At 35.3% G+C, this 132,045-nt stretch overlaps 1 protein-coding gene across 2 annotated transcripts; it reads left to right on the top strand.

Annotated features, from left to right (window-relative positions):
- The first annotated feature begins 32,922 nt into the window (after positions 1-32,922).
- LOC149075782 (N-acetylneuraminate lyase-like) lies at positions 32,923-102,438 on the top strand. Of its 2 annotated transcripts, XM_089243289.1 has the most exons (12): positions 32,923-33,079; positions 38,218-38,273; positions 39,307-39,377; positions 39,524-39,611; positions 66,500-66,557; positions 88,253-88,328; positions 91,670-91,762; positions 92,913-93,058; positions 93,910-93,927; positions 101,193-101,324; positions 101,439-101,478; positions 102,254-102,438. In XM_089243289.1, the coding sequence occupies exons 1-12, from the start codon at positions 33,056-33,058 to the stop codon at positions 102,409-102,411; spliced, it is 960 nt and encodes a 319-aa protein (XP_089099415.1). In that variant the 5' UTR covers positions 32,923-33,055; the 3' UTR covers positions 102,412-102,438. The 2 variants fall into 2 exon arrangements, with proteins under 2 accessions (XP_089099415.1, XP_089099414.1); XM_089243288.1 differs by lacking the exon at positions 93,910-93,927.
- The last annotated feature ends 29,607 nt before the right edge of the window (positions 102,439-132,045 follow it).

The following is a 132,045-nucleotide window of genomic DNA, read 5'->3' as shown; positions in this document are numbered from 1 at the left end:
ACGCAATGGTTTATCACTCATTTCGGCCAGTCACGATTCGCTATATTTCTACAATGCAGCTAGAAATGTAGGGATTGTTTTCAAGCGTACCGGTCATGTAGCTGATTCAGCTGTAAGCATTCCTTTTAACACACACGTGTAGCTAATCCATTTGTTGTTATCCATATGAGAAAGAAAACATGCAGCTGTAGGCATTGCCATGAATATAAACGTTTAACTGGTCCAGCTGACATCATTCATATGAGAAGAAAAACATGCAGATCGTTCAGCTATAGGCATTCCCACGATTATAAATGCACAGCCATAACCCAGCCGTTATCATTTCCATGAACACATAAATATGTTGCTAGTGGTCAATCCAGAAAAAGCATATAGCTAATGCATCTGTATTCATTCATGTGAGTGTAAACGTGTAGCTCTAGGCTCTACTGCTAACCAAATGAAAGCGTGGTTAATAAAACTGTACGCATTTACGTATAGCTAATCCAGCTGCAGGTATTCCAGTGAGAATAAATAATGCATGTTGCTCTGGGTGATGTCTATAGTCTGGGGTGTCAAAAGGAACAGTCAATAAGGATTTGACCTATTTAGTAAGGAGATGATTAAAAAGAGAAGTGGGAGCTCTTGGTTTCTAGCCGGTTCCTCCACACGTGTGGCAGGTATCTTAAGGGGATAACAGAACTGAGTCGATTGAATCTAAGATAACCAAGGACTGTAGTAAATTTTCGCAGAAATTGTCAGTTAAAAAAAGTCAATTTAGTGTCGGAGGTGGTTGAATTGTACTTATTTATAATTTTTTTTGCTTGTTCCACTGTGGAGTATTTTCAAAGGGGAGACCGGCTCACACATTGATAGTCGAGGACGCGTCACCTTCTGTGTGCTGAGAATATGTGGATGAAAAGCGTGACAATAGATATCCTTGAAAATTTCGCTGAAGTAATTAATGCCACCACTACTAGTACTCAACTGTACATGCAACTCGTAAATATTCCTTTGGGGGAATTTCTAACGAATCAGTACATGCAGGAACTTCTTGTGTGTGTATATGAGTGGCCCTAACGTATTTACGAAGGTCGTCCAGAAAGTAACGATGGATTGTTTATTCCAGCCGAGCAGGTGACGCGATCTTCGTCATTCAAGGGGTCGTTCATTATCCCCAACTATTCATTTCAGTTTTTACTCGTTTTGGTCGCTAAGGTTTATTTTTGCGAATTTTGTGCTAATTTAAAATGAACGATCTGATTGAAAATTCCGCTGACTGTGAAATGCGGGGAATGATGGGCGTTCGGTGCGAGGATCGTCGTGCGCATTAGTTCGTCCTTCATCAAACATTACACGCCACCTTCTTGCATTTCTTTCATTCATTATTGTATCACCGTGCACTTCTTTTAATCGACGATAGTCGAAGTGCCTTTAATCGAATTTCGGCTGGATTCACTTTTTGAGCTTTCAGGAAAATCGAATAACTCCCAACAGTTCAGTTTTGATTTCACAGGTGAGATTTTAAATCAAAGTTCATTTTAAATTAGCACAAAATCCGCGACCAATACTCTCAAGCACCGTTTACATGTGCAATATTGCGGTAGCATTGGGAGTTCTAGCCACTACTTGACTTTTTTTCCTTCGTAAGGAAAGAAATGGAAAGCAGCCATTGGTGAAAATTCTTGAAGCGGGTTTTAAACCTGCTTTTTCTATTTCCAATGTAAATGGGACTACAGTTCTATGACCATTTAATAAATGATCAATGTGTATACAGCCATGTCGATTGCTTTAAAACTCAATGAGTCCCATGATGGAGAAGATGCGGCGAAAGCCGGCGCTTCGTATCACTGTTCACGGTAACGGGACTACAGAAAACTAAATGGAATAGTGGGGGGATACTGGATGGCCTTGAAAGGACGAAGATTGCATGACCTGCACGGCGGGAATACTCAATCGATCGGTCATTACTTTCTGGATGACCTACACATGTTGTCAGAGTTGTGTTGGTTTCGTGTTCTGCTGGTGCTTGCCATAAGTGTCTTCCATTTTTTTTGAAGTGAGGATAGTAAATGCTTGAATTTTCACGTTATGTAAGTATCATGTTGAAGGTCAGTCCGCTCTCTGCGGAGACGCTTTTCCAAATGGGAGACCGGCTCGTATTAAGCCGGGTTTTCCTAGGAGTAGAACTTTTGCGGCGTGTGCAGCGTGAAATCGCTCATTGGTTAAAAACCTGAAATTCAGATTTTTTCCACCAATCAGCGTTTTCACACTGCGCGCGGTGTAGAAACCTGCTCCTAGGAATACCTGGTTTTAGCGCCTCGAAGTTGGAAAACCGCAAAAACCCAACGTCAGATGATAACCATTGTGCCGTCAACGGAGTTCGATCTGGATCATCGCAGTAGTCCAGCACGATGCCTCTACGATGGCACAGCAGCGAAAAATACTTTGTATCAATGATTCGACGGAGCTCTAATCAAGTAGATAAAGCTCTCTAGACATGGTAGACAATTGTGAACTTAAGATTAGGTGATAACCTAACAGTGGAAATATTAGATTCTGGATCTTCTAAAGAAAAAGATATGCCCTGATCGTATTTTTTGTGGATTGAAGCATGCGCAGGCGTATCTCATTTTTTTTTGTTATTATTGATCCTGTTGTTCGGCCCTTTGTATCCGAAAAGTTCATCTGCCGCCCTAATCTCTTTCTATGGGACTTTTTATATTGTGAGGTATGACCCGTCATTGTCTTCTCTTCCGAGAAAAAGGCAATTGAAAACCTTGCGGCCGTCGTTAACTGAAGTTACCGCGACTTTTATGGCTTCAGACTTCCCGTTGCTAACTCGCTTTATTTGGTGCGAACAAAAAAATGAACAGCCTCGACATGGCGCAAATTGATGCCATCGCCTAGCAAAATTACATGCGATGTGTCGTGGCTTTATTAAAAAAAGTTCTTACGCGAATGCTCAATATATTTCTTCCACAATTTACGCACCGAAAAATTTTAGAAATACTTTGTGATTAAGCACAAACACTACAAGTGTATTAAAAAATTTCCTCGGTTCATACCAAATCTTCAGTAATGCTTCAATTAATCACATGAACTGGGGATGCACAATTTCTTGCTCGCGAAAGTTGTTCCGGTAAAAAATTATCTATACACACATTCTATAGTTGACATCCATATTTTTTATGGACATCTTTTTTCAGCCTAACTCATTGGGTAATTTTCCAGTTGTGGCCTTTGTGTTTGTATTTTTATATAACACGATAAATACCCGGGCTGACCATATTTCTTTGATAAAAAACGGGATAATCGCCAAAAAAAGAAAAGAAGAAGGAGTTGTAAAGGGAAATAAAGTTGCCAATTGAAGCCGAAGAAATTGTCAAAGGGAACTAAAGTTGTCGATTGCTGACAAAAAAAATTATCAAAGGAAAGCAAAGTTATCAATTTTGCCAAACATTATCAAAGGCAAGTAAAGTTGCAAATTACAGCAAAAAAACTGTCAAAGGCAATTGCCAGCTACAGCCGAAAAAATTGTAGAAAAACAAGTAAAGTTGTCATTTACAGCCAAAAAATTGTCAAAGGCACGTGAAGTCACCAACTGCCTCAAAAAAAAAAAAAAAAAAAAAAAAAATCAGTCATGTGAAATGATGGGTACTGCTAGTTAAAATGTAATTCGCCAAAAAAAAAAAAACATACTTATGTTCGACTAATAACTAATATGTGAGAGGTGAATATATTTATATCTGACTTTATATATTTATATTCCTGATTTTGAAAAATCAAACTAAGCCTCTTTCAAAATAGGGAAAAACACGGATATTTTACAGAAAGTCATTGAATGCCAAAATTGCATCATAAAATACAGGTCATATGGTTACTTTATATAGAAGTTCCAGACCTGCGAGCTGCAAAAATATCGCATGTCTGTCTCACGGACTAAAAAGGTTCTGCACCAGACATAAACGATTGAAGTGCGTTTAATTTCGGTTAAACGCGTCAAATCTATATAGTCAAATTTCCGAAACTTTAGAGGGCTAGCGAGAATTAATTGACGTGTTTGTCTATAAATCGTTCCGAGCCGGCTTCAGACAGTAACGGTGGTTCTGAGAAAACTACAGTGACCTCCAATCTTCAAACGTGCGTTAAGAGGAAATAATACTTTTACACGTGACGTCTGGGCGAGACGGTCCATCAAAGGCCGTGTTAGAGCCTCTCTCTCTCTAAAGTTGATTCGGTTTCTCGACTGGACGCCTCTTCACCCTCGACGCTCAATTCGAGTAATTAGGAGTAAAATGAGTTAGACTGCGTCTACAGAACCATATAACACGCTATATAGACCGAGGTATGTCGCTCTAATTTGCTGCTTTATAGCGTCCGTTATACACCCACGCCGTCAAAATACAATAACATTCTAGATTAAAGATAATAACTTCAGGCGACTCCGAGGTATATTAGAAGCGCATTGTGTTTTCTTCGCAAATAAAACGTGAAGTCAACTTTGACATCCTATCGATCATTTAAAAACCTTCCAAGATAAACAAAAAAGACTTCCATTGTATTTTGGTAAAAATGGTATAAGTTAACGTTGGTATATTTAATCAAGATCGGGCCTCTGCACAAAATCAAATATACATTTATCCAAGGCTGCGGGCTATATCAATAATGCCTTGTTGATTGAGTAGGGAAAGCTTCGGGACAAACGCGTCAAACGGATTGGCCGTTATAACATTTCTAAAGTATACAGGGTGATTCAAAACTCAACGTACAAACTATTAGGGGAGGTACAAAACACAAAAACAAAACAGAATCACAAAGAAATGTATGACCGAAAACCCCAAACTGATCATCTGGAAGATAAACGAAGATGCAGAAGTGACAAGCTAATAATGGGTGGAAAAACTCTTTATTTAGCGATACTTTACACTAGGACAGTATGTGTACACGTTAAGTTTCACAGCAAGTCCATAAGTTATACACAAAAAGGAAAAAAAATTGTGATTCTGTTTTGTTTTCGTGTTTTCTATCTACTCTAAAAGTTTGTACGTTGAGTTTTGAATCACCCTGTTGAGTTGTAAAGTATAGGATCTATTATCTATAGTAATTGTATGAATTGAAAAGAAAGTAGCCAACAGAAAAAAAGTGTCGATAAATAATGAATTGCTAATTTCGAAAAGGGACAGTTCAAAACCTCCTAGAGATAGAAGACCTCCGAACACTGCTCATGATGTCAGCAAGTAGTCGATTTTCCCTCAGAATATTCACGGGAAAAAATTCCGCTGCTCGTGCCTGACCTGACCTGACCTGTATCATCATTGTGCAAAAAAAAAACGATCGGGCTCAGAATTGGCGATTTCTATGCCCCACATCCAATCACTATGCGGCATTTGTGAACAAACCAGGGATATTCTACGCCAAAATAAGAAGAAACGAAATAGGATGCTGTGGTTCAAAATGTGGCAAATTTGTTAGGTAGTCTTAACGATGTTACAGATGAACTTGGCAACCCGTGCGGTGGCCTTCTATGTATAGGAGGTGCTGGCCAGTCTCAAGTTTTCTTTTCGGAACGGATTTGCTCGTTCTTTTTTTTATGCACGCATATAGACCGATATCTTATGCGCTGGAAATTTTCATATCTCGTTTTCATGGTGATTAAAATCACGTGACTTTCCGAAATAAATTTCAAATATCTTGGCAATTTTTAGACGTGACATTTATTTTACCAGGAGCCGTATATGTATCGCGATATATAGAAAACTTATTTTTTATACACCCTCCCATAACAATTTCCAACTAAAAAATTGCTGCCTTGAATAAGAAAAAAAATGTTTTCAAAAGCACACCGAGATATTGCACATTTTTTGCTTCTCAAAAATATTGAAACATAAAAAACAAAAATTTTATTTAACTGCAAATGTAGAAGAATGTTTCGAATTTTTGTCGCTCAATACATGCTGTTTTCTCTCATTTTAAGTGAATTTAAACTCAAGTATCTCGACTAATATGACACTTAAAAAAATTGATTTTTTTTGCTCGGCTCGGAACAAGAAACAACTTTTTATTTGAAAGTTAGAGAACAAGGGCACTGTGCAAAAAATTATATTTTTTCTTTTCTTCTGTTTTAAAGTATGTCTCTATAACCAACAGTTGAGAAGGAAAGAGCCTGGGTAAGGACATGGTCACATTGCTATATACAGGGTGAGCATTCCATTTCAGCTTATATAACTCGATAAGTGGTTGTGGAAACATAATTTCAACGAGAAAAGGTATGGAAAATAACGTGTTAATTTTAGATTCATCATATACTTTAATAGGGACCGTATATGTACTGAGATACAAAATTAAGTTTTTAATACATTACTCCTGTCGACTAACTCTGTATTAGAAAGTTGTTGCCCCGTCTGTTTTGGGAACGAAAAGAGAAAATTATGTTTTTAAAGCCGGCATTACACTATAAAAGTTTTATAAAATTATTCTTTTATGAAACTCGAAAAAATGCAACCGTATTGGTTACGTTCAAGCGAATGTAACCAATAGGCTTATTGGTTGTTTTTCAAGTTTTGCAAAGCATATTTTATCAGACTTTAATAAAACTCAACAAATGCAACCAATAAGCTCATCGGTTGCGTACCCCAAATGTAGTTCGCTTTCATTAGCATTTACAGCAGTAGTCTTTTGTATAATTTTTTTTAAGTGTTTTCAAAATACGCAAGTTGAAATGAGTGACACAAAGCTCTGGAATTATCTTCAGAAATCTAAGACCACGGAAAATATTTAGCTAGGTTATCTATCGCTCAAACGTGAACACTTTTCGTGTTAAAGGGGTACAAAGATTTAACAAGAAATATTTTCTAACTAAAATTTCGGGAAGCTAAGCATCTCTGAATGAGGACAACTGCTGGAGTCAGTGAAACGCCGGATTGCACCTCTGATTCTAAGAAAAACAATATCGCATCAAAATGCGGCAAAAATAAAAGATTCCATGAAAAAAATTTTGTTGAAATCCTTTCAATTCAAAAAGCCATTGTTTATTAATTGGATAAACGTATCAACAAATGAATTCGAAAATAAATGTTTATTTTTCCAGAAACAGAATTTTGTTATCGGAAATTGAATATTCAAAGAAACAAGCATACAAATTACATTCCTGGATTTGGGCAGAAAATCTGGAAAAAAAGGAATAAATAATTCCTATTTCGATTCCTTTCTTCTCTCTCCGCAGGGGAGAGATTTCATTGAAAAAACTGGTTTAATTATGTTATATCTCTGAAGAAATTTTATGACTTTATTAAATCAGAAAATTACTTATAAAGATCAAAGTTGAAAAATTTCATGATTCAATGGATCTATATTACATCAAATACATCGGGAAAAAAGTTAAGTAATTTCCGATCGCTTGGGAAAACGTTTCTTTGAAGTGCAATGTATAGAATTCTTCATGGTGTAAAAACATCCAAAAGCAATTTATTTATTTGGTGTCTTTCATTTCGTGGTGTTTCTCTTAAATTCCTTCGAGACAATGCGATTCGAGAACCTGGATGTAATTTGAATACGTCAAAAACGAAGAAATTGGTACCAGGTTGGGTTTTAAGCACCCGAAGTAATCACGGAATTAAACCAGACGCAATGGTGTTAGTCTGTCATGTTCGAAAGTCTGAAACAAACTTCACCGAAACTAATCACATATTCAGATTATGTTTGTTTCTGTGGGAAGGTATCGTAAAACGCTGGATTTGCTAATCAAACCTGACATTTCACGGAGTCTCTTTTAAAAGGATCTCTTTATCACGGTTGTGTGTGTGGGCTTATGCCATGTGTAATTAACATTCCCAAATGTATAGAATGACTTACACTAATGTGTTTTACGTTCCTAAATTTTGTGCAAGTATTATCAAGTGAAAGCTGCAGTGAATTAAAATCAAAATCATGTACCAGCAGAATTAACGTGGATTAAATAAAGGACACTTCGGAAATACGAGCCTGACGGTTGAAGCAGCAGTAGGAACGAGGGTTAAATATTTATCATGGGAAATGAACGAATGACATCAAAGACAGACACCATATAAATGGAAAAATTCAAATAAATAGATAAACAAATTGTGGCAAGTATAGTAAAACCTCTCGTTTGCGGTCACCGGCGGGACAAAAAAATTCGTTCATATAAGAGAGGCGACCATTAATCAGGGGTTTGAAATGCATACTTTTATTACACAAGATGAAATTATCATTTGGCAGTAAAAGAGGGGCTGACCGCATCTGAGGTGTGTACGTTAAGAGGCGTTTTATGTTACTGTATACTGCTGAGAGAGAGAAAAAAATACATTATTCACGAGTACAATAGAGATTATTGTTTCAATATGTAGCAAAGAAACGAAAGTAACATTTATTAGAACATTTTCTGTTGGATTCAGGAAATAAGAATCGAGATTTTCAGTTTGAAACCCCCCCCCCCCCGTTCCAATTATAAATTTTTATCTCGTGCATCCGATCTGCAACGTGTTTGATGAACGGTAGCGCTCTTCTACTCCGTTATTATTACATTTCATTAACGACCAACCCATTATTTGCGGGAGGATGATGAATCCTACCGAGTTTCGATATAAATCTAATGATTGATTCATCTACTCAATCCAACTAATTTATATCATCCATACCAGAAACCGAGGATCGAGCTGCAGTTCTCTTTGGAAAAGAGGAATTAAAAAAGAGCAAAGTTAATTGGCCAGAGCTGCAATCGATTCCTCCTCTTTCAATTAATTTCACCTTAATTGAAAATCTTCGTCCACCTTCGAGAAGCAAAAGTTACCTAAATGTTATGATGACAGGTTGCGTTACGTTACCATAAAACCATCGAAAATTCGTATATATATATCCGCGATCCATTCTTACGAAATGTATTTATCATCTTCAATTAATAAACGTATAGTACTAGGTACTTATTATCACACACACGAAAAAGATTTTTTTCAGCGTGGTGGTGGTCGAATTGAATTTATTGATCAATGTACTAATTGGTTAGAAGTTAGGTAAGTTACTTCTACGCTGGCTCTCTAGCTAGCGAACAAGTTGGAGAAACAGCATCAAAAGTCAGTAACATACAGGGCAGAATTTGATTTGTTTGCAAAGGGAGCAAACCCACCGAACCGGCAAATATTAGGGAATATATAATACGGGATTAAAATACTGACCGCTTATTTCTCTCATTTTGACTTAAGAAACCATAGCTTAAAATTCTATTAATTTGTATACGCGTCATATTAAAAATATGAACCTTATGCCTTATTATAACAAACACATACAGATACAGATACGCTAATCTTAGGTAGGCCAGGGGTTTAGGTAAACCCCTTCTCACATCTTCAGAATTTTCAGCTAGTCTCTAGTAAAGAAAATCTTCTTTGCCTAGTGTAAGGAAAAAAAATAAGTTAAATCAGATCTCTAGCTAAAAGTCTTATTATATTCTCCCTCGCATGGCCATGCAAACAGGTATTGTATAGCACCGTAAAATGCTTTGGATCGTAAAATCTCAAAGACTAACCCGCTGATATTTTTTCGCATCGCATTTCAGACCATAAAAAACAATGTATGAAAGAAAATAGCCCACAAGAAAAGTTATCGAATATAAAGTTATACATCATAATATAAAATATGCGGTAAGTTATCAGCAGTGAAATGATGCACAAAATAGTGCTCATAAATAACACAATACAAATTATGAATTGACCATAATATGAATTTTCCTACTTTAATATTATTTTCATCGTTCTTGTAAAATAACTTTACGTGTAAAACATGCTATGAGACAAGGTCACAACTGTATTACTACACTTCGGAATAATATATCTCAACATTTTCTGATGGCTTATTATGCCACTTTCGACCTATACGAGAATTTCACGGGGGGAATTTTTATACGGGGGATACGCAGAACCATATTCCTCCCTTATGTCATTTTCTGAATCATTTGTTTTTTAAAAAGAAATATTTGTTTTTCGTGGCTCAAGTATAGTGCTGTTCTGTCAATTTTCTCCGTCACGAAAGTTGCTCCAAACAGGGATAATTTAAGTAGACTATTCGATGTATAAGTAATTAGATACGATATCATCTTGCTGTTCGATAAGTGTTATCGAACATCAGAGACGATCTCAGAGAAATCTTATTAGTTCCTTTATATATAGTCCACACGAGAAATACGTCTCCATAAGATTATGGATTCCGGAGACAAAAATTAGCATCTCTCTCTCTCTCTTCTTGCTCGTATTCTCCATTCAGATATAACGTCAGCGAGCCTTCTTCCTAAATTATCATATCCGTGAAGTTTTATGAAAGCATACATAAAGTACGAAACGAATGTCTCGAGTTCCATCCAATCGTCAAGCTCACGATATGCAAATCGAAAATCAAGAGCTCACTGAATATCGAGCAGCACAAATAAAAAAAATATAAGGTTAGGTAGGTAGGAATAGAACCCGAGTCTCTGTTTCAGTAAATGATGATTTGAACATTTCAATGAATGCGCGTATGCGGCTCACGTTTCAGCTCTTGTGTTGTTCTCCATCAGATATCGCAACGGGAAACACATCATGCCTTGAAGTTTGAACAGGGATTACGGAGATTAGACGAGAGCTTTTTCCGCGAATGCAAACGGGAAAAATCGGGAGTTCCAGAGAGATAAAAGGTAAAAAGAAAAAACACAATCTAATTAGAAAGGAGGAAACAAACAAAAACAAAATGCCAAAGAGAATGCTATATAGTATGTGCTCGAGGGATACTTATCAGAATTCACGATCAACTCCAGAGCTGATTCTAGTAGGCAACAACCTGAATCGAGATATTTCGGTAATATCGAACTATCTTGCTGTTTGAGATTTGGAAATTTCTACTTGTACTGAAGACATGCTGACATTGAAATTGTAGACCAGACTGCATACCTCTTAAGGACAATTAAAATTTTATAAATGGAATAAAATGGTAATGGAATTATGGTAAATGTAATTTTTTAAAATTTCAATAACTATATAGTCCCTTGCAATATAAATGACGTATCTGAGGCCTACAGATAGACAACCATTACCACTTCACACTCGTGCCTCGAAGTTGGAAAACCTTTGATTGAGAAACCGCCAGTTATTTGTACGGTTCAGAGATCGGTCAGACAACAAAGAAACGATTAATCCAGATCCGATGTACAGAACCATCATCTTTGACGTTTTCTATAACGTCTCAAAACGTTTCAACTCTACGCGCTTCGAATGTCTTTTCTTTGTTAGTGAATGGTGTTGAATCCCCGTCAGGATTTGTGAATGACGGAGAGGAACGTGAGAGGCTTCTATTTTTTTTTTCCTCCTCTCTTTCTTCTGTTATTCGGGGTAACAATACGGAGGTAGTGTTTTGAGCAGCGACGTCCATTGTTATATCGTTACGTGATGGTACCCATTTAGAGAGAGAAGCTCTTTTAATCTCACCTCTTCGCGCGAGGTACGGCAGCATCTATCAGATTTCGTTTTCGCTGTCTGGAAGTAGAAAAGATTCTGCTCGTACACTAGATGAAGCGTGTCCTTTACGAGTAGCTCAAGTGTTCTTTGTTGATGATTAATTATCACTCTCTTGTTCTCTGTTTCTACCCATTATATTATAAGGAAAAAAAAAATTATTCTAGATAAAGTAGAGTGTTGGGGTATATATTGTTCGTCAGAACACGGCGCAGCTGCTGGAGTTCACGGGAATCGGAAGAAGGAGGTGCTGCTGGAGGCCATCGTTCTTTTTAATATGAAGAAGAATGTTGTTTGTTGTTTTTGGTGTCTTCGTTTTCCGAGAAACTCTCTTTATTTCTCACTTTTCCATTTATTTTATTTATTTTGCTTGTTCCGTAGTAGGTTGTATTTTATCATCTTAACAGAGCTTACTGTACAATTACTCCCGAAAAAATTTTTTGGACCTGACACGTGATATAATGAACGTATTACAAATCTATTGGAAGAGATATGTTTGACTTGATAACATCTACAAACAATACCATTACGTACTAACGGGATTGAGGTGAGTTATGGCCCTTTAAGGCTTCAAACAACCTCTTTTAAGAAATGACTTGAAAAATTACTCCACTTCATTGAAAATCATATGCAAAAGAAAATTCCTCTCCAATCTGTCAATTGTTTTTCTTAACATTAATTAAAATTAAAAAAAAGAAGTAAAATTTTGAAATGTCTATATAAGGGAAGACATTTTTAACATTATCGGAGCTTGTACGTGAGTGCTTTACCGAAAATTCTGTAATTTTGTAGAAATTTTAAAACGTGTGATGTATTCAAAAATTAACCTCATTATTTGTCGAAACGTTATGCATTTCATTCGATTTTTTTTTCCAAATGTTTTGGATAATTCGAAGTTGGAGGAAAAAATCCTGATTTTGGTATGAGTAAATTTAGTTCGGAAAAATTCCGCAACTCAAACTTTGCTTTTCTCGATCGACGAAGTTGCTGAACAAATCTTTAAAGACAAATAAAAGTTTGGAAATTCAGTTTTTCTCACTCTTTCTTTGATAATTTAATGTCCATTTTAACATTGTTCAGCTGGAGTGCATCGAAAATGTGTACCACTTTAATACTACCGATTATGTTGTTCAACCTGTGGATCATTCAAAATCAGACTTTTTTTTAATCGAGTATTCAAGTTAAGAGTACGGAATGTATCGGAAAGTTTAAATTTTGTAATACGTTAATGAAAGTAATATTTCTTTGATAATATAAGAATGATTAGCAAAATTTGGGAAACAGTTTTGAAATAGATGATCATGATCTGTTTCTGTAAATCAGGCTTGAGCACTGTCAAAAAATTCTGCGGTGATGATAATACCAGAACAGTCAAATTAGTTACCAATTATCATAATTCTAAATTATTTAAATTTGGGAAACAGTTTCGTAACAGGTGATAGAATTTTTATAACTGCTAATTGTTATCTTATGTGAATGTTGATGATCCAGTTGAAATTTTTTGTCATTCTACTGATCTAGTATACATTAATTGGATAATTCGAATTTTTTCCCAGTGACTCTTTCGACTTCGAATTAACCAAGTTCGACTGAATTCACATATTTTTATCTCTACATATTTTTTACGGACATCTTTTTTTCAGCCACCTCGTTGGGTGCTTTGCCTGTTGTGGTATTTGTATTTCTATTTTAGGAAAGACCAGTAATTTGAAAAAATTATCTGAATTTATTTCATACCATAAAATAAGTTTTATGTGCTTTATTTCTCTAACAAACAAAATAATATGGCAGAAAGCCCCAATTCAAAATTTGACAGATATATTTGATTTTTTAAATTCCTTTCAAAAACTTTGTGCTAAAAAAATTAAAACTTCTAGTATTCACTGATATCCATATTATTGTCAACAGCATGTAAAATATTTGACGAAGGTTTTAACAACTGGCTGTTGCGAAGATATATTTTGGAAAGAGAGAAAATTCAACTGCCCTTCTCTCTTTCCAAAATATATCTTCGCAACAGCCAGTTGTTAAAACCTTCATGTGGTAGCGGAGAGTGACGTCATCCTTGTATAAGTCGCCATCTGGTGGCAACGTCAGCAGTTGTGAGCTTGGCCTGAGTCTGGTCTGGCCGTCCATGTTCGTTCCCTTTCAGTGTACACGAGCTCCAAGGAAAGATTGATTCTGTGCCTCTGTAGTGTAGTGGTCTAGGGCGTTCACCCGGAAAGTGAAAGGACGTGGGTTCGATTCCCCGCAGGGGCAGTCGAATTTTCTCTCTTTCCAAAATGTATCTTCGCAACAGCCAGTTGTTAAAACCTTCGCATAGTAGCGGAGAGTGACGTCATCCTTGTATAAAATATTTGAGTTGATTGAAACAGATTTATTACGTTAAAAAAAATATTTCATAAAAGTATATATTTGAATCGTTATTTTTAACTATAGCAATCACGAGACCCCTGAGCAAGACTTCGTTTGACATAGTAATCAAAAACTGAGCTGAAATAACAGCATGAAACAATATTCAGTGAAGGAAGTTATTTAATATTATTCTAAATTTTTCATTCATCTACATTATTCCAGAATAATAACCTCATTATAGGGAAGTTTATAGATCCAGTTTCAATGTAGTATTTTTACCGCGGTTTGTGAGAGCCATCGACGATGAAGTGTTCATATTCCAGATGAATGTGCTTTAACTAAATGAAAATAGTAACCATGTAAAACTTCGGACTATATTCTAACAAAAGCTCAAGGAAACATTTCAGATAGATATCAAAGACAAAATTCTTCTTCATTGGAACGTAAATGCTATGGGAACTCGATAAGACACAGAAGATCCATTTAATGATCATCAGATAACCAGAGAGATCTCTCTTCATCATTTCTAAGTAGAACCAATTGAAAGTAGTAACCCTTGCCTATTACTCTGCCTTCTTCATAAAATCTTTGAATCGTTTCTCTTGGGAAGTGCACAATCAAATCCAGTTGTCAAATAATTTCATTTTAACACAGATTTCTGTGGGGATAAGCGTATGGAACATCAGACGGCGCCAAGCGCTTTAAATTCTAACCCGAGTGATAGTCATAGGATCCCCAGGATCCCCCCTTTTTCGACTTGAGATGAATACAAGATGACCGAAAGATAGACACCTTTGATGGCCTTGACTTTGGACGCACCTCATAAAACCTTTTTACGGCACAAACAGGAAATCGTTAAAAGAAAAACCATTTCGATAGCACATTCAGAATGAGCACATTCCAGAAAAGTATCTTTCCATGCACAAAGATAAACGCAATTCGAATTTTATGAGTCACATGCTCGTCACGTACAATGAGCCATATGCAGATCACGGCGCTTAATCCTTCTCTACTCTGCAAATGTTTTTTCTTATGCGAGGAAAACACTGGAAAAAAACGCCTGTATTCTGACTTTAGAAATGCATCCAGTGAAGATCACTGCGAGATTTAGTTCAATGTCTCCGTCTACGAAAGTTTTTCCTCGTAAGCAAAGCATCAACTGGGATGGACAGACCTACAAGACCAGATTCCATCTACTCAGATCGTTATGATAAAAGATTTACGGCCTATCTACCGCAAGTACAAAAAGGCAGGTGGTCTGTGCCGGACTCAAGGAGACGCCGAATTCACGCTTTGTTAGTTCAACGTTAAGGAGATGGAACACCAAAGCAGATGCCTGCATCAGAAGATTGGGTAAAATTTTGTTTCTAATGGCAATCCTGCACCAAGGATTCTTTAAGTTATACCAAGGGGTTCCGTGAGAAATGTTTATGACTAGCTGTAGAAATAAAAAAAAGTAATATTGTGATAAACACGGATACTATTTCAAGAGATTTCATAAAAAACATAAAAAATTCAAGACATGTTGCGTAACAGTTCGAAATAAAATGACATGGGATTTAATGAAATTCAAACAATATGTTGCGAGCATATTCTCGGAATGCTTACACCATTGATATACGAATGATAATAATTTTAACATAATTTTAAGTAGTAATAATAAAATTGTTATTTTTATACTTATCTACACTGGTGAAATAAATTAAGAGAATTTGCATATTTTATCGAATTTCATGAAAAGAACTGAACTGAATGTAAAACCACTGCTTCTAGACAAAAATGAAAATCTTGTACGTCAAATACGTAAGCGTACACATGTGTATAGGCGGAGCCAGTAGAGAAACAGGCTTTATAAGCGCGCGTAAGTTAAGACGCATTTCGTTCGCTAGCACACCTCGGTGAATTTCCTGGTGTTATTTTGCAGCAATCGGTTAATTTCAAATTGTAACAGTAAAAATGAGTAACCACCAACGTTTAGATGATGGAATGAGGTGGCGAATTATGGGGAGGCTAGAAGCAGGCCAATCTCAAGTCCAGATTTGTAGAGAGTTCAATTTAACGCCCAGCGTCGTGTGTAACTTATGGAAACAGTTCCAGGATACCGGATCCATCGAGAGAAAGCTTGGGCAAGGTCGTCCAAGAGCCACGACGGCCAGAGAAGATCGCCATTTGTCGATTATAGCGAGGCGTAACAAGAGTGCTACAGCTTCTCAGCTCTCTCGTGACTTGTATGCAGCCACAGGAACCAGTGTATCAAGGGTGACTGTTTCCAAAAGACTTTACAAGAGAGGGTTGTTTGCAAGAAGACCTGCTTTTGCGTCCCGCTCACTTCTACGGGCAGGAGAATCCGTTTATCATGGTGCAGAGAGCATAGAAATTGGAGTATGGATCAATGGGCGACCGTTCTCTTCACTGATGAGTCCCAGTTCAGCCTGAGCACCGATTCTCGCCGTACATTCATATGGAGAGAACCAGGAACCCGCTACCTACCCTCCAATGTCCGCGAAATCGACCATTATGGCGGGGGAGGTTTAATGGTCTGGGCAGGCATCATGTTGGATGGCCGCACACCTCTCCATGTCTTTGAAAGAGGCAATGTGACTGGTATGAGGTATAGGGATGAGGTCTTGGAGCCCTATGTTCGCCTTTTCAGGGGTGCAGTTGGCCCTGAGTTCATTTAATGGACGATAACGCTAGGCCACATAGAGCTCTTCTGCTCAACGATTTTCTAGAGAGTGAGGATATTCGCCGGATGGATTGGTCAACCAGATCTCCAGACCTTAACCCTATAGAGCATGTCTGGGCCGCTCTGGGGAGAGCAATTGCAACTCGCAACCCCCCCCCCCCCCCTCTGGGAACCATCCAGGGAATGAAAACAGCGTTGCTGAATGAACGAGAGGGACCAATTGCCACAGGAAATGATAAACTGCCTTATTTCAAATATGAAATCACGCTGCGAGACTTGTACATCTGTAAGAGGGGACCATACCAGCCCCTATTAACCCATTTTTTTGTTTATTCTGCAACCGCTGTTTCATACCTTCCGACTCCAACGAGTGTTACGCACGGTCATGCGTGTGTATTAATATTATTGAATGGTTATTTGTTTTGTATTGTATCAGTGTATGTACATATCAAATTTCATTAAAATCGCTACAGTAGTTCTAGAGATAATCGACCAAGTCTGCAAATTCTCTTAATTTCTTACACCATTGAACAATTTCAGAACGTGTCTTCGTAATTCTGAATGCTTTTAGTATATTTGCAAATTTCATATTTGTGGTTAGTAAATATTAGTAGTTGGTATTTTTGACTGAAACGAATTCATTAATTTAGGAGCAGTAAGTGAGAAACACTTTTAAAAGAGATGTTTTCCCAGTTTTGGAGCTTCAAAATCATGTTTGAATCTCGTTGCAGTTCTATTTGTTTTTCTCTGAAGCAAATCGTTATTTTTCGTCACAATGTTTATCGTTTTGTAAATATATAATTGTGTGATGTCTAGCGTGTGACAGTTAATTTTTCTGTTGTTTTCAATATCGGTTTGTGGTTATATGTAATACTTAGTTTCATTATATTGCAATAGTATGCTCCACTCCATGCACATCAACGTTATTATTGAGAAAACACAAGCGTAAAAAGACATCTTTAAAAAAATCTCCCCCCTGTTAAATACTTGAGCTTGTATAAAAGAGTGGTGTGAAATCGATTTCTTTCTGTTATTTTATTGCAATGAGTATTCCATTTCAAGTCACTCTGTATGTTACGCCTAAGTATTCGTATTCATGTAGTTTGGATTGTTTGGCAGTTGCAGTTTTGTTACGATTGAGGGTGACAAATATGCACTTTAATGGAGATTACTGTGTCGGAATTTGAGCATCTCGTTTTAGTAATCTGATATGTGGTCTTTATTCGTAATGGGCCATTATAACAATGAAGTATCGTTTCATTTGATTTCGAATTATCGTTGATTCGTTTGTCGAGTCCACCCAGCACCTCCTAGAGATAGAAGGCCTCTGCACTACTTGCCATAAACGTAATTCAGACTACCTAGCAAGTTTGCCACATTTTGAAACGCAGCCTCCTATTTCGTTTCTTCTTATTTTGGCGTAGAATCTTCCTGATTGGCTCACAAATACCGCATAGTGATTGGATGTGGGGCATAGAAATCGCCAATTCTGAGCCCGATCATTTCTTTTCCTCACATTGATGATATTGGCACGAGCAGTGAATTTTTTTCCCTGAATATTCTGAGGGAAAATCGACTACTTACTGACGTCACAAGCAGGAGGCCTTCTATCTCTAGGAGATGCTGGTCTACCTCGCTATAGGACAGCAAAAGGTTAAGGTTAGTATGATGCTAGGAATCAGATGTGGTTTATTTTGTACAGGGATTGCGTGTGTTGTGATGTATATTGATTGAAACAACGTTCACTATCAATAAGTTTAATTTTTCTCGGAAATTATACATGAGTATTTCAAATTCTTAACGGCACCAAAAATATTTTTAATGTTAAATTTGAAACAAATCATGAGCACATCTTTCAATAAGATCTACGAATACCTTTGAATGCATAATTTTCCTCCGTCGCGAATATTGAAATTAATTGCCACTCAATGAAATCACAAAAAAAATGCCAATACTAAATTCATCTAAGAAGTCAATGTCTATTGTATTTGACAAAATATTGATTCGTGATTATGATTTCAATTGTTATACATCGCTGAGTTCTCGATACACGCTTGAAGACTTCACAGAAGATATGAGAATATAAATAATGTAAAAATTAAAAATATATCGCTATTTCACATCGCATCGCATACATGCAAGATCTACTAATAGTAAGTGACAAGTATCCGCATCGATTCTGCGAATTTCTAAGGCATAAAAATGCTGAATTCCAATATATTTCTCGGAATTTGAATTCCAAGAATTGATTTTTCTCTGGAAGCAAGTAAGTGCATTTTAGAGTTATTTCGAAATCTGGTGGAGCGATATGCGTTGTAAGTGTTCGGTAATTGGCATGGAAGAGTTGTTATCTTCGCTCTCGGAGGGTTCTGCCGTGAAGTGCAAAATTCTTTACTAAACCGATTTAAATCAAGAAATTCCGGAACTGCAATTAGAATCCACTTAATGCCGTAAATTTGTGATCGATGGCGACTTTTCGGCTCTGGCCAGAAGTTATTTTTTTTTACTTCACTTTTCATGTATTATACATTTTATTTTTTCCCAAAAAAAATGCGGAACTTTTGATTCGAATTTAAGAAGTTCACCATCTTCTTTTGAATTTCTAAATTGTCTTGAGAATTTTCTCATTACCGTTTTCGGCACTTCTTATCTGAATACTCGTTAGTGCCTTATCTAGTTTTCTGATTAAGTTGTCGTCGAACGTACGTTAAGCCGATGATGGGGCTGTGTGTGGTTGTACTCGTACTGGATGGAGTCAAGGAAAAGTAATTGGACATCCATGCTTACAAAGATATCGTCGTTTGAAATATTTCGGAAATAAATTAAACTGTTCTCTCGTCTAGAGATAGTGTGCGAGGAATATACCGCTTTTTCTTCATACTACAGAAGCGACGTGACGATGTAATTTAAAAGAAATTTGAGAGAAAAGTTTTTAGAAAACGACTAGCTACCGAATTTATTTCTTCATAGAAAATTATTACTTTTGTACTGCTTTCTTTTGTATCACTAAGAGTACAGGGTGAGTGGAAAGCAATTTTCTGGATTCAGGGAAGCTCTGGAATGCGTACATTTCCTTGATTGGTGGGACTGATTGTGTCCCACCTGTTTACATTGTTATCTATGGGATTTGGAAAAATGTCTGCCTTTTATGGGGTATTTGCTCAAACACAACAGAATTCGAATGACATTGATTCTTGATTCCAGATCAAGCACTGCAGCCTAAAAAAAGAAAGAGAAGAAAATTATTTATGTTACAGTGCATGCCAGAAATCCATAGGACGATGAGATTCTGTATCATGGTAATTCACGCATGTGTTGTATCATTATAATATATCCCGATATAATATATCGGGTTACGATCGTAAAATTTGTTGTCATTGTATCGGGGTCTGACTATATTCATAAAATATACTAGACGACTTATTTGGAATTTTTTTCATATTCATAAAATTCATCAATTACACTAGGGCATTATACATAATTACAAGTAAAGGCGATGGATTTTAAATATTTATTAAATTTTCAACACTTGGATATTATGCATAATCGCCTGCAAAGTAATAATGCTTTTAGTATTTATCAAATTTAACAATGACGCTTGGGGTATTATTCATGAGTCAGTAGAAATGATGAATTTATCAAACTTACCAAGACGATTGTTAAGCATGCATAGTATCACATTTACCGTAACAAAACCACTACTACTTGACCGTATATGCACCTCGTAAACATTTCTCTGGGAGACTTGGTAACGAATTGGTACATATCAAAACGTGTGCTGTAAGTGCATGTGTGGCACTAACGTATTTATATTGTTGGAGAGTTATGGTTTAAATTAGTTCCCGGTTTGTGGCAATCGGAAGAGCTCTTTTTCCAGAGGCCGCAATAAAAATTGCCTCTGAAAAGCGTACCGCTATCCAAATAAAGTTGAAAAGCTCTGATCCAGATGAAGAAAAATTCATGCTCAGAGATGTGTGTTGTCTTCGCCCCCCCCCCCGTCGAATAATCAGTTTCCTAAACTTGTTCTTCTATTGCCCCCCTTCTTTAGAAAATTTCTTTTGTCATAGTCCCCTAACTAAAGCTATGCCCATAGGATAGTATGACTATAGCTTCTACCGCGTCTCCATTGGGTGATATTCCTCACGTTAGGAAATACAGATCTAAGTTTACGAACGTCGGTGTAAAAAGTAATTTATTATAGCAACAATATAAAAGCAAAAAATCTGGAGATTTCTAACAGCGATAAGCCGTGCATTCGAGATCCATTCCTTTTAGATCACGATTCACTTGCTATTGGGAGTATTATGTATTTTTTTCATTCTCCCATACATATCTAGCTTTATAATCGGAAAGCATGGTGCCATGTACTTACTGATTTCGGTAGCTCCAGATTGTATATAGTGATAAGGAACGTAGGGGGTGAATACATTAGAGAGTATTTGGTTGTGCAGACTTTTTTAAAATGAAAAATTCTGCATTGATAGTAATCCACATCATATGGAGTTATTAGTCACAAATATTTTGTATCAAACTAGCCTTCGTAGCCATTCACTACTAAACCATGCATATACTTCTGAAACATTCCTCTGAGGAACTTTTTACAGACTGGTACAGACTGAAGGTGTTTTATATGTTATTTCTGTTGAGTGGGTCTACTTGCTTTCTGTCCAGAAAGACTTTCTCAGACAGTTAGTTGTACGGGAGTCTGTTACACCTTGGCATATTATTTTCAAACGTTTTTTTCTCAGTCAATTTTTACCATAGAATTTCAATAAATTCATTTTTAGCAACTGTATACTGCATGAACTATAACATAAATGCCAAATTACCTTTTTTTCTTACCGTAATCATGAGGTACAATAAGGGATCCTGCACTTTGAAGCATGCACTGATACATTTTGAAACAGGATAAAATTACTAAGATGAAAATATATAAATGTTACAGGATAAATAATGTAACAAAAAACTTTTTTAAGACAAAAAAATAATATATTGAATAATATATAGTATAATAGTATTGATAATATATATATCAAAATAATCACGCAAATATGATTATTAATATATATACTGTATATGTTATGGTAAAAGCCCGAAGAGCGAAGAGTGGTAAAACCTAGGTTTTATCTATATCTCTCTCTCTCTCTCTCTCTCTCACACACACACACACACACAAACAACAATAATAGAGGTAGGAACGTATTTATGTAGATGAAATGCATAATTATTCTATATCATATTTGTACAAAGAAAATTTCTTTTAAAACTTCAGTTTTGTTTGTTCCTTTTCTGCTAGGTGATTTCATCATAAATACAACATCCATCACAAATAGAATTCTGGACGGGGCTTGTTTTTATGCTGTTTTCTCTCAACTTTTCTCTTTCTCAACTTTTGTTTCAACAAGGTTTGAATTCAAATATCTCAGCTAATATTGCATTTAGAAACATGTAATTTTTTGTTGGCCTTATAAGAGATAGGGTAACAGCGTTCTAATTGAACATTAAAATTCAGGAGGCGGACGAATGAAAACTTGATTTTTATTTTATGACACTTTATTTTCACTCCCGAAACAGGTAGAGAGCAATTTTTGAATACATCTTGAGCATTTTTTAAATTCAAACCATACCTCTACGGTTGCAGAGGTAAAGACTGCATTAGGACTTACTCTGTATGCAGAGATTCAAGAGTATTGAATCTCTGCTCTATATACAGGGTGATTATAAAAAAACTATCCCGACATATGGGCCCCTAACTATCATACCATTCACAGAAACTGAATGGAATTTTGGCATAAGGTATTTTGATGTACGCGCTCAAGAATGATATGGAAAACAAGTGTCACTCTAACAGTTACGGTTACAGTGAGAAAATTTCGAAAATATCAAATGGCAACACCAAGTTTTTTGTATTGGAATGTGATCTCCATTGTGAAAAACCCTAAACAGCGTTCGAACGGCAACTGTAGCATGAAAATCACCGGCGGTAGATAGGCTAAAAGTGAGGACAACCAATAAGGACAGAGAAGCAGCAGCATAAAATAAAGCATTTTATTGTGTTTCACAAATTTTCCACATGACCTTGTGGAGGACTAATCAGGCTGGGATCTCGGTGTGACGAATGAAACGAACATTAATGCTCTGGTGCACGGCGAAGTCCTTTTTACTTTTTCCTTGCCTAGCTCCGGGGATTTTCGTGCTACAGGTGCCATTCCAACGCTATTTAGTGTTTTTCAGTATGGAGATCGCATTCCAATACAAAAAACTTGGTGTTGCCATTTGATATTTTCGAAATTTTCTCACTGAAAACGTAACTGTTAGAGTGACACTGTTGTTTTCCATATCATTCTTGAGCGCATACCTCAAAATACCTTATGCCAAAATTTCATTCAGTTTCTGTGAATGGTATGATAGTTAGGGGCCCATATGTCGGGATAGTTTTTTTATAATCACCCCGTGTATATATATATATATATATATATATATATATATAATTATGCGTGGAAAATTCCGATTTTTTAAAATTCTTGATCATAAAAGCATTTTACTGTATTTTAATGGAGAAATTCGTTTGTTCCATACAAATTTTTTAAATTTCTCATAAACTTTTGGCCAACCCTGCATTTTATTCCAGCTAATATTACAATGTTCCAGACTCTTCAACGTTGCTATGCTGGAAGAGATCTCGGCAACGGGATAAGTCCAGTGGCAAAGTTCTGGCGTTCATTCATTCAGTTAAAATTATAAAAACCTTTCGTGAAACGCCATATTTATAGTAATGTGTTACTCCGGCAGTGGATTCCCATCTCATTTCTCAAACTAAACAACAACCATGTGAATGATAATGACACATCTACAGCGCATATATGACATGAAAAATTGACGATTGAGTGCACATATACAACATCCACCAATCGACAGAATTGAAGAGACAGCAACGCTATATCAAAGTCTACCGTAAACATGAATCTTTTGCAACCGGAACTCGGTGTTTGCCGTGTTTATCCAAATAAATTTCCGTCACGACGAAAATAGCAGATTTATGAAGAGAAACACGAGAATTAATGAGTAACTAATGTGTAAACACACGGAAACATTTTACTGGTGGGAGAAAACGAGTTTATTCATTGCTTCGCGTCTCTCTCGATTGGACGGAAAGCGATAAATTTATCAGTGATTTACAGTAGATCCAACATCTGGTCCGTATGTGAAGAGCGAAATCAAACACAACGAATCGAGTTTGTTTGGATGAATCTGCATTTCATCCAAATTGTTCACGTACAATTTGGTGCTCGGAGTTGTCGTTGTTTGGTGATTTCCGGCATCGTTCAACCACTTGTCTCGTGATTAATTGCAAAAACGTAATCGTGTATCCCGAGTAAAATCGACGTGTTTGGTAAATTGTCACGAAATCAATCTAATAAAATGTTCTCTCTGGAAGTGTGCTGACAGTGGATTTTGAGGTTCGATTTTTAGTCTATCCGGTTAGACATTTTCATCATCACAGAAAATTCTTCAATTTCAACATTTGAAATAAGTAAATTATTTTATATTCATGTGTGTGTATTTCAGTCGTCTCTCTATTAATGTAAACTGAGGAAAGTAGAAATCGGGTTAAATTGAACCATACATGATTTATGCAATTCTGTGTTTCTGAGAACGGTCTCTTGCTTTTTTCTTTCACGCTTACTCTTACTACCTGTGTAGCCTTTTACATTTCGATAATTTCTAAAACTTAGATTTGGCGAAATATAGACAACTGGTGTGAATTTTTTCCTTTAGGTGAAGTATGAGTTATTTGAGTTATTCCCACGTTTTTACTATGTTGAAGCAAGTGGAACCCAATGCGTTTGCACTAACCCCATAACCATACATTTCCATAAATTTCGCATTTCCCTACTCATATGACTCATATAATATCGGATAATATTTACGGGGGGATTTTTACATTGTGCATTATCTGCATACTGAAGTTGTAGATTACCTTTAAAAAAACAAAAAAGTTTGGCCTTTTTATGGTTTAGATGAGTTTTTCCCTTTGTTTAAACTTTTTTCTTTTATTATAATCATTTTACGAATAATTTTAAAGCACAGTCAGCATCAGGTTTCGTTTGCCTCCTTGGGGGAGGGGGCGGGGACAAGTGGAACCAACACTCCACTAAAAAATAAAATTAATCTTGAAAAGGGAACACACTGAAGGAAAAACGTGGTTAAAGCACTAGTCCTAAAAAAAAGGATGATTCAGTGAACCTGCTGCCATATTTTCAAGAAGTTTCTTGACTTCTCCAACATAGGTTCCAGGTTGAACTTGAACTATGTAATGAGAAAAGTGGTTTCAGTGTTTATTTTATATGTTTTGAAACTTCATTTGCTGTTTTTTTCTCTATCAGTCCGAATTGTTATTTTTTAAACAATTTCTTTATTTCTCAGTACTTTAACTGCCCATATTTGTTTACTTTTCCTTTTCATGGATGCTATGCTCAATTGAAGCTTTAGACCTATAGAAAGGGGATGGTATATTAGGCTTCCTCCAAGTAGCAAATTTTCTGAATGATAAAAAGATAGATAGATAGAACTGCTCACAACCCCGGACTGATGCAAAGCACCTTACTTCCGTTACCTCAAAAGAGGCAGAGTTATGTCGGAAAAGTTAGCAAAGATTTAAAGTGGTGGCTCCCCTTACTCACAAGTTTCGAATTACTCGCGTCGTTCTCCCCATGAAGACAGCCATCAACTGAATGAACATACAAGCCATTTGACAAAAATGGGTGACTGAATCCAATGACTAGGGAGAAAAATTGCATGTGCCCCCAGTGGCACATAAGGGCCGGAGCATCTTTATACCCATATTGTATAGGGCTCTAGATTAAAACACCAATGAATGTCTCTAGGCTGCCTATGAGCACTCTCTGATTCAGGGGTGAAGGAGAAAAATAATTACAAAAATTGCAAAAAAAAAACAAAAAAAACCAACAAAAAATTAGAAGAAAAGTTTTTACGCAAAATTTCAAACTAAGAGCGTACTAGACGGAGTGACTCGCAGAAAAAACCATGAATAAAACTTTAAAAAATTAAATACTTTTATTAAACAACGCGCTATCCAAGTATAGCGTTCACTGGTTGAAAACAAAATCAGTCTAAAGATGCGGGCGAAACGCCCGCAAATATGTAAGACTAGGTAGCCGAGAGAAAATATATCTCAGCCAGCCATTTTAGGATCACTATGAACAAAACGATTTCAAAAACAAAATTGGTGATACGGGGCTCTATAGTGGGTAGTGATAACCCATCAAACCCCCTTCATTCTAGTTATTAGTTTCCAGAAGAAATAGTTGATGTCCTTTAACAAATTTTACGTATTAATTTACCGAAAGAAACTAACAACTGTTAAAATTTAAAGGTAAATTTGATAATGTCATTAATATTATTTTGGTTATAAATTACTAACCAATACCATATCGCATTGTGTTTTTTATGTGGCGCATTAATTGAAATCCAGTTGCTGATTTTAATCGAATAATTGTAACAATTTTTTTTTTTCATAGGTGACGGTAAGGATTCTACTACATTTTATCGGTTAATGGACAAAAGTGTATAAGAAAGGAAACTTTTTTTCAAGGCATAGGCGGAGATAGACTTGGAAGTCTGGGGGAGGGCACGATGATGATGATGTCAATTCATATATACATATATACATTAGATCAGTCGGCTACACCTTTGACGCTATAATTTGCATGTTTCTTCGAGCACGTGAATCTTTTTATTTTTCAATATATATATATGTATGCACCTCACTACGACTCCATTAAAATTCCATTAAAAACTTATATGCACATCAAATAAATCATAAACCTAACTATGCCTATATGTATAACGTTCTAAATCTGCAAATTATAACTGTGAACGAGATAACGTGATATTAACACGACTCCAAAATCACCAAAATTGTATTTTGATGGGCGTCATTCTCGTTCCTCGCGAGACAAACTCATTCGATATCAATCACATACGAAACTATGGGGTAACAAAAATTAAAACAATAATATCGGAAGTTATTTCTTTTGCCCAACCCTTTTTACTAGCACGAAACCACACGGCAGTGGAACCATTAAAAATTAATTATGTGTATATAATAAATACTTTCAACGAAATGAAATTTGCAATGGTTGGCAAATTAAGAATAAATTTAATTGGATACGGTGAATAAAATCGATGTTCATCATGTGAAATGAATTATTTAAAACAAGATTGTGAAATAGAGCAAAAAAAAAAAAAAAAGATTAAAGTGGCTCAACATCAAGAGAAAAGAAACATTGTATACAAAGACCTTCGTGTCTAAACCTGATTTTAATTTGAAACCAGATCGAAATCCATTTTCGCATTATCCGATAAAAAAAGAGCAGGTTTTTAATTAAAATTCTAATGGATTTTAATAAAACCAATTGATGTTTCACTTAAATCGTCTCTCGTTGATGATAAAGTAATTTTTTTTAGATCATAGATCTCGTTGAATGAAAGAGCAATGTTTTCTTTTAATTTCAAAACAACACATAAAATATATGAATACAAGTAATATACAAAATAATGACAATAGAACAAAAACAAAGATACACTCTGCAGCTCTTAGAATCCTAATCGGTTCGTCCCAAAGCCGTCCCGTCCCATAATATAAAAATTTTCCGTATTCAATATGCAACAGTAATTGTATTATGTGTAACTATGTAAATATCTTCCTGATTTTTTTTTGAATAATGTTTAAAACTTGTCATGAATGAATTCTTCAAAATTTGAGATAGAATTTGCATGTGTAAAAATGTCTTCCTTGAGATGTTTATTAATTTGTATTTTTACGTACAATACTATTCATTTGGATCAGCTATTGGTATTATATTAATTTGTTTTTGATTGTAAATTAAATGAAAAATTGTGAATGGTCAAGGTATACGACTGTGTTAAAAATGTAATTATGGAAGAAAATATTGATTTGTTTTTGTTTTCATTTTTTATAAATACTCTATTTCTTTGTGATTCCAAAATAGGCTTTGTTTGGTTTATATGTATGACGCTTATAACCGAAGTTACGTCCACTTTGGTGTTGCGTTATGGTATATGTTACTGCCAAAGCCCGAACTGGCTCCTAGTCCGCAAGTTATCAAACCCATTTGCTGACCAATAAGGTGTTAAGCGAGATTACTCGCTCCGAGATGGATATATATATATATATTTTCTTATTTCACAATAAGATTCTCATTTCTTTTTCTTTTTGTATCCTGTGTATCTGTGCATATGGCAAGTGTAAGATAACAGATGAGATAGAATGGGGGGGGGGGGCTCAATTGCTTTTAAAACATACCTCCATCCTAATATGTGTACATTGATCTTAACTAAACCCCGAAACTTCTCCAACTCCTAATCCCATCTCGTCTGTAATCACCACAAAATTTGTTAATCGCGACAGTACCCAATTGTCCGGGGAAAATATGTTGTAAAAGTTTGTATGTTTTTTTCTCTTCTTTTTTTTGACACAAAAGAAAGTGTTCCAGACTCTGCCACGAAGCTGGACTGGAAGAGATCTCGGCAACGGGATAAGTCCAGTGGCAAAGTTCTGGCGTTCATTCATTCATTGCCAAAGCCCGAAATCAGCCAGTTCACGAATTGACCAATTTCGTTGCAAATTGATTTGGCAAATGTCCGAATTTCGGGTTTTGGACAGCCAATTCGGGAAGTGGCCGGAGATCCCTGGCGAAAGTCTGATAACAAAAGACATGATTAGGTATTGACATTGTGTTCACTTTTGGTATGGCAGCCCATCAAACCGCAACCACGACGCGTCCTTTTTTCCCCTTAAAAATTCAACAGAAAAACTATGTTATTATAGTAATAGTTTTTCTCTCCCAAATTTCTTTTTTTTTTCTGTCTCGTCACATGGAGTTAATCCAACACTGAAAAATATCAAACAACTATTATCAAATTCGAATGAACAAAAAAAAATTAATGCAATTTTTGAATTGATGTTCTAAAAATTCAAAACAGATCCAAATTTCAATTCAGACTACATTCTACGCTCTGTTAAACTGTAAATATCAAACCATACAGTGCTGTTAGTTTTTGGTCATCCAGTCATTTGTTGGACATAGAACATTGAAGGATCGGACACACCTCTCTTCCCATCTCAAGGAGATATCGAAGAGTAGATATATGTATATATATATATATATATGAATTTGTATAACAAAGTAACAAGTCCGACTACAAGAGTATTGATCAACGAAGTAATTATTATGGTGGCCGTCCGCGTGCATTGGCTGTCACAAGTTGTAGTCGTGTAGGCCGTACAACGACAGATCGATGTTATGTTTGCGTCACATGTAGTCCTGGTCCAAGTCAGCCAATGTTCGGACACCTAGGTGTTTTAGCTCGTTCTAGGCGCGGGTTTCTGTTTCATAAGTATCCTACATCTTAATTCTCCTGGGTGAATAAATTCTCGGCTTGGATACGCTATTTTCTTTAGATGGCCTTCGACTCCATTGCTCTTCTATGGAACCATCTTCCGCTAGTACCACATATGCGCAGCCAGTAGTCGTTTCTGTTTTACAGCCGTCAATGAATATTTTCTTAGAGCCCAAGGAACAATATTATCAATACCAAATGACATTATTTGAGATCAGTGCTTGGTGAAACAGGCATTGCTTATGTCGACAAATGTTGGACAATAATTGTGTTGTTGTAGGCCCGTTGCTCTCGACACTTAAAGCAACAGGCCTACAACAATACAATTATTCAATCACTACACTTCACTCATAGTTAGAAAAATTGTTGGCAGATGGAAGCACTACACACAACAAGCAAGTAACACACACACAGTAATAAAATTCACGTCAGTTTCGCTACACTTGCACACACATTCCATGTACCAATTCGTTAGAAGTTCCGCTGAGGTGCATGGATGAGGTGCATGTGTGGTTCAGTAATAGTAGTCAAATGTTTGAACTGTTATCAATGCTGTGTATAATTCATTTGAGCAGCCAATACAGCATCCTAAGTAAAAACATGAACTGGTACGATCTAAATACTTAATCTTCTACTTTTTTTTCTACAATTTCTATAAGATTTTGAAGACATAACAGCTAAATGCACAGCTTAACTCAAATATTTTCAATGCCCATTCACGCCTATATTTAAAATAAACTGTTCGCAAGTATTTCCATTTTTTTTGACTAGAAATAATATTAGTATCTGCGCGTATATGTCCCCCGTAAACAAATCGGAAATATTTTTCGAATGTCATCCATTTAAATACGAAGAAAACTCTTTTGAAATTCCTGGCCATCTGGTCGATTTCTCTAGAAGATTCAGGAATTCGAAACGATGGCACATCCTAAAATGCCGATTGCTTTAAAAGCGTTTATCGGTCCCGAGAGAACACTTACTTTTGAAAAGAGATAACAAATGTCTGACATCGAATGTCGAATGCTGTGAGGGCATAATATAATTGACTTATACGAAGGTTTCCTCTCTTTTTCCTGGTTATAAAAAAAAATTAAGATGCAAATTCAGTAAAAGGTGATAAAAAGCACTCTTTCTATCTCTTTTCCGAGATCGTCGATTCCCCTGTGGTGGTTTATGTATGTAATATGCATATCTCAATTATACGGTGAAGAACACCCATTTGCTTATCCCATCACGACCATTTTCCATTCGAGATGTGCCGAGTTCTGATGATTTTGTGCCAGCAGGTGAAATTGATCGAGAAATGCCGTGACTGTTTTAGTGAGTAGCTAATGCTGTAGAAAGTGGCTTCGAGACTCCGTAATGGCTTTCTTCTCGTGTGTGTGTGTTCATTCAAATTTTCCTTTTGCTTATTAAAGTAAGAGAAACAACTTAAAAAAAAGAGAATTCATCAGTTATGCTAATGAATTGATTAATCGAATCACCGGGGTTATTTGTTTAACGAAAATTTTTATTTTCTTTATTCGTTAAGAAAATAAATGCTTAATATATTTTTTTGCTAAATATTTCCATATTCAACATTATTTTCTAGAAAATATTCCGATTTGATTTAAATAATTATTTTTCATTCAATTAATTTACATTAGCTCATTTAAATTAATTTGCACTTTTATGGTTTTTTTTTGATTCATGACGTTCGTTGAATACTGTAATAATGAATAAAAAAATATATTAAAATAATAACAGACTTTTTCGAAATGCTTTTTGTGTTTAAATTTGTTTGTGAACATCACATACGTTGTGAATATTATGTTTTTGTTGTTGTGAAAGTCTGTTTCCTTCCATTTGGATTATAATCTCTTTTGTATTAGGATTATAAACTTTTTATATACTCCTACATAATTTAGTACATTTTGATAAAGAGATACATACCAAAAGAGATTAAATTACTCTCTCAATAATAAAATTCTTCGTAATAGAGAGATTATATTCTATCCAGGAAAAAAATTACATAGAAGACCAAGTAAAATAGTTCAAATTTTTCTTTCGTTGTCACCCAATATTCCGGTTTATTGCTGTTCAGTCAAAAGCGGTTGAGAATTCCGGGTTTTTTTCCCTTGTTTATTGCCTTTATTGTTCGTTCCTTCTTTGATTATATCAGGTGAAAGGATTTATTATCCCTTCATTTTTGTATATGCTTTTTTGAGCAGCGGGCAAACAAAGAAAAAAAAAACAAATCTAGATCCGGAATGTATAGCGGGTGTTCAAGTTCTACTTATTGAAATTTGGTGAGAAGATTGATTGTTTTTGTTATGGACACATGACGGAGATCCTTATCTCGCAAAAGTCCACTATTCTCATTCAATATTTCTATGTATGTTTGGGAATGTTGCTCTAAAAAGCAACATGCGTGAGTTTATTACATTTTTTAAGTAAAGGAATTTTATATTTTGAGCTCGTTTCGACATTGATGCTTCCAAACAACTCCAAAACATTCGATTTTCACTTGTGAGGTGTTAATGAAGTTTCCGTAATTACCAGCAGAATGGCTCAGAGGTACACGTCTCCTATTTCTTGTCACGCCAAGCGCGAACGATTTTTGACCTTTGCATTTTTGAGTGAAGTACCATACGTGGGGGAAGAGATATTGTGCTCTAAATTTTCCAATAGTGATAGAAAAGCAAGCTGGCAAGCAATAAATGATATTTTTTACTATTCTGATCTATGAAAAACACAGCGAGTTACTTAATATTTAATACCTCATATTTTCTTAAATATTGACTCAATTTTTTGACATCCAGGGGGTACCTCATTTCCTTAATAACCCCTCAAAGTTTTTCTTCTGTGACTATACTTCAATGCTTGCCGATTAACCCTTTAAGCAGTTTTTAAAAATTTCTTAATCAGTATTATAACTGCCGCAGTGGAAATCACCAAACTCTCTAGACATTGCCCCTATTTTCAAGAAGAATATTTTTTTTCGTATTGCGCGAGCTGATAAATGCTTCCCCCAACACAAATAGTAATAATAAAAAAAAAATCAAGAAAGTGGGGAAAATTATCTTTTCGGTTATTTATGCCAACTACTTCGAATGAAAAAATAATAATTTTGCTATCACTTTCTGTTATCAGACTTGGAACAAAAGCTGACTTCGCTCACTGACAGTTGATTGACAGCACGGAGGGGAGAAACGAAAAAATGTTATTGGGAAAGTAAAACTTTTTACAATGACATCTATGCTTGTCAATGCCAAAATGAAAGGGTTTTAATAACCCGAGATATTTCGGGATGGCCAAACTAAAGCGGATCAAGTTAGACGACATATCTCGGGATTGGTGCTGTAAGGATTTAAGTGTTAAATACAGCCATTCTCTAAGCTCATTTATATAAATTTACAAACCTAGGTATTTTCCTGCAGCGCTGTAATTTTGACGTCACCATTGACTTTCTGAAAGATATTATTTTCGTCACATTTTACATTAGATTAGTGTTCTTAATAATCTTTCATCTTTGCTTGCATTCTTCTAGAAAAAAAAAAATATAAAACAACTATTCTCGAATATTCTCTGGTCTCGTTGGCCAAGTAGTGTCTCAAAGAAGATCGAATAACATCGAGATTGAATAAATCACATAATATACGATCGATCAATTATATAAATTACGTTGAAATCACCAGTTAATCACATGCTGGAGATGTTATGGAGGAGAACGAGAGAGAAAATCATTCACGTGAGAGACAGACAAAGCGTGAAATCGAATATCCAAAGAAGGTTGGATGTCGATGTTCTAGAAAGAGATGTTCTTGATTTCTGATACACCGTTCGGTTATCGCGATCGATGACGTGAAAATTCCAGTTTGAAGGTCGAAAAGCATTTTATCTTCTTATCTTTTTTTTTTGGTTAAAAAAAAAGAGGGGGAAAAAACGGTATCTTTCTCGCCCAAATCACATATCATAGCATTTTCTTTGGTGCGTCCAAAGCCGCCTCTTTGCTGTCACTGGAGAAGCTCTCGAACTATTCCTAAAACTAGACTTCTTTTTTTTCCACCGCACCCTCAAAAAATCCATCCGATACCGAACGACCGAAGCCATCATGACATCGCAGAAAATTGCTAAGGTGAGTTCGAAATTCGATTTACCTCTATGAAATGGTATTGAATTTCGGTTAGGCTTCTCGGCCGAATGTGACACGCACACACACGTATCAGTGCATCCATGAAAAAGAGGATTTATATAGGTGTATTTTCCACCTTTCTCCCCTCCCATATATCTAGCATATTACATATTTTCTATTGTAACGTGTGTATTCATGTTGAAAATTTGAACGTGCTCAGACTTGCATAAATTGAAATATTGGTATTATAATAATGGCTCGGTGACCTACCTTACCTCAACTCACAACTTTTTGGTGGTTAAGTGATTTCTCTGCATTTATGCTGGAAATCTGTTAAAAAAATATTGTGAGGTGGTATAGAATGACATAGGGCAAGTGAATATTTGCATCAAAAATTCGTTTCGGATTGTGTGAGCCCGGGTTACCAAATAAAAACTTCCAAAACAGTTGTTTTTCTTTTCCAGTCGTTTTTTTTTGTTCTTTTGAAGTTTAAGAGAAAAACTAGAAATTTTATTTTCATACAGAATTCAACAATTGACTAAAAAAAGTAAATACGTACTATGATAATACAACAATAGTCTATTATTGCTTTATAGTCTATATAGTCTATATTTTATGGGCATCTTTTTCTCAGCTACCTCGTTGAGCATTTTGCCTGTTGTGGCGCTGTATTTGTATTTGTATTTGACTATTGTTGTTTTTGTACACTTTCAAGGTTGCCGAGGAGATTGTCCCATTCGTGTTATTGTTTATGACCCATGGAAGGATTATATCCCTTTGGGTCAACTAGTGTTTGTTTTGTAGTTTTCTTTTTGCCTTTCTGTCTAGTATGTTTTGATTTTGTCTTGTCTAAATAAATAAATAACAAATCAATTTCTAAACTACTTTTTTTTTTTTTGAAATACATGTGATTGGAAAATTCTTCACTTATATAAAACGCTTTATTGGAAAACACCAAAATAGGTGAATAATGTACAAATGTTAATTAATTAAGATCAAATTAAACCTATTTCTTAATGTCGACTAGAAATAAACCACCTTTTATTTTTCTCGGTACAGGAATTGCTTTTATCAAATTCGCAGCTGGCTACCAAAATTTGTCTTGTTCGTTTGGACACGTCAAATATTTTCCAGCCATCTGCAAACAGTTAGGTTAATTAATACAATCAAGTTAACTAACTTGGGATTCAATGGTCTGAACAAACAAAAAGAAATCATTCGAAAATTACTAAAATTTGGACATTTATGTCCTAATGTTAGCTCCGTTAAATACAAATACAAATACAACACCACAACAGGCAAAATGTCCAACGAGGTGGTTGAGGAAAAAGATGCCCATAAAAATATGGATGTCATATATTTCCATAAAAAATATAGCAACCCAATTAAAAATGCAATTAACACAAATTATAAACAATATATACACGTGATAACATACTATACAATGCCCATAAAGAATACTTGTGGTTGTCTTATTCTAAGAATGGATAGCTTCTCGATTTACCCCAACATGTTTATCGTATTTCTTTTTAAACGTGTCAATTGTGTTACAATTTACTACCTCCGGGGGTAAGCTATTCCATTTATTAACAACCCTATTAGAGAAAAATTCCCTGCGACACCATAACCTTGCATTGTCCCTCACCAATCGATACTGGTGTCCCCTTGTAAAAGCAGTCGATTGGCGGTGTACTAAAAGTTCATGGTCCATCCTATCCATCCCATTGAAAATTTTGAACACTTCGATCATATCTCCTCGACACCTGCGTTCATCCAATGTAAACATATTCAAAAAATGAAGTCTCTTCATAACTCAAGCCCCGTATGCCAATAAGGACACGCGTAGCTCTTCTCTGCACCCCTTCAACCAAGTCAATGTAATGTTTACATATTATTAAGTGAAAAATGCCTAATTAACCTACAGGAATAATTCAAAAAGCAAATTAATCATTTTAACTATATGAATTGAATAATTACCTACAATTTTGACAAATCAAAGTTTTGATTGGTTTCATAAAATTATGATAATCACAAAATCACCGAAATATCAGGGCTCTAACAATTAGAAGAATCACTCAGAATATATTTAAACATCTTCGCACATAACTACTAATTGTTGTGAAGAATTCTAGATCCGAACATGATGATAGCACGAAAACTCAGCCCTCGCCACATAATTCCAAATATGAAAATACAGTCGAATCCCGTTTTAACGAATGCCGTTATAGCGAAAATCTCGTTTTAACGAACATTTTTCTAAGCCACCAGATAAGTTTACATAGGAACAATGCGAAAACCTGAAATTCCTAACGAAATTTCGTTATAACGAAGTGATGTCTCCGGTCTCTTGGAGCTCGTTATAACGGGATTCAATGGTAATGATTGCTCTAAAGTTACCCCGGATTACGGCATTTACATTTTTCTCATTTATGTTTATTATAATTTTCTTATTTTACTTTTCATGACCATAGATAGTAGATAAAGGATTAAACACGTGCAATATGCACCTCGTCAACTTTCCTCTGAAGACTTTCTAACAATTCGGGGCATGCCGGAATACGTTGTGTGTGTGTGTGTGTGTCCCTAACGTATTTATGTTGTCAGAATTACAAGTGTTGCTGTTATAGTGATGCTGCCATTTGCCTTCAGTATTAGAAGTGAAAGTAGCGGATGTCTGAATTTACGTGTTATGCAAGTATTGGGTGGAAAATCTGCCTGCTTTCTGTGACTTTTTGCACCTGGGATGTCGGTTCGCATTCGTGCTTCGGTGTTGGAAACCCTTACATGAACATACCATGATGTATTTTTTACATGGCACGTCTGTCATGTGAAAAATACACATTATTGTCGTTTTTGATTTCGGAAATAGATGGCAAGACTTGCTTTCACATAGCCCGCACGCATCTCAAAATCCAGATAAATACTGTAGAGACGCAAAAAGACGAAAAAATTCCCGAATTGCACAAATTTGTCTGAATACGTGTATGCACGTGTTTTGTTGATCGTAGTAGTAGTCAGGGCCATAAATATAATTTTTGTAGGAAGGGCAAACATTATTTTTTCTGTACCAAACGGGGTCGGTTTCTTGCATAGGCAAACGGAGCACGTGTCCTTACCCCGTGTATGCCTTTACCTCAAAGGACACTGAATATAAGGGACCCTCCAAAAATTCATATTTGCTCAAGTCTCGAACTTATGGGGGACAGGTCTTGATCCCGACCACTGTGAAATTCGAAAATTTCATAACAGTGTTGTTCTGCCTAAAATTTGCAGCCCCACCCCCACGAAGGGGGAAAATTGCTTTTATTAATTGTTTAATGGATAACACAGATGGCAGCACCAGCAAGAACTCGAAACAAGCACAATTCTAACAACAAATACGCTAGGGCCACGCATATACATACACTCGCACAACACGTTCCCGCATGCACCGATTTATTAGAAAATCCGCAGAGGAATGTGTAGAAGGTGCGTGTAATGGTGGTAGTAGTAGTAACCTTCTAATAGTTATTGCCTAGACGGCAGTCCAGAATTCAACTTCCCCTCCCCCCTTGTCCAAAATTTCCTTCCCACCGGTGTCATGAAATGCTTAGGATATTCTCAAACACGTGCATGCACTTAGAATGAGTGACAGCTTAAGAATATTATTGTTATTAAAATAAATGTTACCAAGGAGGAGGAAGAAAAAAGATAACAAATTTTCGGTCAAGAGTCTATTGTTATCGGAAAATACTATCACATAAGAGGAACAACGATAAGAAGAAGAAACATTAATAACGCTGTCATGATTCCAAAATTATCGCCGCCACGACAAAACATTTATTCTGTGTAATGGACTGTAAGGCATCTTCATCCTTCCATAATGGAACGGCAGAAAGTAATTGACCATGAAACTTAACGATGGAGAGATCAACTTTTTCCCACAATATATTGAAGAAAATTGAGCCACAAATACAAACTTTCTTTTAATTTAATTTGCCTAACGGTATTTAACGATTGATCAGGAGTAAAAAAAACTAATTGGTATTAAAGTTAATTATTCTCAAATTATCAAGTTATACTTTCATAGGTATAGTTAAATGAAAATTTTAATAATTCATGCAAATCTGTCGGAGTCGAGAGAACTAAGATGATAGACGAGAAAATATTCTGTTGGGGTCGCCTTTTCTCATGTAAGGTGGATCGACTTACAAGGAAAGGGTACCAAGGTGACGTCTTCAATACGTTTTCAAAGAATTACACCCCACTGATTCCACTCATTTAAACACGCACAGAAATATAAACAAATCTGGTTGAATTATTATGGGTCACTAAACAAAAAAAACTTGATATTTTATTTGATATTGATATTTTGAACGCCAACTGAGGCCAATTGATTATGAATTTAAAAATATCGCAACCCTAGAGTGTTACAGTGACGTCATTCAAACGAGATATAATCAAGTTTGTACGCTTTAATGTACAGTTATTAAAGAGGTTCTAGACAGAAATTCCTATTGATAGGCCTCCGCACGGGTTGATAAGTTTACCTGTAACGTCATTAAGACTACCTAGCAAGTTTTTTTGTTTTTTTTTTAAACCGAGCACAACTCAGGTCTATCGCCATGGACAATTTACTACCTAGTGAGTACCTAGCAAGTTTGCAACACTTTGAACCACAGCATCCTATTTCGTTTCTTCTTATTTCGGCGAAGAATTGTCTTGGTTGGCTCACAAATACCACATGGCGATTGGATGTGGAGCATAAAAATCGCAAATTCTGAGCCCGATCATTTTTTTTCCTCACAACGAGGATATTGGCACGAGCAGGGAATTTTTTCCCCTGAATATTCTGAGGGAAAATGGACTACTTACTGACGTCACGAGCAGCGTGTGAAAGCCTTCTATCTCTAGATCAAGTGCTGTACAGACTCTTACCCTACCCCCGAACTGCGTACGCATCTGACCGGCCTCGTTAGTGATTCAAATGAAACGAATTTTTCTTTGAATGAGGATTTGAACATTCGCATTTTCACCAATTTACTACAAATTGAAAATTAATTCCCTGAATAAGTTTTTTAATATAGCACGAAGTGAATTTCTAATATGAAGAATCGGATTTTATCTATACGAATATCACTTATTTACATTTGTATTTCCAGGTTGTAGACTTCAAAGGCTTAATTGCTGCTCCATTCACGCCATTCAAACCTAATGGGTAGGATTCTTTTCATTCTGGATATGAATTATAATTTTCAAGTAAAACTCACATTCTTTATCAGTCTTTTCGTAAGCTTCTAAGGAATCATATGACTTTCAAATAATTATTTTCATACACATGGTGGTGTGGCGTGACCCGAAATACAGAAAAAAGACGATGGCGGTAGCTTAAATTTTAAAATTTAGTACTGCATTTCAGTACAAATAAATGTTGTACGTGGAATTTTTCAAAAAATTTATAGATAATATTATAAATATTAAAAATATATAGATTTAAAAATACATAGCATATATCTAGAATATATTTATTCTAAGAAAATTTCGTTTTGAGTAAATTTTTTCAACTCCTATGAAAAGATATTTTTCAAATAAAAATTTCTCTCTAGTTATTAAATTGAATTATTTTTAGTCGGGACATCATCAAGTAAAAGAAATTGATGAGCATAACGTTAAAGTACCAGCAAATCAATATGTGCATTCGTAAAAAAAACTAGTTGAATATGGTTTCAAGCATGCATATTTTTAAGAGAATTCCACATCCTATGAAATTTTAATCTGGCTTATTAGCAATGCATATAAATCAAGAGTGTATCGTGATTTCAAATTTTTCTTAGTTTTTTATTAATTCAAGTAAGAGATAATGAATGAAAAAAAAATTAAATTAAAATTTTTTGCTTTAAGTTTTAGGCTCTCACTATTAGCATTAATATGTAACATATGAAAGGAGAAATAAATTTTATTTCCAGCGTTAATGAAATTTTTCCATGAGAAATTGAATCTTCGATTTATCTCACAAGTACGTAATCGAAACGAGCGTTAGCTGTTCATCTGCAGATTGCAATAAAATATCCAGCATGATGAAATTGTAATTCCATTTGCTCAATAGATCATAGATATGTTCATGCTTAATTTTATGCAATATTTTGTCACTTACGTAATGAAATTTTCTTTTATGAAATAAGAATATATGCGATCGCTCATAATTTTATTTTCAAAATTAAAAGAAATTCAATCAAAATTTTGTATTTTAGGGAGGTAAATTTAGAACTGATTCCGGAATACGTTGATCATCTTGTCAAAAATGGCGTGAAAGGAGTTTTCGGTAAGTTTTACGTTTTTTTTTTATACAAGTCTTATCCGTGCTTTCAACTCATTTCAATAAACACATTTAAATTTTATTGAAAGATAAATGAATGAATGAAATTGAATGCACAATAGCTTGACATAGTGTATTTTTTTCCCGTTTAGTACACGGTACAACTGGAGAAGGGTTATCCCTGACAGTTGCAGAGAGAAAAGCGATCACGGAACAATGGGTGCATGCTGGAAAAAACAAGTATGCATATTTATAAACTATAATAGTACCTTTTCCTACTTGTGGACTGATGAAATTCAGTGAAAAATTTTGCGGACTGGCATAAATAGGAGAACTGATTAGAGAATCAAGGAAAAAATAATATAATAACACACACACACACACAATAATAGGAGGAAAATTTCCTACCTTTCTGAATTACAACATTTCATATTTATTACAAATACATGCGAGAAACATGATTGACCTGGGATTCCTGCTGCCACCTATCAAGTAATAATAAAACTATCTGCATAAATCTTGAAGTAAAATCGGATTATTGTTCCAAACAGGTATGCAGCATTAAAATGAGCAATATGTGGTATGATATCATATATATTGTTCATTTTTATGCTACATACTGGAGAAAATTTTATACGAAAGTGATTATGTTTATTGGTGCTTAGAAAAAGTAATTTTGTGGCAAACTTATATAGAAAAAATATAGTGGGTGGTATTTTGACACATACACGCGTAAGATGTAAACTAAGTACGCAGTATAAAAATAAATAATATATAGGATCTTGTTGCATTTTTTATTCATTTTTATGTTTCGCACCGGTTCAAAACCAACTGTGATTTTACTCGAAGATTTTGTAAAAAATAGTTTTGATTCTATTTGATAGGTAGCAGCAGGAATCCCAGTTGGAAGTCTCTAATTCTTTTAATCTAATTTCAAAACTAACCGAAATTCCAAAGCTTTTGAGAAGGAATTATTTAATATTTCATTAAATTATTTAATTATTCAAGCTTTCATTACTTTGTTTAATTACTTATAAAAATGTTTTGCTGAAAGACAAGTAAAAACTAAAGAGCCAAAGTTACTGCCGAGGCTGGTATTTCTGCATATCCTGTAAAAGTTTCATGAAATCATCTGTTTATGTATTTTTACTCATCATGGAGGAATTTCGTCAAATCTTTCTTCAAGCAGTAACATTTTATTGGCGAAACATTGCTAATGATTTTTTTTGCAAATGATTGCATTTTGAAACATTGTAAATGGTTCTTTATAAAAATTCTGTGGACTGTCTTTCAGCCCAAACTATTCAAAGTAAACGATGGGAATAAAATTTGAATTGAAACCCTCCAACAAAAAAAAAAAATTACAACTAAATGGTATGCTACTGCTTTACACATTTATTGACTCCGAGGTCATTTGACCGACTTTTGACTGACGGAAATTTTAGCGTGCTACAAAATTGAGAAAATTATAAATCGAAATTTTGTCTAACTTTTTTCCCTCTCCAATTTTTTTTTTCAGTCTTTCCATTCAGACATCCATAGTTTCACATCACGGAATGGTCACGGTGTAGACAGTCAGAAATGCAGGTCTAATTATAAACACATTATACAACGTGATTACTTTGGTCCCTTGGCCGTAAATTATTGGCGAAGTGTTGATCCGAGAGACAAAGCTTCAATAAAAGAAAAGTATTCAAATAACGAGTTGAACACAGGCGCCGAGCTGAAACCCCTGAAGCTATAGATATGAAGTTTAGTCGGTATTATATTTCATAATGTGGATACCCCCTAAGATGGGATTTTCGAAAATTCAATCCCCCAAGGGGATCATGATTGGTTCAAATGCTATATGGGTGAATCATAGCCGAGTAACTTGCAAATTACCAAATCCACGAGGAGAGAAGCAGCGGGTAACAGCTAACACAGCTAGGTTCAAAATAATTTTCAAACTGTTGTTCAACAGTCTCTTTTGGGATTTATCCTAGAATTAAAAATAAAGATTAAATAAACCAAAGAGTTATAACTGCATCCATTTTTCTACGTGAGTCGAAGGAACGAGCTCAAATTTCGAATCTCCAGTGAATAATTCATACGCTTGTGGGTAAACATCAAAATTTCATCGGATCTTTATGGCAATCGTTAAACCATATTTTAGAAGTTATCGGTACTTAGGAAAGAAAAAAACTGAAGAAAAGAGGGAAATAACGATTAAATCGTATGACAAAGATAACGGAACGAGTTAACTAACAGCATTGGAAGCCGCACAATTAATGGGAAATTACGATAAAATCGATAAACTTTATACATCAGAGAGGTTAAGAGAAGGCAATTTAAGAATAGAATTTGTGAATTGGAAACAAACTGATGGAAGGCAAAGTTGATCATGTTGTCGATTTTGGATTGGGACTGAGAAAAGTCAAGAGCCCGTAATCTATATCATTAAAATAATGATAAACATAATGTTGGAAAAATGGTGAGATTACAAACACATCATATTAAACACTGATTTGTGAGATTATCCAATCCAAAGAATAAAACATATATTTTAAATAAAGGAAAGAAATGTTTTAAAAGAAGGAAAGGAATGTTTTGAATGGAAAAAAACAAACATTTTAAATGAAAAAAAGATAATTTTGAATTAAAAAAATTAAATGAAACTAATAAAATTGCAAAATAATTTTTAAACTGTTGTTCAACGGTCACGTGTCATTACCACCGATGCATAATTTAACATTCAGGTATGTCCCGAGAAAAGATGATTTTTTTTTACGATTTAAATTCTCATGGGATTTATTCTAGAATTTACAATTGAGATTAAATATAAATCAAAGTACCGCATCTATTTTTCGTCACGAAAAGAACGAGCTCATATTTCGTAGCTCCAGTGAATAATTCATATGCTGTGGGTAAACATTAAAATTTCATCGGATCTTTATTGCAATCGTTAAACCATATTTTAAAAGTTATCGTTTCTTAGCAAAGAGAAAAAAAAACCCCTGAAGAAAAGAGAAAAATAATGATCAGATCGTATGTCAAAGACAATGGAACGAGTTAACAAACAGCCGTGGAAGCCGCATCATTAATGAGAAAATACGATGGAATCGATCGAATTAATACATCAGAAAGGTTACGAATAGAAAATTTTTCTTAAAAGGAATGGTTTTTGGGATATTTCTTCTTGACTTGGAACCAACTGAAGTGAATTAATGACTCTCTCACGCATTATTGATTCGGGCTTCTTTATCTTGTGGTTAAAAAATATAAAATAAAATTATGGGACGAAAAGAGAATCTTTATTAGGAAATAAATACTGTGGCAGAGAAAAAAAAATTGAGATTAGTCAGAAAGAACGAGAAAAACTCTCTTTGGAGTAGAAATTAAATTTATCTCTCTCTCTCTCTCTCAAACGATAGAGACATTATTATTATGATCGTTCGTTTAATTTAACTTCTTCAAAAGTACCGAATGGATAAGTTTGAAAGGAGTAATAGCACAGAAAAGGAATATAAAGATACTACAAAATGATTTTCTATGTACATACATTGCTGATGATTATTACTTTTATTTTAATTATTTATCTTTTTCTACCATCTATAAATTTCGAAAGGAATTACCCAAGGGAATGATCACAAAATCGTAAAAAAAATGTTTGATATCAGTTCAAAGGATTGGAATATTTTTGTCACTTTAAGATCATTTTATGCACTCTTTACTTTACTGTTTGTTCGATACCGCGTGTCTATTGCCACAAATGAAGTTCACTAATATTTTATTCTTTGAAAAAGTATCGGAATTTTGTTTTTGTTAAATCTAACATGCTCCATCTACCTTCCAAATCAGAATTGGGAAACTGACAACAAACGAATTTTTTTCATGAGCATAAATGGAATTTTCTTGGTGTGATTGGTACCTGTCGAAAGACCGGCTCGAATATGAGATGGAAACCCCTAAGTAATTCTACACAAGGCTGATTGGTCCGAGACATGTATAATGAAGACATGCATAATGTATAATGAAGCATAAATAAATTTTTAACAGCTAATCTTACATATAGAATTCGGGATGCCAGATCGAATTTGAACCAGTTAGTGAGACAATCACTCCGCAGCTATGTTTGATCAAGATTTTGTTTCTTCAGCGTGCGATCAAGATTCTTGGTTTACTGGTGTTGATCAAGACCCTTGGTATTACGGTGTATGGTCAAGATGATTTGTTTTCAATGCAATGCATATAATTTCTTAGTTTGAGCTGTGTTTGCAGATATTTTGTGTGCTATGCGTTTGATCAAGGTTCTTCGTTTTACCGGTGTTGGATCAAGATCTTTTGTTTCATCGGTTATGATCAGAGTTCCCGGTTTCCATGACTTTCCATCAGGGGTCCTCGGTTTCCGCGATGTCCGATAAAGTGTTAACATACAATAGCTTCTTTATTGAATTTTTTTCAGACTCGAGATTTTGGTGGGAAAATAGCAAAAAAAAATTAAACTTTAATGACTCATAACTGGGATTCACCTCGCATAATGACTCATATAAACTAAAGTCGAATGAACGAAAAAGAAAAGCATTATTTTCTTTTGGTTGGGAGTGCAAAAATATCTCCCTACTACTTGAGAAACATATAAAAGAGAAGGCGTATAAGTGAGAGCAATTACTGTATGTTTGCGTATATATCAGACGTTTTCTTAATTTAATTTTACTGTATCCCAATTTTAGAAAAAAAACCAAATATATTTTGTAATAATATACAGTAGTTATTAGTTCAGTAGTTATACGTATGGATAAAAATACCCGAATTTTGAATCAAAATGTCTTTGGAATGACAGTTTCTAAAACGCTATTTAATTCCGACATTTATTTTAAAAGGGGAAAAAATCTTTATTCAAGTATTTTATCACCCTTGATAAAAGTCCTTTAGTGAAAGTTTTCTTCAAAAAATAGGAGAATCTGCATTATTTACTTCAAAGAAAGAAAATAAGGAAAGAATAATTCTTTATACAAGAAAGTAACCGTTTGTCTAACTTCACTCGATGTTAAAACGTTAATCCAATTACACTCGCGCGTGTCACTCACGGTCTATCTTTTTTTCATGCAACTTCGTGAATTTAATGCACTGAATTAAAGCATTTTGTAATTAGATCACGAAAGCGTAAAACCGGAAAACGAATCTTGAAACTCAAGTTTTATGACGAGAATGGATTTCTTTAGTTTTTGTTACGTTTTAGTGCGAAACGTCTTATGATTAATGGATTTTAGACAGAAGTGTAATGTATGGAACAGAGGTTTATAAAATCTTTATGGGACTGCAGCTCAGTAAATTTATATTTTTTTCTTTTAGCTGATCTCGAATTTAAAAAATAATACTTCTGAACGGGAAAGACGAAAAAAAATTTACTACAATAAATTCGAATTTTAGCACAAATGGTTAAGTCATTAAGAATCCACAAGCTGCAGATGACGGTTTAATTAGCCCTTTGTGTGCAGGAAATTACCATAGTGCAACAAAAAATGACTAATGATGAATTCTCTACGCACTCAATGATTTGTTTATTAATCACAGAAATTGGTAAAACAAATGACGTTTCTTATAATTTTTCGAAGCTAAAGACATGCAGTCAGCGATATAATATGAAGCTAGACGGAAAACAAAGACAAATATTTACTCATTATATATTAAAAAAAACTTGAAAAACCTTTATAACTGGGAGAAATTCAAATTTTCGCACCTAGTTATTAGTCTTTCATTGTCAAATTTTCAGTATAAGAATCTGTATTGAACTGCCAGCATTAAATTTCCCTTCTTTCAACTAGAAATTCAATGATATTAACGTGAACAGATTGACGGTCCTAGATTATAGATAATTTATTTAAACTTCTACGCGATCTAGGGTTATAAAAACTTTTGCACGGAGAAAAAACCAACGCACAACGTCATGTACAAAAATTTTGTCGATTTACATTGTTATATAAAAAAAGGTTTCTTTTTTTGTCCGCTTTCGTTTTCTTGGAGCATCACCACGGCAACCACTCGCGCATCGTAACGAAACCTTTGACAACAATACATTTTGAAAAGATCTTTGGTTCACATGGATGACTTGGTTCTTTCCGCCACCATAGTGATTTCATCATCTTATGATATAAATTTGACAGATAACGAATCAACCTTCTCAAGTATGAATTAATAACGGTGGTTTACGTAGGGCGTGCGGCAGGACATAAGGGAACCCATACCTAGAAGATTATAAAAAATACATTAATTGAAATAAATGCATTTATATGTTGATTTGAAATGTTATGTTATGGGTCATACGATTTTCATCAATTTAAATAACTTTTTTTGGAAAATTAAGAGCTCAAAATTGCTACTCAAAAGTAGGTGCAGCATAATCTATGCTTCTAATTATAGGACCACATAAACTATATCGTGACTAAGACAATCTTTAAAATTGATCATTTATAAATTATTCGAAACTAGTTAGTAATAAGATACTAGAAGCAGAGCATGAGAAGCTCGAGCAAATATTAAACGCTCGGGGATTAAGCTTCTACAGAATATTGAAAACCTCCGTTCTCTTGAGAATGGCATGTAATTTAAAACGCAAAAATAATTAACGTTCAGAATTATGCTCGGCCCCCGCCGCTAAGAGAAAAAATTTCAGACACTTATCCAAATAAAATTTAACCCTTTCTAAGGGCCATGGGAAGTATACTTACCACCAAATTCCACACACTCACACGCACATCAATGTTTAAATGTTCATGGTAAGCTATTTTACCACTTCTCATTAGAGTCACCATCTATTAATAACTTCCGAAACAACAAAAAATTAATTTAGCTAAATCATTTAAAAAAACTAATTACTCAATTATTTAATTAATTAATTTTTTGAAATTAATTTTGTCTAACCTAAATGAATTCCTTTTCTTAAATCAGTCTCTCGCTCAAAAATGTTCTAATATATCATTATTACAAAAAAAATAAAATGGTTCTATATAGGATTAAGTTATTTTTTAGTGACATAAACGTAAAAATTTTCTTTTGGAAATCATCGTACTAAAAAATCAATAACTGATACTCTATTAACGTATATACGTATATCACAAGCAGTGCATGCAGCTGTAGTACATATGTCTAAGAGGAAACCACTACAAACGTTTCAAAAGGTATTGTTAAAGAAGCTGGCGTTGATCTCTGATCTAGGAGTCGTTTTTGATATTTTTACATAATTGTCGAGAAAAAAGTCTTACGCAACCGATATTCAATGTTGATAGTACGAGGGAAATCGAACATATACCAGAATTATTTCATAGCAATCTCCCAAAGGAATGAATGCATACAAAAAATTTTGACACGTTACTTTTCTACGTGATCTCCAGATTTCGAAGTACATTTTAATGGACAAATTAACATATGTATTTTTATCTCCCTTTCCCGAAGAAAGAAGAGGACTGTGTGTGCGGCCAGTTTGTCCCATTAATGTCTCTTTAGGAGATCCCATCAAATCATAGTAGCGGGGGGGGGGGGATGAATTCAGACTGCAGTGAGGGTATTCCAGAGCTGACCGGTGAACTACCTCCAGCATTTCAGTTGTTAATAGTAGCAGTATGGTGCTTTGTGTCGTCATGTAGAAGAATGGCATGAGCAACTCACCAAGCCGAACACTTTTCGGTGCTTCGGGGTCCTGCTGGCATCCTATCCTCAATGATGGACTGAACTCTCCCATAGCTAATACTGTACGTATTGTTGATGCTATTTCTGATAGCTTTATGTGGGCATCTAATTTAAGTTTCGTGAAGAGTGCTGATGTTCATTGCAGCGATTTTCGGCAGCGGCGGGGCTCATTTTCGACTGCATCAAGTCCTGCTAAAAATTTTATGTATATCATACTCTTTAGTTTTGGTAGATGTTTCAGATATTTTCGACACGTTTTTCGCATTCTTTAGCTGTAAATTTTATAATAGTGCGCTGCAGACGAAAACAAGATTAAACACACTGAAAATAACCGAAACATCTTGCCAGTAACCACTAGAAGGCCAAAAACCAAAACCCTAAATTTCCGGAGTGAAATTCCGGTTTAAATTTGATCCACCTACTTGAACATTATTAGAGTGCAATTTCACACTAAATAACTACTATATTTCTTTTTCTTCCGAAAAAAAAACTAGAGAAACAATGCATTAGAAAGTTAGCATTACATTGAGAATTTTCTCTCATTCAGTAGAATTCAAAACTAATTGTTCTTTTCCTGAACGAGAAAAACACCGACGGTGTCTCCAAAGCTACAAAGGAATATGTCATTAGTCTGACTACGCCACTGGTTGATGCGATTCATGAACTTCTTCTTTCCCCGGTATATATTTCTACACATTTCAACGTTTGATGTCTCTATTTTTAATTTTATGATCTTCGTGGAGAGAACAAGCAAATTACCGCCTATTTTATGCAATTATATTTGAAACGGGAAATCGTATTACAAAAGAATGACCTGCAATTTATTCACGCTTTCTTCGTATAAGCCATAGCAACACTTCCTTGGGTTGATGATGATGCTGCTCGTCTCTGTGTGTGGGCTAATGTCTTGCATACTCGCTCTTTGTCCTTTCTACTCAAGACGTGAGAAATAGGAGTTCCTGTAAAATGTACCAGCCAATTTTGTCCACATTATACCAGAGTATGGTTTAATCCGATTAACTCAGCTAGGCGTTTTGATGCTAATGCTATTTCTGCAGTTGCGAGCGCTCTGTAATAGCTAATAGAAATAATTTTGTTAATTAACGGAATAGAGAGTGAAATATGGCACGGGAAGGATATTATTTGATTAAAAAATAATTTAGTTTCACTAAAGAAACCCTCTCTCTTTGATGGGAAAATTATTATTTCAACTTCGATATCGAATGACAGTTAATCTTAATAGTGAGGAACGTTAATATAGTTCTCCACGATATTCTAGAATTGGTGTGAAATTCGCGCTTGCTTTGATAGTTATGAAGATATCGTATTCCTTAATTTCTGAATAAAGTGTAAGAGGAAATTGTTATGCGTATTGGTATATGGTTCATTTTCACAAAATTGGCCTGAATTGTGTCCCCAGCAATCTACGTTAAATATTATTTAGCTCAGAATTTTTTTTCCCGTCCTTTTCTATTTATATTTCTGTCTCTGACTCATCAAAGGGTTCGCAATTTTTTCATAAATAGGTTTTTGAATTCGCTCGAACAAATTTTCATTTCTTAAGAAAATGTCCAAATGTCCTTCTCCTGGCAAAATTTCAAAAATACTTTCTATCTTAAAATTAAGATATATGATAATTTTCAATAATGCATAGGACCAATAGTGTTATGACCAGTGTTCAATAGTGTTAGGACCAGTATACTTTCATACTCAATCTTTTTTTTAATTTTAAATATTGTTTATCAATATTTTATTGCCAAGTAAAAATTTTCCCAGTTTTTTTTTTATTTTCGACATTTGAAAAACATAGATCGCAATTGGCTTTGTAGGACTTGAGCCAATTAAACTTTGTTTTGAAAAGATTAAGAAGAATGCAACCATCGTTTGAATTTTTTTCCAATCAATTATAACTAAAAATTTGTTCACAAATTAGAGAAAAAAGAGATATTTTGAAATGTCTTTCTCTTGGCTACTTTTTTCTGAGAAATGTGCATCTGAAATTTATTTTTACTTTACCACATGCTTCAGAGATTCTGTTATTTGTGAAAAACAATGTTTTCAACAAGCTTACTTTTTTATCAGCGTTGCAAAGCATATAAAAATGTCTTTTTCTTTTTCCGGGTTTTCCTTCCGCTTTTTCGAGGCTTAGTTCGTCCTGGACTGGAGTATGCGGTAAGGTTTTGGAGACCATACCTACAGAGGGACATAGACTTGATTGAAGGGGTGCAGAGAAGAGCTACGCGTGTCCTTATTGGCACACAGGGCTTGAGTTATGAAGAGAGACTTCATTTTTTGAATATGTTTACATTGGATGAACGCAGGTGTCGAGGAGATATGATCGAAGTGTTCAAAATTTTCAATGGGATGGATAGGATGGACCATGAACTTTTAGTACACCGCCAATCAACTGCTTTTACAAGGGGACACCAGTATCGATTGGTGAGGGACAATGCAAGGTTATGGTGTCGCAGGGAATTTTTCTCTAATAGGGTTGTTAATAAATGGAATAGCTTTCCCCCGGAGGTAGTAAATTGTAACACAATTGACACGTTTAAAAAGAAATACGATAAACATGTTGGGGTAAATCGAGAAGCTATCCATTCTTAGAATAAGACAACCATAAGTATTCTTTATGGGCATTGTATAATATTTTATCATGTGTATATATTGTTTATAATTTGTGTTAATTGCATTTTTGATAGGGTTGCTGTATTTTTGAAACATATGACATCCATATTTTTGTGGGCATCTTTTTATCAGCCACCTCGTTGGGCATTTTGCCTGTTGTGGCGTTGTATTTGTATTTGTATTTGTATTTGATAACCAGAAGGAAATTTTGGTCATAAGTTAGGAGAGAAAAAAATTAAAAATATCTAGATTTTTCTCGCCTGTAGCATCAAGATGCATTAATGTCTCATGTGAAGACCTTGTTTTGAGAGTGCCTCTCGTGCTCAAGAAAAACAAGAACAAATTAAAAATCCGTTGTCAACATGTAATTGACAAAAAAAAAAAAAGCGAGAACAAATAAAAATGCAGCTCTCAAAAAAAAAAAAAAATTCTTTTTCAGAGTATCTGTGCTTGTCCAAGTTGAAAGTGAGTTATTAAAATTGATGGTACATGTTACGAGTGTCAAGCATAAATATTAAGTTAAGTGCTGAAACTGGCAAAATACCACAGTCGGAGTTACCTATCTTTAAACTTGAATTTTTTTCACAATGGATTTTGAACACACTTCGCTGCTAATTATTGTTCTTCAGCTGATAAAGAAATTTCCCAGATAATTTTTTTGGAGTTTTTTGATTGATGTATATTTTTGATAATTTTTTGTTCGTTTATCTCAAAATTTCATGAGAATGACTTATATAAGTTTTGGGTATTATCTGCAAGAAATAAGTTTTCTAAGTATTATGTTTAACGTCATTATAAGTATTATATTTAACGTCATTATAAGTATTATATTTAACGTCATTATAAGTATTATATTTAACGTCATTATAAGTATTATATTTAACGTCCTTATAAGTATTATATTTAACGTCCTTATAAGTATTATATTTAACGTCATTATAAGTATTATATTTACCGTCATTATAAGTATTATACTTAACGTCATTATAAGTATTATATTTAACGTCATTATAAGTATTATATTTAACGTCACCTGTTAAGCCTATCATCGTGCGGAAATTGCAGCTGACGATTTTCTTAGATGCAGTTCTTTGAGAACGGCTAAACATATCTGCTGGAAAACACTACTAATATATCTACATTCTATAATACTTCTACTGAATGAATAAGGCGAAGAACTAAGTTTGTTCTTTATCCTCCTCAAAATGACGAATCAAAAATTTATCATTTTCTTTTTTTAGTTTTTAGCTCAACCTCACAGCAGACTCCAACATAATGGGACTGTTTGTGGTTTCTACACAACGCTATTGATAAAATTTCATAAATTATGTTTTTAACGAGTTTTAAACTAACTATTTCGGATGTGCTGAATCGAATGGATATAATTCCATATTTTTATCCTTAGTCATGATCATGTCCAAACTTTTGTTCCGCAATTGGCGCAGTTGAACTTGCTTACTTATTTCTCTACTATATTAATTCGCGTAGTATCCGCATTAATTAGTTATTGCTTTTAGGTATTGAAATAATTATGCTTGCCCTTTAAAGACGAGCGATGCAAATGTAGATCTTGCTCAGGAAATACTAATAAAAATGATTAAGTTTTGTTTTGGTATAACATTGAAATCGATGTTTTGAAGTTCGCTTTTAAACCTTTTTTTTTATTGGGCGTATCAAACTTATCTGTTTCATCAATTTCTGAAAGTATCCGACTACGTTCAAAACGTCATTTGCGAGGAGAATATCGATTTAATCATTATTAATATTTTTTATTTTTTATGAAAGCGTAATTTCTTGTGATCCACATACATGCCGTGTTTTGCTTATATGATACTTGGAACGGAAGTTGCGTTCACTTCACTGTTGCGTTTTTACATCAAGTAATCTGCGAATAGAAACTTTAAACGCGTTATTTGAGGAATATTATTTTTGACATTGTAATTGAGTTTGATATATATACTCTATATCATAGCATACCATACAATCAGATAACATTAAATTTTGGTTTGTAACATCGCTAGCTAAATGTACCATGGATGAAACATTTCATTCACAGAATCCTTTGTAATCACGTTTCGAATACTACATTAATTTTATCAAAATTTGATATTTTGGTACTTTTCCATAAAAAATGACAGAACGGTTAAAAATTTATTATTATTGTGTTTACCATTTTGAGACACTTTCTATCATAAAATGTGATTAAAGATCATTCCAGCACATCTTATATGCAAATTACTGAAAAGTCATATACCATAAAACCATCTTGAAAATAGCTATTTCTCTCGGCAGTAGGCTGCAGGTTGTCAGTCATGTTGTGTATGGTTGAACAGGGAATGCCTCTCATCAAAAGCCTCAAAAGATGGGACTCTCATCAAAAGCCTACGCAGGGCTTTTTTTCTTCATACTGGAAAATAATATTCTTTATTGGCATTTCACAAAACTTCATTATGCTTAAAAACTGATAAAGAAAAATCGGATTTATAAGTCATTTCTTTCCATTGTGGCTCTCGGCACATTACTAGATTACTTTAACTTTAGTGGTCCGTACCACATTCAAGAGGTTGATCCTTTCTATTATACTTTGAGGCATTATCCGATGTTTTCGAGCTGTCGATTAATTTCTTGTTTATAAAAAGTAATTTTTTTTTCTTCTTTTTATAAGGCTGTTAAACATCTGTCACTGCTTTGATAAATCCCAAGATTCGCATTAAATATGGTGTATGTGCTTCGGCTACACACACACACGCACACTGAAACATTCATGAAACTCGACATCTTGAGAGAAAAATCAATACCTAAACCTCACTCCATTGATTAACAAGGAGGAAAAAAGAACATATAATCTCAAAATCTCTAAGAAATATTTTTTTTTTCTGCCTTCAATCTCTGAGAAACCAATCAATTAATCTTTAGGAGAGAAAAGCAATTTGTCCCGGAAAAATAACGCGATTAAAACCGAAGATTGATATCTTAGACTTATAAAACGAAAAAAAATAACGAGTTTATAGGAGAACAACACAACCTGGGAAAAAATTTTTCACGTTTTTTTTTTGTTTCTAATTTTTCTTTTGGTGTTAGGTTAACGATGAGTAAGTTCATAGGCATGGGAGTTATGCGCGTGGCATTAAATGTTTTCCTGAAACAAAATCGTTTAGCCATGCCTTTGTCAGGGTTGAGCGGAAAATTGTTGCTCGGGTCATGTCCCTAACTATGAAAGACTATTCACATTTTTTTTTTCGTTTCTCATAAATATTTCATGAGAAAGACTTGCAATCAATCATTTTTGAAAGTGTCATCTCACTGGTAGCTTTTTTTTGAGCTGAATGAAATATCTTTTAGGAACAGTTATTTACAGGAATTTCAATCCTGCAACATGAATTTTGGTTGTATTTTCAGTTTTGAGCTTTCTTTTGACCGGCATGTTGCGAACGCTGCCGCATTTTTTTTTTTATCATATTAATATAAGCATTTTAGGGAAACACGGGAGAGTTGAAAGTTCAATCACGTTCCAGTATGGTTTTTATTTTAGTCTCGATGCATTTTGAATATTCTCGCGGGGTAATAAGCGCTAATGATCAGAAGTTGAATTTTTAGGGTCATTTTGATTTTAATTGGCGGCTGATTTTTATAACCGGCGAATCAAAAAATAATTTTTTTAAAAATAAATTTCCAAAGGAACATTCTATGAAGTAAGAATATGATGAATTTTCACTCGCTTTTATAATTTAATAATTAGCAGTTAATTAACTAATTATACTGGTTTACTGTGCGCATGAATAGTTCATAAATCTTCCCAAATTGCAGCGCATAAACAGTTCTTACGCAAATGTTCTTAGAGAGAAATCATACATACATTTCCATCAAGTTTATTTCTGAGTCCGTTAATATTTTTCTCAAGGCAATTAGGAAATTTATCCAAATAACGCGTGAACCTCAGATACGTCATTCATATTGAAAGGGGTTGTATAGTTATTAAAATAAAAAAATAGCATTTTATTTGGGCTAACTTGATGTTCCCCGGCTTATCTGAGGCTTACAAAAAAGATGTTCCAAGTTTCTAAGTACCATATTCGCGTAGATATTCGAATTAAAAAATCGGAGAAAAATTGGGAAAGGATAGCATGAAATAACGGAGCAGCTCATGATGTTGCCAAGAATTACGAAAATCGTTCCGGACCCCAGGGCTACTACTTTACCGCACACCAACTCCGGTCATATATCGTCATACGGTGATTTTCAACCAGTCGAGTTGGGCGGGAAATGAAGACGCTATCTATATCGGTTGTCGCCCCAGCTTCCGTAAGAAACTTGTTCGAGGTGTTCTCGTACGGATACGAACCCGTGGACCTTAACGCTAACATTCATAGTGCAAGACGAGAATCCTACCACTGCACCACTCGGACAGCCCGGACCCTAAGCTGGAGTCCTGTCACTCTCACCACTGTGGGGGCACGTCATTAAATTCTCTCTTTTTTCCTCTAAAATTTGTTTAAAACAGAGAAACAGTCATCTCAAGAGCATTGTGGGCTTCCGGGCAAGTGATGTTCACTCCCCTCTCCCCCATCAGGACCAGCCTGTTTATTTATTGTCAATCGAAAATCGTAGTTACAGATCGAGGTGCATCTGTGCACCTGAGGACTCTGGGCAGTGCCGGGATTGATCTATGTGTTAAGACGACACTGGTAGAAGAATCGGCAAAGCTTTTCAGGAATTCATAGGTTCAATCATCCAGTCTTTATTCGATCTCCATCAATGTGGACGGTTATGACTTGTGATTTCAATTAACATTTGCGACCCCTCTCCCCTTCTATGGTAGTAAATTGTCTATGATTGCAATAGAGAGAAGTTGTTTTCACTTCAGAAGTGCATGTCTCTGAGTCCACAGTTTCTTTGGCACTTCTCCCATTTTTTTCTGAAACTCGGAGAAATTTCCAAACGAATACCACATGCCAAAAATGAAGCAAAGTATTCACAGAAATGAAAAAAAAGTTTTTTTTTCCCGAGTTTTACAGTTTCTTTAGTACGTGAAATTCATTTTAAAAGTGTTTTTAATTTTTAAAAGTGGATTGTTGATATAATACGGAAATACTATGATGTTATTTGTTTTGATTTCGTTTTTGTGATTTCATTTCATAAAACGGCTGATTTTATTACCGGTGGATACTATATTATTGTATTCCAAAAATGAGAAATCATGGATTGTTAATTCTATAAGGATATTTATGATATTTTGGGGATGATTCTTTACTTGAAGAAGCTATTCAACAAATTCGTGACCTTTTAAATTAAATAATTTCTTATCTAGAAATCGGGGTTTAAGTAATTAACCAATGACAGAGGAAGACTAATAGATTCAGAGCAGATAACAACCATTTCAGTACCAGATTATGAAAAAATGAAATAACTATCATGTAAATTTTTTTGGTAGGTTGTTTTAGTTCTTACTAAGCCCTAGTCTGCTTCCCGATACAACGATAATCCCTATTATTATTACTTTTATTATTTTTTTTAGAATTTTCTTTTAGCTCACAGAGTATCCCCTTCATGACGAGGTTTCACTTATTAATTTTAAAAATAAAAGAACCACACATTAAAATTAAAATTAAATTTGAGTTCCTTAGTTAAAGTTGTTCCGTACTTTTGCTGCAATCTGGTAATCGTAAAGTACTTATACAGCATTTACACTTATAAAATCCCAACGCTCAACAACGTAAGCGTGTTACGGGGGTTGAAAGTTAGTAATGCTTTAAAGCAGTGTTTCTCTCAACCTGTGGACATATGGCCCCCTTGCGGTTCTGAGATACTCCAAGGACGCCACGGGTGAAAATTAAGCTGAAGGGGAGTGAGCCATGGCAAGCTGCTGGGGGGGGGGGGGCACAAAGCACTGTGAAAACAAAAAATTCAGATATAAAAAATAGAGCTCCAAGTGCAGTATGGTGGGTAAAAGCTTGACTGCTTTCAAATGAAGCGGAACAGCCAATAGCGCCAGGGCCATCCTAATACATGCGCCAGCTTTGAGTGTGTAGGGGAGTCCCACTATAATGGGGTTTGATACTATTTTTTTTTCTAGAATAAGTATCACTTGTAAATTTGTACTCCAGTATTCCCAAGAAAGTAAAGGGCCACTGATATTGTTAAAACGGCTCTGCTATTTTAAAACATGGGCCAATCTAGGCATGGCCTTGATATCAGTAGGAGGACCTACATGATGAGCTCTGGTACCATGATTTGCGAGAATGAGTAAATACTCTAGCTGCTCTTTTTGCCCGAGGGCCTAAGGAGGTGAGACTGCACTGCATTGAACCGTCTCCTCCCTCGAAAACCCTCACCGAATCAAAGCGTTGCCCATACTCATGAAATTCTTTGTCAATATCAATTTGTTCAGAAACATCAATTTAGTAATAAGAAGGATCTCACGCTCTTTTATAGAGGAGGACCATGGATAAGACAGGGGAGCCACGTGGAAAAGAAAGAAAAAATGTATGGTCAAAAAAGGGCCATGAGGAAAAAAATATGATTTAAAGGGATAAGAAACACTGCTTTGAAGTACCGTCAGAACTGAAAGAGTTGAGGGAAACCAAAAACGGTCCATTCAAGCCGTAGTAAAATAAGTAGTAATTAAGTAGCTTAAATTCTAAATTTAAAAATACAGCTTACAAATGTCGATACATTTACTCGAAAGAACAACGCTATGGATGAATATTCATTGCATAGAATTTAATTTAACCCTTTTTCAAGGTTACTTTTTTTATTTGGCTACACACAAAAAATTCCACGAGATCTCCTGTGTTATTTTATTTCTATCCACCATACTCTGACCAGACATACCAAAATTTCATTTCATTTATTTTGGCCCCTTCAAAAACTTCTGCGGAAAATAATTCGCTGATTTAATGCTGTCAGATGACAAATAGATGACTTTTTATTCCCACTCAACATCAACTATAAGGACGAAATTTCGAAAAAAAATATCCGAAAAACAGCTTAAAGTTGTGAGGGAAAAAAATGAATATATTGGAGAATAGAAATTCTGAACTTTTTTTTTTATCATTTCACAAAAACTTACGAAAAATACACTCAGAACATTACAGACATACAGAAGAAAATTCAGTTTTATCTTAAGGATAAAAGGTTATTCTATTCAGAATCAGCACTTCGTGTATATCTTCAAATTTTTTTTGTACAATACTGTAAAAAAGAACATTTTAAATCACAAAAAATATCTTGTAAAATAGACTTTGGTGGGGGAGGGGGGGAACTGTGAAATTTTTTTATGTGGATTAAAACGTTTTTTTTTCTTGCAAATCCAAAAAATAAAGCTTTTCCTCCCTTGGGGAATTTGAGAAAAAATACATGGTTTGTGGATAAAAAAAAAGAACTGACTCAACGAAATCCAACTGTTTCAAATAAGAATCAATTGAAATAAAATAACAGTTTTTTTTCCAAGTTCCAGATTAGGATCTGAAAAAATATTTATGGTTCTTGTTTTTATATAAAATGATACAGTACTTACTCGCAACTTCTAACTAATCTTGGCTATATTTCAAGTTATGAGTCTAAAATTAGTTATTTTCTTATTTACAGGGCGTTTTAGGCATACTAAAAAAAGGCTTTTATCAAAATACGAATGGTTGTGTGTGTGTGGGTGTTTTTAGCATTTCAATTTGACAGGAAATATTTTTGAAAACCTATAATCATCACTGAAATCTTGATAAATGGAGGCACTTTTCCAATCAAAAAAGGAGTTTTTTAAATTGCAAAAAATCACGTCAAACTCAGCAATAACGTCAATAATTGTCGGTCACAGCTGATTCCCATCCATAGAGCAGTGGTTCCCAAACTTTTTGAAATAACTACCCCCCCCCTCCCTATTGACAGGAATTTTATTGCGACCACCCAACCATCCATTTCTATAACTTGAACCATTTCAAAACTTTAATCGCTAGATGGCTCTACATAGGTACTATCAATATATACATAATTAACTCTGCATTTTTCGGAAAACCGACATTCTGATTGAGATACGTGAGTCAGAGCCGCCCTTAGAAGTGTGCGACAGGTATGGTTGCACAGAAATGATAATTTCTTTCATAAATTCTGAATTTGCATCAAAATTCTGGTATTTTTTATTTCATCAATTTTGAAAATCTGCATTTTCATCTAGAAAAAAGTAATTCTGGGATTCCACATTTTCAACTAAAATGTTCTAGAATTATCTTTTTCAAAAATCCTTTAATTTTTTTCTAGAAAGTTTATTGAATTATTTCTTTCATAAATTCTGAATTCTGGTCAATTCTGAGTTTTGAAATTCTGAATCTTCATCAATTCTGTTGAAAAAGAAAATATTTCTTTCATTTATTCTGAATCTTCATGGGTGCTAATATTATCTTTGTGAATTATTTTTCTTATTTCCAATTCATCGATTCTGAATTTTCATTAATTCTCAGACAATTTCTTTCATCAGGTAGGCTACTAATTTTAACTTTTTTGGAATTATTTCTTTCATTAATTTAAAATTTTTATCATTTCGAAATTTTCATTGTTTTTTGTTAATTAATATTTGATTGTCTTTTATGCTTTTGTGTGGATATTTTTCAGGATTCCTGCATACTTTGTAATAATCAGTGTCCAGGTATTGATCACTAGAGCCCGGAATTTTAGGCATTAGAAATGGTCAAAATAGGCAGGCAAAGAGGCACTAGCAATGTCTAAAATAGGCACTAAAAAAAGGCATTTATAATTTATGGGAAAAAGAAAAAATAACTAAAACTAAGGTATTAAGGGTCTAAAAATTAGCTGAAAAATTGGTTGCATTTAGTCCCCTTTACTGCTTTAATAATGCTTTATAATCACTGCATTATAATGCAAATTAAACTAATTTCAAGCCAAGAATAAAATATGAGTAGACCCTCATTATTAGGTCAATTCCAAGACCACAATTACCAGGCGCGGAGCCCGTAGAGAAATTGATATGCGGGACTTCTTCAAGTTGCGATTAATTCTCGTTTATTCGTTGCATTATTTGGAATGATCATTATCATTTCTATGGTTGAAAAATAACTATATTGTTCTAAGTTGTAAAAAATTAGTTTCTTTTATATTACCACGTATGCGGGTCTCCTTCAAGCGCTGGCAATTTTTGGTACCCTTTGCACACCCCTGAGGGCGACTGGTAAATTTAATCGAATACATTAAATATGTATGGAAAATAAATAGCCTCGGTTGTTTGCAGTGCATTAATGGTAATATCAACAGAACATAATGTGACTCAGACAGCCCTGTCTGCTCCTACTCCGCCTTGTGTGAACCATGACGTCAATTGATGACCTCTTGGGACAGTCATCGGTCAACTATACATATACAATGCAGTCCAATATCTTAGCGAGACATGTATGAGAAGCATGTGGAGAATCAAAATTTACTAATTTTCCTCTGCTTGTCTAACATGGACTGCGTTTATCTGAAACAAAATCACAAAATCATTCACGTGTTACACCATCCAGTCAAAGCAAAGTTAATGCACGGCACAACACCAACTTCTCTATCTTCCAACTCACTTATTCGTATTTGAATGGGCTGGAAGGGGTAGGGCTTTCTGATGATAATTAGTACGGAGAGAGTTGCGAAATTTTAAAAACAATTCTTTTGTTCTCAATGCTCAAACTATTCAAGTTGTATAGATTATGGCCACTGAAATTCACTAATAAACATATTAAAATAGCCGTTTATGGCCAGGAAAACATAAAAAAAGCCATTTTTACCAAAAAAGTTGCAAAAAGGCAAAAAAAAAAAGGCATTTATGGCGTTTTGCCTGAAAACTTCCGGGCTCTATTGATCACACATTTGCATTTTCTCGCATCTTTTTTTCACTTTTAGGGCACTTTTTTTTAGTTTTGGGGCATTTTCAGGATATTTGTTTACTTTTCAAATTTTTTGACAATGGAAAGGATTGAAGAAATTATATAGATATGGACTGCATATATTGAGCGCTTATGAAAAAATATGCTTGAATATTTCTTGGAAAATAAAAATGCTTTTTGGTTTCCTAACCATAAGCATACAAAGGATTTTCTCAGGGGGAGTTCCATTTTTTGTTTTTTACTGCATATCCCCCCAGCCTTGGTACTCCAGTCATGCCCCCCCCCCCCCCCAGAGCCGCTCTCCCCGTTAAAAAGTTTCGCCTCAGAGAGCAACAGGCCTCCAACGATAGTTATTCAATCATTACTCTTCACTCATAGAGAGAAAAAAATATGACAGATGGAAGCACACACTACACATACCAAGCATTAAACAGTAACACACTTTACGTTAGGTTCACAACGCGTGCACGCATATTCCAGCATGTACCAATTCGTTACATATTCCGCAGAGGAATATGGACGAGGTGTACGTACGATTTTGTAGTATTTCATGGCCCCCACATCTAGCAAAAGGACCCCCCCGGACTGAGATTTTTGGTAGGAATCCGGTTAGATTTTTCACGGAGCTCTCAATAGTAAATTTATATTGTGAAAAAGAAACAAAAAATGATAAGAATTGTCTCAAGGGTTGGAGCCTTGACATGCTCGGCCCTACTCTTGTGGGTTGCATAACGCCAGTGTGTTCTTAACCAAGTCACATGCATGGATTATATGCATGACTTGGTTATTAGAAAAATTATTATTTTTGTTGAAATATAAACGTTGAGAAAAAATTTACATGATTTTGATGCCATCAAAACTGTTTCGATTTTCGAACGTAAGTTTTTTAATAACTTTTTTTTTATTATTTGATGGCATTTTTTAAATTTTTTGAGGGAATTTTTTAGTCCTTTTTCAATGGCAACAACATCCAGGCTTTAGTAATAATGTATGAATTTTCTGATGCTTGATCCTTCTTTTCCCCAAAATACATATAATTTGAGCAAAACAGTAGATAAATTGATAAGACGCCTCTGGCCCCGCTATTATTTTCCGCCGGGCCCCGCATTTGGTAAGCGCAGCCTTGACGCGGGTGGTCGTGTATGTGTATGTAGCAAGTACATCAACCTTTGTCTGAAAACCAATGAAAGTTGATTGAGGTCTGATTGTAGGTCTTCCTATCTTCGAAATCCTCAACTGCATGATTTCGTCAAATCTGATAATGCAAATTTTACAGGGCCGCCTGTAACCATGAAAAAAGAATGACAATTTTTTCTCATTTGCCGTTTTTAAAATTTTCAGTTTTTATGACGGAATTACCTTCTCTACAGGAACCTAGTAGTTTCTAATTTATTAGTTTTAGTCACCGCATTTCCCCCAGAGGGTCGCGACCCCCAGTTTGGGAACCGCTTCCACGGAAAATAATGTTAATAAATCTTGCTTACAACGTTGATAAATGCAACGACTTCGGATATGACGACAATTTCTGATGCGGCTGCTTCAGTTTTTTCGGCGTTTTCACCAAAAAATGCCTAGAACCAGAACGTTGAAGAAAGTTGGTCTGTTATTCTATCAATAGCGTTTCTCTGCACCCTCTTCAACGAAGTCTATGTCCAGGGCCGTCATTTAAACTTTTTCCAGTGGGGGCAAAGAACATGTACTCAATATATATACCATTTTTAGTGTATTTGCAAAAGCTGGGGGTGGGGGCAACGCTGACCGGCCCCCCCCAAAATGACATGCCTGTCTATGTCCCTCTATAGGTATGGTCTCCAAAATATTATATGATTATTACCCCAATGACAGAATCGATCAGAAAAATCAATGTCAGTATCAAAATGACAAAAATCGATTACGGAATCAAAATGGGAAAAATCAATGTCAGTATCAAAATGACAAAAATCGATTACGGAATCAAAATGGGAAAAATCAATGTCAGTATCAAAATGACAAAAATCAATGTCAGTATCAAAATGACAAAAATCAATGTCAGTATCAAAATGACAAAAATCAATGTCAGTATCAAAATGACAAAAATCAACGTCAGTATCAAAATGACGAAAATCGATTACGGAATCAAAATGGGAAAAATCAATGTCAGTATCAAAATGACGAAAATCGATTACGGAATCAAAATTGGAAAAATCAATGAAGAAAATAATTTGAGAATCAAAGAAAATTCATATTTGATGAGAAAAATAATTTGAGAGTCAAAGAAAATTGACATAACCAATGAGAGAAAACAATTTAAGTATCATTGAAATAAATAATTTCAGAATCGTTGAAATAAATAATTTCATAATAGAATTTCTTCCAAAGAAATTTGAGTCGCCAATCTTCAAAAAGAATTCAAATTAACACAAATTGATTAAAACAGCAGATAAAGGTATTTTCTTCCGATATTTTATTTCTTTTACAGTAAAACGTAGTATTCAAATTTGTGTTTTAATTTTTGATCATTGTGGGTGGGAGGGTTACAATCTCCCAGTGGACCCCTTTCCTTGCGTAAGTTTCAGAGATCCTGTAAATATAAGGAACACCATTTACTTATTCTCATACGAAATTCTTGACAAGCTAGGGAAAATAACAAAAATAAATCCATGGAAAGCGATTGAGTAGTTAATTGTGAAACGCTGTATCAGTTTCCGTTATCGAGAGATTCCACTTAAACTGCAATCAATAATATCCGATTAAAATGCTCTTTCCGGCAAAGCGTTTAAAAATTCATCGCATTAAAACTCTACGAAGAATCTCATCATAATAATTGTTTCGTCAGATTACTTATACAAAGCAATTAGGGGAGATAGACAGAGCACTGCGTATGCATGCATGCATGCATTATCAATAATTTCCCGGTGATTTAGTTCAAGCGGCGGCAATTTCATACCTTGCGTATAATGGCAATCTCTATCTCTCTGGCTAATGAATTCGGGTGGGTGCTGATAATAACTTTATGCAAATGATCTTTCAAGTGACGCAAACTACTACATTCGGTGCTGCTTCCTCAAAATTTACAGTCCTGTGCGCGTGTGCTATTAGCATCGAATGATTTATCGCCGTGATTTTGCGATGCTTTCCTGTTCTTCATTAACACACATACACACAGCGATACATTCAAAGTGTTAGCTAACTCTATGTAATGAATCTCAACGATGACGATTATAGCAGTTGATTCGAAGCTTTACCGGCGTGTTTTGGATTTCGATTTTGGAAAGTCTTCTATGTAATTATGAATAATCGTCAGAGATTCAAACATATTCTCAGTGTATGACTCTTAAGTCCCTCGTGGGTTTTCAGGAATGGAGTGTTAAGTGTTTTGTCAATGAAAATGGGGGGGGGGGGGAATTAAAGACCCCTCTCACATTTCATTGACTAATGTCTCACAAAAGTGAGTTTGGGAAACACCGAATTATGTGATTTATACATGGCTGTCTTAAGCCTGATCCACATCCGCAGCGCTAAGTCGCTCGAAGTCGCGCAAAAATCAGTTTTGAGTTGTGGCCAGCACAGCGGGGGTGACTTCAATGGTCGATTTTACGTGTAGCAACATCTCAACACCGGTTTTTGCGTTGCCTGTAATCGCTTAGCGCAACAGGTTTGGACCCTACTTAAGAAGAAAAGGAGGATCTTAGATATTTAGGCCTCTCCACGAATGGATTAGATCACGGTTGCCACGATGAGTTTGCGGGTACAAAAATTATAATCCATCCATGATAATCGATTTTATATAATTTTAGGGTGGTAAGTTCTCATTTTTAAAAATGTTAAAGGATTACAAAACTGAAAAAGAAAAAAATTTCGAAATTAACGAAAGAAGTAATTCCGGTATCAATAAAAATTAATGTTTGGTGAGGAAAAGAAATTCAGAACCAGCCAAAATTTCCAATTCATAAAAATTTAGATTCGATGGAAGAAATTTTAGAATGAATAAAAAAAAAAACAAAAAAACAACGGGACGCGGGGTAGCCCGGTCGATACGTACGATACGGTCGCTCGCCTAAAGTACCAAAGGATGTTTAGAGGTGTCGCGAGTTCGATACCCGGTTCGTCCTTGTCAGAAAACTTTCCTGTGATACAGGGGTACATCAAAAAACGGTGACTTGACCGCAGCAAAAAATTGCTACCGCAGGGAGTCCCCCATCGAGGGGTTAGCGCACCAACCTCTCGATGAGTATAAAAAACAAGCCTGTCGTTCGGAATCAGCAATAAATTGTCGGCCCCGGTCTAATTAGCCCTCGTGTGTAGAAAATGACCGTGGTGCGACAGGTATGATCAAATGAATGAAAAATCTCTATTTAACGAGAAAAATAACTCTTCAAAAATAAAAAAAATATATAATAAATGAAGTCAGATTTCGGAATCAATGGGAATTCAGAATGTCATTGATTAAAAGAGACTTTCAAGGTGATCATTCAAGGAAATTGTAAAATAATTAATTAACTTATCGCGTAAATCGATCATCTCAAACGTTTTACGCTCTTTTGCGACACACTTTGAATATATATATTATAACTTGGAAGTTATATTTTGAAACACTTTTGATCGTATTGCATTCAATAAATTCATCAATGAGTCTAATGAAGATGATTAAAAAAAAATTAAACGAATGACAACATAATTAAATTACGTGAAGAAATTATTTGAAGGATTATGTTCATCGAAAATAAGTGCTTTTAATTAGAGCCAGATCGTATTGAAAAATTTGATACAGTGTCTTTTTCTTCCCAATATCTTTTTTTTATTGTATGATGAAATTCAATTGAATTTTTCTTTTAATTTTCATTTTAAAGCCAATTAAAAATTTTTTCCCGAAAAGTTTTTTTCTTCACTTTAAGAAATGTCAGATATACTCGAATTATTTATTCACGTGATGAAAAAAAAAATGATGTTTTTAAAAAATTTGGTTCCTTTTAAATGGAACTTTCAACATAGTGAAAAACTATGCTCTAGTAGAAATATCATTAAAAATACTGCTTTACCATGGATTTATTTCAAATTTTTTACACGTATTTTCTGATCATATATACTATTATATTATGTCAGTATAAAGTTTTATACGAGTCCAATATATACTTAATTTTTTGCAAATTTTCAAATAAAAGAAAAAAACTGTATGAAAAACAGCTTGCACGCATGATGAAATAGCGTGGCATCAATGTAATTGAAAAGAAAAAAGATTCAAAACATATAAAGACCACTTTTCAGTTCATGAAAAAGATTGAGATTTTATTGACTCAATGCAATCTATTGCTTCATTTCATTAACTGAGTAGTTTCCTTTATATATATTTTGAATAAATATTTTTATTCAATTCCATTGATGTAATGCTATTTTATTTTGCGTGCAAGCTGCAAGCTGTTTTCAACGTATTATTTTAAAAATTTGTAAAAAATTAAGCATCGGAGGTATGCAGATATATATGTAAAACTTTATACTGACATAGGATAGCAAGCATATATAATCAAAAATATGTGTAAAAAATTGAATTGACTCAATTGTTAAGTAGTATTTTTAATATTTCTACAAGAGCATAGTTTTTCACCATGTTAAAAGGTATGAGGCCCCTTGAGGTGTCTTCTACCTTTAACACGGCTGTTATTATGCTTCTAGTAGAAATATCATTAAAAATATTATTTAATAATTGGTTTATTTCAAATGAAGTACTCATATATTTGATTACATATGCTATCCTACGCAAGTAAAAATGTTACATATCTCTAATTGTGCTTAATTTTTCACAAAATTTTCGAAAAATTACAGTTTTAACACCTTGCACACATGATAAAATAGCATGACATTAATGTAATTGAATAAAAATTGATTCACACAATTAAAATAAAGCAAACTATTCAAATCATAAAATGATAAAAAGAAGAGATATCGTACTGACTCAACTTATTTCAAATTGAATTACAAATTTTAGACCTCGAAAAAAAATCAAATATATTTTTTAGTTGCCCTAGTTCTCGAATCTTTTTCGCCATTTCATGAACTGAAAAGTTTTATTTATTTTGAAACAATTTTTTTATTGAGTTATAAGCTTATAATACATTGATGTCATACTCTCATGCTATTTTATCATGCACGCAAGATGTTAGTTAATTAAACACTTTTTGTAAATTTGCAAAAACAAAATATTAGAGATATGTTAAACAGTGTATTAGCATAAGATAGCATATAAAATCAAAAGTATAAGTACCACTTATAAAATGGTTAAATAATATTTTGAATGATAGCTAGAGCATAATTTTTGAACACGTTAAAAGTTAGGAGACCACCTTAACCCATTATATGCCAAAACTCTATTATTCAACTTTTTCAACAACAAAGGGAAAAAAAGTTGTATTAAAAATATTAATTATTAATTAATCATTCATTATTTATTTAAAAAATAATGATATTTTTAATGAGTTTGCGACGTTTATAGCAGTCAGTTCAAAATTCAAGTACAACAATCAAAACTAAAAACTCTACTGTTTAATTAGAAATGAAAACAAGTGTTCTAAAAAAGAGACAATGGTAAATAATGGGTTAAAAACAGTTACATTACTGAGATAAGACCAGATAAAAATGATATTATTTAGAACACTTTGAACGCGATTTTTTTGTTAATTTCCGGATCACTGGATTGAGAAATCAGATAAACTTCTGAGTAACATGATACATAAAGAAAAATAAATTTTTTAATTTCTTGGCCCATAACACGATTATTTATAGATAATTGAGCATTTATTTCCGATAAATTTCTCGGTGTTGTTAATTTTTTTTAGGAATTCGAAAGACAATATTTTTCTTGATATGGGAACATCTCCCACATTTCTCAAATAAAGTTTATTTACCATGCGAAATGAAATTGCCAGCTCTGAAATAAATGTATCGAAAAAAAACAATAAATTTCATCATTTAATTTGATATTAACTCAATTTACAGGTTAGAACTGGTTATTATCATGGTTGCAGCTACTTCGATAAAAGAAGTGCAAGATATGGTGAGTGTTCGTTTCTGTACATAGTCATTTCATTTCGCGCATTACATGTAATGGTGGCTGAAACGGCAGAAAAAGTGTTTTGATTTTTAAACTTTTTTCGACGGAAAAATATCTACTTCAGTTACGTTCCTGATAAACGAATAATTTATGAGCAACACGACATAAAACTGTGGTATACTAAACAAATTGCTAGATATTTGTAGAAAATGTACCCCCAATGCGTGTGCTCTTATGAATTTTAAAAGTATGGGGAAAAATCTTATTTCCGAAAGGACAGAAAATTCCAATTTTTAAAGCCTATATTCACCTAATATGTGAGCGTGTGCATTTTCGGTTTCATCAATAATAAATTGTGCAGTTTTTACATCCTCCTCGACTAGGGTATAGTCATAAATAACTCATAAGGTATCCAAGATGTTAGTGAACATGATCAAAAACTTATGCAATCTTATAAGTATCCAAAATGGAGTTTAATTTATAACTTTAAGGACAAAAAAGGATAATATATTAACTATAGAACTCAACATAGATACACCTTTCCATTTATTTCACGCCAAAAACAAATAAACGCCTCATTCAAATAAATATAAATTATATATGTATGACATGATGTCGCTCTCCACTTGTTAATGCAAGATATACAGTTGTGAAGATAATTATTTTTTGAGATGTTGATTTTTTAAGGAAGGAAAAACTCATCCCTGCTTCACTCGTTTGCCGGACGAGTGCTCTCACCATTTCATTTCATTTCATTTCATTCCGTGCACCGCCCAGGCTCTATCGACCATTGTCAATTTTAGCCATTGCCCGGATGAGGGGCTGGGCGATGTCGGGTGCTTTATTATGCATATAAAATATAAAATACATGAACATTGAATATAAAAACACATTATTTAAAAAAAAAAAAAAATGTATATACAGATTTAAATATTTCTATTATACAATTTATTCCGATGAGCTGTTCTGATGTCTTTTCCTGCTTTATTGAGCCCGAGCCCCCTGTTCCTCTCTGTGGCCAAGCGCCAGGTCTTGGACCCATGTCTTCCCTCGTTGGCTTGTTGGCTAGTGTGAGCCCTTCGTGTCACATTGGTCCAACCAGGTGCCAGGTCCTTCAGCATGAGGGGAGGGGGTTGTTCGATTATTCAAAAGCTCCTCAGCTTTTGGTTGGGTGCTTCACAGTTTAAACACTGATCATTGGGACTTTGTTTCTTGATTACTCTTTCACTGGATCATTCTATTTGAAGTCAGAGTCAGAGTCTTCCCATATTTCGACCGCTTCTTCTCTCTCCGATTGCTCTCCCTCTGTGTCGTATTCTTCGTCTTCTAATTCTTCTATTTCCTGGGAGAGTACCCTATCGACGCTGTCTTCGGCTTCTGCCCTTGCTCTCAGTCTTTCGCTCCTCCTCAGTTGTTGCGTTTCATGTGGAGTCTGGATGGTCTCATCCCTCTTGGTGTGGAGATGTTCCTGGTTGGCCTCTAGGAATTTAACCAGGTCCTTGATGGTTTCCATTGCTTTTCCATCTCTCTCCATCCTTTTGAACCATTCATGCTCCAACTGAGGGAGCGGCTTAACCAGGTGGAAATCTGAGGTCTTTTCGCACTCTGTTGCGTAATGCAATGGGCTTCCGACTCCTCCACACAGGCACTTGTCATTGTTTGAGATCCCGAAGCGGAGGAAGTGGGTGGGGAACGGCCCGTGGCCCGAGAAGAATATCGTCTTCTCTCTGCTCCAAGATCTCTCTCTCCACCGTATTTTGGGCAGGACCCTATGGATTAACTTCCCATGTGTGGCGGGGTGGTCCCAGAATTTCTGCCACTCTCCAAGGATGTGAATCTTTATTATCCTTTTTGCAGTCGCTGCTGGAATCTTCTTTTCCAGGAGGATCGTACGGCTCAAGGTTGCTGCCTTGGCCAATCGGTCCGCCTCCTCGTTCCCTTTTTCTCCGACATGGCCACGAACCCAGTTCAATTGGATGTTTGGATTTTTTAATAGAGCCCTGCGGACGGTCCTGGCGTCCTCGTGTCTCGTGAGGGGGTCTCTTATGGCTTCCAGGCTGGATCGGCTGTCTGTGTATACTTTGGACTGGGTCGTTGTGTTTTCCAAGCTGCTTACCGCTTCTCTTAGAGCGAAGAGCTCCGCCTGGAAAATCGTGCACCCTGTCAATATCCTCTGCTTCCACTTCTGGGTTACTACGTCATCCTCGTATCTCACGAAGGCAGCACCCGTTCCATCCTGGGTTTTAGAACCGTCTGTGAATATGGTGGTTCCTTCGTATGAGATAGGGCCCGTTTCTTCCAGGGTGATGATCTGGCTCTCCTGGATGTCGGTGGCGGGGTGCATATCCCAGCCTATCCTTCTCTGCTCTAGCTCACTCCACTGGTATTGGGCCTCCCCCAGACTAATGTTCCTCTTGAGTCTTGTCACCATGGCTGCTTTGGCGACATACTCCGTCTGAAGACTCAGTGGGGGAACTCCTGCGATGGCCTGCATGGCTGCTTTTGACGTCTTGTGGTAGGCTCTTGTGAGAAGGTGCAGGAAACCTCCCTGCAGGCTGTCCAGCTGCCTCTTGAGCTTCTCTGATGGGTCCTGGTACCACGCAGCAGCTCCGTATGTTATTATCTTGATAGCCACCTGGTCGTACAATATCCTTCTGAGCTTCTGCGTTAGTCCCCATCTTGGGCCTGCCATGCTCGCCAATGTTTGAAGGTTAGCGTTCGCCTTGGCTCCCTGGGTTTTTACGTGTGATATCCAGTCCAGGTCTTTGTCCAGAGTGACCCCAAGATATTTCATCGTCTTCTTCCATGGGATCCTGGTTCCCTTCATCCTTATCTTGGGTCTCTTGATTCTTGAACTGTACCACAGGTAAGAACTTTTTTCGATTGCCGGCTCCAGATCGTTGTTGTGTAGCCAATTGGCCATCTGATCCAGAGTCCTGGTGGCCTTTCCTTCCATCTCTTTCCATTTCTCTGTGGCCATGACTATGAGTATGTCGTCCGCAAAGGCCTGGACTCGTACTCCGTCTTCCCAGGACTGTTTAAGTAGGCCGTCCACCGTGACGTTCCACATAAGGGGGCCCGAGCACGAGCCCTGCGGACTACCTCTCGTTTGGTCATGTTCCACGAGCTCACCTCCCAGCTCCATGCCCACTTTCCTGTCTTTCAGGAGATGCATCAAAGTCTGTGTTAGATCTTGTGGTGCGGGAATCTGGGCAAAGATCTTTCTCAAGTTGGTGTACCGAAGTGCATCGAATGCGCCCTTGATGTCGATGGACACCAGCGCCACGTGCTTTCCTTGTGTCCTGGCTTCCTTGATGTCCATTATTTAGTGCTCTCACCACTAAACTACAGAGATTTTCCTTCAATGGAGCGTATATATGCTGAACGGGACCATGCAATGTTAAGTCTGACAGACATCTGGTGGCTCGGGAATCCATGATGTTCTTAAGTCAGCCACCTCGTTGGGCAATTTGCCTGTTGTGGCGTTGTATTTGTATTTGTATTTGTCGTTCACGAGCTATTAGCTGTTCGCGTCACTGTTCATTGCACGGTTGCTTTCGGCATATTTACGCTCCAATGAAGGAACATCTCTATCTCCTCTGTAACTTAGTAGTGAGAGCACTCGTCCGGCAAACGAGGGACCGGTTTTCGACTCCCGGTAGAGGCAAAGATGAGTTTTTCCTTCCAAAATCAACATCTAAAAAAAAATATATTCACAACATCCAGTTTTCTGTATATCTTGCGTATAAATTATACCTGAGACCAACCATTCGCAACAAATTAGGAGAATAATTATCCGACGTAATAATAAACAGACATTCTCAGTATTTATATTTGCGATATTTCATATCAAATAAAGAAAAGTTAATTGAAAATATAAATAGGTGATCAAGACAAAATGTGAACAAATTTATATTTAAAAAATGAAACGAAACTAAGAGAACGTGGTTGTTTTATTTAAAACGTGGCTGTAAAGCTCTTAAAAGGATCGAGAAGAGCTGCGTCATAATAACGGTTACCAGGGAAAGAAAAATCCCAGGCGCCAGGCAGCACCGCCTAGAGATAGGCCTCTGCACTGTTTGCCATAAACGTCATTCAGACTATTTAGCCAGTTTGCCACATTTTGAAACACAGCATCCTATTTCTCTCTTCTTCATTTGGCGTAGAATCTTCCTGATTGGCTTACAAATACCGCATAGTGATTGGATGTGGGGCATAGAAATAGCAAATTCTGAGTGTGATCATTTCTTTTCCTCACGACGATGATACTGGCACGAGCAGGGAATTTTTTTCCCCTGAATATTCTGAGGGAAAATGGACTACTAAATGATGTCACAAGCTGACTTCGGAGGCCTTCTATTTCTAGGAGGTGCTATGCCAGGTCACCATGTCGACTAAAAAATTGGTATTGGCGTCTAAATTTTCCTTGTGTAGTTACTAAATTGCAAGGGGAAAGCAGCACAAAATATTTGGAATTTGTAACATCATATCTGCTAACATGAAAGAGGTTTCACTATGCCTTGAAAACGTCAAAACAAGCATTATTTTGGATGTTTTTCTTCAGATGAAAATGTTTCACCAAAAAGGCGGCAGAAATTTTTTCTGCCGCCTAGATTTTTCTGTGATTTGTCCAGCCCTGCCAATTATGCTTTTTATGTGCAGACATTTTTGGTATTCTTCCGTTATCACCATACCGTGTGGCGCTTTTTTTGTCTTGGCGAATTTTCCGAGTCACGCATTGGCATTATGGAGTCAGTAGTCCTAGTATGCTTTTATATTTACCACAACATAATTTTGCGTAAGATTTACATGTGTGTGTGCGGCATAAAAATAAACAATACGTGGTATCATACCATGTTATATTTATTTTCAAGTTGCATGCCGGTATAAAACCAACAATCAATTTTAATTGAAAAATTTATGACAAACAGTTTGCTCTTATTTGATAGGTGGCGGTGTATTTTTAAAGTTTTCAAGACATTTTTGATGAAAAATATAATTAGTGTTAATCAAAGGTAATCAAAAACTGTACATTTCATTTATTGAGGGATTTTTTAATCATCAGGACGATCATATTTGATCGAAAGAAATACAGGGAATCGGGTAAATTTATACGGCCATCGCGATTCTCACCAGACATTGCTAAATGTCGGCGAAACTGCCAAATGCAGTATATCATTTATAAAGAATCCTTGGCGAGTAATTGAGTACTACAGCAAGTCGGCTGAAATTTATTTCATGGGGAAAAAATGAACTTTGTGTATATATGTGATATATGAATATTTATGATCATATTTTTAACACAATTAATGAATTATGCAAATTCATTCCTGATTTCAGTAAAGATTAAAAATTAAAGCTAGCTTCGTTCAAAAAAACAGGAAATTTTTATAAGATAAAGTTAGAGCAAAATACGGGAATGTTTTGTATAGTGGTGATATCAATGAGCAAGTCGGCGCAAAATCTTTTATTCAAATTTATATAAGTGTAAATGGACCAAAAAAGTTCTTTTTAAAAAGGTGATCAGCCCTGACCTTCATAGGTGGAGATAGACTTGAAAGTCTGAGGAGGGGGCCATGGTCATTATTTCTGGGTGGGAGGCATGATGATGATGATGTGAATCCATATATACACATATACATTATATCATTCGACTCCAACTTTGACGCTGGGGGGGGGGGGACAATGCCCCTCCATGACCCCTCCCCCCCGTATCTCTATCCATGCTGACCTTACGAATTTCTTGGAAAAACATCACAGAAACAGAAACAAAAGTGACGAAAAGTTTGTCGGTATATCCGAGAAGCTATATGCTTTTCATCGACGTTATACGCAAGGTTCATTGATATTGTTCTCTATTGGAATCAACCGATTTGTTACAACAGAATTTTCCGAAAGATGGAAGATATAGGGAAAAAACATCACTCTAGTATGGAGTACACTATGAATGTATATCGTTCTTTCTTGTGGTACAAAGCATGGTGTCTGTTTGGGGAAAAATACAAAAATTCAATGCACAACGAGCGAAACTGTCAGTGAAAATGGAGTTGAGCAGCTTGGATGAGGAATGAATGTCTCGCATAAGAAAGCATTTCTAGAAAAATACATGAAATCATACCATCGATCGGTCTGAAAAAAGGCGAAAGAAACCCCCCATAAGCCGTATATCCGAATAGTTTCCTCAAATAATCAATTGGATTTCGCAATCCTTACAAAGATGGCGGATCGTCTACAGGATTTCAAAGAAATTGTAGAAAACATTCAAGGTTACAAAAGACATACAAGGGGGAGAAAAATAGACTCCAGGAAATACTTAAAGCTATCAATAAAATTGTTTATCGCGTTGCACCCTCACAACTCGAATATTTTACAATTCTCTTAAATGAAATAATTTTCCAGCTCAACAAAAAGTTTATTACAAGTAGGATGAAAACGTGAAATGCGTTACTTTTCCAAATTACAACAGGAATTGTTATCGTTGTACAAAGTGTCCTGCAAGTGCTAGATAGGCCTTTATCTCATCAACCGTCTGTCGTAGAGGCATGATTCAAATTTAAAAAAATGTTCAAAAGGCGTTCAAAAATGACCCTGTACCAGTATTAAGAGTGAAAATACAGTGAGTCACAAAATTAAAAAAATCTACATTTTTATACGGTCTCTTCGTTCTCTAACCACGCACACACAATTAGTATCCCTATATCATTCAAGTGATCCACATCACATTTCAGATCACTTAAGTGAGCTGCGGCACTTTCTACAGATCACTTGAGTGACCCTCAGCACATTTTCACTTCAATTGAGTGACGCGTGGCACATAGATGGGTCACTCCAGTGGCCCGCGACACGTTCTCAATGAAATTACTCGCACTCTCCAAGAGGTTGAGTAATAAATAATCAAATATTATATTCAAATGACATATCTATTATATCCAAGTTTTCAACGAATAACATTGAAAAAGTATTTTCATCATTTAGTCGAATGCTGTAATAACATAGCTCTTGCAGGCTCTGCCCAAAAGCCGGACTGGAAGAAATATCAGCAACGGGATACACCAGGTGGCAAAGTTCTGGTTGTTAATGTCTAATTGTTTATGAATAATATTTTCGTCTCATAACAAAATTAATGTAGGTCTACCAATTCGAGAAGCGAGCACTTCATTGCACATTTGGACTTATAATGCGTATGGACGACTAATGCGCATTACATGATTTTGGTGCTGTTTCGTACATTTCTCTCTCCTTTGAGGTCTATATATGGAGATTTTTCAATTATAAACATTTTGTATCTAAGGAGGAAGAAACGTACGACCAATCGAACGTAATTTTTATCTTCGAAATGACAACAGTGTCTATAAGGATGTTTTAGATATTATGAGGATAGCTATATGAGGATGTAAACAATTGTTTATATAAGAAATATTTGTTATTTTTTACGGAAGCAATTTTTAACACGTAAGGTGAGTGACAGATGTTTATCTTGATCATAATTGAATCCATCCGTATTTTAGAAAATTCAGACGTCTTCAACTGAAATATCGCTGAAACAGGAAGCATCAGATGTGTGAATTGGACATCTGGAGCATTTCTGGAATTCGATTGAAAAAAAGTAAATTCTATTGCAATCATACGTTGAGATGACAGGGAGATATGAAACCCGTGAAAGAGACAACATAACTGAGAGAGAAATTGACACTTTTAAGATCAGAAAGTCAACGTTCATCTCATTCGCGTCAAATTCACGGAATCTCCGAGTTATATACGAGTATACACATACTTGGCGTATCACGCTGCCTATCATAACTTTTTCCGCTTAAATCTCAGGATATACAGGGTGTTCCATAAATTCGTAAATAGTTTAAAAATTCATAAAAATTCAAGAGATTGGTATATTTGAATGCGTTTGTGTGAGAAAACGTTATTCGCGCGAAAGGGGATTTTTTTTATAGGAAAAACGTTGGTTCGGATTTTTGACCGTTGAGGGCACTACATGAAAGCAAATCGCTGGAAATATGCAAATAAGAGTCCTGTGAAATGCAGGGTGTACGATTAACAGCTCATTTCTCAATATTTCTATTCCTGACACTTACTAAAGGTTTTCATTGGTGAATGGTGAAGCTGCTTTATACTACAGCATCGAATGGCCGGCATATCTACTAACCGAACACCAGGCTCATACCTATTCCTTCCAGATTTAAGCTCATTGCCCCAGAGCGCGTTGCCGTGTCGGAAAAATTTTATTCCTTCTCACAATTTACAAATAGCATGAATATACACAGGTAAGATACATAAAATCAAGAACATTTGTGAAATAACATGGATCATCGTGACATGTGCAGATGAATCCACTAAAAAAAAAAAGAAATTAGATACACTGTACAAAATACTTGGGGGGGGGACTTAAGAGGGGTACACTTAAGGACTCTAACTAATCCCTTAATAGGAATAATCAATGCGCGATTTCGCAGAATACGGCTAGTGAGTCGTAGTCCTCACGAATTGCCAGCTGAAGCAATACAAATGTTTCGGACACAGAAGAGATTGAAGAAACGGTCACAGGTCAGAATTTCGTGATTTGTTTTCGTGCAACGCCATCCATCGACAAATGTTTAAACTAAATTTTTTTTTCTGTACCAAAAAAGAAAAATAAATAAATCCTCCATTGTGAGAATACTTTTCCCTTCAACTTTTATTAATGTTCAAACTATTTACGAATTTATGGGACACGCGTGTATAAGAAAATACAAATATTACGTCAGAATTGTTGGAAACGTTCATTGTGAAATTTTCAATCAATTTTTATTTCTTTCTCACCATTGCGGAAAATTCCCAGCGAAACAATCGTGAGGAAGAGCATTTCCACACCTGGAAACTAAACCGTATCAGAGTTCCTCACGTTTTGTTGATATTCAATGACGCAAGAAGAGGCGTGAAAAAAGAAAATCGGATTATAGAAACACTCATTGAAAGATTATTTCCATAACGAGTGGATTAAATATTCAAATGATGAATGGCATTTACGGATGCTGCTCACGAATCGATACCCTTGTGGTTTAAGACTTGAGACGTTTCTCTCTCAGAGATCTATGATTCTTCTTTATTCGTTTCGATCTAGTAGATGCAATCCCGCATCTTAATTCAGTTTGCATTAATCCTCTTTCGTCGTTTGAAGTGGAAAAATGCAGTTTATATAGCTATTAGTTGAGAAATATTCAGTGGGTGTTGCGTTGACTTTTCTCAAATGACCCCGTTCTCTACATTGGGCTTTAATCAAAGTAAGTAAATAATGCTGTGGAATAAATGAGTCAAGTTTTCTTTTTAGTGATGTATCGCAAATTAAATCAGTTTATCATATACCAGCACGAGTGAATTTTAGTTATCATTAGTTAACATTTAGTTAACATTTCACAATGTTGGAACAACATAGCAGTTCTCATCGTTCGATCTAAACAACTGAACCGAAAGAATTATCTTATTTGAAAACCTAAAAAAAAAGAACATGATTGTTTATATTAAGGTGCCTCACTACCAGTAAAATGTATTTTTAAAAAAATGACGACAAAATTCTTCGCCCTGTTGCAAATAAAACGCTAAAAATTTCGTATCGATTGCTAAATTTAACACATGTTGAACAAACAATCGTACAGAATTTTAGCAAATTTTGAAGCAATAATTTTTTTTCTCTTTTGATCGGTAGAACAGAAATCACTAAACATCTTTTATCGCTTCTAGGCTGCGGAAATAGTCGGAGAAATGTGTTCCTCTCAAAACGGCAGCATAAAAATTCATTTTTGTAGTTGCCTTTTGTGAAAGGTAGATGACACTTAAACTCGTACGTTGCATATGCAGTGAAACCAGTGCTCGCCAATACGCATTTATATGCGTAATTTAAGCATCAAAATTGAATTGCACTTCTCCAAATTTTGTTGAGGGTTTAAAATACTCCTCGAAATTTAAAGTAATTTTTTTAATAGTTTGTTTCACTAAAAGAAAAAATACCCCTCGTTTTATAAAAATACCCCTTAAAATTTTGGAGAGGATTGAAATTGTTCTTCAAAATTATATTTTCGGCTAACACTAAGTGAAACCTAAGACTAGGGTTACCAGATCCGAAAACAGAAAAAGGGACGTGTTCGCATGCACCCTTAGTCACGTCACTTATCCCGATTCCCCCAATAGATAGCGCCACTATCTGACCGATTAAACCGGCCACAACAATAATTTTCCCAACTCTAAAACAGAATAGCTAAAACCAACAGAAACAGAAGACATTTTGGGAACTTCGACGGCATGGGTGGATGCGTATGAAGAAAAAGAAAAACACTCACGTCAATGAAGAAATATGTGTTTCAAAGTTTTTGTGTGCAAATTTTCCGAAACGTAGGAAGACGCTTGAAATGAAATCACAAAGGAGGATGGTTGGTAACGCTGCCTAAGACAGACACAGTATAAGATAGAAATCTGTTTCCGACGGAATCAAAAAATAGTTCCTTCATTGAGTGATGCTTGACTATGCAACCCTGCATAAAAAGAAAACCTGTCTGAAATGGGATAATATTTCAGTCTTTTTGGCGTTCCGTTTCGTACAGGTTTCACTATACGTACTACAATCGAAAAAAAAAAAATTGCGATACATAGAATCTGAGTGAACTTACCATCTTCTACAAAATAGTGATTCGATGGGGGGGGGGGGGGGGTGAGGCAGACCTCCACAACTCAAAAAAGCACGCCCGTCCTATGGATTATAAGCAAACCAATCAGAGAATAGAAGAATAATTTTAAAAAAAGAACAAAAAAAAAGCAAACAAACAAAATTTGTTTGAAAAGAAAAGCACAAGAAGAGAGGAATGCATGCAAGAGTCAAATAGAACCTATGAAGTGAGTCGTCATCTGGGGAATCCCTATGCATGATTCCAAAAGAGTAGGCGTTTCTGAAGGGAGGCTATGCCTAATTGCACTAAAAATACCAACCCTTGTTCCCCGACGCCTGCCTTCTCAAAAATATGTTGGATGAAAAAAAAGTGAGGGAAAAATACATTTGAAAAATATATGCAGAGCTTCAGGTTAGAAGTAAAATGAAGCATGAGAAGAAAATAATGAGAAAATCAAAAATCTTTAAAAAATATATAGTTACAGAAAAAAACGAATTAAAACGGTCCAAAGAATAGTCGAGAAAATCACCGGACGTACCTTAAGAAGGAGGGTTTCCTTCAAAACAGTTGTGCTGTTTTGAATTTTGTGGAGATGTCGTTGGAGAACGTGGTGGGTAGGCTGTTGCCAGATGCAGCTTTGGAAAGATTGAGAAGTGCCGTAGCGTGTAGTGTTGTGGTATAAGTAGTTTTTTTGCTTTGGATTTGAAACAAAAGTCAATGATTTTCGAAAAATAAAAAAGTATTTAAAGAAAAAGAATCTTTGAAGCCTTTACTTGCTCAGTCCTGAATAAAACTCCTTTTTAGTTTTATGTTTTCAAAAACATCAATTAATTGTGAAACCACCCAAAATTTGTTAGTGCTGACAGATCAGGATAACTTGCAACGGAATTCTAAAAGATGTAGAACATACATGCTCAACCAATGGCCCGCGGATCAAATGTGATCTTCGAAGTCATCTGATGCGGCCCACGACCGCCAACTTAATTTTGTAAAAATTAACCAAGTGGCATATTTACAGCTCAATTTATGTGACCCGCAGTACATCCCTAGGTTAGCAGTATATTCCCTGTGTTCTGCGGCAGATCCAGCTAAGTGGCCCCCGCAGTAGTTTAAAGTTCATTTCAGTGACCCGTGGCATACTCACAAATCACTTGAGTAATTCGCAACACAATTTCAGATGACTCAAGTGCCACATTTACAGATCACGTAAGTGGCCCGCGATACGTTTCAAAACCAATGAAGGGACCCGCACTTTCCTAAAGACCGAGCACCCTTGATATAGAACTACTGCATGTAATTTTGAGGTCTCTGTAAACATTTCATTTTACTAAAACCTTTCTACTATTGCTTCCATGGACCCCAAACAGAGGTTTTCGATATCAGTATGTGCGTAGTCCGCAGATACAAATCCAATTTCAATTATTTACGTCGTTCAACGTGTGTATTGGACGGTCAGTTTTATTCCTCCCCAGCGAAAAGGATTACATTGTGTGAAAGTGGAATAACATGCTGTATAAAAACACGAATGAAAGGGGGGGGGGGAAGAGTCCAACGTGTTTACGATCGCGGATAAATAAATAAGGAAAAGCCAATGTTGTATAGATAGAAAGAGAGATATAAATAGAAGAGAAAAATCTCGGCAAGGAATGACCGAGAGAAAATTAGAAGTCGTGGACGTGTCTCGAGGATTATCGACTGTCGGTGTAGCCTCTAGGATGGATCGGTGGACGAACACAGATACGGTTTTTTTTTCCTTTTCCGTTCTCCCAGAAGATAGACGTGACAGATACACCTGTTTGCATGACGGCCATCCTATTCCCGAGTTGATCTTTTACTACTTTTCTACTGGCTTTTTTGGGCGATGGGGAAAAACAATATAGACTCGTGCCATTGACTTCCTCGTGTAACGAAGAAGCAGATGACGGTCTTTGACTTGAACTTGATTATGCGTTATGAGCTTGTTTAGATCCAAGGTGCTGAACCTTTTGGAGAGTGCGGGTCACTTTATTGGTTGGTCACTTAAAAGATCTTTAAACGCACCACGGGTCGCTTAAAAATATTTAAATGTCCTGCGGGTCACTTAAGTGGTCTGGAAATGTGCAGCGAACTACTTAATTAAAATGAGAATGTGTCCCAGGTCACCCAAGTGATCTTTAAATGTCGCTTAGAACAGCGGCTGTCAACTTTTGGAAGCCCATGGCCCGGTTGATTTCTTTTATGTGAGTGGAAGACCCGGTCATACACACGACTAATGAGCAACAAAGGGAGAAAAATCAAACAGAGAATCGTTCACGGCCCGGTTTCGCTGATGTCAGGGCCCGGTAGCATGCCGTGGCTCGGTGATTGAGAAATACTGACTTAGATGATCTTTAAATGCGTCAAGGGTCAGTTAAAAGATCTTTAAATGTGCCATGAGTGACTTAAGTGATATGGGAATGTGCCGTGGGTCAATAAAGTTATATGGGAATGTGCCTTGGGTCAATAAAGTGATTTGGGAATGTGCCGTGGGCCACTTAAATGATGTGAACAGCCGCATGAGACGAACCTGAGAGCCACAGGGTGTATCAGCAAGTATTCATGGTTGTTTAAATGAATTTTTGTTTTATATATCAATCTCTTTTGATATTTTTTCGCTAATGGTAAATAAAAAATAAATATATAAATGTATCGGTGATATGATCACCTAATAACAATTTCAAAATCTCTCGTATTTTAATACCAAAATGTAATGAGGTAAGCCTCTGGGCCACTACGTGAGAGTACACGGGGTCTTAAAATGGACTGAAAGTCGTATAAAAGCGAATTCATGAAAATGTTTAGTCTCAGAAAAAAAGTAAATAATACTGTGTGTGTGTGTGTGTGTGTGTGTGTGTGCGCATGACGAATCAATTCATGCAAAAGGGACACGAGTAGCCTTTTCTGCAAAAAAATTCGAAAATTTAGCTTTGAATACATTTTAGCATACGCCCCAGAATGGTGTCTTTTTGACATATAACACGTAAAAGTATGTAATAAAATGGGAAAGGCCGAAACTTTTTTGAGAGAAATGGACCTATACATGTAGAGAGCCATTTTGTGGGTTGAACTAAAAAATTCATTTTAGACAAATACAAATACAAGGCCACAGCAGGCAAAATGCCCAACGAGGTGGCTGAGAAAAAGATGCCCATAAAAAATATGGATGCCATAAATTTCAAACCGCAACCTTATGTCTTATTCTAAGTATGGATAGCTTCTCGATTTACCCTAACACACACACACACAAGCGCGCGCGCGCGCGCGCGAGTTAGACAAAACTTTTGAGACAATTTTTTTTTCATGGAAGGTGGTATCGCAAGGCCGTATGTCGTAAAGATAACAGAACAAAGAGATCCAATCTTCTAAGAAGTTTCTCGCGAATTGGTACATATCGGAACATGTGTTCTTAGCGTATATGTGGCCCTAACCTACCAAAATGTCAGATTTATGCGTGTTTTGTGTTCTGCTGGTGCTGCCACGTGCCTTGTATAATGCCATGTGCAAAACATCAATGTCACAATTGCTTTTACAACATTTAAAATGTTCCTGATATGCTTTTTCAAAAACTGTCGATTTAAGGACACCCTGAAAATATCTACGTCATCACACAGCTCTATGTAATTATGAATTTATGAATTAAGTATTTTTGCACAAGGAAGAAATCTTAGCTCGGTTTCTTTTGAGAATTGTGTGAGAAATCTCTTTGACGCTTCAGTTCCGCTCCATGCCTTTGTTTTTGATTAATACCGGAAATTAATTAACTATTAATTAAAATTACCTATAATTCTACTATTGTTTTAAGGAACGTATTTCTCTGTCTTCATTAAAACTCATTCTGCGCATCTGATAATTTTTAACAAGATGTCAATATAAAATTAAACCAGTCGAAAAGAGTAGGCTCCAAAGTGATGTAGGCGTAAAGGCGTTACCTGAACGAAAATCCAATTAGAAGACACCTACGATGAAAGCGTTTTTAACTGTTGTTCTATATGGTGTCGTGAAAATACAGGTCGAGAATAGAAATCAAAGTGCTCTATCCAGATCTTCATACACTTAGGAAAGCTAAAATTATCTCCATTTATTTTTATTTGGAAGAATTATACGTATAAATTGTGTATTACTTTTATTGCATTTTCTGAAGAATATTTGAAAAAAAAATATTTTTAATGGAAATTATTAGGTTTATTTTTTTTTATGTATAGAAATACATACAATGACAAACGTTTCAAGAAGATGACGTCAGAAACGTCACGAAAATATGTTCTGCTCGATATTTTCTTACTTCATTCAAGTTATAAATAGTTAGAATATTTTGATGTTGAAAAGATAAAAAGGAATAACCCATAAAAAGATAACTTTCATGAAAGAAATTGAATTAAATGAATTTTTTTATCTTTGAAATTATATTCTGAAAAGAAAACTCTTAAAATAGCAAATGTCATTTATCTCTTCCGTTTTTTCCTTTCGTCTGTCCGTTCTGCATATGACATAAGCTACCTTATTTAACTTGAATTATTGTAAAACATAAAAATTTGGTGAAAAATATTACCTGAAAATTAATTATTTCACCCCTAATTACTCCCGATTAGAGATATGTGAAAACGTAAATATGTTAAATCACGCTTCAAAATTACATTAATGGATTTTGACTGAATTTCCAACAATTTTTGATGCCTCATTTTTTTTTGTTTTTAATTTTGATTAATAAACCCTTGCGAATTGATCACATGTCATGAGTGAATTTTTCAGGAGCGCTACCATTCAATTTTTGTTTTTGCTCTTCAGAAACAAAGCTATAAAAAAAAATTAATGTTCAATCGGTAGAATGTTTGATTGATTTTATTGCATGGACGTATTTTTATGGCCCTTTCTTTCATAAAAAGAAATTGGTTAATAACAGATGATACTCGTATATCATGAAACGTGATTCTGCAAAAAGTTTTTAAGTTATTCTTGGCAATTTAGTTTTCCTTGTTATTTTTGGCAATGATTAGTAGCTGCTATAAATATCGCAGCGGTTATACAAATAACACCGGTCGAAACTGGATGAGAATTCAATTAAGTGGTAAATGCAGAAGATATTTTGGAAGAAAATCGGAAATGCAAGTATTGCCTGACCGCGGAAAGATGGCTTATGACAATCTACGACCTTCATCACGAAAAGAGAGGATTCATTCTTCAGTAGGCAGAAACGGGGGGGGGGGGTGGAAAGCAGGACCATATAACAAGGGCTGTCTCATGACGCGCTGGAGTTGGTATCAGCTGACGTCATGTATGACATCACTCCCCTGCAGAACCGAGTGCGCCCGCTTTGCTACCTTGTTAATTACAGTAGTTTGCGCACAATCGTTGTACTGCTCAAAACTATCTTTTAGATTATTTTCTTTAGTATACGTTTATTTATTGGTTTGCTTTGTTCAGCCATTCAAACATTTAAAATAAGAAGTTCTACATTTCCTTATAAGGTAACTTACACTAAGAATATTTTTCTCAGATCCCTGTCAGTTGAATCACGTACGTTATATTTTATTGGGTTGATTGAGAGTGAACATTAGAGACGGGTAATTTCAATTATCTTCTGAACTTTCTAATGATTTTTAACTACTTTTTCTTTCACTTGAATTAGTTGTAGCTTTTAAAAGATTTGAACTTCGTTATTCCCAATACAACTGCAACATAAAAGAACGGAAAGCAAATATAAAAAAATACTAACATAAAATGTTAAAAAATTTACTGTTGTAATTATTTTGAATGATAATATTAAAAGACATTACTTATAACCAAACTATTTATTAAATTTTATCCACATCTTTGCTTTTTTCATCTCTTTCCGAATACACTTTTTATCAATATTCAAACTTTTAATTCTGATGAAAGTCCTTATCCTAAAATAAATGTTGATACCTTGTGGGCACATATCAGGGAGCTTCTTCCCAAGTCTCTCTTTCAGTTCTCTTTGATAACAGTCTCTCTTTGATAACACCTGTTCTATGGTTGAATTTCTCACGTTCACCATGGATAGATTTAAACTCTTTCGAAGCAATCAACCGTTCCTCCCGATGTCTCTGACGGCACTGTTAATCCGCCAATGGATAAAGTATCCATCCAAAAGAAATTTATTCGAGAATTGTAAAAACTCATATTTGTTTATCGCTGATTTACTCTGATAACATCTGTGCGTACTGAAACAACACCATAATGACAAATCTCACACGAAAAACAGGAAAAAAATAAGCAACTAAAATTTAAAATAACCTTCTTCAATACAGTACGTTTCGTAGCTGATATCGTCTACGAGAAGAAAGTAGCAGGTCTTTGACGTCACATAGCAGCTCCGAGACCACGCCCACTGAGCCAAGGAGGCACGCGCAACATCAAAGACATGAAACGGCTCTTACTGTATAGCCCTAGGAAAAAGGGGGAAAAACATCCTCAATAATTGCTGCTGGAGGATGCTCCCCTCTGTTTCTTCCTGCTGAAGAATGAGCGGTCTTTTTTATAATAAAGGGCGTAGAAGATCATAAGCTTTCTTTCCGTTGTCAAGCAACTCATCAAAAACATTCATTGCACTTTCTACTAAATAATTTCAAAACACAAAGAATTGAAACAATGTATGACTTGCGAAAAGGGGCTAAATCAGTGTTACGTGCAACCACCATAAACATCATAATTCATTCAATACTTCTCCGCTTTTCTAAATATGACACTTTCGGTGATGCCATGTGAGGTCACGCAGAGAGAGGGAGCTTTTAGAGAACTAGTTGAAAGCAAGTTGGGATTTGAGGCAAGACGACAATTTTGTAAACTTCGAAACATGCCGAATTCACGTCTCTAAAAGGTTTAGCTTCTCTGTGCATTCACAATGTGTGTGAAACTCTATAGGATAGATCGCAGCCTTTTACCAAATGAACCTAATATCAAATGTTCAGAAAACACTTTGTAGCAGCGAGTAAGTTACTTGGAGAGTCAATCTTGAACATTCCTTTCAAAATAATGAAGATTCTGATTCTGTCTTACAAACCTGAGCATCGTGTGCTTTGTATTGGGTCCAATTAGAATTTTCTGACTACTCTTAAAACCTAAGCAGCTATAAACTATTTGAATTTCAATCAGGGAGAGGAATTTCATTCAAGTAAAAGATTGATATAGTCCTTCAAGAACGGGAATATACTTGAAGGCTTCACATCACATGAGACGAGGCGATATCATTTCTTCAAATTAGCGAATAGGCGAATTGGAATTCAAATCGAGTTTAGGTCTCAAGACCGAAGAGATGTCTTCTTTATAAGATCTCTTCTGCGCATCAAATCTTCCTCGTTTGGTGCTTTCAGCGCTATATCGGTGGTATCGTAAAATTGCTTCATAGTGCCGAGACGAGGTGGTAATATCTTGACAACAAAACCGATCCTCGCCAAGACAGCGTTCTAGCAGCAACTGAAGGCATTCTCTTCTGTATCTCTGGACCTCAGTGCGTGGATAAGCCCATGTGTTAAGATAGTCTTGTTCACGGCAGCTCTCCACTTAGGTGTTTTTGAATTAAATCTTAAGATAATGTTCAAGTATTTCTTAACCATTTGGTTTCATTATTTTTGAAATAAATTTCTTTACCATTATCATTCTTCTTAGTGCCTGCATCTGGATATGATAATTTCTATTCGAAAAATTGATTTGTTTCCTTCTTTTGCACCAAAAGAAGCAGTTGATAATACGATGTTTGACATTTGGGCAGCTCTTTACTGCGAAATGCATAATCGCTCCAATCCTTTAAATATTCTATGTCGTTTTCGACTACGTCTCCATGTCTAATGAGGAGATTTGTGGAAAAGTTCAACTCATAAATGGAACTTTCTAGTATAAACGAGCAGCTCCATATTCATTCATTACGCTTCGTTTTTAACATCATGCTCGTACTATCTGGAGAAATCTTAACGGGCACCAGACATATTGAGCAGGAACAGTAATTTCGGAGAAATCATTTTTGGAACCTAATACGCATATGACTTCGGCTGCAATGGAAATTGCGCATTTAAAAGCTTTTCTGAAACAGCCAACATTTATTTTTCAGAACCAAAAAGCAGAAAAGATCTGAGCTGTCGACAAAAAAGAAAAACACAGGGAATGAAATATAAAGATCTTTGAAGCAAAGTCACTTATTTTCGATAGCTTAAAGGTCAAGATTTGTGTAACGCGGTATTTTTTTGCGTCTTTTTTTTTACTTGCGTATAAGTGTTATATATTTTTCCCCATCAGTTGCTTCCGAAGAATTAGTGCACGGTCTTCAACGTACACCTAGTGATTACGGGCTCCCCTTTTTTCGTTGTTTGTTTGTTCGTCTTTCTTTCCGTAAGACGATATTCGCTCATCAAAACTGAAAAAGGCCGCCTAATTATAACACGTCCATAAGAATAATTACGCTTCTTTGCAATTAGGTAGGCGGCTCACAATTAGATACACCGAATTTCAATTACCGACCGGGTACAAAGAGAAGAAGAAAGAAAATGGTTAAGGTTTCTTAACCTCCATTCATCTCAACCTTGAACGATTGTCGTTAGCCTCGGGCCACCTTCATCTTCTCGCATTTATATATTTTCTACTGCATAGAGGGAATCGTTTTTGTTCCCGGTGGATGCCCCTTAATGGATAATCATTTTTCGAGAAAACCCAAGGGGAATGTAATTCGATTATCTGACTTTATGCATGTTCGGGAAGATAGAAAAGAATACACATACCTAATATATCATGCATAGAAATGAATCAGAATGCATTTGTGAATACAAATATGTTTGCCTGCGCAGTTGCTCCTGAATCAATTCGATTCACAATATACTAGAAAGGAGGTTCCGAAAGTTTTAGGTTCACGCGGAACCCTTGAGAATAACGAGATTGTTCTTATTATTTATTAATTAACGAGACTTACTACTGCTCCTTAACCGTACACGCAACACGCGCACATTCCTGTGCGAATTCCTAACGAATCGGTACACGCCGGAATGTGTGGCCCCTAAGGTATTTATGTTGCCGGAGTTGTGCTTGTATCGTGTTTTGCTAGTGCTCCTAACTGTCTTCTATATTTTGAAGTGAAGAGGATAAATGCTTGAATTTTTATGTCATGATGTTAAGTATCATCTGTCTAGAGGTGTGGCGAGTTCGGTATCCGGTTGCGTGCTGGTCAGAAACTTTCCTGATGCGGGGGTACAACGGAAACGGTGACATTCGCAAAAAAAAGATCGCTATGGCAGGGAGTCTCATACCGAGTGGTTAGCGCACCAACATTTCCGTTCGGAATCAGCAATAAATTGTAGTTCCCGGTTTAATTAGCCCCTTGGGCGCAGAAAATGACCGTGGTTTGACAAAAATAACCACATGATGTAAGTATCGTGTTGAAGGTCTTCTTGATCTCTGCCGAGAGACTTTTTAAAATGAAAGACACCGGCTTGCGCATTCATTCCTCGATGGTGGGAAAACAATGATTAAAAGACTGCAACATTGAACCATGGATAATTGTAACATGGAAACCCGATTACAAGACGGTTTTTTTTTTCGTACGGAAACCTGGATGATTAGGGAGCTGTTACCCTGCATGATTAGGACATTGTTACACGGAGTCCTGAATGAGCATAAGACTGTTAAATGGAACCCTGCATGATAAAAAGTTGAATTTAGACCGGAATGTGACCCTGGAGGATTATGAGACGGTCACAAAAAACTCTGAACCAGATGCACCCAGGATTCCCATCATTTATGCGATTTCAACCCTTCCCGGAGAGTGGATGCAACTGGAAGTCAGTCTCAGACACCCCTCACTGAAGACATCAACGCCATATACAGCAGAATAAAGGAATATCATTAAAAAAAAATTCGAAACATTGATTAGCAGTTAGTCTTGATAACGCGCAAAGGAAATCTTAAAACTTCGTGATCCGTTGCATGTTGCTTCTTTGACGAACTGCTGCCTGTCTTGGAGTCACCGCCATAGTAGGGCGCAAATATTTCGGGTCACCCTGTGATGCTACCTTTCAGGAACCCGAATTGTCAAGCCTGCGAACATTTTTCTCGTGAAGTCCATCGTATTGTGAGATATTGCAGTGTGTGCGTAAAAAAAAAACGCTCTGGAATGTTTAAATTCAATCCTGAATGATAACGAGACTGTTCTATAGAATTTGAACATGATTATATGAATATCTCTCTATTATAAGTATTTGTATTATAACGCCAACGAAAACATTTTTTACAGCATTTGACATCACGGAATCCTTGAAAGGCTCTTTCGGAACCCCAGGGTTCGCAGAACGCCAGTTGGAAATGTATGTGCTAGAAAAGCTGTGTATCATTAGTTCAAAGTCCTTGTAACTCATAATTTATAATACCCCATAAATAAATGATTGAGTTATATTGCATCTTTTCTTAACCTTTACTGACAATAAAAGGGGTGTGGAATCATAGCGGGGTTGCACTGTTTTTTGAATGTTATACGCTGAGAGAACTTATGACCCCGTAAAATAGCCTCAAATTATACATGATGGTTGCGGTTAACGATTCCTAATAAGCACATTTCTGCTACGATCAAAGTGTGAGATGGTTAAATATTGCAAATTACATTGTTACTGGAATGGTTAAAAAAAAGGTGCTCGGTAGATTCTGGAAAATTAAGGTGCAGTTTCGTTCCGATGGGAAGTACCACGAAGATCACTTCAGCAATTATGCAAGAAAATATCAGTATATCCCTCACATCGCACAGTTCAAATGTTTAACATATTAACGCAGTCAGACTGCTGGTGGGATGAGTGAGAATGAACATCCCAGGTTTATTAAGTAGTTTGCATGGATGATACAGTGTTCTTCAAAATTGGTTATTAAAGAATCTTTTGCCATTACTTCATAATAATTACCTAATACCATAAAATACACAGATAATCGAAATTCCTAAGATTGATTTAATACCGATTTTAAGACTGTTCAGAGAGTAATCATTATCAATTTTATTCCTCAATTTAGCATATGATTTATTACATGTTTTTACATTTCTGGCAGGCGGCTCACGCTGAGAAAATCGGAGCATCTGCGCTAGCTACTCTTCCTCCGATATACTTCAGACCCGAAACACCTGGTGAGATCTTTTATGTTACATTAGTTTATTTCCTTAAAACAATTATGCAACTCAAAATATTTTAATCGAAAAGCAAAAATGTAATGCTTACGTCATGAACAGAAATCAAATTTAAGGATCATCAAAACATTTATTAAAAAAGAAAATTGGCTATTCCATGTTATATGTTTACTGTACAACAGAACTGCGTTAGCCACTGCTCGTGTGTACTCGCCGTGTTGTGTAAGTTCATACGTTCTGCATATCTGATCAGTCTACAAGCTATAATTCAAGGCAAGAATACGAGCCGGTATCCCGTTTGTAAAAAACGTTTTCCCAGAGAGCAGGCAGAGATACCATCAACACGATATTTACATAACATACAAATTCAGGCATTTTCCATTCCACTTCTGAATATGGAAGTAGGATGGCCGCACCAATACAAAACACGGTACAAGCATTGTTATGACAACATAAATACGTTAGGGTAACGCACATAACTAATATATTTCCTACATGTAACCAATTCACTGGAAATTCCCCAGCAGAATGTTTACGTGTTGCATGGATGGTTTCGTAGTTGGAAACGCCAGTGGCTCTCAACCTGAGCCATATTGCCCCCTCGAGGTTCTGGGATATTCTATGGGCGGGCCACGGGGAAAAACAGATAAAGAGTGGGGGGGGGGGAATTCGCGACTAGTGGTGGAGAAGGTGGAACTGAGAGCTGTGAAGAGATTATGTTTGCAAATGAGGTGGGAAGAAAAATGAGTACTTTCAAAATTCAGCAGAGCTGTCCGTAGAACCAGGGTCATCTGGACCCCTTGTGGCTCACGTAGGCCATGTCCCGGGGCCTCATACCAAAATGGGACCTTCACGATGAGATCTGGAGCTATGATTTTCAAATGCAAGTATGTAAATACACTCATGTCCATAAATTAAGGATAATGCCAGCTCCGGCAAATAAAGGTTCAGAAACAAAACAAACGTTACTTATTCATAAAGCCCATTTATTAAACAAAAGATAAAGAACAAAAACGATGGTGTATGTAGGATACCATTCATAAAAACTACGATTTTTGCTCCCTGGAGCAATTGTAAAAAATATTTCCTTTACAAAAACTTACTATTACATGGTTGGTATGATGGTTAATACATTGTATGTCGCCCATGCGATGAAATACAGTCCGTATAACGCCTAGGCATGCTGAGTATCAAATTATCGATCTGATCTTGGGGAAGATCACTCCACTCAGCAAGCAATGCTCTCCGAAGTTCTGGTACACATGTAGGAGGTGGTTGACGGGCTGCAACTCGTCAGCCAAGCATGTCCCACACATGCTCTATCGGATTCAAATTAGGTGAGAATGCTGGCCATTCCATACGGGTTATATCCTCAGATTCAAGGCATTCGTTTACGATGTTTGCTCGGTGAGGACGGGCGTTGTCATCCATAAACACAAATTGTGCGCCCATGGCACTCCTAAACAAACGTACATGTTGTTCCAGAATGATGTCCCGATAAATTTGGGCTTTCATGGTTCCGGTTTGAACATGCAGATCTGTTCTGGAACCCAGTATAATTCCACCCCAAACGAGCAATGCTGCACCACCGTAACGGCGTTGTTTTGATGTTGTCTTGGTGGTAACGGGTACCAGGCGTTCTCCATATGAAAGTCCGACGTGAATCAGACTGCAAGCTAAACCTGGACTCGTCAGAAAACATCACACAAGCCCACTGTGACGATGTCCACATTGCATGTTCTCTACTCCAGGCTAATCGCTGCCGACAGAGCGGAACACATCTGACAGACCTGCGAGCATATAGACCAATATCTCCCAAACGTCTGCACACGGTTTGCCTTGAAACTGTGGTACCCGTGGCTGCAGATAGCTGACGAGAAAGGTCGGATGCTGTGCTCCGTCTGCTTCTTTTGGCAGTTACTGCCAAATACCGGTCTTCATTCGGCGTTGTAACTCGGGGGCGACCTGTACTGTAACGTCTACTGACATTTCCGTTATCTTGGAATCGTTGCCAAAGCCTAGAGATGGCACTTTGGGCAATTCCAAGTTCCTCGGATACTTCCATCTGAATACGCGCACATTCCAGGCGGACGATAATTCTACCACGGAAAAATCATCCACATGCGTCCTCTGTGTCATAAATAACTATTCGCTTATGGCACTGAGCGCCTTACAGAACTCTTGTGAACAATTTTACTTCTTTGCCACCATTCCTTATATACCCCCTCTTGCACTCTCGTCATTGTGACGTACTATCGGCATCATCTGGTGGCTTCCTGAAATTTGCATATCATTCTTGCAGATGTGTGTGATAATTCTACAGGTGAAATTTTTACTTTAGATTTCGATTTCCGTGTGATTTTGAATTATCCTTAATTTATGGACATGAGTGTATATAAGCTAATACTTCCAGCCAAGTATGTGGGTCCCAGAACTTCACTTTTTCCGGGGAACCATGCCGGCCATGCCAATAAAAAAGGAAGCTTACTGAACTCAGCACCCAGGGTGATGTGTCGGTATCGATTTATCGTGCAGGTTCGATGGATCTTTCAGTATTTTTACACAGAGCTATTTTTCAAGTATACCGTATTTTGACATGTATAAGGCATGGGCGGAGATACGGGTGAGGGCATGGGAGGGCTTGCCCCCCCCCTCAGCGTTAAAGCTAAAGCCTACTGATCTAATATATGCGTACATATGAATTGACATCATCATCATCAACATGCACCCCCTCCCCACCCCAGCAATCATCGTGCCCCCCCCAGACTTTCAAGTCTATCTCCGCTTATGGTATAAGGCAGCGGTTCTCAACCTTTTTGACTCGCGCGGAGCCCTTGGAGAGTGCACAAGGAGCCCCAAGGGCTTCGCGGAGCACCTGTTGAAAACCGCTGGTATAAGGGATCCCTTGATTTTTTTGCCTTAAAATTTGGAAAAAAAGTTGAAAAGATACATCTAAAATGCAATCCATGTATAAGAAACTCCTCCTATTTTTAGGACACATTTTTTTCCGAAAGGGATTCCTCATGAACGTTAAAATACGTCAATGCGGCTCTTGAAAGAGATGAGTACCCACCTTCTGGGTTCCTGTCTGACTCAGGGTTTTAGAAATCCATCTTATTTATAAAATTGTAGTTCATTATAAATTCAGTTTCGATTATACTCAATTCGATAAGTAGAAAGGATCTCATTCTTAGAAGAGGATAAGAGGCCCTGTATAAGACGGGAGCGGGGCACGCGCTAAAAACGGCTGATATAAGCTATTGGAAATTAATACTATATTAATATATTGTTGTAGAAGTACGTTTTTTATGGAATTAAACATTATCTTTCTGATGTTTCAGCGCAACTAGTAGCTTATTTGAAAAATGTGCACGACGCCGCGCCTAATACGCCACTGATGCTTTACCACATCCCCGACATGGTCAACATACCATGTAAGTTATAATCTGCTTATAAGCGAAATATTCGAGAGATTAATATTTTTAATCTCATTAAAAAGAACAAGCTCCTTCTCTTAATTGTATAACAATTTTTCGCGCCAATATTTTTATAAGAAAAGAGAATATTTGAATATAATTTATGAAATTATATATTTAGTTTTTAAATTAAAAACATAATCCGATCTTAAACCAAAACATAAACAATGACTAAGAGATCTGTAAAAAAAACCTATTATAAAATTTTTATTCGTGTATTAATTGAAATTTATGATTCACTAATAGTTTTTCTTTAAAAAAAACGAATTTCACAAGCATTTTTTTTTTTCATGGGAAACAAATTATTGTAGAGATCGTTAATTGGATAGTAGTGAAAACCAGATCCCGGTTAAGTCTATTTTATTTTGACGCTAAAAATCCACAACAATGTCTAGAATTTACGAGAAATAAATATCTTTCTAAATGGTAAACGATTAACGTTTATATAAGTCGAGTTTATAAAGATACAATATTATCTCAAAAATTTTATTCATTATCTTTAGTAAAATATATTTTTTTATAGGTAGTTTTTTAATTTTTTTTTCTCGGCTCCGTTTGAAATTTACAGTGAATCAGAGTTATTAAAATATTCAAGCGGGAAGAAGTCTTTGAAATTTGCTTAGTTTTCTGGTAATTTTAATTTTTTAGTTAATTTGCTTTGCTTAGTTGTTAAATTCATGAGGAAACAGAGCTAATGACAGTAAATAGAGAGCTTGAACAAGAATTAATTACGAGCTCAAAGTGTAACGTAATAAGTAATAAGTGTTACGAATAAAAACGTAACTAAATAGATATGGATTTATGGATAAACAATGAAGAATTCATTACCGGTGTGAGTAGGCTTACGTGTTTTTTTTTTTAGAACATTTTCATCTTAATGAAAGTTTATGATCTCGTTGAAGATACTAGGGATTTGTTTTTTCTCGTATTTTTTCACTTTTAAAAAGTAATTTATTAAACTTATTTAGGAAATATTTTTTTGCAACTTAATTATGCTAGTGAAAATTAATGAGAGGTAGAAAAAAACTGAATTTTTATTTTGTGTTTTTTGAACAAACAAGTTTGTTATGGTTTTCTACTAAAAGCTATTAGTAATTTCTTTTCGTAGTTAAACTGTCAGAGGTATTGCTGGAAGCTCGGAAAGCCGTGCCTACTTTTGTTGGTGCGAAATATACATCTTTGGATGTGAGGGATTTACAGAAGTGCCATAGATTGCCCGGACCCCCATTCAAGCTTATTTCTGGCTATGACGACGTAAGTACAAAAACAAACACCGTGAATATTAAATAATTGAATAATGGTAATTAAATAGCATTTAAATTTTGTTAGGAATTTGTGAATTCCTCATAATGCAATGTTCCCTAGAAGAATCTACTTTGACTTGGGATGCTTGAGGATTGGTGTACAAACTTTGCCGCATAAAATTTGAGAATTGACAATTTTGATTAACACAGGAATAAACTCAAGAAGTCTCATAACTTTCAACATGGTCAAGGAGCCTCTTGCTGTTGGAAATATCATTAAAAATATTATTTAATTACTGATTTATTTTAAATTTGGAAAGAATGTTTTCGGTTGTATATGCTATGCTATGCTATATCACCATAATTTAATTAAAAAATCATCAGAACTTATATTCTTGGAAATTTTCAACCATTAAAAATAATGTATTTTCAACACCTCGCACGCATAATAAAATTGCATGGTATGAAATTTACTTGGATAAAATTGGATTCAAAATGAAAGAAACTGATCAGTTCATAAATTGAATCAAAATATTTGAGATTCAAAGAAAATTATAAAATTTTTTCTGATTTTCAGAATTGAATTTTATATATATAAATCTGATTTTAAATAAGATTTAATCTATGATATTTTAATATTTTGCTTCACTTTTATAGACTTTATAGTTTCTTTTATATAATTTTATCATGAAATTATTAGTTATAAAATAAATTATTAATTATTAATCATTAATATATTTACATTTTGAATCATTTTTTATTAAATTATATATGGCATGGTCTTTTATCATGCGCGCCAGGTGTTAATAATGAATTTTTTTTTCTCAATATGTCTGAAAATTCCCAAAATATGTTCTGAAGATGAGAATGATTATGCAGGTAAGCAAAGCATAAACAGTCGAAAAATGCGTTTCCCAAATTTTATATTCGTACGAAAAATAAAGTAAAAGATTGTAAGAAATACACGTTTTATATGTTGTTTTAATTGATTTCTGTTAATTTAAATGGTTTTTAAAGATTATTAACTCAAAATTTCTCTGAAATAGATTACTTGTGCTCCTTTTCCAACCCGTAAAATTTCTCGTAACTTATGTGATTGAAGAAAATTTGCTCCTAGTCAATAATTTTTTTTAAATCAATCGTTTTTACGAGTTATATAGAAATGTCTCGTAATATACAAAATGCAAAATGCAAATACAAGGGTACAACATTAAAAATGCCCAACTAGGTGGCTGAGAACAAGATGCCCATGAGATATATGGATGTCATATATTTCCTAAAATACAGCAACCCAATTGAAAATGCAATTATAGAAACTAAAGATTATGTAAAGATAAAATATAATACAATACCTATAAAAAAAAGTTGTCTGATTCAAGTATTTGCAGCTTCTCGACTTACCCCAATACGTTTACCACACTTCTTTTTAAACGGGTCAATCGTGTTAGAATTCACCACTCCCGGAGGTAAGCTATTCCATTTATTAACAATCCTATTAGAGAAAAACTCCCCGCGATACCACGACCTAGAATTGTCCCTTAACAATCGATACTACTAAACCAGACGCTCACCTTGTGTATGGGTGGCGATACGGGGAGGGGGAATGCTCCAGAGTCAAAGATGGAGTCGACTGATCTAATGTATATGTATATATATATGAATTGACATCATCATCATCGTGCCATCCCCACAAACTTCCAAGTCTCTCTCCGCCAACGACCTCATCCATAGTCCGCTGCGGACACTCAGGCACTGTCACAAGAAGCAACGTTAGCACTTCGGCACCCCGGGAAAACCGGGAATCTCCGGCAAAAACAGAATTTAATGGTATGCCAAAGAGGACACAAATTAATTACTTCGTTCGTTCCACTTTAGTAATTAAAAATGATTTAATCGAAGAATCAAATAAATATATTATAAATTGAAAGGGCACACACCAGTAATAAACAGTATAAAATCATATCGCAAAAGGCGCAATCGAAAATAAAGAACAACATCACAAACGATTTTTTTATTTACTTACGAGCTCTTCGTGTTCCTAGATTTTCAAGATTTCAGTGACGTTTGACGGAACCCCAGGGTTTTGCGGAACACCATTTCGAAATCTATGTGATATAGGCTTCTTGACCATTTTCAGAGGTATGAGACCTGTACACAATATGTAAAAAACGGGCAAATGATTATAATGAAGCAAAAAAGATCTCAGTACCAACATTGAAATAGATATACAGTGGATCCCGCTTATAACGTTTTTTCAAGAAAACCGCCATGAAAAAATGTTGAAGGCGGGAAAAAGCTGAAAACGGGAAATATTAATAAGAATTACTTGTAGTTGAGATCCCGAAAATAAGTCGCGCTAAGCGGGAAAACGTTATAACCGGGATCGACTGCATCCAAAATCGTTTTATGTGTGTTTTTCATTCAAATCTCTATATGTGTGTATATTGAATATTCTGTAAAAGGAAAGGGAAACAGGACTGACTGCTCGGCGCTGTGGACGGAGGCTTTGTTTCTCCGTTTCCCGTCACAGTCGTGGCGCTGTATATATGAAATTTGTATACATTGTGTATTTATAGACCATTCTCAAATCTCTCCCACTTCAACATGCCAGCTTCTTTTTCTTCTTTCTTGCCCACAAGTCTTTTCCATATTTCTTTCGAAATCCCAAGCTGCGGTCTCCGGCCCTTATGTGCCACTGGGCGCACGTGCAATTTTTCTCCCTAGTCATTGGGTTCAGCTATACATTTTAGTCAAATGGCTTGTACGTTGCATCGAGTTGATGGCTGTCTTCATGAGGAGAACGACGCGAGTCAATCACTTGCGAAAACGGGGCAAGGGAAGCCACCACTATAAATATTTGCCAACTTTTCCGACACAACTCTGCCTCTTTTGAGGTAACGGAAGTAAGGTGCTTTGGGTTTGCATCAGTCCGGGGTTGTGAGCGGTTCTATCTATCTATCTATTTAAATCTCTCCTTCGGAATTGATATTCTGGGGTCCTTGAAGTGGGTTTCAGTTAATATGGCCCACAAGCCGTAAAGTTTGTGCACTCAAAAACTTGAGCGATGTTTCAAAAAAACAGTGCTTATATGTACTCTATTACAGAACAGTGTTACGAACTGAATTCCACTTTAGTTCCACACGAACTGTCCACTTTAGTTCGACATAGATGGCAGCACCACCTATGAGCGATTCATATATCATAACTAGGATACGTAAATTTTGCAAATAGAACAACTAAATTTTTCAAAAAAAAGTCAAAGTCAGTAATTTTTTACATATTTGCATGAAGAATTTAAACTTTGCATTTATTGTTAGAAAATAAATATGACATTTTTTTCAATTTTAAATTAAAATAATTAATTATGAGAAATAATTGTATTCAAAATAAGTATTTTGGTGAACTTTTAAATACGCTATCGGTGTCGTTGAAACCCAAGGATCTTTCAACATCCATGCTATGAAGGACTTTTGGGCTTAGAATAGCTACCTTTGCAAAGTTCAAGTGCCAGCATTTCTTTGCATTTTTAAAGTATCCGACGACGTTGAAAACGTCATTTCGGGAGTAAATATGAGATTTTTTTTTTTTTAATGAAAGTCCTATTCTTTGTGATTTCAAAAGTGGTCTTATTTTGTTTACCAGAGTTACCGTCCACTTTAGTGTTACGTTTTTACATACAAGTAATCCGTGAATAAAAACGGAGAATGCTATTTTTGACATTTTATTTAAGTTTGAAACACGATTACTAGAAATCTATTAATTGTATAATTACGAAATTTTAATATGATATAATGCGGTACATTACCGAAGTTGTGAACTGATATCTAAGGTCTTTCACATATATTCTAATTACATTGCTTTATGGACGAAATTAAAATGAAATTTCCAAAACTTCACACGTGCATTAACAGATTTGAGTAACTTAAAAGCATATAATAATAATAACAAAACATACCATTCACGGAATTTTTCGCAACCTGATTTGAAACATCACATGAATTTTGCTTAAAATTTGACGTAAAAATTTTAGAAAATGGCATTAGGTAGTGCAACATTCATAATTATTTTTTATCATTTTGAGACACTTTCTATCAAAAAATGTTAATGAAGTTTCACTCCAGTACCATTTGAAAAGAAAAGTGACAAAAAAAGGGGCAGTCCGATATCCCTCATATCTACATGGCATAAACAGTGAGAGAACGTGGGTTCGATTCCCTGCAATGGCAGTGAATTTTCTTTCTTTCTTTGCATCAGCCAGCTGTTGAAACCATTGAATGGATAGCGAAGAGTGACTTCTTTCTTCGATCCATAGAAGTTTCTTGGTTCACTACTGAGTGGGGAAGTACTACAACAAGTGGGGAAGTGTGTGTGCGTGTGTGTGGGCAGTGGCGTCGGAGCCGGGGATGCTGTGGGTGTTCGAGCACCCACGGTAATGTGTGGCACGGGTCTGAGCACCCCCAGAATCGATAGAGAAATCGTAATTTCCAATGTAAAGCTCAAGACGAGCACCCACAGATTCGAAACATTTCCTACGCCCCTGTGTGTGGGGGTGAAGTTGTATGAGGGATCCTGCTGCTGGTTGACTTGTGGCTTGGTGTGGCTGGTCTTGGATTTCATTTCGATTTTTCCACCGTGGAGATAGATTTGGTCGTCGTTATCTCGAATTTGTTGTTGCAATATTATCATATAAAGGTCCGAAAATTTCGTGAATTATAGCATTTCGCTTGTCCCCCCCCCCCCCATTCCATAGATTCGCTCTTGTCCGTGTACGGTCCCGTTCAGCGCACACGAGCTCAACAGGTTTTTGTTGAATAGTGCAATTTTTTCTTTCGCTTTAAAGAAAAAAAAACAGAAGTAATCTTGAAAATTAGGACAAAAGGGAGAAATTTCAAAATTGTATGAGGACACTTGAATTGAAAAAAAAGAAAATGAAGCTGACTGGTAATTTTTTCTTTAACCTTTCCATGATCTACCATTTATGAAACTCTGTAGTGCTGCCATCTACCACATAGTGTCATATATCATATTAATTCGGGAAGTAACTCAAAAAATATCGCATTAATCCAATGTCTGCAAATATAAATTCAGTTATTGAATAACCCAAACGATTTAGATATTTCGGTTTTTCATACATTTATTATTGCTCTTTGTTTAGTATCGCCATGGGTTTAAAATAGTTAAAGAAAATATTAGTTTGCTTTCTTATGATAACTTGAACTTGTTCAAATTTATGCCGATAGATGGCAGCACCCTACGAATAAGTAGTATATCTCTTACAATATAATAATAATTATACAGGGCTCTCGGCTACTAGTAGTATATCTATCTCTTAATTATATAAAGTTAATAACCAACAAGATCAGGATGTTTTTGACCAAGAAAATCTTGAAAACCGACCATGAGAAATGGCCCGCAAACTCGAAAGAATGCCCTAAAAATATGAAAAAAAATTCCTTAAAAGTCAAACTCCTAAAAAGTTCCCGAAAAAGAAATGGTTTTAAAATTTAAGAAATGGTTTTACTTATTGTTAATTTCTATTCAATTTCTAAACTTTTAGACGTTCCCGTAAAGGCATCAAAAAATTTTAAGTAGGCAATAAATCCGCTTTTTTTAACCATTATTATTTTTTTCAATTTCAAAATAGCGGATTGGCCTACCTAACTGTTAGCACATTGACTTTTTCGATAGTATCAATAACCTCCATACTTTTCTGATCAGACTGAATACAGTGCCGTCTTAAAGCATGGGCCCCCCCCCCAGGCACGGGCCGGGGGGCCTGAGAAAAATTAGAAATAGTTGAATTTTCCGGGAATTTGTCAGGTAGGGCCTTAGAAAAATAACTTATCCCCCAGGGGCTTCTGATGCGCTTGACACGGCCCTAACTGAACGATGGAAACCAGAATGCTGATTGATTGATGACCGCTCACGTCTAGAGCTGTTGTGCAATACAATTTCCTCTCTTCACCTTCTAGGACAGTGGTCGGCAAACTCATCAGTCAACAGAGCCAAATATCAACAGTACAACGATTGAAATTTCTTTTGAGAGCCAAATTTTTCAAACTTGAACTGTATAGGCAGCTACATTGTTATTAACTTAATTAAGGTACTCCTAAGCCGGTCTTTGCTAAAAATGTCCTCGATCCGATTGAGGTACGTTCGCTGAGGTTGACCACTTCCAACTCTCCCATCCACACTCGTCTTGTATACTACTTGTTTCGTCTATGACCTTTCGTCCATCCTCTCTGTATGTGTCCAAACCATCTCAACATACCTTTTTCAATCCACACTACATCTTCTTTCACTCAACGCTCGCGTCCCTAAAATTAACTTAATAAATTTCAAGTAAAGTTTATTAAGTTATTATTTTACTTGTCTGACGGATATCTGGCACCTTTCTCTGGGAAATGTGCGGAAGACGGGTTCACTGTAAGCTCGTCCGACGAGATGTTAGCCGGAGGACGTCGTCGATGAAAGCCCAAGGTGGGTCGTCTTGTGGGGCAGAGGTCCCAGGAGCATCGTCTTCTGGTGGTCGCTCAGAACTCTGGATTGCTTCAGCAGTGTTGACCACCGATGTTCGATGGAGAGAGGAGGCCTCGGAAGAGCCGTCATGAGAGGTGGTGTCCCATGTACCTAAAAAAAAGTCTTGTTTTCGACAACTTTTTCTCGAACTTACCAGTTGCGATCCAAAATCCAGTTTTCATTAATCGCGGAAGTGTCACGTGACAGCAGCGTCAGGCTTTCACTTTTTTTTTCGGCAAAAACCCGTGAAAAAGACTCACTTGGGAGGGGAGGGGAAGGGAGCAAGAACAAAATAGCCAAAATGCGTGTCTAAACATGATTTTGCAAAAATTTGGAATTTTTTGTGCGGAGGCACGTGGTATTTTGTGGAAGAGCCACACTCAAGGGACCAAAGAGCCGCGGTTTGCCGACCACTGTCCTAGGAGGCTGGGTCGTGTCGGAGAGCAACTTCTATTCATTCAACAAATGAAAAAATTATATACATTCAATGGAAACAATCCATGAGAAGACATTGAATACATACAATCAGGATTAACTAAGAGAAAAATGAAATAAAGTGAAATATATAAAGCAACGAAAGAAGATAAAACACACGCTAATTTGCATAGCTATGCATTTGCTAGTCCGAAAGTATTCCTCCCATTTATTTACTTATTGCCGGTCCGCATAATATGTCTCCTATTTGTTTATTCCCGGCCTGCAAATAACTTTTTTTGCTCGTATTTATTTATTTATTTCTAGTCCAAAAATTATTTCTCATATTTATTTATTGCCGGTCCGCAAGTTAGTTCCCCTGTTTATGTATTTTTTTGCTGGTTTGCAAATTATTTTTCCTATTTGCCGTGAAACCCCTGTTTTGCGGATACCGAGGGTATAGAACAGTTCGTCCGTAAAAGAGGAATGACCTTTAAGCAGGAGGTCTGAAAGGTATACTTTTATTATATAAGGGAAATTGTGGTTGTGTGGGCCGTTATAAGAAAGTGCGATCACATATGACCGTAAAGAGGGATTTTAACTTATTTATCACAATTCCGCCGGTCTGGGAAATTTTGTAACTATTTTCACCGGTTTGCAGTTGCAAAAAAGATTAAAAGCATTGTGTGATTTAAATGACTTTATAGCGGACTTGAATTATTTTTTTGACGTGAATACGTCTGCTAAATCCTCTGACGTTACTGGGAGCATTCGTAAAAAGTTGCTTGACGAAATTATCTAAACGCTCATATCTCAGGAAGTACCTACGAACGCAAGTCGAAAGCAATGATATCGCCAAATGCAAATGGCAAGGTGCATCCAATGAAATCACTCCGGATCATCTCTTTCCGTCTGGACACCAGACCCATGCCCTGACTCGTAACAAATTTTCTTCCGCTATATCTCGAGCTGTTCACAACGAAAATAGACGACACTGGTGTCGGTTGTTAGCTATTATAAAGCCAATGATAATGATAGGTACATAATTTCATTATGTTAGTATCTAACATGCGATTCAAGGCACAATGACGTATTCACGTCTTTGACACAGCCTAGCCTAATTTTTTTTGTCTTAAAAATTTCTTGAATAAATCATAACCAGTTAAATATTTGGTTTTTTTTTCTTCACTGATGTATTTATTCAAATGCAGGCCGTGCTTCAAAGTCTTGATTCCGGGGTTACAGCAACCATCGGCTCAACTTACAATTTCATGGCTCCACTTGTGTTGCGGATTGTTGAAGCTCATACTAAAGGAGATTACGAAAAAGCATATGATCATCAAGTAGGTAGAATATCACTAATTTCACGAGTGAACAGAGATTGATATAGTATAATTGAAGAAATTATTCTGAAGATTTTCAAAATTTAACTTTGCTTTTTCATTTTCTTTCAACAGCAAAAAGTTTCAGAGGCAGTGGAAGTTTTCAACAAATATGGTGAGAATAGGACTCATTTATTGACAGAATATTCTGCGACCTTTCTCTAGTAAAATTCACGCTTAATAATCAAATTAATTGACTTTCATTAAGTAACCCTCTTTTTTTTAGAATTTTTTGAAACTAGTATTGATAAATTTTGACTTTTTTTTATAAAAATACCATTATGTACAGTTTGCCAAATAAATTAGTAAATAGTACAAAAATTTATAAAATTTGGAGGAATTAGTATATTTGACTGCGGATTGCGAAAAAGATTGATGAATTATATTGATGAAGAAAAAAAATTTTTTTACAGAAAAAATTAGTTCAAAGTTTGTCAATAGAGGACACTACACACAAGCGAATCACTAGAAATATGCAAATTTGAGTCCTATGAAATGCTTGGCAAACGATTAACAGTATATTTCTGGATTTTTCTAATGTTGGCTCCCACACGAGGTTTTCATTGTGATGCTTACACTGGTTGAAAAGATTGTTGAAGATGTTTTATTTCAGCCACGAATCACCGTCTGAAGCTTTACGAATGTTTCAGACACGGAAGAGATTGAAGAAAGGTTCATGTCTAGTGACTCCTGACGAACTAGCATGCAACGCTTTCTATCGACAAAAATTTGGAAAAATTTTTCCTGAACCGACAAACCTCCTTCGTGAGAATAACTTGTTCATAAATAGTATTCAAATTCTCTTTATGTGTTTTTCATCTATTTACGTATTAATGAGGCGTCCCGTATATTCCATGTTAATAAACTTTATATCTCGATCTTTTATTCAGGTCAAGTATTCGCTACATTAAAAGCCGTTATGAATGCTGTGGGCCCATTGGACATGGGGCCTCCGAGATCGCCTCTGGTACCGTTAAGCCCACAAGAGCTCGACAGTCTTAGGAAAGATCTCCAGGCCCTTGGGGCATCAAGTTGGTGCAAGAAATAAAACATAAAGAAGGAAAAAAAACCAAAAATTGCAAATCGAGTGAAGGCAATTGATTCACTAGAATAACTGAGGATATTCGATGATAATTTCGATTGAAATAAAGTTATATTCAAGCATGGAATAGAATGGAATGGCAATGCTTTTTTTCACTGACTGTCTAAAATAATTTGTTGTTAACTCGTTTTGTTCATGAAAATACCCTGAGTGACCAATTTATCATGATTTCCCCCGTGAACATTTAGTTGAGTCACCTTTTGCCTGCAATGCAGCGTTGACACTTCTTTGCACAGACTATACGAGATACGCGGATAGATCGCTTGTGAAATCTAATACCAGGCTTGATGAATAGCACTTTCCAATAATGAGAGAGTGAATGGTTTGTGGATTAGCCTCGTAGTGGCAACAGAGTGTGACGCCATAGCTCATTTGCTTAAAAGTGCCAGGTTAGATTAGATTTTATTAATTGTATTAAGAACCGTCGGCCTATATTGCAATATGTGGAACAATAACAGAAAATTACATTTGCACCTATAAATACATAAAGATTATCAGGGAAAATTAAATACATACAACAATCCACAAGATGGAACAGAAAAAAATCGCAAAAAAATGATCTCACAATAAACTTCATTCATAAATTTCCAGCAGATCCAAGAATAATTGCACATCTCGAAAGAAATTAAATAATCCGTATACAATATACAATCCGTAGGTCAGAAACATGGGTATCCAGCAGGCGTATAAGAGACTGTTCATTTGATTCTAGGGGAATTTATATATTGTGAGACACGTTTCCGGCGAAAAGATATGTACATTGGACAACAAAAAAATTAATTACATTGACAAGATCATTGGATGTCATGCCTGTAACAAATATTGCACTCCGTGTTATTTCTGAAAAATAAGGTTCTGCAGAAGGATGTTATCAAGGTTACCTAAAGTTCATATATAACCTTGTTAAGTTTATTGGGTGAGATTGATGAAAAGGTATTCTGATGGTAAAATAGAAAAACGGAAATGTTTCAGATGAAGAAAGTGAGTAGAGTTCTGAATTTTGTTGAAATCAGTTTGAGATTCAGTATCAGCTTTAAAAGTTCCGCAGATGAATATGGAAGAGGTGCATGTGTGGTTTAGTAGTATCAGCTTTGAATAAACTGGGATGGGATCTAAAAATAGTCCGGTATATCATAACAATTCATAAGGAATGGGAAACCGCATTCAGACAACATTACATTAAAGTGCGCCAATTTCATTATTAACTGATGAATTACTACTACTTTCAAAAGTGGACGTCCCAATTCTGCCCTAATGATGTAGCCAAGTACATTTTTGGGCAGGTTAAAAGCTGTTTTGAAGAAAATTTGTTGAACTTTTTCAATGCTATTTACACCAAATATACTCCATAAGAAGGCCGCATAAAAATTACAGATGTAACAAATGATTGAAAAATCTTACAACGTATACTTAAATTATTAAATTTCATCTTTGAGAGAATTGGTATTAAATTATCGATTGTTAGCTGAGCCTGAGCCCTTCCCGAGAAGTGTTTGTTAGAGCTTTTGTGAAGAGACCAAAGAAGGAGAAAGGTACGCCAAGATAGGTATTAAGGTACTATACGAATCGTTTTATGACCAGACCAGAATCAAAGATTTGTTCGTCTTCGTCTGTAGCAAGCTGATGACTTGCAAATTTCCCTTCTGGAACGTTGTGAAGAAGAAAGAAAGTTTGTGCATGTATGTGTAGAGCATGACTGTGTGTTTGCGTAGATAGAGTGAACGGGGAAAAATCAAGTTGGAACGCCTCATGTTCAAATTACAAAATGAAGTATGCGTTCCAAGAAATAAAAAGTAAAGGAAAATAGTAAAATTGTCAATATAAGGGAAAACCATTGCTGATATTGAACAATATAAATACTCCTTTGCTTAGTCAGGTTAAAGAATGATAAAATGTGCTAAAATTCTGGTAAAAAAGTGAGAGGAGGGGGAAAAATGGAATCTCGTAAACTGCTGAGAATCAAATGTAAGAGCAAGTCCTTTGACAAAGTATTCATAGCTTCAGTATTCTAAAAATTGATGGTAAACATAGTGGAACTAGAATTATTTTTCTGGGATGAAATAACCAAAACAGCTATGTCAATTATCTATTTGCAATAAAGGAAAGGCAGTTATATAATTGGAAAGTAATTTTACGTACATAAATTTATTTTATGTGCAATTTCTGAGGCTCTGTACGTCCTCTTCACCGCCATGGTTTAGCAGTGCACAATTCGAAACAGATTTTGTTAATGATTTTTCCCGCTTTCTATACTTGTCATTATCATTAAGGAATAAATTTAGTTTAAGACAAACAGAAACATAAAAACCTATCACATACACAACATAAACAAGACAAAACTATTGTAAAAAAATAAAGACTAAAACCGCGCAACACAAAAAAAGAAGCAAAATTCTTAATTTGTATCAAAATATACAGACATTAAATAAATAAAAAAATAAACAAACACTCAATACATATACAACACAAAACAAAATCAAAAAGTATACATACTTACGACGCAGTTCAAATGTGGTGGATAAATTATTGCTCCTCCTAAAAGTTCGTTACAATAGATGAATTACAATAGAGTCTACGACGTCTATTGTAATGATCATGTGGTATATTTTTTAAAATAAAATCAATAAAATTTTTTTTGGCAATTTCGAAAAAAAGAATTGATCATTTAAAGGTTTTATCTCACCTTAACCCGTAAATGCATAGCTTTGCATATGTACAAAGGGCCATTTAAACGTTCATCACTGCAGCCAGTTTGAAGATAAAAAAATTCAGAATTGCCTTTACACTTAAGGTGAGATTATATTCTTCCTATTTGGTATTTTGAATTTAATGGTAGATGTCCCAATTTAACGACAAAAACTCTTTGTTCGTTGCAAAGCATGCGTGGCTTCGATTTCGCTAATTTGCTGAAATGTTTGTTTTGCATTTTTTTTTACCTTAAAGTTTACACACACAATCCGATTTTTTTTCTTACTATAGTTTGAATCAAAAAGAAAGTAGATATGTTTTGAAAGTAATATTACTTCAAATGAATTTATTTTTATAGGGGATTTTTGAAGCCTTATACGTCCTCTTTAAGACCCTATATAAGCACTACACTTCGAAATAAATAGAAATTATGTAAAAATCCATCATGTCTAGTTTTTGAGATAAAGTGGAAATTAAATTTCTCTCAATAGTAATGCATAGGTAGCATGTGAACTACATAGAAACTGCGCGTTATAGAAAAATATAGTAAATTATTTCCAAAGGTTAAAAAAAATTCCAGTGAATTTTATGGAGCTTTTTTGAACGCTGATTCCAAATCTGGCATGAGTTTTGTCAGAAGGGTTCAACTTTTCGAGATAAAGTGAAAATCAATCTTAAATGGTAATACAAAGCAGCATACAAATCCCATTGAAACTGTGCGCTATAAACAAATATAGTCAAATCATTGTCAACGATAATTCAATGATTTTAGGGTGACTTTGGGGAAGCGGATTCAGAATCTGGCATTGGTTTTTGTCAGATTAGCTCTACTTTCCGAGATAAAATGAAAATGAAATATCAATGGTAATACATAAGCAGCATACAAATCACTCTCAAACTGTGCGTTATGAGTAAATATAATAAATCATTGCCAAAGATATTTCATTGATTTTAAGGTCTAGCATTATAATGACAACGTTAGGATATAAATGTGAAGTAAGTGTTTATGAGGTGATAAAATATAAAAATTCCCAAAACATGCAAGTTATTTCCCCCAAAATATGTAGCCATTTTGTGAAAAAAAAATTTACGAGGGAGAAAAAAATGAATTGAATTTTTGGAATCAGCTCTAAAATAATATAAAAATCAGTTAATCAAAACTACAAAAACTTCAATTTCAATTTTTTTTGTAACATGTGTTATCGGCTCGAGAGGAAAAAATATCATGTACTAAAAATCATTCACCTAATATAATTTCGATGAAAGTTTAAAAAGACGGGATCAGAATTCCCAATAAGGCAATATCAGGATAAAATCAATCGAAACATTGTAGATCTGATAACGGGTGAAAATGGAATAAGTTTCGTTGTCTTGAATCCTGTTTGGAACATCCCCAAGTCTTGACCAGTCTCTTCCTTTTATATATATCCTTCGCCAATAGTGTGTTCTTTTTTTTTTATCTTCTATAAAAGAAGTAATCGCCGAGAAGTTTCTCAGATCATGTGTGTGTGTGACGGAGCATTTGACAGCTGGATGATCCTCAAGAGAAGCTTGAATGCCATATCCGGAGATATTCCAGAATGAAAGCAAGAAAATGAAACGGGATTCCCGGATTTGACATATCCCGGTCACTGTTGGCTGGGAATGGGTTTTTGGGAATATATATATCCTTTCCCCCCACACATTTCAATAGAAAGTAAAACTTCCACGTTTCGTTACAATTTTGTTTCCACTCTTTTTTTTCCATTTTTGCTCCTTTTCTGGAATTTTCTACTCGAATAGCTTGTGACGTGAGTGGAAAGTCTAAAGACTGAAATGGACGTGAAGCAAAATGAAAGTCCGTGTTTGGGGGTGGGTGGGGAGGAAGCCAAGGGATCTGCCGAAAAGACAAGATATACTTTTTTATATATGCATTTTTTTCCCCATCTCCATGGGGAATACTATCAAGCTACCGGATTCAAGTCACCAATCGGATTGATGCCTTGTAGCTAATGCTTGATGAACCGGGTACCAAGAAATGCTACGGACGAGGAAAGAAAATGTTTTGGATGTAATGGGACTGAAGAGTTACAAGAAAAATAAAGATACTATTTCACACCATGTCTATTTGCAATGGTGGTTCCTGAGCTCATTTTATTTGCTTGTGTCTTATCGTGGTATGACCAGGCCTCTCATACTTGAGCTCATTTCAGCAGAAATGATGACGACCGTTCTAAGCTTCGCGCTTTTTCGTCTCTATTTCTTCGGTGAATTAACCAGGTTCGGTATTAAAAGAAAGATCTCTTCATAAAGTAATTAGGTTTAACAAATGAAAAAAAAAACATTAGCGTAGATCAAATGAAAAAGTGACGAGAGTTCCTGATGATTGAATATACAGGGCGATTCAGAAAAGATGAGAAAAACTTTAAGAGGTGATGGTACACACCGATACAAACAATTTTCATCCGAGAATGCATGGCCAAAAATGAACTGCAAACGCGCTAGCGCGTTTCAAAACGGCCGCTCTGCAAACGTTAAAACGACATTCCTGTTGAAATTTATTGGGAGAAAAAGAACACCGTGTATGCAAATGTAACCTGGGGAAGAAGAACCCGTATGCAAAAATGCGTCACAGTGAATAAAAGGCGCGGACGCAAGCCCATTGAAGTTATTCCAGCGTGTAATCGTTCTAAGAGTTGCAACGCACGGGATAATGGCCCACTTTAGTAATTTACGGAGCTGCAAACGGAAGTACCAGAGAACCAGAGAGGCAGCACGAATGTATGGTGAGCGTTTTCCCCATGGGCGGTTTGGCCCAATCCGTTTGGTTCCAATCCACCAAGTTGCGTGCTTGCATCGGCAGCTGTGCGAAACGGGATCCTTTCTTGCTTCTCGGTCTGATGCAAGTCGTACAAGGACTGCCAGAACAGATACACACGGTTTCCTCTCCTTGCGCAGTTTACATTCGCATGCATAGTGTTCTTTTTCTCCCGATAAATTTCAACAGGAATGCCGTTTTAACGTGTGTGGAGTGGCCGTTTCGAAACGCGCTAGCTTGTTTGCGTTTCATGTTAGACCATGCATTCTTTGATGACAATTGTTTGTATTGGTATGTAATATCACCTCTTGAAGTTTTTGCCATCATCTTGGAATCACCCTGTAGTATACATACACAAGCTAGAACTAACTGCCCGTAGTTCCAAAGCAATAATATTTTTTTTTAGCAGTCCTGTGTTTGCTACTTTTAGAGAAGACCTCAGGCTGTTCAACCAAACTTTCGTAATATCTTATGAGATCTTTCGTGTGCTTTTTTCAGAAAAGTAAGGGAAACGAGTAAAGTCACTGGTCCTGACTGTAGATGTTTCGGTACCGAATTTTTCGGTGAAATTTGATGAGATGATTTGTTACTTGATGAAACACGTGTAGGGCGGCATTATCGAGCGCACGCAGTAAACATTCCAGACTTTTTTTTTTAGAGCAAGCTCCAATGTCTTAAAGTACGAAGGACTGGTGACTGTTGTATTTAGAGTCAGTTCAAGGAGCTGAATCAGTACCGGCCGCATATTTACAATATTTACATTTATACCAAAAAGGAGGAAATTTGTAATCTCGTGACTGGTCCAAAAGAGTGATGAAGCTATTACCATTGGCGGAGGAGCTGTTGGCTAAGGCGAATACCTGGCAAATACCTAACGGACTCACCGTCCTCCGTTTTCAAAAGGTGAAACCTCCAGTTTTCTTTTTTCTTTCAAAGTGACGTCTAATCACGAAGAAAATAGCATAGGGAACAGCTATTCTCTAACGGTGATATTGACATCACACTGGACACAAATGGCAGACGAGTCGGCCTTGGATTTCCAGTAGCCTTTCAAACGGCATTGTGCAAAATGGTGATCAATTTTCTGTTTGCTTACCGTTCGTTTTACCATCTGCCGTGGTTGCAGACATTTTCTTTTATATTTATCTCTCATTTTAAATTTTCCATTCAATTTCCCAATACATCAGGAAGGCTTTTTTATGGGGCCAAATTTATTTCTTCACGTATTTCCTACTATCGTTGCATGTATTTCTCTTGAATATTCCTACATTTTTAAAGTAGAGAGGTTCCAAAACACTGTGATAATATTTGCAATTCGGAACACTGCTTTCGTCGACAAAAACATTAGAAATGATATAAATGTATATTTTTTCCATTGAAAAAATGTGTCTCCAACCAAGCGAGAAAGTGAGAAAAACGTTAGACGAAAAAGCTTAAAAACGTTGGACGATAAAACAACACATGCCTCACATTAATGCATTCATTTTGTCCACAAGTCCGCCGAAAATGACGTCATGTCTTCTTTCGTCGTTCATTACGACCAATCACAGGTTGCTAAATTTCTCCCATACTCATACCAATGTAAGGTTTGTTAATATTCACATCCATCTGGTTGAAATTACTGGAGTGAACTAGATAACTGACCTACACACACTGCTTTTTACTTTGTATCTTCGAACGTATGGCTTCTTGATTTGCAATGTCGAATTTGTAATGCTTTGATGCAAATGTTTTAAATAAAATTAACAAAATAAATAAAATAAACAAATAAATAAATAAACAACAACAGCAATTTATGCAGAATGTACAACGTCTTTTTTTATGCGTCCCCTTGACGGCATTAAATTTTATTTTAAAGCGAATGTCCCCTCAGTTGATAGGCATAAAATTACATTATGACTTACATTTCCCTACGTCATGCCAACTGCATTTTGATCTACGAACACTACTGAGGAATAAATTAAATGCCGAATCTGCATGGAATTTCACTGACAAACCAACAGGAAATCTTTTGACATTAACTTTGATTGATGAGGAAACATTCGAGTGGCTTCAAAGGGAGCTGAAATCGTGCTAAATTCCCCTAGTGGATTTTGTCAAAACTCTGTGACACACAAACTATTGAAAAGATGAATATTTTGATCGAGCAAGTCCAATCTCTCTCTATGTCATAGGAAATTTCTAAGCAAATTTAATATACACGAGTGAGTTTACACGCGAGACACTTGTGAGGATAACCTAAAATGTCAAGATTTATTCATACTGCACAGATAACGAAACCTAACACGAATTCATTATGATCATTCTTATATCTTCAAGATGTTACGAGTATTATTATTATTATTAATATTACTAAAACTAATATTTTCGTTATCATTCATCGTGTTCAAAGATTCTCGATGACACTTCTTTCCATCCTCGGCCGTATATTTATAGAGATATGTAGCAAATTTTTTTTTCTTTTATACGTAGTTCTTGCTATCACCAAGAACACATTATTCTCAATTTATACTTCAGTCCTTAATGGCTCGGCCTCACCTTAAAATTCCGCTAATGGATCCATTTCTCGGGAGTTGTGGGTTTCATAAGAGAGAGAGAAACCAAAATAAAATAGAAAAAAAAACAAAACAGAAAAAAAAGGCAAGTGATTCCAGGCATGTCTCATCGATGCGGAAGTCTTAAAAGCATTACAGAAATTATTAAAGAAGTCCAGGCGGGACCCCAGACCAAAAAGATAATGGCATCGGCAGCAAAAAAGATGGTACTCATTTTATTTTGGTTTATCTTTACCCTTTTTTGGAGAAAGAGCAAAAGAAAAGTTGGCTTCTCTTTTCATGAGTTCTTCTCCGTTATCTGTTACATATCAGTCAAAAAAAAAGAAACTTGGAGCAAAAACTTATAATGATTCTCAACACCAGGAGATCAAAGAACAGAACAAGAAAGAATAAGTTTGCCTTTTTTTTTTGCTTTATTATGGTTATCGATAAAATTAGCTTTAAGAAAAAGTCTGTGATGAGCCTAACGTACTTTATTGCTATAAGAAACAGTTTATTCGAATCCAGGAAAAACATAGAAGCTATAACCGCTATTTCTTTAGCGATATTGTGTTTAGATATCGAGTAATAGGACCAAATTATTTCACATTCTTGACTTAATGGCCACATTTTGAACGACAAAAATAGGATAACATTACATGTAATAAATATAAGAGAAGATGCTACAAACTGGCAAAAAAATTACACAAACTTAAGCCTTAAATGAATCTTTTTTTTCGAACTGATAATTTTTCTTATACTTGATGAGACGTATACTAGAAAGCAGGAAAAATCATTAACAAAATCTATTTTGAATTGTACTGCTAAACCATGACGTTAAAGGAGACGTACAGAGCCTCAGAAATTGCACATAAAATAAATTTTATTTACGTAATATCACTTTCCAAATATGTATAACTGCCTTTTCTGTGATTCAAAATATAATAAGAAAAAAATTGATTAAAATGCAAACAAAACATTTTAATCCATTAGCGAAATCACAGTCACTCATGCTCTGCAACAAAGAGATATTAAGGTTTTCAACAACTGACTGATGCAAAGATGAATTTTAACGTCGTTCACAGACGGTCGGACCTAACTCAGGCCGAAGCTTATAATTTCTGACACTGCTACCAGATGGTGACTTATCCAAGGATAATAAGTCCGATCGTCCATGAACGGCTTTGTTCAGCGCACACGAGCAGTAACGAAAGATTGAGAATCGTTGCTTTGTAGTCTAGTGCGCTCACCCGGCACGTGTGAGGACGTAGGTTTGATCCCCTGCAAGGACAGTTGAATTTTCTCTCTTTCCTAAATTCATCTCTTCGTATCCGTCAGCTGTTAAAAACCTTCGTATGGATCGCGAAGAGTGGCATAGTCCTCGGACAAAGAGATACTGCCGTTAATTGGGACATCTAACCAGCAAATTGAAAATATGAAATGAAAAGATTATACCTCACCTTATTTGCAAATATCGTTCTGAATTTCTATATCCAAATCCGGCTGCAGTGATGGAAGTTTAAACAACTCTTTGCACGTATGCAAAGCTATGAATTTAAGGGTTAATTTAGATCAGTGGTTCACCTTTTTTCTATCCCGTACCGCAGTGCAGTTGCCAATTTATCTTTCCGCATTCCTTTGAGTAATGTGTTGCCTATTGATTAAAAGATATTTTTTGTAATTAATTAGAATTATTATCCACTAATTAATAGTTTGAAAAATTCTAAACTTGAAAGATAATTACAAAACTAACTTATTGAAGAAAAATGCTCACAGGTATCAACGCAACAAAACTATTTCACATGTCAATTTTTGGTGACTAATTTGTAATTGATATTTTTTCACAATAATATTGAAATTTAGGTTCTTTCTTTGAAAGGGGGGGGGGTACTCGTATAATATCACTCCCATTCATGTGTGTGTGTTTTTTTTTTTTTTTTAGCAAAAGTGATGCAAGCCCCAATTTGCAAAGGTACGTGATAGCAAATGATAGAAGCGTTTGCGAACAAGTCTTTCCTAGTTAAGGAAATAATTCCAACGGAGCATACAAAACTTTTTTAAATCTGAACTTCGAAATTCTATCTGAATACGTGAGCTGGATGGCATTTCAATGAAATCATCTTGCACTAAATTACCATCAATTCATAGAATTAAGATCGAAAAGAAATAAATCTAGCATCGCAAACAGAAAATAAACTTAGCAAAAGAATCTGTAAATTGCCTATATGAGTGTGTCCTCTAAATCCCTTCAAATTCCACACATCACATTTCTTCGAGCGAAAGCTGTGTGAAAGAGGCGTGAAAATGTGGGCATTATCCGTATTTTTGAATCGAAAAATCAAATTTGTTGCATCATTTTAATGTCTCGGAATAATAATCGATCGGCATGTTACAATCTTTTCTCTCTATCTGTCTCGCACCCCTAAAAATTCTCCGCACCTCTAGGCAAAAACCACTGATCTAGATTAAAAAATGAATTTTTGCTTAAATATATCTTACTCAAATTTATAAAAGCTTAGTTTTTTTATTTATGAAAAAACAGGTTTATATATTCTTTTGAAGCTGCGCTGCGTGAGAATATGTTGTTTTTCAATGACCTGATATAGGCTATTCCAATCGTCGTTCATGAAAGAATAGTTTTTTTCAGAATGTAGACCCATCTTTGATTTGGCAATCGATGTTTCTCTAGTGTCCATTGTTGGCATCATCAGCAGATGTTTGCAGATCTTTAGCGAGCGGGGAGTTTAAACTAATATTTATGGATATTCTCAACTTGAATAAAGTTGTTTTTCTGGGTTGGTCGCTATGCATTAAAACTGATTAAAAGATAAATACAAACTGAGCATACACATCGCAAACGTTCATCTTGGGAACTTAAGACGAATTTCAGAAAATGCTATGTTGGTAATCCTATCAGGGTCTAGTTAATGTTTTAGATGTGCGTGTTGCGTCATCGAAATTTTGCCGTTCATAACATTTTAACTTCTGTCGACCATGCAACATGGCCATGGAGAAAGTCTCGCACATTTCAATGCGCAGTTCAAATCATATTAGAGACACTTCGAGAAATTACTGAAATAAGCGACACGAAAAACTAATCTTTATTCTTCAATGTTTGTCACGTGAAAACAAACAAGCAATTTCGTAAGTGACTATGAATTTTCAAATAACACTCAACATCGTGCGAAAATTTGTTGAATTTTACTGGTCTGTCTTAATCTGTCTCTTGTATTATTATTTCTTCTGAAGTATATATATTTTGGATACATTGTGTATCTAGACCATTCTCAAATCTCTCCCACTTCAAAATGCCAGCTTCTTTTTCTTCTTTCTTGCCCACACAAATCTTTTCTACACTACTTCTTTCGAAATCACAGGCTGCGGTCTCCGGCCCCTGTGTGCCACTGGGAGCACGTGCAATTTTTCTCCCTAGTCATTGGGTTCAGCTGTCCATTTCAGTGAAATGTCTTGTACGTCGCAACGAGTTGATGACTGTCTTCATAGGGAGAACGACGCGAGTGATTCTATACTTGCGAGCACGGGGCAAGGGGAACTACCACTATAAATCTTTGCTTACTTTTCCGACACAACTCTGCCTCTTTTGAGGCAACGGAAGTAAAGTGCTTTGCATTAGTCCGGGGTTGTGAGCGGTTCTATCTATCTATCTACTTCTGAAGTGATAAACCATGCTCGTAACCGTTAAAAAAAGAAAAAAGTTTTTCATTATTTTGTTTTCAAAACAAATGCGATGTTCATGAAAGGATTAACGAGAAGCTATTCATCCTTAATTGATGAAAACCATCATTTTTGGGAGCAGTATATTCTTTACCACATTTTTTTTTTAGTTTTTTCCCTAGTTTTAGGTTCTCAATTTCTTTTGTTCAATCATTTTCATTTTAAGTATTGGGGTTGCTAGACTTATAATTCAGAGCCGTTTTTGGGTGTGTGATCCCGCTGTCGAGAACGCATTATACTGTCATTAATAGAAACGAAGAAGATATAGATTATGTATATATTTTTTTGTAACAATGTCAATATATCATGTCATGTCAATGTATCACAAATGTCAAAAATATCAATTTGGCTTCTCTGCAAATGATAGATTAAGTTATTCGTCCCACTTAGCATATTAATGATATAAACGATTGGTGTCCCAGAATCGAAGCACTTTTGGAGGTCCTTTGAAACTGATTTTATATAATTAAGGGGGGGGGGCATATTGACATTAAAAAAAAGTTACAAAATGTAAAGGGATGCTGAAAAATATCTATACAAGAATATATGAACTCACAGTTGAATGAGATTCACACACAAAAGTGTGAATTAACACAAAAACTACTTGAAAACTCTCAATAAGAATTCGAAACGAATCACTTACTTCATTTGACCAAAACTCGATGCGCAAGCACAAAACCGGTATAAGATATACGGAAGACTGGATGTTGTGAAGATATTTATTATTTGAGATGTTAATTTTTTAAGGAAGGAAAAAACTCACCTCTCCCTCTACCGGGAGTCGAACCCGGGTCCTTCGATTGCCGGACGAGTGCTCTGACCACTAAGCTGCAGAGGAGATAGGGATTTTCCTTCGCTAGAGCGTATATGTGCCGAACGGAACCGTGCAATGGACGGTGAACCGATCAGCTAATAGCTCATGGACGACGAGCCACCAGATGGCTATTTCCGAGATTTCATAGAATTTTACATTGTTCACATAACTTTAAACACATTTTTCTCAGAATTAGGTATATGCCACTTGCATTCCTTGTGCCTGACCCCTCAATTTAAAAGTAATGAGAGAAAAAATTTAAAACTACTAAAAATTGGGCATTGATACAAAACTACTAAAAATTGGGCATTGATACAAATCCAAAATCAATGAGATAAATATTCCTAAACATTTGACTGCCCCCTGAACTTTTGCGGTGCTTATGAAAGGGCAACGAAATAATTTTCGCACTAGGCCTCATGTCAGGTATATATACTGTATAAGCGCTATTCTGTAAAATGGTAATATTTAGACATTTATTTTTGCTTCAAAGAGAATATTTATATGTTTCCAAAACCTAAAAGAGGTCAACAGAAATACAGAACCTTGACTACAACAGCAAATATCTCAACAAGTTGGCTCATAGAAGTAATGCATGTTCATACATATACGCAATAGCTTTGCATTTGTATTCACCTCTTTTAGGTTCTGGAAACATAAATATTCTATTTGAATGCAGTGGCAGCTTTTGGCAGCTCTTTGGCTTGTGGCAGCCAACAAATGTATGAAAACTATAACTATATATTTCTATCTCATATATAATCCATTTATAAGTTGTATGTAGTTATACAATCGTTACAAAATACATAGGAACATAATGAGAAATTTTTTTCCCCAACTATTTCTAATCAAGCCGAATCGATCAAAATGGTTTTCGCAAAATAGTTTCCGAAATAAATATCGAACTCTTTTTAAAGTGGAGAACATGGAAGGAATGAAAGCCTCAGTGTGACAGAAGAAATTGAAGAAGGTAGCTATTGCCTTGAGCCAGTTTAATATCTGCCAGCTTCAACTAGAAATCCTCAAACCATGAAAATCTTATATATATATATATTTGAAGGCTTCGACAAAAATTTCAAGAGGCTCATAACGGATCTTACTTTTTTTTTTATCAAGAAGGAAAGAAAATACTCAGAATATCTGGGGGGTCTACAGATTGAAACATTATTGTAGACGGGAAAAAAAGGGGAGCACTTATATATTTTGAGAAAGATTCCAACTTTTTACTCCCGAATTTTTTTTTTATATTATTAAAATATCCTGGTCTTTGATGTGATTTTAAAGAAAGTAATATTTTACTTATGGTGCGATATTAAGAGATGGCATTATATAAGGTTACGTAAAGAAAGTAAGAATTGCTACAAGAAAAAATTAAAAACAACTTCATTTAGGAAAAGTGCGTGAATCATTTTACATTATCTTAAGAACTTATTATCTAATGATAAGGAAATTACTTATAATTAACTCACAAAAAAATCATTAAGAAACCTATGAAAAAACAAATTCCACTTTCTAATTTAAATTTTAATAATATTCCAGAAACTTTTTTTTTAATGTTTGAATGAAGAATTTGTTATATTAAAACGTATTTTCGGAACAGAAAAATGATATTAAATTAAAAAAAAATTCAAGTTCTTTAATTTCATTTAATTTTCTTTTTCGTAATTTAATTTCATTTAATTTTCTTTTTCGTAATTTAATTTCATTTAATTTTCTTTTTCGTAATTTAATTTTATTCATTTTTTTTTGGTTTAAGTTCTTGCATCTTTTATTTTTATAAAAATATTTACGTACACAACTTTGAATACAATATTTCTTCTACGAATAACTTGAAATACTGAAAATTGAAACGCGTTAATGAAAAAAAGCTAAATAAATAAATAAATAAAATAAATATAACAAATAAACAATTCTTGGGATAGATTACGCAATAAATAAATAAAGGAATAAAAATTAAATTGCAAAAAAAAGGAAGAAGAAGAAAAGAAAATTGAAATGAAGTAGCTTCTGCAAATAGAAGTAATGGATAAATAAGAAGGTGAACCTTAATACTCATTTCTTAAATTTGAGAGTAATACTTGTCTCATTTTCTATGTAGGAGATGTCCTCAATCAAAATTATGAGTCCGTTAATATTTAATGCTATGAGGACCATACATCTTCCAAACCCTGCATATCAGAGATACACAATTGGCGTTACTATTACGAATACACGATTTAGCACTGTACTAAAATGATAAGCAAACTTGCTCAAAAAGACTCGACAAAATGAGTATTCTTACCAAATTTTATGCAGCAAGATAACATGAAATATGAGGCAAAAATGAAGAAATGGGGGTTTTCCCGCACATGGGGTTTTTTTTTTCTTTACTAGGTTCGTAAAAGTTTTAGAAAAATTGTAAAATTTATATTCATTCAACTGCTTATTCAAAGAGAAAAGGAAACAAATATCTCTAATATTATGTCGATTTTACTATAGTTTAAATACAAAATGAACTATCATATATTTTTCACATCAGTGAAATAATAAAAGACTATAAGGCATTGCATACAAAAGTTTTAGATAATTTCTTTTATAAAACAATTTTTCATTCGTTCGGTTTATTTTGACAATTTCATTATCATTTTGAGCATTTACACTCTTATTCATCTCTATATCTGTAAAGAATGATTTGAAATTTAAATCATATCATTCAGATATATTTCACCAGAAACTGGAAAAATAGCGAGACGTTAGATTAAATGAAGTTTTACATAAATTTTTCAATTAAAAAAAAACAACCCAAAAAATAACAAGTCAGTTTTCAAAAAAGAAAAAAGAAAAAAAAAATAACGAATCTGAATTTTTTTTTTTGGAAATAAAGGAAAGGTTTCCCTTATTTGTGATAAAATTTTATTTTTCTTGACTTCAGAAATTTCTGCATTGGTGAAAACTTTTAAATAACATCACATCGAGCGAACGGGAAATAAACTCCGCTTACAAATTGAAGTAAAATTTTCAAATTTGGATCCACTTCAAAAAATCAATACGATATTCTTTCACTAAGAAGTTCATTGACATTTGCGTACAAACTTTTCATAGATCGAACATCATATAATTTTGAAATAACGTTTGAGTTTCTTTATCTAAAAGCTATTTCAAAAACTGAAAATTTCTCAGAAAATTTTTTCAAAAAGACCATTCAAATAAAATAAATAAATCCAATAAATCCAGACCTAACCTTCCTCCTGTTCTGCAAATAATGTAAATGTTTCGATACTATTTTGGGGAAAAATGTTTTGAATTATTTAGAAAAAAAATTGTTTGAAATTTATAACAAAAGGGAAAAAAAATAAAATGATGATTTTATTTTTGTATCCTGAATGCATGATAAATTGGAATCAGTATTTCATTATTGGCATTTATAAAACTCCCGTTTCTGAACAATTGAAGGGTTCAGGCCAATAACCGTCTATGTCAGTATTTCAAACTTTACAGGAGACGCGATTAAAGTTATCACTGAAGAAAGGATCTTTTTTCACCCGAGAGTAACATAGACCGTTTTTTCGTTTCAGAAGATAACTGAGACGCAATGGCAATATAGACCATTGTTGCAATTATAGAACTCACGATTGCAGCAGCATAGCATTTGAAATAGCAATAGAATTTGTTTCTTTCTGCGGGAACTAATTTTAAAAACCTATAACGGAAGCTATATTGAACGTTATTCAGTCAAAAACCGATTTTGAAAAAATGGTAGCTAAGGCTATTATTCGTGCGAGCCATTTAATTAATGTATCTCTGACTAGCTATCTCCTCAGATTTCCTCTTATGATATCTTAAAAAAAATGTTTAAATATTGTATACTCATTGCAAGCATTGTGTTGACCATTTTATTTAATCACATATAACCGCATTTATTGAAAAAAGAACTGTGTGTTCATTAATGTTATTAAATACTAATGAACGCCCCATCTCGGTACATTTTGCACCCTCCCCTCCAATCATGGTTTTTCACACTATTGGACTTGATGCGTTTCAACTACACATCGAAACCCCGGCTGGCGCTAATCAAGGTACACAGTCGAATCCCGTTTTAACGAATACTGTTACAGCCAAAATCTCGTTGAAACGAAGACCTTTCTAATCTTTAAATAAGATTACATAGGAACAATGTAATGCGAATTCCGATATTACGAAATGAAAAAATCAGTTATAACGAACTCAAAAACAAATTTCTGAAAATCAACAAAAGAGTGTAAAACATTCCAAAAATGACCCCATGAAATCTGTTTCAGAGAATAAACTTGCCGTACAGTTCGGGAAGAAGGACTGTGTTCTTGTATGACTTGTGGGAGAAGAAATTTTAATTAATACGGTGCATGAAAAAGAAATGAAATCTGTGGTAAGCCAGTGCTAAAAAACGGGTTAGAAATGTTTAGTATTTCTTCTGTTTCAAAATGAGTGGTGCCGAAAGGAAAGAGTTTTGGATTAAAGAAAAACTCGAGAGCATTTCTGAAGTTGATGCTGGAGTAAATACAAACAGTACGGGGCACTGAAAAATACTGCATTTTTTCATTTTGTTAAATTTTTTTTTAAAAATCGGACCAAGTCGGAATTTGAAATTCAAACAGCAGTTATACTTATAGGATCCTTTCCCATCATGGCCCATGTCTTCGACCACTTGCCCATGTGTCTCCGTTGAGACAGAGCGGAGGGCGATGATCTGGTTAGAACGAGAAATTCCCATAGGAAAAAAGACTAGACATTCAAATTTACAAGACGGGGTTGCAGCTGTCTTTACAGGACATTTCGTTCAAAGCATTTTCCTGAAACATATACATGGTTTCACGAAATTAATTCCCGAAAAGGACTTTGTTTTTTCCTCGACAATACTTGTAAAAATAACCGGATTATTGACCTCAAATATGTTGAGTAAAACTTATCCAAAAAAACTTCAATGCCTCATTGGTTTGAGTTGCTTTGAGTTATTTTTTAAATCCAACTTCATTCTTTTTATTATGCTCTAGATCATAGTTTCCCAAACAACTTGTTCCATCGCTCTCTTCATCAGAATTTGTTTTCCCTCATCGCCTCCAACTCAAGTGAACCCATAGGATCCTATGTTAAATCCATAGCTTAACCCCTCCCCGGGACCATTCCATCGCCCGACGGGGGCGATATTTCCCACTTTGGGAAACACTGATCCAGAACACGTTTTCCTTGGAATTAAGTTCCACTGCAACGAACTTTTTTGAACGAATGTTAAAATTCATAAAACAGAAAATTTATTTTATAACGTACTTTCGTTATAACGAAGTGATTGTTTCGATCTCTCGGACAATTTCGGGCAAGTTTATTATAACGGGATTAGACTGCCTTTTCAAATAATGGCCTAGTAACAATTCATACCCAAAGATGGCAGCACAAACACCGTCAGAACAACCAACTTATCAACTTTTATTCTGTGTTTAGAACACGTATTCAATGAACCCTGCTTATTGAATTTAACGAAAGCAGCGAACAAGTAATCTTCTAGTAAATTTATACGAGACTCTTATGGCTGAATGGAACCGACAAAGACTGTTGATTCTCTTTTAAAAGGAATTTTCGATTCAGTGATTCGAAGTTTTGTTAATGCATCTTCCAACAAACACAACGATTCTTTTCTCTCAAATGCATGCGTCAAAGACAAAAAATGTCTTTTTTCTACCAGATTTGGAACACAAGGCTTCATATATATATATATGATGAAAGAAATTAATTGAAAAGTTTTTGAAAAAATTTGCTATCAAGTATGATTAGGAGTGAAAAAATAAAAACTTCCTTTTGTAGATTTCAATCCCGAACGAATAATGCATAAGAAATAATGAAATGGTAATTTATTAATAGTTCATTTGCATTTCGGTTTGACGGGAAAAAAGAACTGATTATTTAGATGATTTCAATTTCGGGCAAAAATCATGAAGCATCGATGGCTGAAGAAGAAATAAAATTTATACTGTACGATTGTTTGAAGTAATAAGCAACATCACCTATAACACTTAATATAATTGTATAAGATACCAGCTACAATTCCCGGTGCTGCCCGGGTTTTCTTCAATTATTGGAAGAATTGAAAAAGTAGCAAACAATTATAAAGGCATGAACTATTGTACGTAATACAGGCAGCATTAAAGAAGTGATGAACCATTGTAAAGGCATATGCATGTCTGAAATGTATCGATAGGGAAGCAAGTTAACCGAAGTAAACATTCCGAAAGTGATTGTTGAGGCCCAGGAACTATTGTTGCCCAACAGTTTTCTGCTCATTTCCGGCATTTGCACCAGCTCTCACGAATTTTCAAAGTAGCACATCGTTTGAGTCTGGCCCCATTTGGTATATATGAAAAATTTGACGACGATCGATTTAAAATTGTAGATTTGTATAGAGAGAACACACACACACACATACTCTCACAGACAGAAAATCAATTTTATGTAAGATTATTTTTATATAGATTATACAGCCAACCCTGACTATATAATCTCTATATACAGGGCGTCCATAATTAAAATACCAAATTTTAAAGTATCCTACATTCGAAACCAGTAATGAGAAAAGTGTGAAATTTTGTGGAGGACTTCATGAAGTTATGGGAATTTGTTTCAGGGGGAAAATTATTTGCAAATGTCGCCACCGGAGGGCATTTCGCTTTGAATACCTGTAGTAAACATGTAAATTTATGTGATGTCACGCAGCAGCTGTTATAAAACCTTGGAAACATTTGTGGAGATTTTGTTTCACAATGTGTTTGCTGCTCACGATGACGATAAGTTTACGAGATCGCGCTGTCTTGGTCAAATTGTTTCAACAAAACAGCAATTCCGCAGTAACTGCGTAAGAGGACAGAGCTTCAAATTTTCGTGGTGTAGCACAGGCGTTGGATATGCCACATTCAACTGTCCATAAGATCATTCGAAATATCCTCCGATATTATCCGTATAAACTCTAACTTGTGCAGCGGTTGATTCCACATGATTATGACTCTCGACTACGGTTCTCACTGCTGTTTCTATCTCGAGTTCAGGTCGATTCAGAATGGCCTTGGTATATCCTGTGGACAGACGAAGCACATTTTCACTTGGATGGTGCAGTCAATACTCATAACTACCGAATTCGGGAACCAGAAAACCCGCACGCTATCTTAGAGGTTCCGTTGCATTCACCAAAAGTGACGGTATGCTGTGGATTTACTGCATCATTTATTCTCGGTCCCTACTTCTACAAGGAGTTACGTTCTCCAGGTCCAGTGACATGTTCGATCACCGGGAAGCGATATGCATTACTGTTACAGAACGAAATTGTTCCTGCTCTGCAAGCACGTCACTGCCTTGCAGACACAATCTTTATGCAAGAAGGAGCTCCTCTACACATTGCAGTGTGTATTACGAAAGTTCTTGAAACACATTTTATAGAAGAATGTGCCATCAGCCGGCACTTCACTAATCTATGGAATCCCCGATCCCCGCACCTTAATCCATGCGATTTTTGGCTTTAAGGGCATTTGAAACGTCTGGTAAGCCGTGACAATCGAAGAACTTTACCTGACCTTAAAGGCAGCATTTCACCCCACGTGCTGAACATTTCCCCGCACACACTTCGGTCAGTTGTGGAACATGCCACCTTGCGATTTCACAAGTTATCTGAAAATGATGGCCATCATGTGGAACATGTTTTGTTGCAGTAGCAATTGTTAAAATTGTAACGTTTGCCTTAATGTGTCATTTCGTAACAAAACGTCCTCTGGTGGCGAAATGTGCAAATAATGTTTTTCCCCTGAAAGAAATTCCCATAATTTCTTGAAGTCCTCCACAAAATTTCGCAATTTTCTGATGACTGGTTACGCCTGTAAGATACTTTAAAATAGGGTCTTTTAATTATGATGCCCTATATAAAAGTGATAGTTTATTAGTCAACCCTTGGTTGACTTGATTTACGAACGTCTTGGTTTGCGAGCAATTCAGTTTACGAAGCAATCTCGGTTTACGAATAATTCGGTTTCCTAACCAAACTCGGTTTATGACCACCACGCAAAACGGCCTAAATCCCGAAAGAAGCTTATTTCAGAAGTCTGAAGCTTCAACTTTTTTTTTCCGGCATAATTTGGTTGCAAAATTATATTTCATCAGGACAAAATAACCGCCATCACGGCTCCTCTTATCCAGCCCATCGATCAGCAGCTCAATATAAACTTTATAAAACTCTGAACAGAGGAAATTTTTTTAAATAGTATTTTGCAATATTATCTGACGCAGAACTAACAGTCAGTCAACTCCTGGAAGCATTATTTCATCATCCTACATTGAAAGTGACATAAGAATTACCAATCTGGCTTGGAGGATATTTTGTGGCGAAGATAGTGTTGCAAGCGGAAATTTCTAGTTTTCCAACTGAGATTATAGATGATAAATACTCACGAAACCAGACTTTGCTCTGACATAATTTTCATTCGGTTTGCATTTCGTCTCTTTTGAATTATGATAATTGTTTCAGTGTCGATTAAATGATTACCGTTGGTTTTACTTTAGGCTCAGGAGCTGTTGTAAAAGTTTACACTACAAATCTTTGGGGTCCCAGGAACGGACTAAAATTCATTTTAAATTGATTCCTATAGAAGAAATGATTTCGGTTTGCGAACAATTCGGTTTACGAAAGGATTTCTGGAACGAATCAATTTCGTAAACCGATTCTTAATTGTATATAACTTTTTAAGACCGGGAAATTTTTTAAAACATGAACTTTTGTCAAGTGTTTCACTCGCACGATCGCTCGAGCTCGGGATAAAAGCAAATGTGCTAGTGCTCCGTCGTGCTGGATCTACATAATCGCTCGAACATTTGCTGGTAATAAATAAATAGTAAATCAGGTAGCTCTAGAGAAAGCGCCCTCTCGAGGCTTTCCGCTTGCTTTCCAACTCTTACATTGTAAGGTGAGAGTTGTTTGTTTTGGCGAGTCCCATTTACACAGTTCCGACCATCAGTTTAGTTACACGTATGTACTTCAGTACTATATTCTTGCTACATTAAATATTTAATTTATGTTAACTTTTGTGTTGACACAAATACAGTATATAGCATGAATACAATACAGAAAACATTACATTTAGTGGTTCTACTGCATTCTCTAACTAAAGCTGTTTATATATATTTTATTAATTCTACGAAGCATTAAGCCGAAATAATAGCATTTCTCGTACGAAAAAGACCAAAATAATTAAGTATCAGCGAGTTGAATGCTGAAAAAATTATTTTTTTGACTATCACCACAGTAAAATAAGGGTTCTGCTCTTACGCTTTCCTCTGACGATTTCATTCAAAAAATATAATGTAATACATTAAAATCAATTTCAGTTATTTTCGTAATACCGCAATTATTGTCACAGGTGCTCAGTGCCGTAACTAGGCCGGTGCAACAGGTGCACCCACACAGGGCCCCCTTGGTGGGGGAGGGGGCAAAATAGGCCATTCTAGGCCAAAGAATGGGCATAAATGCAAATTCTTGCACAGGGCACAGGAATGACTAGTTACGGTACTGCAGATGTTTAACCTTTTCGTTTCACGGCACAGATGAGCCATATTTCTGCCGCTCGCGGACCAGAAACTTTCAAACATTGAAGTGACCATAAGACAGTGAGATGTACTTTACACACGCGGGACATTCTCAGTAATTTTATCCATCTAAAGATTTCTATGAAATGTCCCGTTTTTCCCGTATCAACGTTTCTTGAATTTTTATTCCTCACTGAAATCAAGAATCGAGATCATTTTCATGACCTAGAGATTATATTATGATAATTATGATCCTATCATAATTAATTATAGTGACGCAAATATATTCCTGTCGCCTTTTTGTCGAATACGTATGTTCCTTTGGTGAACCATTTTAATCCATCGCAACTTGCAGAAAGTGGTCTATTTTCTGTCTTCGGGGACTTTTTCAGCAATTTCAGTTATAATTTGGCATCTTTACAAACTTTTGACACCTTTGTTTGGCTATAATTAGCAACTTTATTGGCCTTCTGCAAGTTTTCCGGCTGTAACTGACAACTTTATCTGCCTTTGACAATGTGTTTGGCAATAATTTGCGACTCTTCGTGTGGATTCCATTTCCCGTATTTTTAAAGAACTATGGTAAGATTGTTAAGATATGATTTGATACTTTTCTGTCTGATACAACTCTTTCGGCTTGACAGACCGCATTTCGCCCGTAGGTCGAAAATTGTGCATGTACACCCCTGATTAATGTGATACAAATATATTCTCAATGAAATGTAATTCATAAGACACTCCATGAAGAAAAAAGTTAATGAAATATGACTAATGGGCCTAATATACAAGATATCAGACAACTTAGATGTAAGTAGGTAAGTATCTACTTGCACTTGTCTATACGACTTTTGCAACAAACCATTGTAAAAGTTTTAGATTTGAAACGAAATTCGAAAGATTGAAAATGTATGAAACAATGATTACTTTTTTAGGCAAGGCCAAATAATAGGAATAGAAAATTTTAGAAGAAACGGGAGTTGTCCTTTACAATAAGCGGAATACTTCTTAACCTAAACGCACAGAAAAAATGCTAAAAGAACAGCATTCTTATATACGTTTAAACGAACCTACGTTGCGGAATAGAAAAAAAAAAGGAAAGAAAGAGAGATAACAAACTTAGGAAGAGACTCAATAAAACTACTCCAGTACGATTGGAGGTGCTCTCTCATAAGAAAAAAAAAAGATAAAATACTAAACTTAAGTGTATGCAAAGAGTTCAAAAGAAACGAAAAAAAAAAAAACCTAGTATTTTGTTTTTGCAAGTGCATAATGAGCAAAATGCATTGCCCGCCCTCAGGCAGAGAATCTCATTCAGTTGAACTTCTTTTGTGTATAAAGTTCTTCTGTTTCATCCCATTTATTCAATTTTTTTTTCTTTTATATTCCAAGATCAAGTTGGTGATAAATACTTCATCCAGGAAGCAACCAAAAATTAAACATTCAAGAGCTGATGGATCATCAAAGGAACTGATGGATTATAATTACTATCATTAAGAGAATTCATTTTTTTATCTCCCTTTTCCTTATTAATTTCATTTCCATTAAATATTGCTTAAAAAATAAGTGTTTGATGTGTATACGTTTTTATATTTCGTTCAACATAATTCTAGGAGTAAAAGTAATGTGTTATCAGTCGACTTGAACGAAATTTTTCGATGAATAATAATTTGGTTTATTAAGGAATATCAATACGGTGATGTTTCTAATTTTGATACCTCGGATAACGAAGATAATTCGTACCGGAATCACGTTCGTTAGCCGAAACGCGATTTTCCCATAGGTTTCTATCGAAAATTGTTTGATTCGTTCCAGATACTGCCTAAAATTTAAAGATACGTTTCTTAAAACACCAAGAAGTGATACAAAAAAAAGACAAAAACTGGCTGAAGGCTAAACTGAACAGTTTTAATATCGGAATTTACAAAAGGATGAGAAACTGAAGATCTTATTTTACAATAAGTAAGTGCATCAGCACCAGCCTAACTGAAGCTGGTATTGACACAACACTAGTCGAGTTCGTTGGTGTCCCATCCTTTTGGGTTTTGGTCAGATCATTTATGAGCCTGGTACATGCAGACGGAAAAGATAAGTTACTAGAATGTCCAGACTGTTCAGTTTGATTCTAAGACTCTTGCACTGGAAGTATATATGCTCTGAAAAACACAGCCACTCCTATTCTATTTTTATTATATTTTTATTATTTAATTTTTTTGTATTAGATGTATCTTCCATTTTACATGGTACTGTTTCAAAACTTAGAATGAGAAGTGAAGGTACACCTGGAAAAATAGTTTCTAATGCGGATATAAATTAATTCACGTTCGAGTAACAGAAATTTTGATTATGATTGGCGGCGCTAAAATTCAGCTCACAACATAGCTTCATTAGGTTTTTCATGTTCACCGTCATATTAACGAAAATATTCGTTAACCGAGGCAATCACGAGGCAGAAAAATCACGAAAAAAATATTCGTTTGCCGAAACATTCGTAAGCCGACGTGTTCGTTAGCTGAGGTAATACTGTTGTTATATCCATAAAAAATATTTTCGCAATAGAAAATTCTATTTCAGGATATAAAAATAATATTTTGATCTCCTGCGGCCATTCCATTTATAACTTATTCTTTTTCGGGAAATATGTATATGAATGATGAGTTCTGAAAGAAATCGAGTGAATATGTTTAGCGTGAAGACTGTGAATATACGTGTCTTTGAATATGTATAGATATTAACGCGTAATAAGTTCAACCAAGTATGCAATATTTGAACTTTTCAGAGTTTGGGACTTAACCGAATTGAAGAGAAAAGCCTCGTAGCATCAATTACTTGAATACACGTGAATTTTTTTTTTCCATTTCACTCTCACTATGACTTGAGAAGCACTAATGTATGCACATTCATCGAAGATGATAACGAGTTTCAGACTAATATGCAGATGTAAACTCCCATCTTCACACATACTACTTATTAGATATGCTCTCAAGATGACTTTCCTTACCTCTCCTATTTTTTTTTTTAATCTTAAAAAGTAGAATTTTCTTAAGGCAAGACCAAATTAAGATTTACAGAGTATACTAACGAAAATTATTCCCAGTCGGTGTCCGTGGAATTAAATTACATCTAGAAAGAGATTTTCGCACGGAATTCGTGAAGAAAATTTTCTAGATTATTTTTTTCTTCTAGTTTCGTTTTCTTTTTCATTTTATTATTTCTATCCTAATGAAAATTCTTGTTGGAAGTTTCGAAGATGGGCCGAATTTAGAAGAAACGGGTAGTAAACTGTCACATCGACAACGAATCAGCATTTAATCATCTCTAATGAATAGTTACAAGAACTTTCAAGAAAAAGAATATTTCCGAAATTTTTTTTTTTTCGCCATTGACTTCTTGAAAAAAAAGTTTACGAATAAGACAGAATAAAAAAAAGAGAAGATTTCACTTTTTTTCCTGTTCCATTTCGAAAGTAATTTTCGATGCTTTTAAAGATCTTTTTGCCAGTTGCACTTCAAAAGCATCATTTCTGCATTTGAATAGATTCTGTCTGTTCTATATGTTACTTTTTTTTAATTTTATTTTCATTTCCTTTTCTCTCAAAAAAAGAACAAGAAAAAGGATTGTAAGTACACTTCATGTACGTAAAATGCTTCCCTGAAGAGCACTTAAGGAATTCGTAGTGAAAATGCTTTTTGAATGAAAATTCGCCGAAAGGAAAGTACTACTAAGTAGATGGTGGAAAGAAAGGGAGAGATGAACGAAACCATGAATAGGGGAAACACAATGAAGACATTTTATTTCTTCGTCTACACTCAGAATAATCAACCTTGAGGTTGTGTTTCGTGTGATCTCATTCTCTGTCCTTAAAGCTACTGAAAAAAAAAAACAACAACAACAACAGAGGAGACGAATAAGATGTAAAAATATACATACTTGGGTAAGTAAAGAGGGGAGATAAGGTTGAAATAGAATATCATCTGAAAAGAGCACAATGGGGGGCTTTAGAGGATGGTGATGAGTTCCATGGTAGAAAAGCTATTAAAAATGATAGAGAAGACGGAAAATAATGTTTATTAATGGTGGATGATACTTGCAAGAATGAAACTTTCTTATTTTCAGTGCATACACATAATAGTTGAAATTCACTTTTCTTACAAGTCTTCAAAATATATAATTCTTTGTACGTATACGCACATTGCCAATATAATTACAGTAGGCTCTGCACTATTCAGCCGAATATGGCGGAGCCAGATAACAGAAAAGCCGGATACATCCGTGAACTCTGTGGCTGGATTCCAGTACACATTTCAAGCTGACCCTTTGACATGTGACCCCTTGCAGGGGGGGGGCACCTTAGTAAAACGATATCGACTCTGCTACAGCTTCTTCCCCCTTATTGTGTGCCCGCGTAGGCCGCCCTCTACGTTGCTGCTCTGCGCGCTTTGTGATGTTTTATTGCGTAGTTAAATTACATTTACTGTACTTATTTTTAAAAATTTTCTCACTTTTAAAATTAAAAAAAAAATTATTTATTATTCTATCTTTATTTTCTATCTTTTCTTTTCTTTTGTTCCCTGAAATGTAGCCGTGCAAAAACCGGTCCGGTTTTGAGGTGTGGCTAACACAGTGCGGGAGATTTTAATGGTGAATTTTGCGTAGCCATACCCCAAAACCAGTTTTTGAGCAAATAGTAATCACGGAAATTTATTAAGTATTAGTTTTTAACTGGGTCGAATAGTACGGAGACCGGACAGTCGAGAGTCTACTGTACATTTATTAAGGCATATTCATATTTACGTGGCAATTTAAGATATTTGTTCAAATTATGTTGTGCAGCAGCGTTTCTTTAACTACAGGGGTAATGCTGAACCTTTTGATGGTCAAAAATAATTTCAAAATAGGGATTGTCGACTATTATGATACCGTATAGTTTTTCATGAAATTGAAGTTGCAATTGAATGGAATGCGGTGCAGTAAATTTGTTGTAGGGCTGTTTTAGCACTCGATCTTGGGAATAACCTTGCGAAAATATTTTATCGAGACGGATACGGGAAAACGGATTAGTCGATACGGTAAAACTCATGACGTCTCTAGTTGTTCTAAAAAGTGTCTGAATACGGTACGTAACAGTCTAGAAAAATCATCAACCAGTGGGAATTAAAGAGTTATAATTCCCATTAACATCTCGTACAGCTAAATCCCGCAGGAAGTCTGCAGTGGAAAAAAAAGTTGTGCATATACATTATTACTGAAAAGAGCAGTGAAAATTTTCTATACAACAATCTACAATTTCTGTGAAAAAAGATCAAATATTATCAGTAAAAATGCAAACACCAACTGCAGATAGCTTACCTATTATACTTCAATCACAATCGAGCAAATTTATTTGTTTCATATGGAAAAAAAATTGAAATAAACTTAGGAGAAACACAAATATTCACCATATATAGGTAAATAAATGTCAGTGTGGATAATGAAAAGAATTGCGTATATTTAGTGTATTTAGGAATAATTTTTATATAATTTATTTATTATTTTTTATAATTTTTTCAATTATTTTATTTGTTTATTATTTTTTTATTACTTTTAATTTATTATTATTTATTTTAAATATTTCTCTCATACCTGAATTGCAACAATCAGACTGCTGCCATCAATCACAAGAAGTAAATCATTCCTGTTTATTACCAGAAAAAGTAAGGCGAGAATTAGTTTTCCACACAAAGAAAGTAAGCTTGCTTTTTGAAAAAGAGGAAAGAAAGTAAAATTTTAGCAAAAGAAAAAAAGCACCTGGAAAAACAGTCAAAATAAAGAAGTACAATAAATTGAATCGGTGAGAAGAAAAAGGTACATGTTCTCCACAAACTTCAACTTTCGGCAAGTAGGAAAAAAAACTGATTCCCGGCAAACACTTAAAAAAAAGAATTAAGAACTTAAAAAGAAATTGTATTGATGATTTTTATGTTTATATAGATAAGTAGAACAGATTGCGATGCTTGAAAAAAATTAATAGATTGGCTTTTATACCATAGAATCTAACATAAATAAATGCCATAGACTATGTTTCTTTTTAACTTAAAACGTTAAAATCATTAAAAAATTATATCTTGCTTCAAATATATTACAAATGTGGGACTATTATGAAAATATTTTATTTTGATGTTCATCATCTACTTTAGTTCGTTGGAACTTAGACGGTTAAAGAATCAAGTTACATGGTATAAAAAAGTCATTTATTTGATACAAAACATTTCAATAAATCAGTCTCTATAAAATGCAGTCATAATTTCATCAGACTTTATAAATTTATTATTATTTTATGTGTGTTTTATACGAACATTCCGGCCTACACCGATTCGGCATATCCACATATCCCTCATAGGTGACTTTCTACAGGCCAAAAGATTTGTTAGCCTAATGACAATTTGGAAGAGTACATCAACTTTGCTCGAAAATATTAAGAAGTCATCGAAGAATAAGGCAAATATACGAAAAATGCAAAAACTCCTAATGCATTCCGACATAGAATGGGTGTCATCTTCAGAGGAAAACGATATTCAACCACTAATCACGCTGACCGAGTATTTCACTTGGGTTGGATACCAAATCTCAACTCTCGGTTGCTCAGCGGAAAAAAATAAGTACGTCTGTTCACTTCAAACGCCGTGGTCGTCGTTGTTCAGTCGATGGTAAAAACATCGAATAGAATGCTCGGTTTCATTCTTAAAAAGGTCTCTTCGCGTTTTCCTAAAGCGATTCTTCCGCTTTTCTGAGGCTTAGTTCGTTCTGCATTGGAGCTATGAAGAAAGACTTGATTTCTTGAATGTATTTACATTAGAGGAATTCGGGTGTCGAGGATATGATCGAAGTGTTTAAAATATTCAACGGAATGGATAGGATGGGCCATGAATTATTAATATACCGTCAATCAACTGCTTCGACAAGGGGGGACACCAATATCGTTTGGTAAGAGAAAATTCCAGATTGTAGCCTCGCAGGGAGTTTTTCTCTTACGGGGTTGTTAATAAATGGTATAGCTTATCTCCGGGGGGGGGGAATTCTAACACAATATTACGTTTAAAAAGAAGTACGATAGACATAGCGGGAGAAATCGAGAAGTTATCCATACTTAGATAAGACAACCATAATCTTTTTTTATTGGCAATGCATTATACAGTATCAATTATTAGGTTTTTTTCTTTAGGTAATGCTTTGCTAATGGTAAGGCTGTACTTTGGTTACATTTTACATCCATATTTTTCATGGGAATAATATTTTCAGCCACCTCATTGGGAAATTCACCTGTTTGGCCTTTGCATTTTAAATTGATCAAAAATTAAAATTTCCTCCATTAGCCGTCACTCTCCAAAGTTCTGAAAACTATTTGCTAGAGAGTTACTGCTTCTCCCGTAGAATCTTTAACATATTTTCGAATGAGATTTGCCATA

The sequence above is a fragment of the Pholcus phalangioides genome, unplaced genomic scaffold (assembly GCF_987345545.1).
Source record: "Pholcus phalangioides strain wild (caught in Gottingen) unplaced genomic scaffold, Ppha-v1.0 ptg000015l_1, whole genome shotgun sequence".
Taxonomy (NCBI): domain Eukaryota; kingdom Metazoa; phylum Arthropoda; class Arachnida; order Araneae; family Pholcidae; genus Pholcus; species Pholcus phalangioides.
The sequence above is the reverse complement of the archived record's forward strand: the minus strand, read 5'-3'. Positions and strand labels throughout refer to the sequence as shown.

Bases quoted from the DNA above. Each gene is read 5' to 3' on its own strand.
- LOC149075782 (XM_089243289.1), top strand. From the start codon at position 33,056: ATGACATCGCAGAAAATTGCTAAG. The intron at 38,274-39,306 runs GTAGGATTCTTT...TTTGTATTTTAG, and splicing joins ACGCCATTCAAACCTAATGG to GGAGGTAAATTTAGAACTGA. The intron at 101,325-101,438 runs GTAGGTAGAATA...TTCTTTCAACAG, and splicing joins AAAAAGCATATGATCATCAA to CAAAAAGTTTCAGAGGCAGT.